Source organism: Podarcis gaigeae (assembly GCF_964106915.1).
Source record: "Podarcis gaigeae genome assembly, chromosome: 7".
NCBI lineage: Eukaryota > Metazoa > Chordata > Lepidosauria > Squamata > Lacertidae > Podarcis > Podarcis gaigeae.
In genome coordinates, this window is record NC_139683.1 from 30,527,145 (window position 1) to 30,650,045 (window position 122,901).

General features: G+C 41.4%; 2 protein-coding genes and 2 long non-coding RNA genes across 7 annotated transcripts; 1 reads left to right on the forward strand and 3 right to left on the reverse strand.

Moving 5' to 3' along the window:
* Window positions 1-21,061: 21,061 nt before the first annotated feature.
* On the reverse strand, window positions 21,062-27,674 carry LOC310848731. Its single transcript, XR_014566560.1, has 2 exons — window positions 23,579-27,674; window positions 21,062-23,537 (listed from the first exon to the last, which is right to left on the reverse strand). It is a non-coding gene; the product is annotated as an uncharacterized lncRNA (long non-coding RNA).
* A 10,815-nt stretch (window positions 27,675-38,489) lies between these two features.
* On the reverse strand, window positions 38,490-73,738 carry LOC310848710. Its single transcript, XR_014566524.1, has 2 exons — window positions 73,636-73,738; window positions 38,490-38,905 (listed from the first exon to the last, which is right to left on the reverse strand). It is a non-coding gene; the product is annotated as an uncharacterized lncRNA (long non-coding RNA).
* Window positions 68,462-86,132, forward strand: IL7 (interleukin 7). Of its 4 annotated transcripts, none has more exons than XM_083748098.1 (6): window positions 68,462-73,452; window positions 77,387-77,514; window positions 81,292-81,363; window positions 81,898-81,939; window positions 83,219-83,338; window positions 83,486-86,132. In XM_083748098.1, the coding sequence occupies exons 1-6, from the start codon at window positions 73,443-73,445 to the stop codon at window positions 83,636-83,638; spliced, it is 525 nt and encodes a 174-aa protein (XP_083604224.1). In that variant the 5' UTR covers window positions 68,462-73,442; the 3' UTR covers window positions 83,639-86,132. The 4 variants fall into 4 exon arrangements, with proteins under 4 accessions (XP_083604224.1, XP_083604225.1, XP_083604222.1 ...); XM_083748096.1 differs by lacking the exon at window positions 68,462-73,452 and adding an exon at window positions 74,053-74,135; XM_083748097.1 differs by lacking the exon at window positions 68,462-73,452 and adding an exon at window positions 75,673-75,924.
* Window positions 86,133-86,487: 355 nt separating this feature from the next.
* On the reverse strand, window positions 86,488-117,209 carry ZC2HC1A (zinc finger C2HC-type containing 1A). Its single transcript, XM_083748003.1, has 9 exons — window positions 116,902-117,209; window positions 103,924-104,000; window positions 102,675-102,791; window positions 100,364-100,505; window positions 96,661-96,809; window positions 95,327-95,402; window positions 92,634-92,739; window positions 91,037-91,147; window positions 86,488-89,738 (listed from the first exon to the last, which is right to left on the reverse strand). Exons 1-9 carry the CDS (start codon window positions 116,915-116,917, stop codon window positions 89,564-89,566), a joined length of 969 nt encoding a protein of 322 aa, XP_083604129.1. The 5' UTR covers window positions 116,918-117,209; the 3' UTR covers window positions 86,488-89,563.
* Between the last annotated feature and the right edge of the window lie 5,692 nt (window positions 117,210-122,901).

A 122,901-nucleotide genomic window follows, 5' to 3' on the forward strand; every position in this document is an offset into this window, starting at 1 on the left:
CCAGAACAAATTAAGTTCTTAACCCGAGGTACCACTGTAGTTCCTAATTCTCCCCTGATTTCTGAATTTTTGCAGACTTGCAAGTCCAACGCGATGGAGAGATTCTTCCCTGGAGCCTCTTGCTTTGATTATTTTAACGGATGGACAGTAACCATAAAAACTCTATGTGGATGCCCAACTAGAAGGCTTTGGGTTTATGTGTCTAGAATTTATAGCAATGATTTGCAAATGTTGCTTCCTCATTCCCTTTCAGTCCACTGGAACTATCCTTGAGGCTATGGTGTGTGAAATATTCTTAGTGATGGTGATTTATGGGAAGTGATGTACTGTATTTATGTTTTTGAATGTGCTCCATTAGTTGTTCTGCTGGCCCTTCCTTGGTTCATGGCATATACCGGTAATTGTCTTCTGCTTATGCTGTCTTCTCTTTCCAGCGGCCTCTACTGATCTCATTCCCAGTACTTAACCTTCCGTGCCTAAACAGATGAGTCTCTATTTGCTATAACATAATTACATGCATCGCTCTTGACATATTAGCGAAATATTTGTTTAAGGAAAGCTCTGGAGTGAGCAAAAATCCTGGGTTCATTGCACAATAACTGAGCCTTTGCTTGCCATTGTGTGGCATGACTCAATAATAAGACAATGTCAACAAGGAAATAAACTTTGCTTCTAAAGGAATGCCCCTTGCATTATATTTTACTATATGTACATAGAGTAGGATCAAGGTGATCTTTACAACAATCACAGATCAACTAGAGGCACTGGCCCTTTACAAGCTCAGGGGAATGAACATGTGAAAGGGAGACAAGGGATCTGGATTCCATTTGGATGCCATTTGCGTCCGATTTCTACATTTCCATCCAAACATTCCCCGCAGTTTATGCACACACAAGCTGTCTTGTTTAGGCAAGCCTACCCAGGTGCTTCAAAATGCTGGTGTGAATTCTAATCTCCTTTAGTGTTCTTAGCTTTTCCTAAGTTTCAAAGCATTGTAATTTTTTTCTGGGTTTCATTGTTTCTATCTTTTTGTAAACTGCTTTTATATGTGTGTGCTTTTTACAACCAAGCGGTATATAAATCTTAAGAAATACAGTCGTACCTTGGAAGTCAAACAGCTTAGTTCCTGAATGCTTTGGCTCCTGAACGTCACAAACCCGGAAGGGACTGTTCTGGTTTGCAAACTATTTTTGGAAGCTGAACGTCCGACGGGGCTTCCGCAGCTTCTTGCAGCCAATAAGAAGCTGCGCTTGTGTTTTTGAATGTTTTGGAAGTCAAATGGACTTCCAGAACAGATTCTGTTCAACTTCCAAGGTACGACTGTATATAAATTTGCATGCAAGCCTGGTCCTAAAAGGACATCTCCCCCAATATCAACCAATGACACTGATTCATGACAGAACATTCTTGGTGGCGGTTCCCTGTTTGTGGAACACCCATCCTGGTGAAGTGTGCCTTTCGCCCTCTTAATGAACATTCAGTAGGAATTTAAAAGCATTCCGTTTTGCCCAAGCATTTGATGGCTGAAATATACTGTTCCTGGCATTGTTGAAATTTTTAGCTGTGAGTAAAAAGGTTTTTAGCTGCTCTAAAAAAAGGGGGGGGGGAGATTAAAATTAAATTATTTGTATTGTTGCTGCTTGGTCGTTTGCCACCCTGGGATACTTTTGGAGGAATGGCAGGATAGATATAACATAAGATAACATACATAACATAACATAAATCATAATGCATTATACACTATTTCCACTAATATAAGCATAAGAGCTGAATTTGCCAGTTGTTTTTAACCTCCATTGTCGAATCCACCAGCCAGATCTAACTACCATAGCTGTAGGCTGGCTTCCTTTAGCATCTCTTTCCACAACTCAGTTCTCCCGCTGTGAGCTGACTCCTTCCCACGGAAACCCCCAAGGCACCTGATACTATTTGAGCACCAGCTTGCCTTGCTCCCATACTGAGCTCGCAGCTGCTTCCGTTGTTTTGCTTGTTGCCTTGTGTGCATCCAATGCTTCTGACAACTTTTAAAACTTGATCAAGTGACATCCTGACACAGTCAAACTCAAAACGTTCCAAGTTCATAAATCTGTGTCACAAACGAGATACCATCTTCATAGCACAGTGTGCTATTAAATGACTGGAAAATAAAATCTTACATGGAAGTTCAGAGTTTTAGATCGCATGCCAAAGCATGTCAAATTACTGGCAGGGTACATGGATTCCCACAACTCACCCTCACCCCAACCCCAACCCCCGGTCTTGAATTGACAGCTAGACACAATCATTGATCTTGGGATGTTGCAGAACTTGTCTCCATCTGAGGTTCTCCCTGCATATGCAATTCCAGATTGTCTCATCTGCTTTACAAAGTGGAAATGATGCATTAGGAGTCCTCCAATCTACTGGTTTTGGTTTGTTTGTTTTTTATTTCCAGGAAATGGGAGGGAGCATGTGCATTTTACTCACAACACTCCCTCTGTGGTAGGGATGGGGAACGTGCTGCCATCTGAGATGTTGTTGGACTCCCATCAATCACAGCCAGCCAACCTCAGCCATTGTGGACAATGGTCACAGATAATGGAAGCTGAAATCCAGCAACATCTGAATCCACAGATTCCACATCCTTGGTCTCAAGGTGAAATATAAATCAAATAAATAGGACCCATTTTTTCCCTTCAGCCCTCTGTGAGCTACAGATTATATTTTAACCAACAGTTGAGATGTCTCACTGCTGTCTTGTGCTGTAGCAGGATTATTATAAGTTTAGTTAAAGCACTATAGGTTACTCTAACTATATAGTACCTCATCAGACATTCAGTCAAGCAATATGCTCTTGTGTATGAACCGGTGCTGAGTTACTCATATGCCGCCACCAAACAATAGAAAACAAAAATCATAGAATGTTGTAGTTTCCATAGCAACTGTAATTTAATAATGTGAAATTTCCAGTTTGATAGAGCTGAGCAACTAATAATGTCAGCGTCCCCAGTGTAGTTGAAGCTAGGCGTGAAGAGGGGTTGGCATAAAAGACAAAGTTAAGGCTACAACATTTATCTTTGTTGTCAGGTTAATCCTTTAGAAGCCACTAATAACAGTGATTTAAAATATAAGCTGATTTTTATTCATGCATATATTCTTATCATATTGCATTCATAATGCAAATATGTTTATTATAGATTTACTGCACAGTGTGTGTGCGTATATGTATATGTATGTGTATGTGTATGTGTATGTGTGTGTGTGTGTGTGTGTGTGTGTACTGGGACCTGTTTCTAAATTTGAGAGGTGGCTAACAAATGACTTCCAGATGTGGCAGCTGACTTCCAGACGTGGCAGGTACTCTATCCCCGAGCTATGGCCCTTCCCCAGCTACAGCCCTTACCCCAAGATGAGTTTGCCCTCAGTCCTAGATCTAGTCTGAACATCTACTATTTTGTTTTGTTTTTTTGGAAAAAATGCCATTACTAAAGTGGACTCTAGTAGGTTAGGTTTTTCATTAGGCTTGTTAAATTTGTGCTTTGCTTCCTACTTAAAAATAATAATAACCCTGAAGCAATTTGCAAATAAAATAAAATCATTATTAAAAACAGATTTATATCCCTGATATTTCCCATACCAGCATTCCTTTTTCATATACACTTTCTTGGTTCAACTCATTTGACTGCTGGCTTTAATACCTACTTCAAGTAGATATTTAAACATAATTAAAATGTAATCAGTACTGCATGGATGAAGGTCATGATTATAAATGCTCCTGGATCAGTGAAACGCCATTGACTTCAGTAGGGCTCTGCCAGTGGAAATGCAGCTCTAGCCCTACTTTTCCTGATGATGCATTAAGTAATTAAAGATAAAACTGTGGCCAAGCATCAGCAACAAGGCATAAAGCACCCAGTAGTCAGCTCAATTAGTTGGCCCTTTCCCACTGAACATAGCTTTACTTGTTTAATGTTCGCTGTGACAAACTGTGCTCAAGGGGATCAGATACATCTGGCCAAAGGTGGAGTTTAATTTGGGAGACTTAACACTACGTGAGAATTATGATCAAAGGATTTTCTGCCTTTGGAGAATTAGATCCACTAGGGCTATTGATCAAAGTAATGTTTAAATATTAAGCACATGTTAAATATCTTAGTCCTGCTTCAGAAGAATGACAAGACTCTCTAAGGGGAAGGGATGGGTCCATGTCTGTTGGAAGCCCTTTGCTCCAAAGGGATTTGATCATGGCAGAAAAGATTGAGACAGGCTAAATAACACGGGAATTGTGTGTTTCTATCTTCCTTAGAAGCACCTCTCTAACCCACTTGAATGTTCCCCAAAACCCAACTTTTGGGCTTCCTGATTACGGGTCCCTTCCACAAGATCTGACTCTTCTTGAGGCACTGACACCTTCTCCCCTACACCCACCTCCAGGCTGATCTCCCCCACTTCTTCAGGATCCTCACACCCCTTCCATGACAGCTCCATGGGGCCAACGACACTGGATGCTGCTTTGCCAATGCATTCCCTGTGGGAAACATGTGGATGAAGCAGACCTCTGCAAGATACAGGACTGCACTCTTGGTGCATGGTTCCCCTGGTATTGCTGGACATGCTTGGTTGCTGTGTCAGGCCTGCTTGGGCCCATTCTGCCATGCCCCCTCCAACATTGTTGTCTCCAATGTGTCTTGACACAGTTCCATTCAGAGCCCAGCTGTCCCCACCACAACTACAACCAATGCTTCCTCCTCCTCCTCCTCCTCCATGGCCACCATCTACCTAGCTGTTGTTGTTGTTACATTATGGGAAACAGCCATCTGAGCTGGACTCATTTCACTTCCTGCTGCCCACCCCCCAAAACTGACTTCTGAATCAGTTGTCACCATTACCTGGAGCCCTAACCACAGGCAGTGGACCAGCATGGGGGTGGTAGCTGGTTCTTCTCGCTTCCTTTGCTTCCATTCATGGGATCAAGTGTTCTCTTCCCACTTTGGGAATTATGTGGCCCCATCACTCCCTTTTAAATCTTGCTGGGGTCTGCTTCCCCTGCATGTTCCTGTGGGGAACACATTGACAAAGAATCCCATGCTCGCCATCTGGTGAGTGGAGATTCAGGTCTGCTCAGTTTGATTACTCGCATGGGTCGTCTGCTGTTGGGAGCCAGTACACAAAGTGCAGTGCTTGGACTCCCTCTTGCAAACAGCTCAGGGCTGCCATTTGCAGAGGCCACCTGTTTCTCCTTCTTTTGGTCCAATACAAAATAATAATAATAATAATAATAATAATAATAATAATAATAATAATAATTTATTTATACCCCACCAATCTGGCTGGGTTTCCCCAGCCACTCTGGACGGCTTCCAACAAAATATTAAAATACAATGGTCTGTTAAACATTAAAAGCTTCCCTAAACAGGGCTGCCTTCAGATGTCTTCCTAAAGTCTGGTAGTTATTGTTCTCTTTGACATCTGGTGGGAAGGCGTTCCACAGGGCAGGTGCCACTACCGAGGAGGACTCTGCCTGGTTCCCTGTAACTTGGCTTCTCACAGCGAGGCAACCGCCAGAAGGCCCTCGGCGCTAGACCTCAGTGTCTGGGCAGAACGATGGGGGTGGAGATGCTCCTTCAGGTGTACTGGACCGAGCCCTGGTTGGCCACTGTGAGAACAAGATGTTGGATTAGATGGGCCACTGGTCTGATCCAACAGGCTATTCTTATGCTGATCATGACAAATTGAGTGATAATATATTCAGAGGCAATGAAAACACTGCAGTTTGGAATAGTTCCGTCCATCATTTGCATTCAGAACAGACAAAAACCCAAGCTCGCTCTTGGGAACTGTCACACCAAAATAAGTGACAATATCTTCAGAACCATCACAATCAGAACATTTTGGAACCACCATAGCAAAGTGGATGATGATAGCTTAAGAGGCATCCGAATCAGCATAGTTTGGAACTGCCACACCAAATTGGGCTAAGTTATGCCAAAGTCATGCTTTAGTCCACCATCTTGATCCAAAATGGCATCTGGCATCCAAACACAGATGAAAACCAGCTCCTTGACCGCAGGAATCATCATGCCAAATTGGGTGAGAATATTTCAAGAGGTGTCTGAATGCATAAACAGACAGACAAACCTCATATATATGGTAAATGTTCATTCAAACTGGGATAAGTTCACTGAAATGGCAGTGATGTCATGTGTCACAATTACAGTCCCTGAGGGAAAGCCAAACATTGATCACTATTTACTCTTGGGAGGATATCTAGAAGGATAGAGTGACAGTCGGAGCGACTCAGAGGGATGAGCAGAAGACTGATTGTGTCCTCAAAAGCAAGACAGGAAATCTTTGGTTTGGCAATCAAAAAACATGCTAGGTATTGTACATCAGATATGAGAATTTAGTCAGAATTAATTAATAACAAATGATTTAGTTATTGTAACAATAATTTATTCCTGTCCACTCTGGTAATGGGATCCACCCTTTTTCTCAAACAGAATCTCTGGCAGCCCTTCAGTCAGAATCTTTGGCAAGAGAAGATAAACAGAAAACATCCCTTCCCAACTACATGAGACTCATTCACTGCATTTCCAGTATGATGTGGCTTCTGATTCTGTCTGGGAATGCAACAGCTGTTCATGCCATGTACATTAATTCATAAACACACGAGAACGTAGTTATCTCAAAAGGAAGGAAGCAACAAAGAATCCATGTATCATAGGATGAGTTCATAGGCAAAGTTCACACACAAATAATGCTGGCTATGGCAAGGCTGTGAATAAGGAGAGATCTAGAAAAGATAATTCACTTGACTTCCAAAAAACTATTGACAGAGTCCCTCACAAAACAGTCCTCAATAAATTTAGCAGCCCTGAGATGGAAGAGTTGGTCATCTTATGGATGGGTGACCAGCTAAAAAATAAGAATAAGAAAGGAAATAAAGAATTCTCACAGTGGAAGAAAGGAAGAAGTAGCTCCTCAAGGATATATACTGGGAGTAGTGCTATTTAATTGTTTCATAAGAAGAGCCCTGCTGAATCAGACCAAAGACCTATGAAGTCTACAAGCCAGCATCTCACAGGAAACAGGTGCCTAGAGGAAGCTTATACCCCAGTTACTGGGATTCAGAGGCATGCTGCTTCTCTATATATAGTTGCCATGACTAGTGGTCATTGCTAGTGATAACAGTCTATGATCCATCTACTTGTCTAATCCTCATTAAAACCATCTAAAATGATGACCAGTGCCACCTCCTGAGGCAGCAAATATCATTGCTTAACTACACATTGCTTAACTACTTGTGCAGTACTGATTTTAGTATTATGGCAACTGAATGGGCCCAAACTGGTGCTCCACATAACATCTAGGAAAGTACCGTAATTTGCCCATATGCAGTTCTATCATGGGAACCACCATCTTCCCACTTGGATCAGCCCAAAGTGAGAGGTAGCATTAATCATTACCTTAGCTATTAGAGTTGTAGTTGAAAGATGAGTGGACCAAGATCCTGAGCTTTTGAATGTCACACCTAACTATTTCTGCAAAAGGCTGTTTGTCTAGTTGCCTGGACTGCCTGGAGCAATTTGATCTATCAAAGGATCCAAGCACCCCTCACCATTTAAGTGTGGGATAGAACTCTAAACTAGAACACCAATTCTACAGGCACCAGGTGGTGGAAACAGGGAAGGATTAATTTAAGCCAACACTATTTTCTAAAAAATTTTTTTTTGTAATTTTGACTGAAAGCAATCAAGATTAGAATTTATTAAATTATCATTTAGTGCCATATAAGGGAAATCTGAAGAGGACTCTTGTATGAGTGGGAGGCTAGAAACATGCTTCATTGGAGACCTAAAGCCAGTTCTCCATAAGGCTGAGTTAGGAATTCCAATATTTATCGTCCTACCTTCAGCATCCTGAGATTCAAGATCTATAAGCATTTCAGTGCTTGGAGCATTTGAACATTCCAAATTGTTTGGTGTTGGGGAATGCTGGCCTATGGCTTCCTTAATAATTTGTGGTCCACTAACAAAGTTCTAAAAAGCCCTTGAACCCTAATTTTGTATTTGCCTAATTGTGGCTTGGCTGCATATATTTCTTTAGCAAAGCTAGAGTGTTATTACACATCTGTTTTAAATATGGTAGGATTGGGAGGGTATGGGTAGTGATGAGATTTCTTGAATAGATTCTTGATTTCAATAATTCATTCTGTTTCCTCTCCACCAACTTGGCAATGGTGATCAAGGCCACCTGGTCTGGAATAAGAGCTAGGTTCCCTTTAAAAATCCAGATCCTTTGACTCCACCATTTCTCCAGGGTCCATAAATGTCAGTGACTTTGGGAAATGGGCCTCGACAGAAAGAGTAAATTGAGGGCCTGTGGATAGCTTGTCTTTTTAATAATAATAATAATAGTAACAATAGTAATAATAATAATAATATATTTATTGTCATTGCCCCCTCTCAGGGACAACGAAATCACTTGGCTGCTCCATCCACACAGGTAGGGCACTCCACAAAATCAAAACAACTATAAAAACACTAATTAAAACAATACAGTATAATACAGCAAGGAAGATTAGATGACTTTCAAAGTCCAGGCTTCCCATTCAGGGCCGAGATCGCTCTGGAGAAGAAGCTGTTCTTAAGACGGCTCGTTCTTGTCTTCATCGTCCTGTATCTCCGTCCCGACGGCAGGAGCTCGAAGAGACAGTGACCAGGATGTGATGGATCTTTTACTATGTCCAGTGCCTTCCTATGGCACCTTGTGGCATAAATCTGCTCTAAGGTGGAGAGTGGGCAGCCAACAATGCTCTCTGCTGCCTTAACAACTCTGCACAACCCCATTCTGTCCTGGGTAGTACAGCTTCCGTACCACACACATAAGCCATAAGTGAGCATGCTCTCAATGGCACAGTGATAGAAGGCAAGCAGCAGTTTCTGCGGAAGATGGTTTTTCCTTAGAATTCTCAAAAAGTACAGTCTCTGCTGTGCCTTCTTCACAAGCCCCCTTGTGTTGACACTCCAGGACAGATCCTCTTGTAATTCAATACCCAAAAATCTGAACGTTGTTACCCTTTCCACACAGACCCCATCAATCAAAAGTGGATGGACATTGCTCTTCTGTCTCCTGAAGTCCACCACAAGCTCCTTTGTCTTCCTTGTATTTATGAGCAAGTTGTTAGCTCTGCACCACTCTGTCAGCCACTCCACCTCATCTCTATAGTCCGTTTCACCCTCTCTTTCAGAGATGAGCCCAATTTTAATTCACTCTAGCTCTGAAGCACTTAAGAAGCTCTATAAATTTATCAAGCTGATCTCCACATCCAGCAATGGGAATTAACTTGTCATCTATAACTCATGGAGTCCCAAAAATATCGTTTAGAATCTTTACAATTGATAGGAACTGTTCTCCCATAACATCAGTGAGTGAAGCATTCTCACCTCCAGGCTGAGATCCAAAATACTCATGACTTCTATTAGTCCATTCTTGGCTGCCCTCGTTGGCTTCCTCCACCAGAGCAGTTGCTGGAACTGAATAACACTTAGATGTGGGAAGGGAAAACCCAGAGGGACCAGAGTTTCCATAACTGCCAAACAAGAAACTATCAGTCTTAGGTTGCTTGGAATTTGGGTGGGCTGGAAATTTCGATTGTCCTTTAGATCCCTTTTTTCATATAGCATAGTTAATACATTATAATCCAATGTGAAGTATTATAGTTTTGAAGAGTTCTGCTCAACACTACCTCCTCTACCTTAGCAAAGCTGTTTTAGTTCAATTAGGTCTATAGTACTTCAGTTAAGTTAATTTAATACTATAATACTGCAGTTAAGCCTGCAGTTTTCAATTAGTTCACTCAACTGACTTATATGTCTGTCTTTCTCGCACCCTATGCTCAGGAGTCTCTTTCATTTGGTGGCTTTTTACTGAGGTGCTTCTTCTTTCTCAATCAGTAAATTTCTGATGGTACATCTGAGTTAGGGTCAGCAAATTCAATGAGTAGTTCACAAAGATCTATAATCTGTATATGTGAAAAATTCAGCAAAAGCATTTGCATGCAAAGTCTCCAAATTTAGCAAGGACCTTCGGATGCTTTAAAGCGCAAGAGGCAAGGCAGAAAGTTGGCATGCATAAGCCTTTTGCCTTGAGGTCAGCAAATGATAAATTGTGGACTTAAAACAATTTAAAACATTTAGAAAACAATAAAATTTAGACTTAAACCATGGAGCTTATGTGAAAAGCTGCTGCTAATGTTGCCACCTTGCTTCTCAGCCTTTTGGCTAAGATCAAGTGTAGTAATAATACTTTGATGATAGAAACAGAAAATCTACCCTCCATCCACTTGCCATGTCCAACTTTGCCAACATGTACTCTATTTATATGGGTGGCGCTGTGGTCTAAATCACTGAGCATGGGCTTGCCGATCGGAAGGTCAGCCTTTCGAATCCCCGCGAGGGGGTGAGCTCCCGTTGCTCGGTCCCAGCTCCTGCCAACCCAGCACTTTGAAAGCACATCAAAGTGCAAATAGATAAATAGGTACCACTTTGGCGGGAAGGTAAACGGCATTTCCGTGCGCTGCTCTGGTTTCACCAGAAGTGGCTTAGTCATGCTAGCCACATGACCCAGAAAATCTGTCTGCAGACAACCCAGTCGTTCGCGACTGGACTTAACTGTCAGGGGTCCTTTACCTTTTTACTCTATCATATTCTGCCTAACTCACCATTCTCCCCCACCCTAAACTAGACATGCCACATAAGAGGGAAAAGTCCCCAGCCCAATAGTAACGTTGGTTGCTTTTTTCTGCACTTTCCCCTGCTATCCCCTTTTCAAAAATGTGGCTTACATTGTTTCCCCTTGTTTTGTACTCAAGCAGTGCAATATTGGTAGCTTTATTTTTTATTCCTTTCCTGATTGTCTCTAACTGGGATCGTAAGCATACAAACTCACTATGTAGGGGGGGAGGACAGAGGAAGGCTGCCACTCAGACAGCTTGAGCCAAGCAGGACACTAGATAAGGTGGAAGAACCCAAAGCAGCTTGCTGAGTGGGGTGGAACCACAATGCTAGCTTCCATGTTGGTGGGTTGCAGTTGTTTACCAGGAGGCATGACGCAGCAGTGATGCTGGTTTGGTGCAGACACACCAGCAGGGGAACTGGATTGGCTCCTTCACTGCACCAGCCACCGCCTCAGTTCCTCCCTTCCCTCTTCATCTGTGTAAGCAGAAGTGACCCACCTGGCAGGAATCTATTATAGTGTCTCTGCCTCACTTCTGCGAACCACCTGTGTATCCCCCTCCACCATCTCAGGATTCCACTGTTAAGTTTTTATCATTTCCACCTGCTTGTTATTCATTGTTGCATCCTGGTGAAATTTTTACAGTTCATTCTTAGGGGTGTAATTTTTTTATAAATATTGTTATGCTTTCTGTATTTGTGCAAAACCCAAATAATCTCCGTATAAAATATTTACTTATTAAATGTAACCTACTAAAGATAACGATGACCCTCCAATTATCTAGGATAAGTCATGAGTAACCAATTCATATCAATATTGAGTTTATTCTGTATGCATATGTTCTCTGGCATGAAATAACTTCTGTGCAAATTTTAAAATATACAGATCTTCTTGGCAGAGATATTGAAATGGAAACAGCATTAGCTTTGCTTTCCTTATTTAGAGGTTGCAACAAGGACCTCCCTTGTAAGAATCTGATAAGTCACCTTCTTGTGGCAGTGCACATGGAGCTGGGGTTCAACTGGAAAAGTGCAGAGGAGTTTACTATCTACAACTGGTATAACAGTGTATGGTACTTGGCTTTGACTGACAAACTCACACAGTGAAGTAGAGTGATGTGTGGAGCAATGAAAAATATACTTTTGATGCTGGTCAGTTTATATTTATTTCTATTATTAATTCTCACACAGAAGAGTCTAGACCCCCAGTACCTCATACATCCTTTTGGTTAGTTAACTTAACATGCTGCTATTATTTCCTGCCTTATACATGTGATGACTGCGTTTTGCTTTGTACCTAATGACCGATACCTATTGCTGTTTGTGGTATTTCATGTCATTCTTAATAAAAATGATATTTTACACACACACACACACACACACACACACACACACACACAGTGAGATCTTGAGACTCAGAGCAGAAGTCTCAAACTGGAGAGAATCTTAGCCCTGTATTCATTTAGTTCCCATTGTGGTTGAAATGAACCATGTGGTCTTCCCGTAATCTGACATTCATATTCATATTAAATGGTAAACATTTGCGTAACAACTGTAGAAAACAGGAATCATGCTATAAGATCTCTCTCTCTCTCCGTCTGTGTCATTTTCATCCCCCTCCATTCTTCGGTTCAGTGTCCTCTTCCAGCTGCTCACTTGGAAAAAGGCCACACCTCACTGACAGAGCTTTGTGTGTGTAAGGTCTCACATTTAATCCTGGCTAAAAGTTTTCCTGTGGCAAAAAGGCCATTGCTTGATATTTCAAAAAGTCACTTGAAGTAACTGAACCAACCAGAACTGTGCTGGCTGGACTGTTTTCTATCCTGGATCTTGGATCTGAAGGAACAGTATTTCCAAATCTACCACAGCTGAGACGCATGGAACTGGGCCTTCCCTTGAGTGTGGCCTGCCCACTCTGTAAACACACTTTTCCCTTGCTATACAGGGGGCTCCAACAGCGAGGTGCTTCCCAAGACTGTTAAAACTATGTTTGCCTCCTCCTGACTAGGTTATTGGTATATTTTAAATATTTCACAGCTAGATTATTGGCACACTTCAGATATTTCACAACTAGGTGATTGGCACATTTTAGATATTGCATGTGGCTCCCTGTTTGTGGAATGCTCTCCCTAGGGAGGTTTGGCTGGCACCTTCATTATACACCTTTAGGTGCCAGGCAAAAATGTTCCTGTTCAACCAGGCCTTGGGCTGCTTAATAGCTTATATACCTTCTAAATATGTTTGTGGGAGGGGTGGGGGGAGAGTTATTGGTTTGGTTTGTTCTTGTTTTTATCTTGTATTTTTATGTTGTGAACTGCCCTGAGATCTACAGATGAAGGGTGGGAGAGAAATCTATTCAAAATGAACAAATGTATTCTTGGCATTTGCTTTCTGCTTGTGGTTGAATTGATATGAATTTTGTGTACGTTTAATACTTATTTCATTTATGCGTGGTTAACATTTAATGTTGGAATTTCACTCTGTAAAGCACTTTGGATACCTTGGATGGGAAGTGATCTTTAAATCTCTCTCTCTCTCTCTCTCTCTCTCTCTCTCTCACACACACACACACACACACACACACATACACATACACACACACACACACACACACACTCTATAAATCATATATATATATGGAGACACTAGGGGCCAAGTGATGGGGTTTTTTTATTTTGCAAAAGATGTTGTATATCCATTTGCAAAAATGTGTGTACATAGCTCTGTGTCCTTTGTTGGGAATTCTCATGTATCTGTGCAGTAGTAAGCCTATGGGGATATAATTAAAGTTCTTTTAATGCCTGATACTAGATATTAAATTTGAAAATACTCTGGCGGTGATATGAAGTATTATTACAACACTCATTGTCTCTCCTCTCTCATTTCCTACATCACTTAAAATTTAAATCCCTTTAATCACAAAGATGATATAACCAGATTCCTCTTGGATACTGGGACTTTGCATCCCTGCTTAAAACCACTCTATAATTAAATTTACCTTGGATACCTCTAGCCAATATACCCTGCTTATTCAAAGCTCTTTGAAGAATCATAATGTGTGAAGTAGGGCTGGTCAGAGAAATGGACACTGTCCTATGTGCCTGGCTGTTCCCTCCTTAGAACCCTCTAACTGGTTCCTGTGTCTTCCAGTCTGGGCTTTGGGTTGGGTTCTTTTCTGTCTCTGCTGTGAAGGTCCAAGAGGTTATTATGGTGAGGACCCATAGGTGAATCTAGGTAGGGCACATTAGATGCTCCATTCCTACTTACCCTGCCATGTGGCTTAAAGTTTGCTTTACCAGAGAAGCCAAGGAGCTGTCCAGTAGGTCAGAGATAAGGTTGTTCAGGAGACCAGGGGAGCTGTCCAGCAAGAAACCACAGAAAGCTGGCTCAGGTACTGTACTGTTTCAGCACTATTTAGGAACCAATGGAGCTGCTTTGTAACAGGTTCAGCTGCCCCATCTATTCCTGGTCTGCTATCCTTATCCCAGTTGGCATCCCTATTGCTTTTGTTTAGTCCTGTTGCTGTTTTAATCGTGTGTGTGTGTGTGTGTGTGTTTGAAAAATAATTTTAATATATGCAACTGTTTTCATAGAGATAACTTTTATATATGTTATATTGTAAATCACTTTGGAATATTTCTCGGGAAACAGTTCATAAGTGAAACGCAAAAAATAATGCTATACCCCTCTGACTTTTAGAACAGAGTAATCTCAAAGATTAGAACAAGGATATATACCCTGAATGGCCAATGGTCTGATTCAGTGAATTAATTACCCAGAAAATAATGCATATGAATGCAAACTGGATTAGTTTATAATTTGGGGGGGGAGGGGGTGAAGAAAATCTAGAGTGAAACTTAAAACAAGTTTTAAAAAGAAAAGGAATATCAATTTCTTTGTTCTGATCAGGGAATGCAAAGTTAATATCTTTCCGACACGCTGACACAATTTTAATTAAGCTGACTTTGTTCTTAAGCCACTAATTCATATTTTTGTTCTGTCGTTGAGTTAATGTTGCCACATGCGTGACAACTGTAAAGGCACGCCAGTTTCAAAATGCAGTTTTGATATGCATGTAAATATGATCATTTCTCTTAAGATTAGAAATGTCTCATTTACATAGAAATTATTGAAATAATTGTAGGATAAGCACAAGTAAGAATGCTTTTTGTCTTTTCTTCAGTTCAGGAGGTTTTGTCCTTATATTTTGCCCCCGGCAATATCAAACAGATAGATCAATAAATACTTGGAAGAATAAAAATGAAATAAACATGATCAGTAGTTGAAGACATTGAAATTTGAGTCAGTTTTTCTTGTGCTGTTATCAGGCATGTGAAATTCAGCTTGCTGTGTTGTTCTTTGGAAAGAGATAGAACAAGTCCCAGCTACATGAACTGACTGCATTAGCGATTGACGTGTGAAGAATGAATGATGTGCCAGAAGGCAGGAAGAATGGGCATGTAGTAGTATGAAGTGGAACAAGGGAGAGACTTGAAGAAGTAAGCAAGCAGCCAAACAACTTCTACTGTCATTGGCAGGGCAGCAGAACTTGCCTCTCTGAAGCTCTAGATTCTTGAGACGTTTTCTGGGAAGAACTGAACTAAATGAGTAACTCGGTTGAATGCCTCCCAAGCCTTGCAATATTTGCTGTTTTGCTGGCACTTTATCACCTCTCCTATGACACCAGAAAGTAGAGAGCATACTGAACTAGGCAAATACTTTTTTGTTCAGACAGCCATCCGGCCACTCACTGGCTGTTGCGGTAGGGTCTTTTGTGGAAAGGTGTAGTACATTTTCTTCACCTCATGGGCTTTTAAGTGGTTTTAGGTTGCTTTGATTCCATGCTGTTTCAATATTGTAACTTATTAAATTTAAAAAATATACTTATAACTGGTTGGTGCATTTTTTAAAATCCATTTCTAATGCATGTTGTGAGCCAGTTTGGGTTGTGTACAGGGAGAAAGGTGGGATATAAGCAAGCAAGCAAAGAACAACAACAACAAAACTGCACCTGAAATTAGAGTTTAAACCCTGATTAAACATGTGGTGTGGGGGGAGGGAGTAGGAGATATAAATCTTCTCCCCCCACAATGTTTAATTGGAATTTAAAACCCTAATTAAAATGTGTTCCCCATTTCAATTTAGCCCCAGATCATTCCGGATCAGATTGGGCAACTCCAAATTGGGACCTGAATTAGATCAGGGGCATGCAGAACTCCAGTTTCTTCCCACCCCTCCCTCCCTCCCTCCCTCCCTTCCTTCCTTTCTCTCTCTCTGTCTCTCTCTCTCTCTCTCTCTCTCTCTCTCACACACACACACACACACACACCGCTCCATCCAGGCAAGCTAAGGACTATCTCAAATCCTTCCCAATAGGCAAAAGCACTCAGGAGGGCATAGCACTGGGCTTCCCAGCCCTGTATTAAGGGATTCTTGTGACAGTCATTAAAAGCATTTTTATAACACCCTCCAATCACATTCCCAGGGCACTTTACAAAAAGAACGGAACAATTAAAATGCAAATTACAGGGTGGGGACCAACAACACCATGCTAATAAACTAAAAGCCACAAAATAATTAAAGCAGTACAACAACATGGTCAGCAGAAATACCCAGGAAACTAATGAAGTGTTTGTTGGGCACCAAAAGGATAATAACAGCCAGTGAGGTGTAGTGGTTAGAGTGCTGGACTAGGACCCGGGAGACCAGGGTTCAAATCCCCCCTCAGCTATGAAGCTCACTTGTGTTGCTTTAAGTCGCTTACAGAGTTATGACGATAATATGGGGAGGGGAAGAGCCATGTACACCTTTGTAAGCTCCCTAGAGGAAATGGGAATGGATATAAATGAAGGGAATACAGTGGTACCTTGGGTTACATACACTTCAGGTTACATACGCTTCAGGTTACAGACTCCGCTAACCCAGAAACAATGCTTCAGGTTAAGAACTTTGCTTCAGGATGAGAACAGAAATTGTGCTCCAGTGGCGCGGCAGCAGCTAAAGTGGTGCTTCAGGTTAAGAACAGTTTCAGGTTAAGAATGGACCTCCGGAACGAATTAAGTATTTAACCCGAGGTACCACTGTAAATAACAAGTGGGACATCTCCACCAAGTAGCCCTTGTCTGGGGATAGCCACCTGCCTCATGTCTAATCAGAGTGGGGCACCTGCAGGAGGTACCCCACTGATAAAGGGCCTCTTCCACCATTAGTGATGTGTCTGGAACTTTTGGAGTTGCTGTTTAGCTACTGACAGGGTTTTCCCTCCCCATGGCTGAAAGAGAAAGACTGTGGTTTGAACGTTCTGGAATAAAAATGTTCTTGGTCTCTATCAATTATACATTGTGGTTTGCTTGCGAATGTTTTGTATGAACCTCAGCATGAAGCAAGCATGTTGTCATCTCTCAAGAGCAGCAGGATCCAATCAAGCCTCAGAGCTAAGGCTGGAGTATCCATTTATCTGTTGCAACAGGGCTTTCCAGCCCACTGTCTCAAGACAGTCGAGATTTATATTGAAATGATTTGAGTTCATTAAGAGTACAGCTGCTAACTCGCAACTGTAAACATCCTGCACATTGTTGCCGGTATTAAAGAAATTATATAACTGGGTAGGTCAATTACTGTTGGCCCCAAGTTCCAAATAAAATTCACAGAGGATACAGTGGAATGGTGTGGGTGGACCATAGGGAATGTTAGCAGGGGATAATAATAGATGAAATTGTTCAAGAAAAATGTCAGGAGGGAGGAAGTTAACTCTGACATTTAGGGACACTCTTAACAACAAACTCAAGGAGCCACTGCACACTCCTTCTAAAACTGCTTGGACTGATCATTAAGATAGATGAGGCCATTGGTCTGAACCAGAACTACTATCCTTGAGTTCTTGAGTGATGGAGTAATAATACCCTCATTATTGCACTCAGCAGAACATCTAAAAGAGTGGGAGAGTTAAATGGTTTCTCCAGGCTAGCTCCAATAGTTAATATGATTCCAGGAAAAGGCTTTAGGGGGTCCCAAGGATTTAGTGAGAGATGGCTGCAGTGGAGGTTTAGACCTGAAACATGAGCAATCAATGACATGTTTGAAGCATCATCAGTGATGAGAGGAACACAGCACTATGAAGGTCCCAGCGATGGAAGCCTAGAAAACAGGTTGAGGATTCATCCTTCTCCTGCAGAGGAGGAGAACCTTTCCCTGTTGGATACTTAGGGTCATGAGAGCCACTTGGTAAGTGAAAATGCTGCACGACATTGAAGCAGTGTAGCATAGTGGTTAGATTGCTGGACTAAGACCAGGGGTTCTAGCTGGGGTTCTAGTCCCCACTAGGTGACCTCAGGCCGGTCAGTGCCTCTCAGCCTAACCAACCTCACAGGGTTGTTGCGAGGGTAAAATTGGGAGACAGAGAGCCATCCTGAACTTATTGGTGAAAAAGTGGGATATAAATAATAGAATCAGAGAGCTGGAAGGAACCCAAAGGGTGATTTGGCTACCCCACCCCCCGCAATGCAGGAATCACAGCTAATGTAATAAATATTAAATAAAATAATTTTTGGAGAAAAGCACCTTGGTATGTTGCAGTGTGTTAACCCACTAAGAAACACCTGAAGATCATTGGTAAAATAAATTGAGGAAAAGTGACTCATCTAAGACCCTCCAGGAGGGTGTGGAAGAGAGGCTGATAAAGGATTGATCCAGGTCAAGAAGCTGGCTTTTGCCTGTTTTTCATGGCCCAAGCCATCTACTAAAGACTCCATCAGGTTTAGAAACAATTACATCTAGAGACTAAGAGTTCCATAACCAGAATGGCACCCCAGAAAGCCCACCTGCCTTCCTCCTGCATGTGGGGGTATTTGAAAAAGGGTCTCAGGAAATGATCTCAATGAATAGGCACGTTCATAGGGCAGAAGCTGGCCCTTCCTAAACTGAGTTTCCCAGCCACTTAGTGATTTAAAAGATTGAAACCGGCACTCTTAATTGGGACCAAAAGCAAACTGGAAACTTGTGAAGACCTTTTCATGCTGGAGTTCTGTATTCAATGATCCAATTGCAGCTCTCCTGTGACATGCTGCTCCAGTTCTCATGTAATCTATGCATCACTGTGGCCAGATCGATTCTTTTAAATTTGGAGGCATTGCTTATGTATGAAACTTACACAACAAGATGTGAGACCCGCTTGATAGCTAGCCAGCTCATATACTATTTGTTTTTCCTAAAGGGAAAGGAAGTGGCTAACAGCAGTCCATTCTTAGGAGTGGCATCCATCAGTGGGATGTGTATCTGACCATTCTAAAAGCCTATCAAGGTGTCTCTTGACAGCAGCCTTTCTCATTCACTTAAAGGATGACACAATCATATCAGATGAGAGAGAGAAAGGAAAAGCAATCCAGGTTGCTTCCAGATGACCTGTTTATTCATTCTGATTTGTTGGCAGGGAGATTAGATGACGTAGAGCCACTTTCCTTATTGCAAAAAGTCTGATCTTCTGGGGAGGCGTGTTTGCTGCACACTACCTCCCAATCAATTGTGCAACCTGAATTTGCTGGGATGCAACCGGTCTGTGCCAGATGCAGGAGACCACATCATCTGGGGGAGAGGGCAGAGAAGCTGCTTATGAAACGTAACAAGGAATTTACAGCATGTGATGAGAAATTGTCTGATTGTACAGACTAAGCAAGCATGGCGCAGCTGCAGATACATCATGAAATGCCCTATTAAGCCTGAAAACGATGGGTAGTAGCAACCTCAATAATTCCATGTACAATTACCAAGAGGGTCAGCCACCTCTAAGGAAGGGCTAGATCTAATTTTGGAAACGCTTGTCTGGTTGATTCCAGCTATTTATTTGGGGGCATTCTGCACTGCAGCTTGTCAGCTTGACATCTTTCTCTCATAAAACACTAGGCTGCAATCCTAATTATCTTTTTAATTGCTTAACTGATTCATCTCCCCATTACTACATCACTCTCAGTTTCACCTCCATCTGATCATCACCTATTTCGAGACAACCACGTGGGCTGGTGTTCTCTGCAGAGAAAACTACACAAACGTACCCACTAGTGGAAATGGATAATAAATTATTACTCCAGGGGCACAGGGCACAGGGAGCTCTGGTACTGATCAGGTGGGGTTGGGACCAGCATTCATGGCCTCATGTCCCCAGCATGGATTAGTATTTCCTGTTCAGTCATAATTCCTGATCATGGCTACGGTTGTTACTCTGAAATATTATAAAGCAACACTAACAAAGTGCTGTTTTGGACTTGAATACTGGATATATCCAAAAGCATGTCAAAATTTACATGCCTGATTTCTGGATTGATCTATGCTTTTCCTTTGTGTTTCCAAGCTCATTTCTTAGATGGCTAGAAACAGCATATTTCTAATAATTAATGCAGAGCATGAAAGAAAAAAACCCAAATGCCATGGTAGATACAAGTGTCTACACTTGGTCAGTGAAAATGGGAGACATGTAGAATACCTACAGTCCTGGTTATAATACTGTAGCAATGTTGGACAGTGATGTTCTTAAAGTAAATTAACTGGGATGGGGTTTAGCATCAATAAGTGCTTGTTATTGACAAAGGGACTTCTGAGAAGCACTAAGAAGAAGGTAAAAGTGTTCTTTTTATAATGTTTTACAAAACACATCAAGCCATTCACCCATATATTGATAATGGGACCAATTTACCAATAGCTAATATGCTTCCTGGGGAAACGCTATTCCATTATCTGCTACCTTTGTTATCAGTGATCACTGTGCATTGTACATTCACGCCTTGTATATTCCAAGCTTGTCTGTCTTGACATGATTGATGGTGAACACTGGAGAGAGAGAGGGAGTGCGTGCACATTAAAATGCATTTTGATTGTGGCAGTTTATTTCCTGGGGTAAAAACCTCAACAACTTCAATCCTAAAAAAAGGTCAACAACTTTGGTTGGCCCTCATGGCTCTTCACTGCATCAAATCTGGCCCTCTTTGAAAAAAGTTTGGACACCACTGCAGTCTACGCCAATGTCAGAATCCTGATTCAGATTACCCTCACCATGCCTGCTATTTGCTTTTTTAAAAAGGGATTCATATTGTTACTAATTGTGTGGATTCCACCTCGTTCAGTTTGGCCCTAGGTAAGCATGCACAGGACTCGACTGTAATCTTACAAACACCCAAAAGCAACATGGATGGGCTTAATTCTCACTAAACATTCTAAAGTTCAGGTTTTAAGCCATTTCATGAATAACATGAATTGAAAATAATTCATAATATCAGGCCTAGTGAAGACTGAACACCTTAGTTCATTAATAATTAGGCACAGAATTTAGTGAACGTCGGGGGCGGGGGGAGACAAAATGAGTTTAAAATTGGCTTCCGGCTTTATTAAAGCTTGCATGTAAGTCATTAGCACATTTGTGAAGGGTTCATTTGCATAACTTTAATTTAGAGTCTTGAACAAAATCTCTTTTTGTCCCCTTTATAATTCTTCCTCCAATTTAGATTGGATTGCGAGAGTTCTGAATCAATTCCATATTGACAGCATTACTGTGAGAGGAAAGATCTCAGATCAATCTGTATGAGGAAAAAGAGCAGCTGGTTAAACTACGCTGGCATTTAGCCTAAAGCAATTTTCTGTAGAGTAACGGAAACGGATCGATATGCCTACACCTCCGATTACATCTTCTTACTTGCTGTGTATCTAAAAGGGAAGCAGCTTGTAAGTACTTAGCAGCTTATTTGGTATAATGAGATAACAAGGATGTGCTTAATAAACATGGCATCACCTCAGAATTTTGTGATTCTTGCAAACTGCAGCTGTTTCAGATGAGTTAAAAATCTGACTGCCTCTATGTGTCAGTGGTCTGGGCACTGATCTAACTCAGCCAAGTGACTTATGAAACATGATTTTGTCTTGGAGTGACATGTCATGCACAAGGACAGAGAAAGAATAATATACAGCTTTCACAATGGCACAATTCTATCTGACTGCCACCACTCATTTTTCCAGTTACATAAAGGTACCTAGCAAACCTAAAGGCTGTCTGGAAGATGTGTGATGCCTATCCATTCTTCTTTACTTAATGCTGAAACTTCCTAAAATTATTGTTCATAATGCAACATCCAGCATTGCCAAGGATATGTTAAAATTGTTGTGCACACCCGAATCTCTGAGTAGCAAGAGACCCCCAGGACTTCCAGCACTGACTCAGCATTCAGTTTCCTTGCAATGAAGGGAAATGGAGTCTGTGGTATCTTTCAGATACATTCGTAGCTTGGAAGTAAAACAGCTTAGTTCCTGAACGTCGCAAACCCGGAAGTGAGTGTTCTGGTTTGCAAACGTTCTTTGGAACCCAAACTTCCTGCGCTTTAGTTTTTGAACGTTTTGGAAGTCGAACGGATTCTGTTCGACTTCCAAGGTACAACTGTATATGGTTTTATTCACACATATCTACAACTTGAGCATAGGATGGAGTAATAATAAAAGGCTGACTTATCCCATTGATTTCAATTGGAAATGGCCGTGGATAGGAGGTAATTGCTTCCATTGCTTTACCACAGCAGCAAAATCAGTTTTTAAAAGGAATGAAAAAGTTGAAAGAGAATCCTCTGCTGTTACAAATAGATATCCCCTGACTCCAAACTGTAAGAATTTAGCCAGCTCACAGGGCCTCTTTGCACTACCCTTTTAACCCATCTGCCATGAAGGAGAATTTAAGGCTTTACTCCTAAGGATCACCTGATGTCAAAAAAAGTCCCCTTTGTTACCACTTCAGTCAGGTTGTGTGATCCTCACCCACCCATCCCTCACCCTGCTGAAGAAAGAGGTCCATTTCCAGCATAGCACAAATGAATTCACTGTATCAGAATATAACATGGTTTGGATCCCCTGAAATAATCACGTAAGGACTGTACATTCACCTTACAATAAGCCAATCAACTGGCAAGGCCTCACACTTAGCATAACAAATGTACTGCAGTAAGAGAGACTGTTGAAGTAAATGATTTTAACACGGTAGCCACTCTGCTCCTTGTCAAAGAAAGAAAAAGAATGATGGGGTTATTTCAATCAAGCTTTGAAATATGAAAAAAGCGAGACCACCAGTCCATTTCTGACAATGCTTGGGGGAATTAAGATTCAGGTACTTCGTTCCCCTAACAAAGGCAGTAATGAGAACAGGAAATGACTTCACATTAATCTAATCCACTGACAAGCATTGTGGCAAGTAGAAGAAAAGGTTGCAATTTAAAACTGCACTTGTTAGAACCTTCACACGACAATCATACTGTTCACCCCATAGAAAAGATGGAATAGTCAGGGCGTTAAGAACATCGATGTAGCTCCTCCTCACATTTGAAATGCATTGCGTCAAGAGAGTAGAGAAATATTTCAGGACGGGGCGGGGGGGGGGAAATAATATGTGTACTGTTTGACAAGGGGACAGACTTGGAAAGGAAACGGGGAAGGAAATGGCTTTCACTTGGTTTCTTTTCTTTCATTTAAAAAAGTCTGAATGAGTCACATAACTCATCTCTGCACGACTCTGCTTTGATACTTCTCTATAAAGCAGTGGCATTTGCAAACAGTTCAGCAAGGGATTCTACCAATGGCATCCTATCCACCAGGAAATTAAAAAGACACAGTTTTTCTCCTTTGCGTGGGCTCCCAGAAAAACCTTTTAAAGTATTTTTATAGTGGTGGAAAAATGGGTCACCTAGATACAGCTTTTTTTTTGAAAAATGGCTGGGCTAAATTTTTCACCAGTGAGAATTTGGGAAGTTAAGTATATCTACTCTTGCTTCTTTCTTTCTTTCTTTCTTTCTTTCTTTCTTTCTTTCTTTCTTTCTTTCTTTCTTTTCTTTACATGTTCCTACCTGCAGCTGACATGCAGCTTTAGTACCATTTTTTTCTTTTGAAACAAAGCAAAAAAGTGCTTCTTCTAGAGGCAATCTGAGGGCTCATGGTAGTATCACTACATCAAACAGCCAATGAGATTGAATTTTGTGACATCATGAAACCAGGATAAGCATATGTGATAGCATTAAAAGCTAGAGCAGAGAGACAGCAACACATCCTGCCCTCACTCTGAATGATCATTTTGCCCCTTTTTGCAGCCTCCTCCCAATCATTGAAAGGGAGGTTGCAAGAAGTGAGTGATGTTCTTTGTGAAACACAGATTGTGTTTCAGCAAGTCCTTATCTGGAACCCACAAGTAACAACAGTTGTTCATTTCATAAACCCTCCAGACAAATGCAGACTTTCCAACAATGCTACAACTTAACTCCAAAATATAAGGTGGTGTGATTCCAGTGCAAATAATTGCATATATAGAGTCCTCACCATGCTTTAGGTCTTTTCTTCTGGTCAAGTAGAGAAGGCTGTTTTCAGTGTAGATTTTTATTCCCTGCCTGTTCCTGATGTAGATCTTCATGCATCCCTTTTTCCCTGGCACCATTTTTTTGTTTGCCTCAGTTGCCAAAATGTCTTGGGCCAGCCTTGCTTACCGTTGTCTTTTTCTCATGATCTGCTCATATGGCATTGACTTTCACCTGCTAGTCAGCCACAAACCTCTCTAGCACTTCAGCCTGCCCATCTTGCCCTTTGAATCCTATATAGGTACTATAGCTTAACTTATGCTATATGTCCTCTAAGGCACTCACCTGCAAGGTATCAAATCCATTTTCAGAGGTATTGATCCTGCAAAAAGCTTCAGAACCACACAAGGTGTAAGTATTTTGTTGGAATCCTGAAAATTCAAACTTCTTTATATAGAGAGAAATAGAGAAAGTAAAAGCTCTGATTGCAGAGATAGATCTGAACAAAAATCTATGGATCCCAGTTTATTTCCCAAAGCCTGCTAATTATTTGACACATTTGTTGTTTAAAACTGGGGGGCCTGCTTTTAGCACATTTATCAAAATGGATTAATCTCTTTTATTCAGCATGTGTGTGAGATGTCCTAGTGATTTATAGAGCTGGAAATGAAGCCCAGCAGACTCAGTAAAATTTTGGTTGTTATTATCAAAGTAATTAATTGCATTTCTTACACTTGCAACTGATTGATTGCATTTGTACCACTGTGACTCTACTTCATTATTAGGGGGGGGGGGTGCGAGCGCGCAATTGGGTAAAGTGCAGCATATCAAATCCCCATATCATTCCCTTTCAAAATATGCAGCATAATTATGAGAAATTATTTGCTTCATCAAGGGCGCAATACTCTGCTCAAGTTCTGCTGGCTGAGGTGGTTTCGAGAGCAGTAAAAGCTCTGCTATGCCAGCAGAACTTGAGGCAGGTCACTGGCATGCTAGATGTAGGGCCCTCTCTCCACAGTTTGGCTGGTGCAATACTCTGCCAGTGGAACTGCATTGCCTGCAGAACGATGAAAAAGCGATTCATCTGTGGGTTGGATGTGGGCAGATTGGAGAAGGGGAGATTTCCAGGGATGTATCTGTCATGGGAGCGGTGTGCCTGGCTTCTGCCAAATCCTATACCTGAAATAGAGTGTCTCACCCCTTCTATACCTGCTCAATCACTGGGGACTGCCTGCAGGCACCATCTTATTAGGAGAACCATTCCACACGATATAGGAATCATACCTCTGGTGTTGTGACACCTTCCATTTGGAGTTCACTCCTATTAAATATTAGCACATGTACAGTGGTACCTCGGGTTACAGACGCTTCAGGTTCATAGCTGTCAACTTTTCCCTTTTCTTGAGAGGAATCCTATTCAGAATAAGGGAATTTCCCTTTAAAAAAGGGAAATGTTGACAGCTATGTTCAGGTTACAGACACCACTAACCCAGAAATAGTACTTTGGATTAAGAACTTTGCTTCAGGATGAGAACAGAAATTGTGTGGTGGGGCGCGGTAGCAGCTGGAGGCCCCATTAGCTAAAGTGGTGCTTCAGGTTAAGAACAGTTTCAGGTTAAGAACGGACCTCCGGAATGAATTAACTTCTTAACCCGAGGTACCACTGTATTTTTGGCACTTACTGATGACCTTTCTCTTCTAGCAAACCTTTTGAGTATAGCTCTTTCCCAATCTGTATCTGTAGTGGAATTGTTTTAAGACATTTGCCCCTCTTTACTCCTTTGGGAGAAATACTACTACTACTACTACTACTACTACTACTACTAATAATAATAATAATAATTGAAACCTTTTTCAGACCAAAAGGAACTTTCTGGGAGCTGCATGCATGCATGGGTGGGGCCAAAGGCAAAGGTGGGTGGGGCAATAATTTTTTTACTTTGCTTAGTAGACTACATTCCAACCATACAAAATTCATAGGTTTCTGTGCACACACCTCTACCCAGGCATACAAGAGGCATTCTAGTCACATTCTAGTCAGGCAAAAGCATTTGAGAAGGGTGCAGAGCAGAGCTGGTGCAGAGTGTGTCCCAATGGCTGGATAGGGAAGCTGAATTTGACTCCTGGGCCTGATGTTCCCTTCCCTTGCTGTATCCCATCAGCTAGTAGATTATTTATATAGAAAGGACATGTCCTTAATTTCTATACATAAGCTTTGCTTGAAAGTGTGGGAAGAATCTAACAGTGCAATATGCCAATCATTTTGTCAGCACAAGCATTTCAGCTTGCCAGATGGAACCATCCTCCCTCTTGCTTCCCTCATACACAAAGCAACTTAAAGGGGTGGGGGTGCCCACTACAGGAGGAGGGGGGAAACACCATGGCACAAGCAGAAATTGTTTTGCGGGTTTCCAGTGATGGGACTCGTTAGGTGAATTCTGCCCTGCTGTGGGTAGTATCTGAGTAAATCATATTCAGAGTAGTAGGCCCACTGAAATAAATGTACCAATTGAAATAAATGAAATAAACGTAACACAAAGATTGAGATTAAACAAGATATTAGTCCCAGTAGGTTTTAGTGTGTTGTTCTTCTTTAATAAAAAATGCTATCTTCTGAAATATATTACCAAAATGTAGTTACACTCTTTATTATTTTTTCTACTCTGTTTTCTAAAATTTACAAAGGAGAACAATATCATTCAATATTAATTATTTAACTCTCTGCGCCCACGCCAATATATTATTAAGAAATGGCTCAGCACTGAAAAATCTCCTGCCACCCCAACCCACCCACACTGGTGTGTCTAAAAATAGTGCATAGCATCTGGAGTGAAGCATTCCTTCTGTAACAGAAAGAGCAGTCAAACTGGTATTTCAATAAATCCTTGTCAGCACAGGAAATAACATGCGCTGAAGTGATTGGAGAACTGGAGATCCATAAGGTTTTTTACAGGTAGGTGAAATCAATATATTAATACCTTGGGGGGTAAACAAGTGGAAGCATTTTATGGAGGGTCACTGGGTGCAGCCAAGGAAAGAGATTCTTCCCTTTAATAACTGTGCAGTGGAGGGAATTTCAACATAGGCATTTATCAGCTGCCTTTTCCAATTAAATATGGCCCAAGGCAAAATATAAAATAAATATAAAGATACATATAAAATGAACGATAAACTCGTACAAGAAAAACAACACAACAGCAACTATACAAACCATAAATAGATAGAAATCAGCAGTAGCAAGTATAAAATGTAAACAAGAAAAAGAACCCCATCCAGTTGAAGGTGAGTTATGGAATTCAAAATAGAACTGGGGGGGGGGGGGGCTGATGAATTTGCCTTGGTTATCTCCCACTTGGGCTACTACTGTGTGGGGCTACTTTTGAAGGTGACTACAACTAATCCAGAATGCGGCAGCCAGACTGGTGACTTGGAGTGGCCGCTGGGACCATATATAACACTGGTCCTGAAAGTCCTATTTTGGCTCCCAATATGTTTCCGAGCACAATACAAAGTCCTGGTACTGACCTTTAAAGCCTTAAATGGCCTCAGTGCTGTATACCTGAAGGAGCATCTCCACCTGCAGCATTCAGCCTGGACACAGAGATCCAGCACCAAGGACCTCCTGACAGTTCCCTCACTGTGAGAAGTGAGGTCACAGGGATAACTTCAGGTAGGGCTGGGATTGTCCCCTGCCTGAAACCCTGGAGAGCCACTTCCAGTACTGACTGGACAGTGCTGACAATATTGAGCAAGATGGACCATTGGTCTAGCATTGGCATAAGGTGCTTATCTGGTGCTTCCGGTGGTTCCAGGGATGCTCTCCTGGAGACCACAGGATGTTAGATTGTGCGGATCAGTCATTGCGTCTAAATTGCATAAAGCTGATGACAAAAGAAGAGAGGGACAGCTCCCAAAGATGGAAAGTGTATTTCTGTGGGTACCCACTACAGACGTTCAGAGTTCTGACGCAAATAAATTGGCTGGTTTGACTGAAAAGCATTAAAGTGAAATTGCCATCTAGAAAGTCCCAAAGCTCCACTTTTACTGTGTCTTTACAAAGCAGTTTTATTCAATCTCGACTCTTTCCCTGGATGTATAAAAAATTCAGTGAACGTTTACCATTAAAAAAAAAATCTTCAAAAAATATATTGGGAGGGAAAAAAGCCTTGGGAGTATTACCATTTTTTATGGCAACCGTTGTACCTAATGAAGTTAGATTAAAGGAGCAATCCTGTTCTAGAGCTATGTAGGCTGAAGGGTTCAAGGATTTTGAAGAATCCCTATTATGCAAGCAGAATGCCAGGCACATAGGCCAATGGTGCTCCCTGATACGCCAGCAAGAGGAAAATGCTCATGGGGACCAGATCCATCCATGAATATAGTCCAGCAGAACAATCCAAATAGGGCAGAACTGTTGGTGGAAAGTGAAAAGCACCGTGAAGGAGCATGTTTATTCATTTCATTTCATTTCAAAACTCTCTTCCATCAGTTAAAATTCCAACCAAGATAGAATGGCAAGCTAAACTGGTAGAATATCTAATGTTAGCAGGAAAAAATGGAACCAGTGAGAAGAGCCTCAGAAAAGGAGGTGGACAAGGAATGGAAAATGGTGAGAGAATATCTCCAGGGATACTGCAATAGTAGAGGCTTTCTGACATTAGAGGAATGAGTAACAACATATGGTATTAATACAAAAAACAATAATGATGAAATTAAATAATAGATATAAGTAGGAAGACAGTGTATGGATCTAATGGTTACAGCAGGAAGAGTGTTATGGACTTAATCGGAAGTATTCACATTTCTTTTTATTGCTGTTTGTTACATTGTATATAGGCATATTAAATTACAGTGGTACCTCGGGTTACATACGCTTCAGATTACATACGCTTCAGGTTACAGACTCCACTAACCCAGAAATGGTACCTCGGGTTAAGAACTTTGCTTCAGGGTGAGAACAGAAATCGTGCTCCGGCGGCGCGGCGCCAGCGGGAGGCCCCATTAGGTAAAATGGTGCTTCAGGTTAAGAACAGTTTCAGGTTAAGAACGGACCTCCAGAACGAAATAAGTACTTAACCCGAGGTACCACTGTATAAGGGACGCAGGTGGCGCTGTGGGTTAAAGCCTCAGCGCCTAGGACTTGCTGATCGAAAGGTCGGCGGTTCGAATCCCTGCGGCGGGGTGCGCTCCCGCTGCTCGGTCCCAGCGCCTGCCAACCTAGCAGTTCGAAAGCACCTCCGGGTGCAAGTAGATAAATAGGGACCACTTACCAGCGGGAAGGTAAACGGCGTTTCCGTGTGCGGCTCTGGCTCGCCAGAGCAGCGATGTCACGCTGGCCACGTGACCCGGAAGTGTCTCCGGACAGTGCTGGCCCCTGGCCTCTTGAGTGAGATGGGCGCACAACCCCAGAGTCTGTCAAGACTGGCCTGTACGGGCAGGGGTACCTTTACCTTTTTACCACTGTATATGTAGGTGGCAACGATTAATTGAACTGGAACACAGATATGAGCAGTTTGTAAACTTAAATGCCACCTTTTTTCCTTTATGAGAAATTCTTGGCTATTTGTATTTTCTTTCTTCTTATTATTTTCTTTGTTTATAAACTCAATAAAGATAATTTTAAAATAAAATAAAAAATCCAGGGTGGTGTACAGCAAGTACATAAAAACCTCAGACAACAACAAGCACAGCAGAGAGATCCACAGACAGCAACAATTCTAAGCTGAAACGTTGGGATCTGTGTGTGAGGGGGTGATGCAAACAAGGGCATTGGCCTTGCATGCTCATGTCTGTGAGTTGAGGGCATCATTACCAACAGAGTCTCAGACTGGTGGGCATTGGCACCATTTCCCAAGAAGCTGTGAGTGTGTCCTTCATTTTCTGCCATTTTTGTATCTTCTGCATTTGTGCCTTTATCTTCCCTTCCCTGGCTGTGTAGACATTGGGCATGGCAGATTTTCTGACAGAATACCTGCAGTGTATTTCCAGCCCTGGTGTGATGTTAGTATAGAGCTGCTTTAGATTTACAACTAATTGAATGTGTTTGACCATCTCTTTCACTGTAGCAGCAGGAAATCTTCCGCTTGAGGGCCAGTATTTTGTTGCAAATTACGTTGATCTACCTGTGACATACGTCAACTACATTAGCGATCTTAAGCTGGTGGGTCTGGACCCACTAGGGGGTCATGACTTGATCCAAAGTAGGTCACAACAGGAGCACTACTCACCATGCAAATGTATGGTAAATGTTTAAAAATGATTTGCATCTGAAAAGCCTGAGGATACCTAAATTACATAGATTTTACTTGTTATGCTATTAATTTTAAGGCCTGACATAAGCAAAAGTGTACCAAATCTTGCTAATACCAAACTAATTTAGGGATTAGTAAGGATTATCTCTGCAGGATGAGTTATGAGAACTACCCCAAAAAAGTGTGTATGAGTGACAGAGTGTGAATGGGACTGTTTCAGTCTTGGTCTTTAATTCAAGAATTTGAATGCAGTGCTGAAACTTATGGTTCTATTGCAGGAAGAAATAACCAATGGCCTTCTGGGTGTGGTTTGACTCCAGCTCTCGCTCCTCTAGCTGCCTCTTCAGCTAACAAGGATATTGTTAAAAAAAGCATGGAGTATAAAAGAGGATTGATTGCATATTTTAAAATAAAGTATTTCCCCCCCTCCCCTGCCCAGCATCTATTAGAACACGCCAGTCAACAAACCAGCCAAAATTAAGAACAGTTTAAGACCCACTGATACCAAAGAAGAGAGATTTAAGCGCTTCTTAAGTATCCTGTTCAAAGCATGTCTCAGATAATTGCCAAGTAGTAGCTAGTGGGGGAGATTCCACACTGTCTGCAAGTCTGTGCTCACTTACCTGATGCAAAAACCTCACTGGATACAAAGGAGTTTTCTTCTGATGAGATGTACATAGGATTGTGTGGCTAGTTATTTTGTATGCTAGGGTTTTTCTTGCATCTGCATTTATTTTCATGCAGGCATTTATGCATAGCATCTGTGTTTTGCTTTTTTGCCCAGGTCTCCAAAAGTAAAGGTATTTGGTACTGAAAGGATCTTTGATGTGGTGGGCAATGGTGAGACTGTCTCCATTCCAGGATGCATATTTAATTCTCGTGGAGCTGGCTTTTGAAATCGAACCCCAACTGTAAGAATATTCTCCACATCAGCATGGTACAAAAGCACTAAATAATTGTAACATCTAGGGAAGCAATGCAACCATCAATTAAACTCTGTTGTATAACCTGATAAATTATTCAGTCTACTAATGGGATCTGATTTTTTCAAAGTGTGGTTGAGTATCAAATATTGCTAGCATAGACTGATACACTTAGTATAATAAACACATACAATTATTCAATCTTGCTCAAACCCATCCCCCAATCTATCCACCCATGCCCAGCTTAGGACTTCTGTATGAGAGTAGACACTAAACCTACACTGTTTATGAAACTAAACCCACAAGCCCACACTGTATAGTCAATGTGAGCCTCAAGAAGTAAATAATCTGGCTTAAAGACATTTCTGTAGCTCTCCTACAGCTGAATCCACCCACAGAACTGTAGGATGATTTGCTGTAGATTTACTGGCATCATCCTTTTTGTTTGTATGTGGAGGAATTAAAAGTAATATTTCCATTACTGAGAGCAGATTAGTTTTGATTGCTACTTTTGGTTCTCATCCGGTGACATTTGCTCTCCATGTGTGTGTGGGCCCTGCAGGATCAGGCCAATGGCCCATCTAGTCCAGCATCCTGTTCTCACTGTGGCCAACCAAATGCCTATGGAAGCAGGATCTGAGTTCAACAGCATTCTTCCCTCTTGCGATTCCCAGCAACGGGTGTTCAGAGGCATGAATATAAACAGAGGCAGAGCACAGCCATTGTGACTCGTGGTCATTGATGATGCTCCATGAATTTGTCTAATACTCTACTAAGTTGATAGTCAGCATTACCCCGTGTGTTGTGGGATTCTCCACTGAAGTTCTCTGAAGTTTTTCAAAGTCCTATAAACCTTGCAATTGCCACGTTTAGGGCAGCTGGTGCACACTTCATACACAGAAGCACAAAGCGCATTTGTGGCTCTAATGAACACAAATAATTTGTTTTAAATAGTTTTAGGCTGCCTTTCTGGGCAAAGGTCCATCCCAAGTGGCCTACAAACAAGATGACAGATTTAAGGGCAGCGCAACACTGCAAAATGTAAAACATTAAAACAACTCCAGATCAACACTTGATGCAAAACAGTACAGAAGCAGAGAGAGAACATAACCGGCTGTCATCCAACTAATGAACATCATGCCTGAGAGGCTAGTTGAAAGAAAGGTGTATCTTCAGGCTGTTCTGCAGAGCCTGAAATGTAAAGATTTGATGCTGGTCCAGTGGAAGGGAGCTGCACAGTCACCCTAGAGAAGGACTTCTTCCCAGTGGAGGCTGGTCCACTAGGGCAAATGGAGCACGGCCCAACCAGTCTCACTCTGCCCTTAGCCAGCCCCCTCCTGCCCGCCTTCTTACAAACCTATCAACCACCACTACCTCTCCTTCCTGGCCTCTCACTTTACTGACCTAGGGAGTGGGAAAGCTGATCTTAAGATGAGGGCAGGAAAGTATGGGTGAAAGTAGCTCAACAGCCTGGTCCTGAGAAGTTTAGGGCTTTCGATGGCTTTAAAACCAGCCCTTTGGATTGGGTCCAGAAAGGCACCAGCAACCACTGATGTAATAAATGTATTACAAATGCCGACTGCCTTGCCCTTAACAGGACTCTTGTCAATCACATTCTGAACCAACTGAAAAGAACACCATCGTTTTGTTTTGTTTTGTTTTGTTTTGTTTTGTTCTTACATGCTGGGCTTTTTGTTGAGTTCCCCCTCTTTGCTATATGAAGCATTCATTCAAGAAGTCTGTTTGGAGTATTGTTTTACGTTGTTTGTCTTTGAAAACTCTTCCCTACAGCTCTTGATTTGTAGAATTGTTTGCAGAAGCACCACAGTAACACCCGAAGCAGAGTGGAGGAAGGCACGCGCTGAAGCAGAAAGGGTTTCAGGCTGAATTGACAGCAATGAAACACCTTGCGGCTCTTGCAGAAATCTCTCTGGCAAGCTTCGTTAAAGCTAAGGCAAACTCAGGGCAGGAACTGAACCCTGATCTGGATGGCTGATTCTATCTCACACTATAAGGAATGAACCTTTGGGTCATCAGGGAACAGTTAAGGAGATCAATAGGAAATCCAAAGTAGTTCTCAGCAGCTGATGCTGCCTCAGGTGAAGCACACGATGGTGCTCTCTCTTCCCTGTGCAGAAGTTAGGCCAGAACTCAGTGGTATAGTGTCTGCTTGCATGCAGAAGATCTCAGGTTCAGTCGCTGGCATTTCCAGACAGGCCTGGGAGAGAGACCTGCTTGGAGGCCTGGAGACATGCAACCAGTGAGTGTGGGCAACACTAGAGTCGATGGATGAACAGTAGCTTCCCATGTTTTTTCATAAGCTGACTGCGTCTTCTTCTTTCTTCTTTCTTTCTTTCTTCTTCTTCTTTGGTGATCACTCGTAGCCGAGTAAGATTGTCTTCCATAAACACGGTTTTAACAATGAGTCCATAAGTGACTGTGGAAGCCAATTCTGGATCCACACGTCCTTCCACAGTGGGACAGAGGTTTCCGGGCAGGAGTTGATCACGGTGTGGATTTGCCAAGTGTGCCTTCCTCTTAGCATGTTTCTCCCTTGTATCCTTTGTTTGAGTGTCTTCAAAGCCCATGACACCTTTGGTAAAGGCTCTTCTCAACAATGGTGGTGAGACACAGTGGTGTAGCGTGGGTTGCCAGTGCCTGGAACCACGCAGGGGGGATGGAAGGGAAGGAAGTAGATGGAGTAAGCATGCACATTCAGCTGCCCAACAGCATCCTTGTCACCCAGGAGATTGCAGCTGCAGAGCTTTAAAAAAGAAGAGTCGTTCCACTATCTGGGGAGGTCACTACTTGGTTCACATGGAGAAACTGTTTTCAAACCCTTTTTTTTTTTTGATCAACAATATTTCAATTGAAGAGTGTTAACCACATGCTTAACATTCCAGTTTAAATACTAAGTCTGTTTTGAAGTGGGGAGTGTGTTATACGTCAGACCATAAGCAGAAGGTCCTTGGGTCTTTCCAAATAGACCCAGAAAAGACCCTTTGGACTCTCCTTCCTTTGGAGGTTTTTAAGCAGAGGTCAGATGATCATCTGTTATGGGTGCTTTAGTTGAGATCCCTGCATTGCAGGGGGTTGACCTGGATGACCCTCAGCATCCCTTCCAACTGTATGATTCTATGGAAAACCTGGAGAGCATCTACCAATCACTGCAGACAATACTGAGCTGGATGTCCAAATGGCCTGATGACAGAAGGCAGCATTGACTAGAGCATATCCATTTTTATGTGGCATGGTGACTCGCGGTATTTTATTCTTATTTAAAGGGAACTGATCTTACACTGCAATCCAATTATGAGCAATTTCCTCAGGACTGTGATGCGGTCTGTGCATACCTAGAAAAGCTCTGTTCAATGTGTGTGCGTGTCTTGCATTCTGTGACATGAAACAAAGGTAATTGGTTTTAAAGGCTGATGTTCTGTATCAATGCTTTTAATCGCTCCTGTTATTTATTTTTTGCCTGGAAGCAGGACCTGTCACTTTGATAAAGAATTTCGGCACACTTATGCTACCCCAGTAGTAGCTATAGATGAACGGCAATTTTAAATGCCAAGCATGCAATGTGCTCTTCTAGTAAAGCCTTTCCGTTCTTCCCCACCTCCATTCAACTCCCAACCTCCCTCCCTCTCTCCTTTACAGCGACACATGCAGGCACACACTTATTTTCATTCTGCGTCTTATCTCTCACTGTCTGGCTTGTGAATTATGTGTCTGCTCTTGTGTTTTCTGCCAGCGTTGTTTGCTCATCACAGGTTGGTCATTTTTCATCGACGGAGTTATATAAAGTCATCACATTTACCGGTTGCATTCCCAAGGCAGAAAATGAAATCTGTGTATGTCCTTTTTGTGATACAGGATTTAACCCCCTTTGGACTGCTCTCTCAAGCACATCGGAATTTAAGCCTGATACAATATGACACTGAACCCACGCAACTATGTTTGCTGGATTTGACAGGTGAAATCTATCACATCAGTGCTGTATACAGCATTGCAGTTAATAGCATGATGGAAAAAAACTGGTACTGGGTTCTTAGCCATGGAGACTCACAATTTATTACTCAGCCTAGCTTCTGGAAAGTCAATACTGCACAAATATTTTAACCACCAATAAAGCTTAATTCAGGTTTCCAGCACACCTAGTTACAAAGAATGAGTCCAGTGGTTGCACTGATAGTCTTCTATGGTTTCCAAGGTGACAACCTATGAGGGCTCAGGTGTGATTATATACTAGTGTGTAACGTATGCATGCACTAGTAATTGGGATACATTGCCGCAGAAGAGAGTTCCTTGTGTTAGAAAGATGGGGTGGCTTGGAATGGGCCATTTGACGTTGCACAACTCCTTCTGTGAGAGTAAAAGGCAGCATTTCTCCCCTCCCCCTGATCCAAGTGCTAGGTGGAGAGGGCTGGAAGCCCTGTCTTTTAGTTTGCATTGGAGGATTTGTGCAAAGGAAAGGGCAACATTTACACACACACCACACTCCTTTTACTCTCAAAGAGCACACAAAGGCTTCTCCTTGTTCTCAGTGCTGTGGTGCTTAGCACTGAGACCAGAGATAAAAGTGTTAGAATTCCTGCTCCGTGATTGCAGTCATGGGATTTCTGTCTATCACATGATGGTGTATATTTTGACTCCACAGAGTGGGAAGTGATGGAGACAGGATGTTTGTGTTACTGTGTTCTGTGAAGTGGGACTATTGTCCTCTTTGCTGTCTGATGCTAGAAAGAGAGGGAGCCATGTTGCAGTGCTCTGTGTGTGTTTTTATGTAAATAAAGTAGATTAGCCAAAATGCTGAGTTGCTGAGGTCTGTCACGCAAGCTGCGAAGATTCTGCAGATCCCTAAGTGTGCCGATGTCTGTTGGCATTGGTCGCTGTGATGTTCGGGCAGAAGAAAGCTTTTGAAGCTCCCAAATAATCGACCAGGAGGGAGGGAACATTCCAGTCGGGCATGTGTCTCTACCAAGGTCCTACTTGAGTGTAGGACAAGCTCCTGACAACAAGATCCCCCTGCCTGCTGTTGAGAGTGGCTCTCTTAAAAAGCAGACAGAGGCATTATTCACCCACCCCCCTGATCACAGCCCTGAGATCAGCAGAATTCTGTTTGCTCTTTAGACCACACTCTAAATACCAAGCACTGCACTTTATCTCTGGGTCAGATTCCAGTGGCTTGGAAGGCCACTTCTGGGCCCCAGGCTCTGAGTTAGGACACCTCTGCCTCAGTCACTATTAACAATGTGGGTTACTTCCAGTTCCCATTTTACGAGTAAGTTACTAAGCTTGATCAATGCTGTTGTGAACTAGGCCACCCAATGGCTACCCATCGCAAAAATGAGGCCTGGACCCATGTCTCCCAGCTCTGAATTTACCAAGCCTGTACGCAGTAAACTGATCTAAAGGCATTTTGCTTTTCTATTACTGAGGCTGCTCAACTGTTTCAGAAACTGTTTGTGCTACACTAGAGAAAGGAGTCAGAGGTGACGGCAGCGGCTGACTGAGAGGAAGAGAGAGCTCCAAGGCAAACCGCAAGGGAGTTTCCCTTAACAGCTTTTGTTGAAAGGAAGAAGCCTGAAGAGCTGCAAAACTCCTTTCCCCAAAAGGACAGTATTGGAGAGAACATGAGAATGGCAGGCTAGACATTCTGGCTTTCTGAGAATGAAAGCAATTCTCAAGAACGGTGTACTTTGCCCAGTACAGTTGCTATTAAACACCACGACAGCCATTCGCACCTTTCAACTTAACTAGGCAACGGGGGGGGGGGGGCATAGTCTGAGCCAGTAATAAGCATCCATGAAATTATATTGCAGTCTCTGATGGGCGATAACCTCCTGGGCATTCACTTGCATTGGAAGTTGTCTTTTGCGTGGTCAATGAAAGCAATTAAAACTCTGCCCATATAGTGCCTGGAGCTGAAGAGTCTGTCACACAAAATGCTTATGATAACTGTCATTCTGGCAGTTTCCATTCTGTCATCTATGGAAGACATTTTTATCATTCTTAAACCCACATTCTGTAAATTGAACAAATGGACTATAATGTGTACATTTGAATTTTTAAACACCATGCTGCTTCAGGCATGGCTCTTGGGGGAAATCTCTTGACCTTTCGGAGTGGCTTTTGATGAGTGTCAGAGAGCGAGAAAGTGAATGTAAGTGAAGGAAATTTGGATCCTGGCACACCCACCCACCTATGAAAATATCATCAGCAAAACACTTCATCTGCTGCTGTCAGGTGTAATTTTTTTGCCAAATACCCAATTATCCAAATATTTGGGGTTTCCATCAAGTCCCTTTGGATATGTTGAGGTTAATAAATGCATAATTTGCCACCTATTTCACAGCAATATTTTCTTAAAGCGTGGGCACAACAACTGATCTGTTTCCCTTTCAAGCCAATTTGCAGTAAATTGATACAAAGCTTCTTCTACATCAGCAGCAGTTTGCTGCCAATTCTAAAAGGATATATGCTACTTATACGCTAGGCACATTCAAAGCACACCCTTTCCCCAAAAAGAATTCTGGGCCCTGTAGTTTATCCCATACAGAGTTCTTAGCAGCCTTTAACAAACTACAGTGTCCAAAATTCCTTGAGGGTGGAAATGTGTTTCAAATTTGCTTTAAAAAGGGAGACGTATCACTTTGGGCTCGTTCATACTTATGCTTGTCCTGTGCTTAGAAAGCAGTTTTCCATTTGACCTGTACTTTCTAGGTACCCTTGCCCTTCTCCTTTCCCAGGAAAAATATGCTCTTTAGCTCTAAATTGGAGCAAACATCAGTCTGGAGATGAACACTTTTATTATCCTTATGTTTTTCTGGTATTTTAATTATTTGATATTCTGTACAGTTGTACCTTGGAAGTTCGACTTCCAAAATGTTTGCAAACCAAAGTGTGGTTTCTGATTGGCTGCAGGAAGCTCCTGCAGCCAATTGGAAGCCGCAGAAGCCCTGTTGGACATTCGGCTTCCAAAAATAGTTCGAAAACCGGAACACTCACTTCTGGGTTTCAATCGTCCAGGAGCCAAGGCGTTTGAGATCCAAGGTATGATTGTATTTTGATATTTTGTAAGCCATCTTTGAGAAGCTTTGTTGAAAGCAATGCAAAATATTAGCAACCACAACAACATCCATTTATGTAAGTATGGAGGTGCTTTTATCTTATGCTGGTCTATGACTGTAATAAAGATTTGGATTGGATTAGAACATCCATTGACACCCCTTCTAACATTTTCTTTTGAAACGGTGCAGTTATCATCTTAATACAATAGGAATTCATACTGCTATGTTTTATCAGTGTTAATTTTATTTAGTAAATGGCTTTTGCATTTAATTTTTATTCACCATTGTTGCAAAATTAAATTTAAACTGTGGTCACAGTCTGAGCATCCATGACATAAACTGACAGCAAACACCATTAAACTTGCAATATTTCTTCAATTATCTTTATTTTTGCATGTTTCCCCAAAGCAGAAGATATATCTTTTCTCATTTCTTGAGTTAATTTATTCTTCCTTCTCTGAATTTAATAAGTCAACGCTGACATTTCTATAATATTCAGGACTTTATTTGGCCGTATATCAATTGATGGTACATTATAGTTCTTCAATATTGTGCCATGAGCAGTTTTGCAATAACTAATAAGTTAGAAATGGTTCTCTTTCCATCTTCTTTATTTCTGAAATAATCCAGGGGTGGCCACTTCTGCATTGCCAAAAAAAGATGACAAAATAAAAATGCAGATCTTCAGAAAACGTTAATATGCAAATTCATATGCATAGGTGGACATTTTAAAATTGTTATCATAATTTAAAGAGAAATATAGCGAGGAACCATGCTATTATAATTGTTTCAATAGCAGCCTAGTACCTGGTGTTGCTCAGGAATTCTGAGAAACTAAAAAAAAAACCCTTCCGTTTTTAAAGGTGTCCTCTGACATCTTGATTCAAAATAGCATCCCATTGTATCCAAACATAGACATGCTCCTTGATATCAGGAACTATCATGCAAAATTTGGTTACAATATCTTAAGAAGTATTGTGTGCATAGAAAACAGATGGGCACACAATTACAAAATATGTAGTAGATAGGCTGAAAGTACATGGCATTGACCTGGAATTCTAAGAAACCAAAACACATTGAGATTTATAAATGGATATAGTGTAACTTGTTAGTTTTACGGCTTCCACCTCCGGTCTCTGACCCGAACTAGAGAACACCAGACCTAGATACAGACCATAATCAATTGAGACGATGGGCAACCAGTAGTATCCAAATATAGAACAAAACCCAGTCCTTGCTCTTAGGAAACATCGTGCCAAATTGGGCAACCATAACTTCAAAGGCATCCAAATCAAAACAGTTTAGAACTGTCACAGCAACTGGGCAAAGCCACATTTTGGTCCACAGTCTTGATTCAAAATGGTATCTGACATCCAAACATAAATGAAAACCAGCTCCTCCACCTCAGGAACTTTTATGCCAAATTGGGCAGTAGTATCTCATGAGGCAGGATGCAGGTGGCGCTGTGGGTTAAACCACAGAGCCTAGGACTTGCCGATCAGAAGGTTGGCGGTTCGAATCCCCGCAACGGGGTGAGCTCCCGTTGCTCGGTCCCTGCTCCTGCCAACCTAGCAGTTCGAAAGCACGTCAAAGTGCAAGTAGATAAATAGGTACCACTCCAACGGGAAGGTAAACGGCGTTTCCGTGCGCTGCTCTGGTTCGCCAGAAGCAGCTTAGTCATGCTGGCCACATGACCCGGAAGCTGTATACCGGCTCCCTCATTCACTAAAGCGAGATGAGTGCCGCAACCCCAGAGTCAGTCACAACTGGACCTAATGGTCAGGAATCCCTTAACGTTTACGTTTACCTTATCTCATGAGGCATCCAAATACATAGGAGGACAGACAGAAAAACCACTTTCCTATATATATTGTAGATAAGCACACCAGAAATGTAGAAATCCCCACATTGGATATTAGAGTCAGTGCCAACATTCAACCCAAAGAAACTGTTGTTGAAACTTAGAGGAATTCCAACAAGAACTTGTGATGAGATGTGGAGGTCTCATTGGGGACGAACTTGAAAAAGCTGCATTGTACAAGCAATTCTTTCCTCATGCTTCTTAAAACGTGGCATGTAGCTCCCAAAAATGGGTTAAGCTACTCATCTTACAGATCCAGAAGTTTTTTTTTTAATGGAAGGCCCCAAATTGTTTGTTTGTTTGTTTGTTTGTTTGTTTAATTTGTATAGAGCCCTTCAACCAAAGATCACAGGGTATTTCACAACATAAAAATACAAAATGAGAACACTAGATACATAAAAAACCAGAACAAAAGCAAGCCAATAACCACCTTCCCACAAAACACAGAATGTAGAGAGATGTTTTCCCTTGGCGCCTTCAACCAGAATTAGTCCTCCCTAGTAAATATTATAGGACTACTGCCTAAACATTTTCAGTCACTTTCTCTGATATCCACGTGACAAAATGTGAAGCATCTTACCACAGTTGTCCTTATTTCAGATTTATAGGTATGAACTCAGTGAATGCAAATATTGAAATTACTATGGCTAGTTCTGTCATTTTATTGCTCAGTTAGTGGGGGCAACTGATGGGGACTTTAGAATAAGTGGAAGGAACCAAAATTTTGAATTTTCAAAAGTGGTATCAGAAAGTAGAGCTGGTCCAAAACATTTTGCTGCCTGTGGCAAAGGACAATTCCCATTCACCCAGAAGGGTAGAGAAGCTGACAAGAGTGGCTGTGGGATCTTACTTCAAGACTGGCATAAAAGTCTAAGAACAGCCCGCTGGATCAGGCAACCAAAGAGCATTCTTGGCTGTTTATCACACCTGAGGGCAACAGGCAAGCTTAAATGGACAAGGCAGCCCCCCTGCCCATCACACACAGTTCTGTCCTTCAGTTCCTCACAGCTGTTACCCATCCGCTAGCATCTGACACTTCAGGTGACTGCACTACTCTGCCTAATGGTGGGGTCGGCCCTTTCAGAAAGTACACGAAAGCTATATTGAACCAAGTAAGCATTTTGTATTTGAATGTATTGGGGAACTTATTTGCAAAGTGTAGCCCTATTAAAAAAAAAAACTCCTTAGGCACAGCTGCCTAAAAATAAGAGTGTACTGAACCGTTTGAGTTTAGGGTATATGTTGCTTAGCATACATTTTGTGTTTGATGGTCAAAATTTCAAAACATTACCACTCCTCTCCTGACAGTGGGTGGCTTGTCTAACTTGTGTCAATGCTTATAGCAGCTTTCTTCTGCTTTTTGTTAAGCAACTCACCTAGAATAAACGAAGAGTCACTGAAATATAACTTTAGCTTGAGGGATACCATTACATAGGATTTTCATGCAGCATTAGACCATTTTGTTAAGATAAAAGTGCTGTCAATACACATATGACTCACTTCTGCTACGCAAGCAAGCTATTTTGTTATTCTTCACATCCTTGAAGGAACCGATGCACAGAAAACAATTGTCCGCAACCTCAATAAGTAAGACAAACCTCCATGTCTGCTTTTCAAATGGCTGATTAAATTTCGTTGTGTGCACCTACAAGACTTCAATTTCAGATTATCACAGGGAACAAGTTATTTCAGGAATATATATATTCTGCAAATATGAGAAGACCTCTGCACTGAAGTGCATCTCACACCAGCATAATATTATTTTCCAAAATCAGGCCTGCTTATTCATGCTTTTATAAGCTAACTATCCTGTTATCATTTTTGTGAAGTGCAGTATGGGACTATTTTAATAAATAAATAGTATGTGTGTGTGATATGTATCAGGGGCTGTGCCCCTGTTTTCTTCACTTGCCAACAGTTGCAACCTATCTCATCAAACCCCCAGCCACTAGACTTCACCAACCCCTATTCCCCACACTTTGCTTAAACTGCAAATGAGCTGCAGCTTGACGACAGTCTTACATTATTATTATGTAGCAAGATATGCAAGTGTGGGTGTATATAGATAAATCACAAATAAATCATAAATCACAAACACACCCTTTGATGCATATCAGAGCCCCTGAATACTAGAACATTTTGCTTTAAGACCTTAATGTCTTTTTTGTTAGTCAGTATATTAAATCTCCTACCAGAATCCAGAGCAAACCTGACTAAAGTGCTGTTGTTGCTTTAAAAAATGTGTGCGCAAAAGTCCTTGGGACTTTTTCTTAGAGCTAATGGTATTTCTTGGAATCACAGAATTTCAAAGGACCACAAGAAACATCTAGTCCAACCCCAGCAATACAGGAATCTTTTGTCCAACCCTGAGATTAAGTGTCTCATGCTGTAGTAACTGAGCTATCCTTGGCCCATTATAGATTTCAGATGTCATGAGACATATCATGGCAAGCAAGCAATTTTAGTAAGGATTTGATCATATAATTTCTCTCAGTTCAATTGATGGAATGTTTTTTTCCTATGCAGAATTGCAAATACACATGAAGAAAACTGATTATAATAATAATAATAATAATAAAATTGCCAATGTGTCTGCCGTGATCTTTGTGAGAAAATCCTTACAGTTTATTTTGCACTTGCTGACAATTTATGTTGTGATAGCCTAATACACTCATGAAGCTCACCTCGTCTGCCAGATTTCCGTGCTTACATCAATGAAAGTGTTATCCATTGTGTTATCTATTGAAGCTTATGTGAATAGATTTGATTTAAAAGGCTTGCATACCGTTTATCTAAGAAACTGCTCCGACTACCATGTAATCCACCATATTCCATTTCAGATTCAGAAAATGGACAATTATTCCAATTATGTCTGATACTATCTGATTTGTTTCCATCAGCTGTGCAATAATTTTGTGCAAGTTATATAGAGGGAAGGACAGGAGACGAATGGGAGGGACAAAAGCTTGCTGGCAAAGTACATGCTTTGCATTCAGATGGTCCCAGGTTCAGTCCCTATCATCTCAAACTAAAAAAGACTGTGGTGGTTTGAAAGACTTCGGTCCGAGAGCAGGAGAACTGGTACCAGTCAAAGTAAACATTGCTGGTTTTGATGGACTGGCCTAGTTTGACTTCCATTAAGGCAGGTTCTTGTGTCACAGAATGCACTTCTGTGTATGGATATCTGTTAGTGCTGCATTAGTGGGATAATATTTCAATGTGCACTTGCAATATGAACATGTATAAATTAATAATAATAATAATAATAATAATAATAATAATAATAATAATAATAATTTATATCCCGCCCTCCCCAGCCAAAGCCGGGCTCAGAGCGGCTAACAACAGTAAAATGATACAACATTCTAAAATCAGTTCATTTTAAAATCAGTTCAAATCAGATTAATGGCAACCATTGGGCTAGAGTTCTGTGAGTATTGCCAAAGGAGGGGGTCAGGCTGTGCCCTAGCCAAAGGCCTGGTGGAACAGCTCTGTCTTGCAGGCCCTGCGGAAAGATGTCAAGTCCCGAAGGGCCCTAGTCTCTTGTGACAGAGCATTCCACCAGATTGGAGCCACAGCCGAAAAAGCCCTGGCTCTGGTTGAGGTCAGCCTAACCTCTCTGTGACCCGGGACCTCCAAGATGTTTTTGTTTGAAGACCGTAAGGTCCTCCGTGGGACATACCAGGAGGGGCGGTCCTAGGCCTGCCAGGTACGAGGGTCCTAGGCCGTATAGGGCTTTAAAGGTTAAAACCAGCACCTTAAACCTGATCCTGTACTCCACCGGGAGCCAGTGCAGCTGGTATAGCACTGGGTGAATGTGATCCCGCAGCGAGGACCCCATAAGGAGTCTTGCTGCGACATTCTGCACCCGCTGCACCAGATGGAGTTTCTGGGTCAGTCTCAAGGGCAGCCCCACATAGAGTGAGTTACAATAATCCAGTCTGGAGCTGAACGTCACATGGATCACAGTGGCTAGGTCAGGGCGAGAGAGGTAAGGAGCCAACTGCTTAGCTTGGCGGAGATGAAAAAACTATGCAGGATTGAAGTTGAATTGAATACCTATGAGTTCATTCTTTAAAGCCTCTCAAAAGTATGTGATACACAGACTATACTATTCATCTGGCTGGAGTGTCCTGGTTAGAGTGGCCAAGCTGGTGCCCAATAGTTTAGTTTTTACAATCTGCTTACATTACATTTTGGGCACTACATCAGCACCATGGGGAATGATGATGGTCTGGGTGTTATCATCAATTTTGTTCCAATTGCCTGAAGTAGGGATTGATGAGCTGAGGAAGCTTGACTTTACATTTCTTAATCTGCCTTGCAGGGCATCTTCAGAAGAAACCTACACAAGGAGTAAACCCTACACAAATCCAGAGCGGAGTCCCTAAAACGGTTGGATGGCACCTTGTACACCTCTTTCTGGCAACTCCTGCAGCCAAGATGGTGCCAAATGTATTGCTCTGCTTTCCTTTGGACCACATCCATGAGAGCAGGGGTCTTGTTGTCTGGGCAGCCCAGGAACTCCATACACACTGCCTAGGCTTGTACCCTGGAGAAGCCACTTTGGTGCTGCTAACACAGCAAAAACAGTGCAGAAGACAGCAGTTACAAGTTACTGGTCTTTTCAGACACAGCAGGCGCTGTGATTCTCCAGCAGTTTGACTTCATTCCCAGAGGCACACTCCATTGTCTTTCAAGGCAGACAGATGCCAACAACAGAGTAATGCCAAGTGCAAACTTTGATATTTATCAAGGCATCGTTGGGTTAGTCTCTTTGGTCTTACTACTGTTATTGATTTCAGTTTCAGTTAAGGAAGTTCTTACTGTCCTGTTATTTGACTGGTTTTATAGGTTCATGCTTAAATGTGGAATTTGGGTGCTCCTTTTCTTATTGTAAGTCAGAGACCTTTGATGCAGAATGATGCCTATAAACCTACATCTAAAAAAATATTGCTTTTTTCAGGGGCTATACTTCTCTCTCTCTCTCTCTCTCTCTCTCTCTCTCTCTCTGTGTGTGTGTGTGTGTGTGTGTTTGTGTGTTTGTACATGTTGCACCCCTCACTAAGTTCTTGAACACCAGATAATATATAAATCAGAAGCAATCTGATTTGGAATGGAATGGAATGGAAAATTATCTTTTATTATTTCTTCATAACTGGGAGTTGGGCAAGAATTAATGTTATGAATTTATTGCTTATGATGAAATACAGGAGCATTCTGTTTTAGTCATCCATTTTCACAATGTGCAGTAATGAGAGTTTATTATTTTGATCTAGAAGTTACTTAATATTTCTAGTTTGCCCTATGGCTGCACACACTGATGCACAATTAGGGGCACTCAACTCACACTGAAATCAATGAGGATTAGATAGGCCTAACATAGTGCTAGATTGCTCAGTATATTGTTATTGTTGTAAAGAGTCATAATATTGATGTGGCTTACAATGATTTTAATCCCATTGTATTTATGGAATATGTAAACTGTAAATTTGCCTTGTTTACAGTAATGTAAAAATTTCATCCAGAAAATCCACTCGTGTACTGATAGCAACCTAAAAAAGTATACCTACATTATTGCAGATGTAGGTATACTTTTCTAGGTTGCTATTAGTACACGAGTGGACTTTCTGGTTGAAATTTTTACATTATTGTAAACAAGGCGAAGGGGTGATAGGTGGCGACTTAAATCTTGTACTTAATAACTATTTTGATAAAAGCAGAATTTCTCCACTATCACAAAACATGTGCAAGTCACCATCTTTTAAAACACCCTTCTACGAAATATTACATAAACACAATAACTTTGACACTTAGCACATAGCCAAGCTAGAACTAAGAAGCTATACATATGCCAGCAAGGTACACAAATTACCCCTGACTGGGTAATTTATTAATCACAGAAAGCCTTATCATTCAGGTTTACAAGTCGGAGACTGATCTTCTTAATATCTCGGACCATGCTGCTGTAATCATGAAGAGTACACAAACCTAAACTTTTCTATCGGAAATTAGACTACTGGATATTAAATAGTTATTTTTACTACAGAAAAATTCTTTAAAGATATTCCTAAAAACTATAATCATCAGCCACTATTTTTCTTTTTTTCTTTTTTTGGTAAAGCTAATAAGCTCTGTTTTCCTTGTATGGATGTTTTGTTACTTGAAATTAAAAATATGTTAAAAATACTATTAAATATACTTCACATTAAAATATACTTGTTGGCACAAGCGACAAACTGGAGTCTTTAGAACATTGTGATTTCTCCAGGTATTCAAGAGACAGTTTGGGCTCCCTCTGGTGGCGACTTTAGTTTTTGACAGTCTTTGTTTCACTGTCGCTATAGAGACTTGTTTCCTACTTGGTGAAGAAGTAATAAATAGTTACCCCACCTCAAATGTATTGCATTCTAAATCCTGTTAATCCTGATGGAATGCACTTTCACTGTACTTAGCAGTTTGTGTAAAGCCATTTAAACCAAATGAAGGATGATTTTGATCCAAGAGTTAAGTCCCATTCATGTCATGTCTCCTACTGGAACCAATGATACTTAAAAGTTATTTGGCTGTACTGTGCCCACTCATTTTACAAAAACGCCTGGAAAGATTTTATTTGCTCAGCTATTTAAAATATTTACATTCTCTCATTTTGTGCGAGATACTTCAGGGAACTTAGCAAATATATTGGGGAGAAGGGGATGTAAGTCATATAAAGCCATAAAACAGACAAGCCAACAGACAGCAATCCTATTTGAACAGATCTCTGAAATAAAATACTTTTAAATTGCTGCTGGAAGCCTACTGTCTAGGGAGCAGAACATACCTCCCCAGAACTTTGGCATCATGGTGAGGAAAACAAGATACTGGGGACCCTCAGACAATGGCCTCTGAAACAGATCTTTATAAACACTCACAGTGGTACCTCGGGTTACATACTTAATTCGTTCTGGAGGTCCATTCTTAACCTGAAACTGTTCTTAACCTGAAGCACCACTTTAGCTAATGGGGCCTCCCGCTGCTGCCACACCGCCGCTGCACGATTTCTGTTGTTATCCTGAAGCAAAGTTCTTAACCCAAGGTACTCTTTCTGGGTTAGCGGAGTCTGTCACCTGAAGCGTCTGTAACCCGAGGTTCCACTGTACATTCATGCAAAAGAAGATGAGCTTGAAAGTATTAGACCAGGAGTCAGCAAACATTTTCAGCAGGGGGGGCAGTCCACTGTCCCCCAGACCTTGCGGGGGACCGGACTATATTTTTTTTTTGGGGGGGGGGATGAACGAATTCCTATGCCCCACAAATAACCCAGAGATGCATTTTAAATAAAAGGGCACATTCTACTCATGTAAAAACACGCTAATTCCCAGACTGTCTGTGGGCCGGATTGAGAAGGCATTTGGGCCGGATCTGGTCCCCGGGCCTTAGTTTGCCTACCCATGTATTAGACAGTGTCTGTTGAAACCTAAATAGCAGAGGGTGTATTGAATGAGGACCAAATTGCATGGAAATCTGCCTTATTCTGAGTCAGAGCATTATCCCAGATCTAGACTTATCCACTCTGATTGATACAGCTTTCCAGGAGTCTTTGCAAGCCCCACCTGGAAATACCTGGCGTTGAATTTGGGAGCTTTTGCAACGCTGCAAAGCTACGTTCCTTCCATGACAAGTTGGCTACAAGATCACATATAGTACACCTTTCTAATAAACATATTTATCTCTCTGCCTGTGTGAATTGAGACTAGCAATACAGCACAACAGAGGCTATCCCTTTCTGTTCACAACGTGGGCGGGAAGAAGAAGAGTTTGGATTTGATGTCCCGCTTTATCACTACCCGAAGGAGTCTCAAAGCGGCTAACATTCTCATTTCCCTTCCTCCCCCACAACAAACACTCTGTGAGGTGAGTGGGGCTGAGAAACTTCAGAGAAGTGTGACTGGCTCAAGGTCACCCAGCAACTGCATGTGGAGGAGCAGGGAAGCGAACCCGGTTCACCAGATTACGAGACTACTGCTCTTAACCACTACACCACACTGGAGACAACTAGAGAGCTCCGCCAGTGGAGTTTTGCTAGTGCAACAGGGCATTTACCCCTTTCCCCCGCTTTCCCCCTGTGCCCCATAAACTGGATCTGCCAAGATCAGAATAACCCTCAGAATGGCACATGAGGAGAGGAGAGGGCAGATTGTTCCATTTGGAAAGCAGAAATACTTATGCTGACCCAGTTTTGTGCTACATTGAATGCCTCCACATGAATTTCCCAGTGGAAACCAAAGTGCTAGATATTCCCGGTGCTATGAAGACATAATGAATAGCAAGCATGAAAAGTTTAAGTGAGCTCTACAGTGAGGCCCACTTACTGTTTTCCCGCCGTCATTCATGTGTTCCATGTATGACTTCTATGTAAGACTTGCAATGACCCCCAAGTAAAACAAAAGCTTATTTGTAAAGCTTGGTTGGAATACACAACCCACAGACATGTTTTTAATGAATTGAATTTGTGGTGAACTCTCCAGAACACTCACCTGCTAGACAAGACAGAACAACACACAAATGTAGCTTGAGCCTCCCAAACTCAGCTCAAAACAAATCCATAATAAGGCACCTAAAAATGCTCACCAGTTTTTATATTTAACATATTAGGATCTCTGCAAATGGCATGGGTTTCAGCCGTGTCCCATTTGGCTTATACCAAATGGACAGCATTTGAGGTGTTTGGTTTAGTAAATGCGTCTCAGATGGCACCAGATTTTTATTCATTTGTATTAGGGGACATTTCTGTAGGACACGGCACAGCTTTTGGATATTCTCTGGAGATTCTTTGAGAGGTGCTCATGTCTAAACACCCTGATAATTGGTTTCTAAAACTGAAACTTCTTGTATATGATCACACACACACACAAACCCACAAGGTCCACTGCGCATGACCGACTTTGGAGTGCTCAGAAAATTTTGGTGATAAAAATTCATCATTAAAAGACACAATCTGTACTTCTGGAGACCCTTCTTGGTATACTCCAGCAAAACGAAATCATTTCAAGGAGGCTTCCATATGAGTGTATAAAAGATGTTCTTATTGAAACTTTATTTCAGGACTGATAGTGTTTGTATGTGCGTGTGCGTGCGTGTTTATTATCTATCTCTATCTGCCATCTATCTAATTTATTTTTAAAACTTAAGGAAACATCTGATGAAATAGTTTGAAACTTTGAATCATGTCACTTAAGGAAAACAGCCGCTTTGGCTTGGACTAAGAGTAGGTTTCTGAATCATCTCTGAAACAGCTGGTGAAAGTGTTCTTGTACAGCCATGCCTGGGAAAGCAGCTACTATAGGACATGCATGTCTGGAATGAATATTCAGGACATGAAGCAGACTGTTTATGCTGCTTAAGAAGAGCAGGCTAGAAAGCTGTAACCTTGGAATGTATATGGACACCTTGCTAGACTGGAAATGATTATGGGAAAGCACATTCCATTGGATTTTGGCTGATTTTATCACACACACACACAAATTAATAAAATAAATCTTCATAATGTATTCATTGTTGACTGACTGAGATGGCTCATATAGGTAAGCTACCTTTATTTTATCGGTTTTTCTTGGAATTTTCAACTGGAGTTTCAGACTATGTAGATTAATGGGTAGAAATGTATATAATTGGGTTGTCTCTCTCTCTCTCTCTCTCTCTCTCTCTCACTCACTCACTCACACACACACACACACACACGGTTTTGGATTGTTACTGATTTTCCCTTATATAGTATGGCTATAGAATGAGAATTCTGCTAGTGGTTGGAAATAATCTTTAAGATCATGAATAATTTCACTTTATATATCGCATACCGAAAAGATGATGATATACACAGAAAATAGTTGGTTTCAGTGTTTATTTTCTAAAAAAAATGTTTAGGGGTACTCTCATTTTCCTACTGATATTGAAATACTGCCTCTCAATGAGGCCAAACTTAGATTCACAAAATGTTTAGGGGTATGCGCCCCCCCAAGAAAAAAAGCACTGGTTGGTTTTACAATTATGGAAATACATGTCTCTTAAGTTATTTGGTTTTCTTATTCATTCACCCATGCTTCTGTTTTTTGCTGATATTTTTAACATTGTGATAAATGTTTTCCAAATGACTCATAATTAGACATATTTGTATTGTTTGCTGATAAGTTAGTGTTGCGTGTGAGATAAGATGGAACCAAATTGCACCCTGTAGGCCAAGAGGTGGAAATGTTGTTCTTCAGGAATACCATCTGGACCTGGTCCACCAGGAAGAACTGGAGCCACTGTTTTGTGCTTCCAACTCCCAACCCAAACAACAACTCTAGAAGAATGCCATGGTGAATACTATTGAATGTTACTAAGAGGGTCAAAACGACACATAAACAGAGGAAGAATGAACACGCTGAGCTTGAGACCCATTAGGAACAGGAGAGAAAATTAATTTAGTTCACATTTAAAGATGAACATACCTAATTCATACTTTCTGAAACGATACATGAACTGAAACCTCTTGAAATTTGCAGCTCTCTGAATTTGGGAAAGCAGCTCCAGCCAAATGAGTAAACAGAGATGTTTATATTAGGGTAAAGTGCACCTATAAATACATACATTAATGGCAATAACCTAAATAAATGCATTACATATGGGGAAACAGCTTTGCAAAAATGTGTATATTAGGAGAAATTCACATGATGCCTTTGAAGATGGTTCAGAAACCTCAGCTGCTGCAGATGTCAGTGGCCACATTGTTCACCAGAGCATCGGATGTCCAAGCCTATCACATTAACCCTGGCTTGACTGCACAATTCAAAGTCTTGTCTGTGACCTATAAAGCTTTATGCAGCTCAGCACCTCAGCGACAGCCTCTCCCCATATGAACCGACCCAGACCCTGCAATCATAATCTGAGGCCCTTCTTTTTGTGCTCACTACATGGAAGACTCAGGGGGATGGCAACACGAGAATGCACTTTCTCTAGGGTGGCAATGCTCTTCCCAGGGAGGCCAACCTGGTGTCTTCATCACATATCTTTAAGTGTCAAGTGAAAACTTTCCTCTACAATCAGGCCTTTGGCCATTAACAGTCCTTGGCTTTTTAAGGGGGGGGGGATGTTTCTAATTTTTAACTAACTGATTTTGTCTTGCCTGTAGGTTTACATCATGGGTAGGCAAACTAAGGCCCGGGGGCCGGATCCAGCCCAATTACCTTCTATATCCGGTCCGCGGACGGTCCGGGAATCAGCATGTTTTTACATGAGTAACATGTGTCCTTTTATTTAAAATGCATCTCTGGGTTATTTGTGGGGCCTGCATGGTGTTTTTACATGTGTAGAATGTGTGCTTTTATTTAAATTGCCTCTCTGGGTTATTTGTGGGGCATAGGAATTTGTTCATTCCCCCCCCCCCCAAAAAAATATATATATATAGTCCGGCCCCCCACAAGGTCTGAGGGACAGTGGACCGGCCCCCTGCTGAAAAAGTTTGCTGACCCCTGGTTTACACACAAGTACCTAACTGCAGCTAGAAATGCATTCCCCTCAAGCACACCTGCGCAGGATCGGCACACTCACATCACTCAAACACATCAAATTGCACTCTTTATGCTGTGCAAGCACTCCCATAATTGCATCTCACATCCTCAATCAACAACCCACTCAAATGTCTACACCCTGGGTCCTAGACAAACCTGGACAAATGCAAACACAGAACAGCTGTCAGCACCGTATTTGTCTATACCTTTGGCAGGAATTCTAGGGTGGCCTCTTCCTTGTCTATGTGGCTGACAGAACACTGACAGCTCTGAATGAGTAGTCTGGTAATTTGCCACCTGAACATCCCTCAGTTCACTTAATGACTCCAATGCTGGGAGCCTCATGAGCTTTAATTTTGCAAAGCAGTTTTCCTTTCTCATTTCTTCTGAAAAAGAATTGCCACTGAAAATTAAAAGGTAAAGATTTTGTATAATACATAGTCTGACTTTGTGACATTTAATTGCATAGCAGGGTGTTGGTTTAAATGTAATGAAAAGTAAAATAACGACAATTGAATGATTTATTTAACAGGTAAATCTCCAGCTTCTGCTAAATTCATTGTGTGAGTTGAGGGGAGGCAGCGATGGGGACGTTATTCACTTCCACTGGCAGGTTTTTAATAGAATTCTCTCCCTTTCGATAGTGTAATTAAGTCTAGTGAGGTCTTAAATTAGACTTGGTGAATGCAGTATTTCCCCTTGAAAGAGCTACAGTTAAGGTTGCATTTCAGCGTGGAGCAAAACTGCTGAAGTTCCAGCAATTTCTGTGGGGCTAACAATGCAATCCTATCTATGCATGTCTACTGAGAAGTAAGCTCCATTTACTTCAGTGGGACTTACTCTCAAGGAAGGACAGGAGCCTAACTCAATACATAGGTTTGCAAGCAGCCTAAGTAAACAACCTTTCTGAGAGAGGTAGGAGCAATGGGTGCTCAGGAGGAGGAATTGAACCTTGAACTGTCCCTGGAAATAGACTGGTAGCCAGTGGAACTATTGAAACAAGGAATATGGCTGTTGTCTAGGGAATTGAGGGAGAATAAGCCTTATAGTCCACAGTCCACCAGTTATGGGTTCTACTTCTCCTGTAGTAGCATAACCCGGCAATTCTACTGGGGGGAAACCAAATGCAAGAACAGTCATTACTGAACCACAACTCCCACTGTCCCTGACAGGCGTGCCAACTCTATGGGGATGAAGGCACCTCGGCCCCTTCAATATTTGTTTTAAGGGGGCTGGGGCCCCTCAATCTTCAGGTGGCTCTTAATAAAACATGTCTGTTTTATTCCACCATCCTTCTTTATGTTTTAGTAAGAGACAGGCCCCATGCCTTCCTTCTGGTCAGCTTCATCTATAGGGCTGTAATCCTATACACACTTACCAATTTCCATTGAACTCCATGGGGCTTGCTTTCATATATCACAGTGGAAGTTGTGTTATACAAGTCGGTCCATTGGTCCATCTGTCTACATTGACAGGCAGTATCTCTCCTGGATTTCAGACAGGGGTCCTAATAGCTACAGGTGATGGAGACTGAACCTGAGATATTCTGTATGCAATAATCTGATCTATCATCGAGCTACACCTGACGAGGAGCATTTGTTGATTGCGAGTCTTGTGGCAGGTGCCTCTGTGTTTTTGATATGCTTTCAGACACATGTCATACAAGAGATTCTATCAACTCATACAGATATACAAACCATCTATACCAGCAGCTCTCAACCTGTGGGTCCGCAGATGTTGTTGGACTACAACTCCCATCATCTCTGAGCTCTGGCCTTGCTAGCTAGGGGTGATGGGAGTTGTAGTTCAACAACATCTGGGGACCCACAGGTGGAGAAAGGCTGATCTATACTGTAGTGTGAGGTGCACTAACATAATTTAGCCCAAACCAACCTGTAACTTAAAAGTTAAACATCCCAACTCTGGATTTCCCTCCCAAGAAATGATCAGTTGACCTCCTTTATGGTGGTAACCTCTATTATTTATTTATTTATTTATTTATTTATTTATTTATTTATTTATTTAAATTTATTAATTTTATAATAACAAAAACCTAAAATAAAAAGATCGCAATCAAAATCATACTTCTTAATTGATTTCCTTCCAACTCCTCCTCTTGGCTCCATTACTGTATATTTATTTATACACGTCCACAAAGTCTTATACTCTTAACTGTCCTTTTTAAAAACTGTATTCATGTTATTACAAGCCATCTTTAAAAATTCAACTAATGTAAAAACCTATATACAAAGCTCACAGGGTTATGTTTAAAACATTTCCCTTATTTAAAAACAACAACAAAAACGAAAAAACTAATGTCCTTTTGGGTTTCAAATGGTCTAATATGTCCTGCATAGTTCATTAGATTATTCTGCCAATCTTCTTTATCTTCTTTGGCAGTGGCTTCTTCCTTCTGTAGGGATAGGCTGGACTTGGCCTGGCATCCACTCTCAGGTGCAGGAACAAAGTCTTTTGCATGGTAAATCTATTAAGTCCTGTACCTTTCAAAATCATAGCTTCTGGTTGTTGTTTTTAACAAAAGTCATTTTCAACATTCTCTTCAGATCTTTATATATCACTTCCCAGGCTTGTAATATATATATATATAATTTTACATTGTCACCACACATGGTAGCCTCTCATACCTTTTACCCGCCCTTCCTGCTTCATCTCCATCACCGTCAAAGCTTCCCAAATCCAAGCACACGTGGTATTGTGTTTTTTCTTGGACCAAATCATAGGCCTTCCAAATCAATTCGCACAAGGTGTAAATATTAATGCTGAAACAAATTAGCAAAAGGTGAATTATTCGACTTGTTTTTGTTAACGGAAAAATCCGAGGGCTCCCTTGGACAAAAACAAAGACACCAACCAGGATAACTTGGAGCAAAACAGCAGCCTGTAGGCTTGGCCTTTATTGAATACTGTCGTGACAGAACTCCCACCCGCAACAAGATGAAGCAAAATGGAAGCCCAGAACAAAAGAAGACCCCCAACTTTAATTAGTTACTAATCCCCCAAACTACACCCTTAAGACTACATCACAACTACATCACAAAAAGGAGGGGTTGAGAGAGGAGTTGTGGTGGTAACCTGAGTGTCCTGTCACCTGGCTGGTTCCTCCTTTCCCCCCTCCCCATGAGTACTTTCCAGGTGACAAAGGGGAGCTTGCAGTTTCCTGCCCCCAGAGGGAAAAGCTGATCATTGTCCTTTGTTCCAGTCGTGCTGAATGCATTCCCATATGCAAGTTTTTTGTGATCTTGATGGTCTTCTGTCTAGGAGCACCAGGGTTGGCATAGCAACTGGGCAGGGCTCCTGTGTATGTGCTGGTATGCTCAAGGGATTATGGCTGCCCTGTATCAAACCTTCCCCATTTTGTAGTCCTTCCTTCATGGAGTAAAATAAAAGTGGAACAGTGCAGATCCGATGTATGGTTGATTTTCTATGAATTTATAGCAGAAGCGTAGCGTATGAAGTGTGAGTGCTGTGTGTGAAGTTTGTACAAACTGAATGATTGGGGGGGGGGGTTTCCTGCGACACTTTAGAATTTAAAAGAGAATTGTTTGATCAGATAAAAGAAATAAAGCAAAATGCTGTTAAGGCAGCCTCCCAAGTTTGGGAAAACACTAAATTACTTTCAGAGGCTGTGGAACAATTTAAAGAGGTGAATCCACAAACTACTAAGGTGGGAAAGGCTGAGGTTCAAGGAAATTGCAAGGGAAAGTAAGGGTGGTCTATGACAAAAACGATTGCCTGGTAGATGCAAGCTAGTTTGCTTTATTGTTCAGCTGGTTAGAATAAAGTTCCTACCCATAGTTTCCTACATCACTTTTTAGTTGGCAGAATCTCAAGAGTGATGTATAGGGGGGGAAAGAACATACAGATGGTTTAAAAATGTATAGGGGGGGAAAGAACATACAGATGGTTTAAAAATGAAGAGCTATGCTTTAAAAAAAGGACAACAAACAAACGAAGGAAACAGCTTTTGTTTAGAAGGAAAATTTTCTCACTTAAAAAAAAATCCAAACCCTGTTGTGATGTTATATTAACCCTCCATGCATCATAGAGTGGCCATAAAATGTTAGCAGACTCTGTCAATGTTTGACAAAGATGTCCAGCAGTTGTGAAACACCCATTGAGAACTATCGTGATCTTGGCAAGGTTCCACATGGCATCACTGGAGAAATGAATGGCAAATTTACACAACAGAGGAAACTGCCCTGAAAGTGTCAGAGGATTAACTGCTGGGGTTAAAAAGCTGAATGCTTAAATTTGTGGTTAGAGTTTGCTAATTTTCTTATCTATATAAATCAATCATACGTTTTCATTACCCATTCAGATAGTCCTTTTGGCAACCTAATACACACATTCCCCGCTGAAATTTGTACACCGAAAGCATAAACTGTATGTTCTCTGAAGGCCAATTAAAAGGTGAAGGAATAACAGAACTCATAGGCTGGGCTGTGAGGTGTGGTTATTTAAAAACAAATTAACTTTCATTTATGCATTAGAGTATTGTTCCTTTGAAGTCAACGCCATGTCCTTTTAACCGCTAGTTTTAAAAATGTCCCAGTTTTTAGCTTTGTTTTGTTTGCCAAGTGAAAAATGCAAATTCCATGGTAGGGATCAATAGGAAAGGGATTGAAAACAAAAGTGGCTGTGCCTTTATATAGTTCTATGGTGTGTTGGCAATGGGAATATGGTATAGAGTTTTGCCCATCAAATCTCTAATGGTTTTACAGTGCCATAACCATTTGGGGATATACTTTTGAGATTCTTTTTTAAAAATGTTCTATTATTATTATTATTATTATTATTATTATTATTACCTGGGTGCTTTTACTTATTTGTTTAATGCATCTATTGCCCACCCTGCACTAAAGATAAAGATAATAATAATAATAATAATAATAATAATTTATTATTTGTACCCTGCCCATCTGGCTGGGTCTCCCCAGCCACTCTGGGTGGCTTCCAGGAAAAAAAATACATTAAAATGTCACACATTAAAAACTTCCCTGAACAAGGATACCTTCAGATATCTTATAAATGTCAGGTAGTTGTTTATCTCTTTGACATCTGATGGGAGGGTGTTTCACAGGGTGGACGCCACTACCAAAAAGGCCCTCTGCCTGGTTCCCTGTAGCTTTGCTTCTTGCAGTGAGGGAACTGCCAGAAGGCCCTCAGAGCTGCACCTCAGTGTCTGGGCAGAATGATGGAGGTGGAGATGCTCCTTCAGGTATACTGGGCCGAGGCCGTTTAGGGCTTTAAAGGTCAGCACCAACACTTTGAATTCTGCTCGGAAACATACTGGGAGCCAGTGTAGGTCTTTCAGGACTGGTGTTATGAGGTCTCAGCGGCTGCCCCCAGTTCAAGAAGTTCCCCACTCCATCTGGCAAACAAAATTGTCTCTCTGATAAAAATGTGCATGAGGCGCATGCTTTGGCTAACTATTCTGCATAAGCCTTGCTCTCCAGCAGCTGATAGAAGGGTTAATGCCCATTTAGGTATGTTTGCTTTGTGATAAGTCCATGATGCCAGTTCCAGTAAATGTGAGCCATGTATTATGACCCTGCTTGCTATTAAACAATGTTATATAAGCCGAGGCTTTTAAATGTGTAACTTCTCCGCTCCTATAATATTTTATTAACAGGCATATTCTCAGTGTTCAGACTTCTAGAAATGGAGTAAGAGCAAAACAACAAAAGCTCATTTTTGTGTGAGGATGCATAGTCTCTTTAAGGGAAAAACAAACCCATTTTCTCCACAAGAGGGATTCAGAACCTGTGGCCTTCTAGATGTTGCTGGACTCCTACTACCCCTAACTATCGGCCACACCAGCTGCGATGAGGGGCATTGGAGTCCAACATCTGGTGGTTCAAAGTTTCTCTAGCCCTGCATTGCAACATAGCAACCTAAACTCAAAGAAGCCTTTGGCCAGTAATAAAATAGATCTGATTATTGCATAGCATTGAAATGGTTGCTTAGGGGGTTTTTTTATTTTAACAACATTCAACAACCTTCCCTGCCATTATGCATCATTATCATGGCTGTGAAGGAGTCAATGAGCTTGCCCTCCAACCCATATAACTACCTGCCTGGTATAACCCAATGCTCCAGGCCTCAGAAGGAAGCATGGATATTGGCAGGTGCCTGAGCTGTTTGTCCTGGGCACGTGTTGCTTAGAGTCAGCTTAGGAGATCCTTGCTCCTTCTTGTCTCCATCTTCCTACTCATGGGTGGGATATCACTCATTAAGAACATAGTGCTTGCGTACAAGCCCTGTAATATGTACTGCTGGCTGCAATGCATTGTTGAACTCTGATGTTCTTTGCTCTCTGAGGGGAATAAGGGTCACCTGACAACTCTCAACACCCTTAACAAACTACATTTCCCAGGATTCATTGAGGGCAGCCAAGACTGTTTAAAGTGATATGATACAGCTTTAAATCTACAGCACAGATCAGATGGGGCCCAAGACTCATATCTGAGGCAATGGGATTTTTGTGTGTGTGCACTTGCTGTTATACTTGGCAAGTTGGACAGTCTCTGGGTTCTTACCCTCCAGAAGCAGGTGTTAAAATTCTGGCTGGATGACAGTCTTATCTTTTTGGCAGCAGCCCAGGCAGGGAGATAGCGCATGACGTCTTTCTAACAAGGGTGTTTGCTTTTGATGTTATTTTCTCATATTTTTATCCCATTTTTCTACTGCATGCTTCTCTGTGTGGTCATTGAGCAGGCCTGTGTACTAAGGCGACACACCATGCACATCAAGCAACTGCTGCATATCTCAGACAAGATGCGTGTTCTGTAACTTGGTTCTCAAACGCCTTGGTATTCAAACAACTTGGAATCCAAATACTGCAAATCCGGAAGTAAGTGTTCCAGTTTGCAAACTTTTTTCAGAAGCCAAACGCTTTGAGTGCCACACCTCTGTTTTGAGTGTTACGCTGTTTTTGCTATTTATTTTGCTTTTTTGCGGCTCTTTTTCTTTTTCTTTTTGTGACTGTGTGGAACCCAGTTCAGCTACTGACTGCTTGTGTGACTGCAGTACATTGTTCATTGCTTTCATTTTATGGATCAATGGTCTCATTAGTAAAATTCATGTAAAATTGCTGTTTTAGGGGTTGTTTTCAAAAGTCTGGAACGGATTAATCCATTTTGCATTACTTTCTATGGGAAAGTGTGCCTTGGTTTTGGAATGCTTTGGTTTTGGAATGGACTTGAGTTTGAGAACCAAGGTATCACTGTAAAGGCAAGGGCTGAGGCACAGTGTGCTCCAACATGGAGCTCTGGTGCCAATTATAGAGGGGGCTGGAGAGACAACCAGACCAGAGCTAGACCTATCACCTAGTTGAGGGCTTGCCAGCTCAGACAGTAGCACCTAAAAAAACACTCTACTGCTGGAGAACCAGGCTAATGGTGAGAACCAAGACAGCAGGTTCCATAATATATGGCTAGCGGAAACAGGAACCTTAACAAAGGAAAACCAGCATTTCCATAGACATTTTCTAATATATGAGGGCTGGTGACCTGGTGACCCTGCAGGTGTTGTTGGAAGAAGAAGAGGAGGAGGAGTTTGGATTTGATATCCCACTTTATCACTACCCGGAGGAGTCTCAAAGCGGCTAGCATTCTCCTTTCCCTTCCTCCCCCACAACAAACACTCTGTGAGGTGAGTGGGGCTGAGAGACTTCAGAGAAGTGTGACTGGCCCAAGGTCACCCAGCAGCTGCATGTGGAGGAGCGGAGACGCAAAACCGGTTCACCAGATTATGAGACTACCGCTCTTAACCACTACACCACACTGGCTCCCTAGTTGTTGGATCACAACTACCATCATACATTGACAATCCTGGCTGGGATGGATGGGAGATGGAGTCCAACAACAGATTCCACATCCTTGCCATAGGCCGTTCTAGAAAAAGGCTTTCTTTTTTCTTGCACTTGTTAGAAGCAGACAGCTCTAGGTATTTGGATTTTTGTAACCCTAAAAGTGACAGCTGATCTGGTGCTGCTCTGACTGTCCTTAAAAGGTTGCCTTGGGATTGACATTGCTTATGGACAAGCCAACCCCACACCTGCTATTCTGCCCAAGCCTTAGAAGATTCTTACTCAAACAGTTATACCTCAGTAGCATAAGGAGGCTTAACAGGCCCAATGCAATCCATAAAAGAAAACAGAATTTAATGTTTCATGTTCAGTTCAGCCAACAAAGACACCAAGAACAAATGTTAATAAGCTTTATTAAAGAATATGAGGAATGTCAGGATACACCAAATTCAGGTTTAACAAAATATAATAAAGAAAAGAAATACCAAAAAAATTGTCTGCAGCTTTCCTGTCAAAGACACCTTTATTTAATTTATGCTCATTCAACAAAAAATAGGAAATGTATATATAAATTGTTTTCATAAACAGTATTAAAAGCAGTCTTGTGTACAATGAAAAATTTTATATATATATATATATATATATATATATATATATATATATATATATTCCCATTTTAACTGTGTTCAGAGCAAGAATCCCTTGATCAGGAAGTCTCTGATGCACTTATTTCAGCATACCACCTTCACTGTAATTTATGTTAACTTGTGTTAATTTAAAAGAAATGCAAAACTGGCCTAAATGGTAGAATACCAGCTGTTAGTATCAGCATTTTACCAACAGAAAAAGGGAAACTTAAATCTTCAATTTAGGATTTTCACAGTGTACAACCAGACCTCAGTGGCTTCCCGGCATAAGATATAATATATTGTAACCAATTCATGGTCCCTACAATAAAAAAGTAGGGACGCAGGTGGCGCTGTGGGTTAAAGCCTCAGCGCCTAGGACTTGCCGATCGAAAGGTCGGCGGTTCGAATCCCTGCGGCGGGGTGCGCTCCCGCTGCTCGGTCCCAGCGCCTGCCAACCTAACAGTTCGAAAGCACCTCCGGGTGCAAGTAGATAAATAGGGACCGCTTTCTAGCGGGAAGGTAAACGGCGTTTCCGTGTGCGGCTCTGGCTCGCCAGAGCAGCGATGTCACGCTGGCCACGTGACCCGGAAGTGTCTCCGGACAGCGCTGGCCCCTGGCCTCTTGAGTGAGATGGGCGCACAACCCCAGAGTCTGTCAAGACTGGCCCGTACGGGCAGGGGTACCTTTACCTTTACCTTTACAATAAAAAAGTACTCCATAGTGTGGCCAACTGAGATGTGGAACAGCAAAGCCATTCCGTGGGTAATCTCAGGAAAACTGAATGATCAGGGCAAAATATAGTTATTGAAGACAAAGGATTGAGGAATGGCAACTGGAGAGGTTTCACCAATGTGCAACTTCTCTGCTTAGCCCTTACCAATCAAAGAGAGAGTGGTTGGTTGGATCCAGGAGTAGCAAATGCTTCTGAGAGCAAAGGTGATGGTGTTAAAAAAGCTGCTTGTAAAAGTAAGAAAACACCCATTTTCATTCCAACCTATATTTGCCACATTCAGTACTGCTTCTGATCCACTGCATTTTGGTTTTCGACTGAGCACTACATTATTTGTCTTGCTGTCTGCTATTTAACATAAGTTAAACGACTTACGTAAATATTTCTGTAACTTACATTTATTTCAATGGAAAGGAAATGCCAGAGCAATGTAAACAAAAGTAATTAATTCGATATCATTTGCAGACTTAGAAAATACAGCAATGATGTGAATAAATACTGATTGTATTTGCTCAAATGATTTCTATCCCTCACCACAGACAAACAGCAATTTCTACTGCAGCAATTTCTACTTCCTTTCCCGTTTCTGTCTGAATTCGCTGACACCTCTAGTTCTGAGCTGCCTTTTAAAAAAGCCTTCCTTAGACCCCAACAATATAAGTACCCAGCAGGACCAAATCTCCCTTTTCAGGCAATTCCTTGGTTGTTCAGTCATTTCCAGGTAATCCGAACTAGTGCTGAGCAGGAAGAGCAAACAGTCTCTCCCGTGTTGTGTTTTTTTGAAGGGGTGTTTACTAATACCTTTTGTGGGCACCATAGAAAATACTGCTGAACCCACTGCCTACATTGGCACCTCCTGATTAAAAATGTATTTTTACCATTTTCAGCCTCAGTTTGGAAATTTCTTAACTACTGTTAAATATGCTCTGTTTAGTACTTTGGATTCCACTTGGTCTACTACCCGGTCAAATAAAATTCCTTGCACTCTATGTGGGCTTGAAACCAGATAACTTGAGCTTGATTCCTTTGTGGCTCAGGCTATTTAGTCTGAGTGGTATTTAGTCCTCATGCTATGGAATGGAGAATATGCATGGAATGTAGATCCAAAAAGAATGTGGTTTGGAGCTCTCAAGGGTGGTAGGAAGACCACAAAAAGCATCTTTAAAGAACGAAACTACAACTATCTCTTCCTATGGTTTTCTTTTTAAAGAGCCACTTAGGTAAGAGCCAGGAAAGGGTAGTCTCTTTCTGACTGTATTTATTTTACAATATTTGCGCACCATGTTCAACCTTAATTGTTATCGGAGCAATTCGCAATAATGAAATCATATTTATAGGCAGGTGGTCTCGCCTTCATAAAAGGAGAACCAGATCTCATGGGTGTCAGGAGTGCATGTAGGAGCCAATCCCTGTGACCAGTAGGGCTTCATAGGACTGGGGCTTTCCTAAATTTGTTCGGAAGAGGCAAGGCACGGCCACACAGGTGAGGCCGATAGGTAAGTCACAGCACCTGGTGGCAAGAGCTGGGAGGGATATAAGGTCAGCATTTCTCTTTAGCTCTTTGCCATAGCAACACACTTCCTGCCTTGCTGCGTTTGGCTTCTTGACTCCTGGCTCTCTGACCCTCGGCTTCCGGACTCCCATCCCTGCTCCCACCCTGCCGTTTTGGCCCCCGAGCCTGATGGCCTCAGCTGGGACTTCGACTGCCTGTGAACCGGGCTGTGACAATGGGATGCTGATTGTATCAATGATATAATGACTCCTGGCTCTACTACACATAAAGACTTTGATATTTTGTATCAAAATTATTAAGAGTACTTCTGCATGACAAACAGATCTAGAATTTAAGCATAGTCCCAAACACCCAGGTTCCTAATTCAAAGAATGACACCTTTCCCTTGAATTTCCCTGGGAATGCTGCTACATCCTTTCCAGGAAAACTTTGGCCCAGAAACACAGTATATTTGGGAGCAGTGAAGCTTCCACTTGAAGCAGATGCAAAGCTCCTTTATTTTGGTTTAAGAATACGAGAGACAGACAGAGAGAGCGAAAGAGAAAGTGAGGGAGGGAAACCATTGGCCACCGTGTATTAAGTTAGGACAAAAAAAAAAAATTAAATTCATACACTTTCAAAAAGTGAACCCAAACTTCAGGGAATGTTTTATGAAATTCAGCTGGATCGAATGAATGCTTTTTGGCCCAGCACTAGCTGTGGTGGCATATTTTTTAAATAATTTACATTAGTGATAGGGAATAGCTCGTTTCTGTGCCAAATCTAGCCAGTGGCATCTTCCTGTGTTCTGTGCTTCTGCATAACTTGGTTTTCCCTGAGCCAGCAGATACCTCTTAGATAGGCTACACACCCCTAAACTTCACAAAATAAGTGACAATAATATCACACCTAACACCACAATTCTATAGGTCTGCTCTTTTCTATTCACATTTCAGAGGGGCTTACTCCCAAAATTATTAAGAGTACTTCTGCATGACAAACAGATCTAGAATTTAAGCCCATAGTCCCAAACACCTAGGTTCCTAATTCAAAGAGTGACACCTTTCCTTTGAATTTCCCCAGTCTGGCAACTAAAATGAAGCCAATCAAATAATAACAAACACAATGAACAAATCTTGTGTAGCGAAACACTAATATACCTAAAATATCAATAGTAGTTAAAATAATTATGGCTACAATTGAACCAAGAGTAGGTAATACTAATTAAGAGAAATACCTAAACACGAACTTTCCTTTGGCAATCAGCACAGTATCTTGCGTAAGTTCTAACAAGTTCTAAGCACTGAAAACAAGGTTCACAATTCAAAAACCTTGTAATATCTTGGAACAACTGTGTACAACCCTTCTAAAACAAAACAAGTATTTTTGCGGGGAGGGGGTGGGAAAATTACCCTGTGGTAATTTAAAACTTTACTCAGAAGGGCAGTGAGTTCAGAATTAATTCAATCAGCAAAACTCTCTGGTCTCTGCATGTGAAGAGAGCTTCCTGTTTTAACCAATCACATGCCATATTTTTACAATGAATTGCATCAAAAGGAAGAGAAAGAAAGGGGGAAAACATTTACTGTAACTGGATTTCATCACTGAGGAACTTCTTTAACTTTGAATTTTAGAATAATTGGTTAAGCAATATACAGAATATTGTTGCTCTGTGTGGTGCCACTGTCTGGTGCCTTCATTATATGATTTGATGCAATTGCTGCATTCTACTTTATCTATTGGAGTGGATTTTATTTATTGAATTTACACCCCAACCTTTTTTCTCCAATACACAGTCTATTTTCTCCATACATTGAGTCGGCCCCTCCTCATTTAATCCCCACAACAAACCTGTGAGGTAGGTTAAGCTGAGAAGCAGTGATTGCCCCATGAGTTTCATGGCCAAGTGGACATTTGAACCTTGGTCTCTTAGGTCTAGTTTAATTTACTTGGGAGATGTTTACTATTGTATTTTGATTTGTGCTTGGTATCTGTAACCCACCACATGGCCCATAGCCCTCTGAGAGGCGAAGGAATAAGAAACAATATCAAATTCAGTATCAAATACTAGAACCACCACCAACACCAACAAAAACACCAGAGGGCACATAGTAGAAGCAATAAACCTAGCTACATCCTTGCCCCATTTTCCCCTATGAATGCTTGCTAGAACACAAATGTGAGAAGGGCTTTAGCTTGCTGGACTGCCACACAGTTGCAAAATGATGGTATTACTGTATGGAAACCCCTAACAGTTAGACAATTTCCACATTTATTTTTGTTAGTGTTTAGGGCCTGTCTCCTATCCACAAGTGCTCAAGAAAGGCAACGGTTGAAGGCCTGGTGTCTGAGTTTGATTTTTTTCTTCTTCTCTCCCTATCCGTTTCCCCTTGTGTGTCATGTATTGGGAGAGAGAGAGAGAGAGAGAGAGAGAGAGAGAGAGAGAATGCCTGTTGGCAGCAACTGTCTTTTCATTGATTCTACATAAGCTACTGACCTTCTTGGCTGAAGAGTAGGGTACAAATGTGAATAGATGATGATAGATAGATAGATAGATAGAGTGCTGAACTTGTCAATACTATTACAGTGAAGGCACAACATGATCCATGCGCACATCTGCAGTAAAGTGCAACGTGTTTATTTGCACACAGAACTATACTTTCAGAGTGTCCTTGCAATAGAAAAGCTTCCCCTCTCTCTGTATACATCCCACACATCACAATGACAGGTATATAAAATATATAAAAAATATATAAAAGCTGTCTCTGTTTAATTACATGTTAGGATGACAAAGTAATCGAACCTTGGGCAGCGCTACTCCATGACTCTCATGGTTGTAGGTTTCGTAGGACCAAAAAACCCACACTGCAATGGACAAGATTGTTGAAAGAGAGGCTAAAAGTGGCTGGGGGGGGGGGGGAAGCAGCACCATACCTTCATAATGAGGTACCCCAAAAAGGCACTATAAAAACATTGTATTTGCAAAAGCATTGCATTATGCATATTGCATTATGCTTTGGGTATTCTGAAGGCATTATACTGTTCATCAGTGTCAGCTAGAAAACAACTATTCAAAATCAACATATTGTGCATTTTGCACTGTGTGCAACATTCTGTATAAATTTGGAACTGCATAACACATTTTTATAAATGTAAAAGATGCCCAACAGAATTTCACTAGAAACAGATATCAAAGTTATTGAAAGCAAACATGTTCTAGATGTTGATTGCTGCAAGAGTCACTTCCACATGGAGTGTATATCATGCAAATACTCCTGGTTTGTTTTCACATTTGTGTGGTTTATTTGTTGCCATGACATGTTTTTTATCCAGCATTTCTGACTCTTCCCTTACCACGAAAGTCCTTTTTTAAAAAAAGATGTGTATTTGTTTCACAAGAGTGCTATAGTACCTTTGTCTCTTGCAATGTACCTGCTTTATCTGTATTCTTACTGTACCAAGGACATATACCATATTTCTAACTGAGTGGGAGATACACACAAAAGTGTGACAATCTGGAAATGACCGAGGACAGTTCTCACAAGTAGGAGTGCCACTGACTTTTTGCATGAGTGTAAGGGAGTTTTCCGCCCTCCTCTTCCATCCCTACACTCCCTCTACACTGGAGGAAAAACCAGAACAGATGGGGAAGGGCGGGGAGAAGAACGGAAAACATTCAACTTCAACTCCCCCATTCCAATGTACTCACCAACCCCGACCCCAATTCATTGCCAATCCTCATCCCCTCATTCCCTAAACAGCTCACCCCAATACACAGTTCCCCCTGTTGATGCTGCCACTGGTGATGGGATGGTGCCGATAAAAAGGAGAAAGTCCTTCACCCCACCACCACCAGAAGGAAGCAAACGAAGGAGACTGACCCCCTGCCTGTCTTGCTCATTCTGCCGGCCCCATCACCCACCCCATCTCCCAAATCAACCAGTAGCAGCGACAGGGGGAGAGTAGGCGTGCTCGCAGAGCCCTCTCTGTGCAGATCCTATTGGCAGCCATACCAACTGCAGTGTGATGGAATTTTTCCTTACAAAAAGTAACATACAGAGATAAGCATCCATAATTAAAATTCACAATAACTAGGGGTGGGGAAGCTCCAGCCTGCAAACCTAATCTGGGTCGGCACGGGCTCGAGTTTGGCCTACAAGGCCCATCTGCTCCATGTGATGTGATGGCAGGTGACAGGTAGAGATGCAGCTGCCAATATGCAGCTCTTGGGAGCCTCAGAGGGTCCTCCTGATTGATAGTGTATCGGCAAAGGAAGGTTGTTGTCACTACCAATCAGTTGATCCTTGAAGGGCCTTGCAAAGAGACCTGTTTAACACCTAGAAGTTGCTGATGATCAGCTCAAAGCACAACAAAGCACTGCACAGGGTTCTTTCTAAGTCCTGCATTGTGCTTTGAAGTCCTGAGCATCATGGAGACTTCAAAGCACCTCGCTGCATGACATATTTGTGACACCAGGAGACTGACACGAGTGCCCGCCCCCACCTGTCATATTAGGCAAATGAAGGATAGAGCACTAGCCCACTGGTCTGATTCAGTTCCCCATTCCTACATTAAAACAACACAGAAATTAAGACAGAAGAGAGATCAAGGGAATGCCTGTGTAAACATGTTTTTGTCCTCCATTTCAACAGGTTCGTTGAACGTGTATGTATAAAGGAAGCAAAGCTCTGCTTAGCAGTTATAAAATGTATTAAAATATTTAGCTATTTTTAGAATTCCACAAAACTTGATCATCTTCAATTTACTGTAAGAAATGCTTACGTATCAAAATATGTGCAATACTTCCTTTCACTGGTGTCATTCGATGCCTTATTTCACCATGTATATGACAGCTGATTTAGCAACAGAATGTATACCAACCCCAACTGTTTTTTTGTTGGTTACTTTGACTACAATTCCGATGAAATCATATTTTTCCTGTTACTTTGACTACAAGTCCAATGAAATAATATTTAAACACAAAACTAATTTGTAAAAATAATATGGCAGGACCTTGCAGATTTTGAAAACTGGTCTTAACAAGAAAGAAGTGTTACCTGTCCACTGCCCATTAATTAGTTAACATTATCCAGTCATTTATTAATGATTAAAGCTAGGGGTTTTTTTGCCCCTGATCCTGAATCTGGTCTAGTGTGTATGTGGCACTAAGCAAAATTTTTGGGATTATTGTTTATAGTTTTCGTTTTTAAAAAGTCTCAATACATGCAAAATATTTTTCCTGTTATTTTACTCAAAAGCAAATATCCACCATTTCACACCGAGACATGACAAACATTTGTTATGAATAAATAGCAGGAAAAATTATTTCAGTTATCAAATAAGATTTTTTTCTTAAAAAATAGAAAAATTCTTTAAATTTTTCAGTGTGGAAGCACCTGCTCTCTGAAATTCCAACTGCACTTATGTTTGGGATGGTACCTTTACTGTGTTGCATTTTGTGTTTTCTAAAAACGTGTTTGTTCAGGCAAGCTAATATAATAATAATAATAATAATAATAATAATAATAATAATAATAATAATAATAATGGTGAGGTTATTATTTATACTTTGTCCATCTAATACGGTTTCCCCAGTCACTCTGGGCGGCTCCCAACAGAAAATTAACAGCACAGTAAAACGTCAAACATTAAAAACTTCCCCAAACAGATGTCTTCTAAAAGTCAGATGGTAGTTTATTTCCTTGACATCTTTTGACACCTTGACAGCCTACCCAGACATGTAATTTTATTATGTACCCTTGCTTCAAAACTGCTGGTTTTACCTATGTTTTTGATCAATCATATATCCCCCCCCCCAAGTTTTAATTTATCATTGTGACTGTTAGGTGCCATTCAAAAATATTTTTTATTGATTCATGTTCTTAACTGGGAGGGTAACTATGTGTCCTCTTTCTGTATGCATTCTTTTAATTAGGGTGGGTATGCTTTGCATGTGTTTTGGATGAGCCAAATTGTAGAGTTGCAAGGGACCCTGAGGATCACCTAGTCTAGCCCCCAGCAATGCGGGAATATGCAGCTCATAAGATTGTAAGAAGAGCCTGCACGTGTTTGGGATGAATCATAGAATGATAGTCTAGTATCCTGTTTACAAGTTCCCTGAGCTCTAGCATTAGGAGGGAGAAAAACTCTTCTCTATCTCGTATCCCTGCCTCTTCCGTTTCAGATTTACGTATAAGCTAAACAAGCTATAGCTTAGGGCCCCACTCTCTTGGGGACCACCCAAAAAAATTTAAAGGAAAAAAAACTGGATGTACATTTCCAAAATATAAGTTCAAATATTACTTTGATAAAATACATATTTTATTATGTGCAAATGGCTTTAAATACCTATTAGGTCCATAAATTACAACACAGCATATATTCAACACAAAAAACAGTGACAGTTTGTTGTTGACAAAGGACAGCTAGACATATAAAGGTCCCTATTACATTCAGTAGCTGAGGGCCTCATCAAACCTAAATCCAACCCTGCTTCTTCTCTAAACTAAAAAGTCCCAAACGCTGCAACCTTGATCATTTTGGCTTCCCGTTTCTGAACCTCAGTACCACTTGAGGTCTTGTTTCACTGCTCTTTTTATGTTTTATTTTAACATACTTTTTTTTTAGTTATTTACATTTTTTGTTTTGTTTTTACACTTCAGTGTGAGATGACAAATAAATATAACAAACAGCAGTAATATTTTAATAAATATTTCATATTGTTTTACGTAAACTACTCAGAGGCTTTTGATGATTACGTGGCTTGTTATATATTGTTAAATAAACCACAAAATCTACACTAATTTTCCCTTAAACATTAACTGACTGTGGTCTAGGCAGCATCTAGGCTGCTTCATCTTTCATGAATGGATTAGCTGTATGTTGTTGTAGCAAAGTTGTTATAGCAAAGTTGTCCTTACCATGTGTGCATGTGAAGGGAGATCCATTCATAAATTTCAACCCCTCTGCCCCTGCTTTAAAATGAGGAACCATGACTCTCAAAAATGAATGAATGAAATGAATGAAAAAGAGGAACAACGTGAAATGAGAAACAAAATGGTGTATGAGAATTCCATAAGAAAATAAAAATAACTTCTATGAATATTTTTTAAAAGGGGGCCCATGAAGTTTTTAGGCTGCTATCCTATACAATCCAGAGGTACTTACTTTGAGTAGGCATAAATTAGTTTATCCTAATTAGATTTTTTTCAAAGAAAAAAAAAGGAAGGCAGAGTGCCTGTTTATGGATGGGCCTGTACTTTATATAACTAGAGGTGAATGCTGAGAAAGAAAGTGCATTTTCCTACAATCAGGCTTATGAAGCTGTTTCGTTTTACTGTGATTTGTGAGGCACCACAGTTGTCTCTGACAGCCATTCAACACTTTTACATACAGACCCAGAAGACAAGACATGCATGGTGAAAATAAAGGGCATTAATGATTATAAAGGACAGTTTAAAGGTTCCAATTTAGGATCAGATCTGGAATGTCCCCCTGAATTGATGTTTGCAATTCATGTTTGCAGACAGAATACGCACTCCTTCCCTAAACTGTGATATATACAGTATTGTTTTCCGGGGCGGGGCAAGAGGAAATGACACACAACATAATACAGTATGTCAATATGGAGACAGCACCAGCTTTATACATGTATTTTATTAAAGAGTCAAAGATTGTTCAAGACACCACAATCAACTATATCAGCCTTATTTGGTCCTCTTTCCAGCTACACTTAACTGCAAAAGAGATGACAATAGAAGCATTTACCAGTAAAACACAGAGCATTGGCTTTTATAAGAAACACCACCAAAAGATTGTGATTGGAACATGACTTCCTGTTTTGGAAAAGAACCCCCTTATGCCGTTGTTGTGCATATAATCTGCTGGCCACTGATTTTAGACTCCCCCCCCCCAAAAAAAAAATCAGTCCCGCCCCACCCCCAAGCCTGGTGCTTTATATTTCCAGGGATTTTTCCACCTTGTTTCATATGTTCAATAATAAAAATGAATGGATGCCTATAGTATTTTGGGCAAGTGCGCCAGTTGCAAAGTGGTAATGCTTTTCAAGTGATTATCCCTGGCATGTAAATAAGAAAAACATGTACAGTATATATCTCAAGTCAAATGCTTGTAGCATATTAGGACAAAAAAAATAGCACGAGGTATAATTTAGAAAAACCTTTGTTTACTAAATAAAAGTAAAAAAAAGCATGCTCAGTTAGATCACTCTCCAGAGCACCAGAATTTTTTCCATCTTACCATCTACATTGGTATATCTGATGAATTGAAGCTGCACTTATGTAAACTTGCCTTTTTCACACTCCCTGCTCACCCTCCTCCACTGCTGAAATGCCGTTTCATCTAGGGCCAACGGCCAAACTCGGGCATGCCATAATTGAATAAGATATGAAGTATTTCAAAACACTTTCCTCTCATTACACAATTTTTGCTTTCTTTAAGTTCAACTAAAACATTTTTTGTTAAGCAATTTATGTTCACAGAGAATAATCTTTCAGCAAAAGAGCATATCAGTAGGGAAGAGAACAACTCACTTCAGGAAGTAAATGGCCAATTCAGGAAGTAAAAGAAGAAAGTACTGCAGTATACTTTACTTACTGAGTACTGTTATGCTGGCCCTTAGAAAGAGAACACTGCAGAAAATATTTTGTTCTGCTATTTTTGGCAGCATGTATCCAGATTTCTCAGGGTTTGGCTATAATTGCTAACCTCTGAAATTTTAACTCTTAATAAAAAGCTTGGCTATTAGCATGTGTTGTTTGTATTTTCAAGCCCCAAACACAAGTTTTTCTGTCTCCCTTCCCTCATCCTCCCTGTATCAGTGGTGGCTAACCATTTTTGGTTCACCTTTGCCCAGTCATCCGGGGACCACATGCCACAGGTGGGTGTGACCAAAAATGGGTATGGCCATTTTAAATTGCATGCATTTATGCATGTACACATATATGCAGGGCACAACTAGGGATGGGAGGATATGTCAATTTCAGTTCCCTCCTGTTTTCATTCTTCCAAGTAATTTCTCCACATTTTGCAGCTTAAAAAAAAATCATCATGAAAATTCATCAGCATTTTTGTGAAACTCTGTCCTAAATAATACATTTTTAAAGGTAGTTTTGACTATCATACCCATTCATATTTACAGCTCACTGATAGGCTGCTTGATATATGCAAATTTTCTTTCAAGTATTGTACTCTTCAAGATAATGTTCTGGCAGAACCAAACATCACTAGGTTACCTGCCTGCACTTTGGCACAAACCTTTAAAGCAAACAGATTATCTGTTATCTGCAGCGTGGCACAGAATAGGAAGGGACCAAGGTGCACCATGCCCAGGTTTGTCATCGCTGGGCTCCTGCCAGCTCCCACACCCCTGCAGAGGGGGCACTCTCAAGTCCAGCACCCCTTGGTTACTCACTGCCTGTTCACCTTCCACTCTCAGGTCATGCACACAGTGCGAAGCATGAGGGGTAAGAGCAAACTGGGCTCAGAGGGAGACTGCAAGGGGAATCGGTGAGAAACTCAGTTCAGATTGCATGGGAAGGTGAATTTACCTAATCTGCACTGCCCCAAATAACAAGGCAACTGAGGCACTGGGCATCCTTTGAAATTCAAACTTCCCTGAATTTTTACAATGTAGTTCTCCAGCCAAGTATTGAGAAGAAAAATGCACATGTAACTAGGGTAAACTCTGCATAAAAATGTGAAGACAAAATGCATTATATGGGGGGACTAAAAAAATCTATAGAAAAATGTGCGTAACAAGGGGATATGCAGTAAAATGCTGGCAAATTTTCACGACCGACTGTTCTTCTATTAATTGCAAACTGAGGTGCACAGGTGCCAAGTCTCTGGGGCCCTGGGTGCCCGAGTAACCACATTCCGCATGATGGGGCCAGGCACCCACAAATTCCGGTGCCAGGGCCACGCACGCTGCATAGCACCCATGGTTGCAGAGCCAAGTTGGAAATGGGGAGAAGTGAATTTAAGACTGGAAAAAAATGGGAAAGCAGGGAAACAGATTATCCAGTTACCAGAAGGCAGTGGGAAAGAAGTGACTCCGGGGATCTTACCCAAGGTCTCCCTCACCCCACACTTTGACCACGCCAGAGTACAACTCCATAAGTCAAGGAACCTTCCCTAGGCGGGAAGGCCAGCCCTTTCTTTCCCCTCCCACCAGCCTCTGCGCTGCTGGAAGCTTCTTGGTCTCTGGGAAAGAGCGAGGAGTTGGCCAAGCCTCCAACAAAACGAGAGCAGCGCCACTCGGGAGAAAGTCTTCCTTTTTGCGCTTTCCATCTCTGGCAAATGGGAACCCGAGTTCCAAGCTCCGGCCCTCCCAGCCCCCTCGGAGAAAACCCCACCCAACCTGACACTCGCTGGCATCTCCATGAATGGCTCCTTCCTTCCTTCCAGCCGCCAAGCCCCAAGTTTCTTGGCTGCCTCCGCCGCAAACGCTCCCATGGCGTTACTGGGAGTGGAGACCCGCTTGATCCCACCTCCTCTGCCATTCAGCTGGCACCGTGCAAAAACCCACCCGCAGCTCCGTCCACGCCTCTCGCCGAGGAACCTCGGAGGAGCGCTCAAGAGCTCCGTCACTGCGCGCCAGCGGACCGAGCCTGAAGGGAAAGCGCTGCCCAGCCGGAACAGCGCGGCAAGCCCTGCGCTCGCGCGCGCCTTGCACCGGCTCCACACCGCGGCGCCGGGCCACAGGCGGGTGGGACGCGCCGGGGCTTCTCGTCGGGCGCTCCTCGCTGACTGGAGCCCTCCGCGGCTAGTGGCAACGTCGGAAAGCGAAACTTAATTGGACCCAGTCGGAAGCCTCCCGGGTTCGGCTGCCTGCCGTCCCCAGAAAACGAAGGCTGAGGCAAAACAAACCAAGAGACGCTGCCAGTTGTGTTTGTTGGAACGTTTTATTTCAACCTTTGCTGAAAGATTCGCGCAGCTCGCCGGCCATATTCAGCCTCGGCTCGCGTTCTCTCTCTCTCTCCCCCCCCCCCCGGCACTCGAGGTCTCGCCTCAAGGCGGCAGCGCGATGGGCACGAGCCTGGCCCCACCACCATCATGAGCGGCAAACTCCCTCCGCGCGGACCATGTTCCATGGTAAGGAGACGGCGGCGAGGCTCTGCGCGCGCATAGCTCGCTGCGGCCTTGCGTCGCGGGCGCACGCGCCCTGCTCGCCGACCCTCTCGCTTCGGCGCCGCGTAGACCCTCCGCGGAAGACGGGAGCGGCTCCCGTGGCCCCTTCTCCTCCGCCTCCGCAGCGTCTCTCTCCCGACAACCCACCTTGGCGCTTTCCCTCAGCACGCGCTCTCCTGCTGCTGCCGTTCTGCTTCTGCTGCACCTCCTCGGCCACTCTGGAGCCTTTGCGCGCCGCGTGAGAGGCTTCCGCGCTTTTATCCCCTCGGCCCGCGGAGGGAATTTCCCCGCGTTTCCAGAGCGAAACTGGAAGCGCCTTATTCCCAGCAGCGCTGGGCAGAGACACCCGAAATCTCCCGGAGACAAAGGCAGGGGAGGACATTTGTTTGCGAGGCGAGGCACGTTGGGGCGAGCGAGTCCTCGGAGCCAAGTGTCACCCCGCCCTCGACGGGTGCCATTAACCCCGTTCCCAAGTCTTCGGAAGGCAGGCGTCTCCACACGCCGCGCGGAGCCCAGAAAATCCCGAGGGCTTAATTCCAGCTGGCAAGGCGCGGGGCTTCGCTTCTTCCTGCAGGTGCTCCCCGCCGCCGGCATGCCAGCATTCGCGCCTTCTTTTCCCGTAAAACTTCCCCGGGACGACCCAAAAAGTAAAGCACCAGCCAAAAGCCATTAAAAAAGAAAAGAAAAGAAAAGATACCGTTGCAAAAGATGGTAACCCCTTAGTTGACCTTCTCTCAAACAAGGAAATAATAATTTAAAAAACAGTAAGGTTAAGAACTGCAATGCCCATAAGGGTATCACAATGAGACTCTTCTGCCTCTCCAGAAGGGTTTGTGGGATCCTTCCCAAAAATGATATTGGCTGGCCAGAGCCGAACGTGAAGATTTTCCTCCAACAGGTGCTTTTGCAAGTGCCCTTTGCCACAGTTCAAATATACACAGCACCATCTCTCTCTCCCTGTGTGGCAGGTGTCTGGGGGATAAACTTATGAGGACTCTTATACTGCAAACAGTATGGGATAGTTCCATATACTTATTCCAGGTTGTCATTAGTTCCTTAATACTCATGGGCCATTGTTTAAACTAAGGGTGGCATTAAAAACCCACCCCATTTTTAGACACCCCCATTCCAGTGGCTTTGGGTCAGTCACAGGCTACCAGCTGCAGTAGTTTTTAGCGGAATCCCAATCCCTAGCAATAAAAACTCAGAGGGTTATACTAGCTCTTGAATCCAGGCTGGTGCTCTTTTAAAAATACCACTTTTAGGCTTTTCATCAGTTCTGTATCCTCTTTGCTGCAGGAGGTTTCACTTTCAATGGGTAAAGAGGTATGAGACAGACAGATAAGGTTGCCAGGCAGCACTGTTTGCTGCTAATTCCCAGAACTGTGCAGACTATGCCCACTAGCATGGAAAAGCTGCCAAGTGAGGACTGTAAAACAGTATTGCGAAAGTTTATGTAGACTGTCTTCCAACTCACCTTGTTCAGCGAAGGAATCCCTGTACTGTATAGCTCTCCCCACTTTTTTGCTTGCAAGCTTGTTCATGTGCTCGTTTCTTTCTGCTGCCATTTCTTCCTGTTGGCTGGGAAAGCCATGCTGTACAGCAGGATGCTGTGTCTTCTTGGCTTGCCCTAATCTCCACTCCTCCTACCTCCACCCTTGGCTGTGTAGCAGTGATAATGTTCAGAAATAACAGGAAAGTTTCCCTGCTTGTTGTTTCTATTGCTTACCTATAGTGCCTGGTTTTGTCCACATGTGTAGAAATGCAGGTGGGTGGTGCATGTCATTTGTTTTTAAACACAATTTTTTGAAACATTTTAAATCATCCTTCATCTTCACGGATACCGTGCTCGCTTCGGCAGCACATATACTAAAATTGGAACGATACAGAGAAGATTAGCATGGCCCCTGCGCATCTTCACGGATACCAGGGCAAGCTACAATAGGCATAAATAAAGTTGATCATGCTGGGGAAAAATATGTGATAACCCTGGTGGCTATTGGGACTGGAAGGGCAGAAGAAAGCAGAAAACCAGCAGTAGATGGAGCCAGAGCTGATGACAGACAGAGCCAGCTAAATTACAGTTTCCCATTCTTTTTCTCCACTGAGGGATAAATTCAACATAGGGTTAAGCATATTGCTCCATCGACACAAGCATTTCTTGCTTGCCTCTATCCTCCTGTGAGGTCCACACAATGGGAGGACAGAAGGGGAGCTTCACTGTGCTAGCAGAAAACCTTGTGTGGGCTTCCATTGGTGGGAATTATACTACAGTAGTTGAATCTGCAACACTGAGACTAAGGAGAAGGAAGCTGCCAGCCAGTGCCATCCCCTAGGCTGGTTGTAAGTGTGAAGTTAAGAAAGTGGGGGCTGGCTGAAGGTAGTCTGAGCTTGATGGGGGCACTGTACCATTTGCCCTAATGGACCTCTGCTGCAGTAAGACAATAAAATTACCTAAAAGTTAATTACCAAACACTTAGAAGTGTCTTAAAAGGCCAGAAATATTTCTATTAATCATATTGCCAAAAGAAATAGGAAAAGTGAAAAGAACATTGTTCATGTATGGGATAATGGCGGCCAGAATTTTAGTAGCAAGAAATTGGAAAAATACAATACCACCTAACACGGCAGATTGGCAAATCCTAATGGCAGAATATCCGCAGCTAGCAAAGGCGACAGGAAGGATAAGAGGCCAAACAAAACAAATAGTCTATAAGGATTGGAACATTTTTAAAGAATACTTTAAAAACTATGGTATAAAAGGAAACCTCTTGGCAGAATTAGACTGACCCTTGTATTGTATAGATAAAAGTTTGTAGGGAGGTAAAAAGAAACTATATAAGAAATATGTAACTGGGCAGTATACGGTAACCCATAGATAAACTACAGTGAGACTAATTGGAAGTCATTTTTTATTTTTCTCTTTACAAGTTTTATAATTGGTTTCATTATTGGGAGTATAAATGATGTTAGTCGTATTAATTTTGTTGTTTCTTATATTGTCGTTTGTTTGCTTTTTCTATTGTTTGCCTGCCTGCTTGCTTGTATGTTTGTTTGTTTGTTTTCGCTTCATAAATCTATTTATTTTAAAACAATAAAGATATATTCACGAAGGAAAAAAAAGGAAGTGTATTCAAACCAAGTAGAGCAGGCTAAACAATAAGCCAACTTTAAAATGCCCACACGAAATATGGATTGTAAATTTCCCCTTTAATAGAATTTGATAAAAGGAATTCCATCCTCATGATTTAGTGCCATTGGCCTAGTATTGTGGAATGCTCTGCTCACATAGATTCAGGTGGTGCCTTCTGCTGAAAACTATTCTACCAGGCCTATGTAGCCAGTTAAGCATAGATATTTCCAGTGATTAATTGATAATCTGTTTTCAACTTTTAAATATGGTTTTTATTATATGGTTTTATGTCATTTTTGTTGTAAACCGTTTGGGTATGTTTCATGAAATAGAATCATAGAATTCTAAGTTGGAAGGGAAAGAATCTAGTCCCACCCCCTGCAATGCAGGAAGCCACAGCCGGCCCTGGGTGGGCTCAAACCACCAACCTGCTGATTAACAGCCAGACACACTGACTCATTCCTCCACCCTTTAAAAAATTAAGACATATAGATGCAGTGCTGTGCCGTCCTATGTATGTCTACACATTTGTAAGTTCTACTCAATTGACTGGGACTTTCTCCCAGGTAAATGAGCATAGCATTGCTCTCATTATGTCCTCAGTGCCTGCCTCTGTAATGTATAAATCTGAATAATGTTATCAAGCAGTAATCTGTTACATATCTCCAACCCATCACTATTTAATATTAAGTCATATTACCATAGTCAGCTGAGCATATAACGTCCTTGGTACAAGCTGTAATTCAATGTAATTTTGTAATCTAGCTTTTTTAAGGTATATCTTTGGGATTCTGCCACTGTTCCTAGCTTTGGTACCAGTTGGTTCATCTGCTTCCATGAATGCTTTCCTGAAAAAATATGAAATGTTTCTATCTTTCAACATTCGCGTGCTGGTAGGTAACATTTAATATACATATATAGAGAGAGGGGGGGGTGTATTTATCTGAGCAATTTTAACACCCTGAATGTTAAAACATTCCCAATGGAGATGTTAGTAATCCCGTTGTCTTGAAATATAGAAATGAGGTGTACTATGTGGGAGTCTATGAATGTATGGTATCATTTGTGTAATAAATTACACCTGCTTACTGCTCTTCAATCAGAGAGTTCCCAGGACAGCAATATAACAATAAAACCATTAAAAAAGACAAAAGATTTAGTAAGGCCAGTGGTTAAAACAACAGATAACAACAAACTTGAATTGGTATGAACAGACAAAGTTAACGGTGCCATGGCTTTGAAAATGGCCAGTGCTGGGCAAACATTGAATTGTTGAGTATTTCCCCCCCAGTCTACTCACATGAGCCATCATACTTCTCTCTCCTCCATAGGAATGTATGGCAATTATATTATGAAACAAATCCTGGTGTAATTCCATGCAAAACTGAAATGTTCTCTTGAAAGAACTATGACAGGTGAATTGGTGACAGAAAATCAGACCTGAGGTAATGTGGCATTAGAAAATAAAGCAGAACCAGTCCTTGGTACACACTTGGAGAAATGGAAGATGCTAGGATACAAGCCTGCCTCTTTGAACTGATAATAACACATTAACAACTGCATATAATGCTGCAATTGCTGATTTGCATTAGCATTGCTTTGTTTGGAAGAGATGTGCTTCCACTTGCATCTTCATGCCTTGTGGTTGTTTCCCTCTACTATCTCAGCTGCTGAGTAATTTGTCATTTGGTTGTTGCCAGTGTTTAATACCAAGAAAACAAGCTATGCTTCTGATTAAAGTGTTTGTTTGTTTGGCATCCAACATGCAGGTAGCTGAGTTCACATTGAATGTCTTGAAGTGATTTCAGAACTGCTGTAATTCATGGATTGGATCCAAACTAAGTGAGTTGAACTTCATTTCCGTTTAAGTCACTGTTGTTAAACCATGACTAATTTGCACCATTGAAATCAATAGGATCTTAGTTCAACTCACTTACAGTGCAGTCCTAACCATATCTACTAAGAAGTAAGTCCCACAGTTCAATGCAGCTTACTCACAAGGTAAGTAGGGTTAGGACTGCAGCCTATGTCTGGATCCAATCTATTACATTGTTACCTAATTTGTTATCAAATTTCCATAATACGTTGCTAGGAAGCAGCTATAGTTTTCCTCCCAGAAGCTAATCCTTTCTCTTTTTTTGGTCTAGGGAAATGGGTTTTTCCTTGCTTATTTGCAAGTCACTTTCCCATCATTCTGGTGCATCTGTTGCCAGGCATCTCTGTGCCAAAATGTAGGAAATAGAGCAAACATTTTAACTGCCAAGGGATGAATAATTAGCAAACTTTCACAATGGAAAAGATTGCAGTACTGAGACACCAAAACTGGATCTTCTTAAATACTTGTGAGCCAAATTTTGCTTTGTACTTGCTACAGGCTGCCTTGTGGTCATTTTCCGCTTAGATGGAGAGGTTGCATTTTTAGAGCAGCATGACAGGAAGGTGATTGATTGAAACCCAGCCAGATGGGCGGGGTCGAAATAATAAAATTTATTTTTATTTTTACAGAAATTTAGGATATGGTTTGCTTTAGCAGGATAAATTGACTTAGTAAACTATTCATTGAGTGTTTGCATGCATTCAGTAAAAGGGATGCTTTGTTCATTACTGTTCTCTGTTTTGTCGTGTGCTGTGATTGGGATGATGATCTTGAAAAGGATTGAGGTATAGAGGTGATTAATGTAAATGACTGCAGCTGCAGGATAAGGGGTTCAAAAAGTGATTGGGAAGAGCTTACCAATAACCTCTCCAGACTGAGCAAATGGGGAATAAGATGGCGAATGCAATTCAATGTAAACAAGTATAAGGTAAAGGGGCCCCTGACCATTAGGTCCAGTAGTGGCCAACTCTGTGGTTGCGGCACTCATATCACTTTATTGGCCGAGGGAGCTGGTGTACAGCTTCCAGGTCATGTGGCGAACATTACTAAGCCGCTTCTGGCGAACCAGAACAGCGCACAGAAACGCCATTTACCTTCCCGCCGGAGCGGTACCTATTTATCTACTTACAGTTTGACGTGCTTTCAAACTGCTTGGTTGGCAGGAGCAGGGACTGAACAACAGGAGCTCACCCTGTTGCAGGGATTTGAACCTCCGACCTTCTGATTGGCAAGCCAACTTCTGATTGGTTTAGACCACAGCGCCACAAGTGTAAATGTAGGTGTACAAAAGCCCCTTCATATCACATAATAACACTCATGGGGCCTGAACTGACCAGGCAGTGACTGACCAGGAAAGAAATCTTGGAATCATTGTGAATTATTCAATGAAGATGTTGATCCAGGGTGTGGCAGCTGTCAAAAAGGTTAATTCCATGTTAGGAATCATTAGGAAAGGAACTGAAAATCGTAATGCCGTTATCTAAATCTATGGTACAACCACATATGGAATACTGTGTGTCATTCCGGTTTGTTGTAGAGTTGGAATATGTTCAGAAAAGGGCAACCAAAATTACTGGGGGGTTGGGTGGGTGGGGCAACTCCCCGGTGCAGAAAGGTTACAGCATTTGGGAGTTTTTGATTTACAGAGAAGGCAAGTAAGAGAGACGTTTATAAAACCATGCACAGCATGGGAAAAGTGGTCAGAGAGCAGTTTTTCCTCCCTCTCCCAACACTAGAATTCGTGTACATCTAATAAAGCTGGATGCTGGAAGATATAGCACATAATTAAGCTGTAGAATTCATTCTCATAGGAGGTAGCGATGACGACAAATTTGGATGGCTTTAAAAGAGGAATATACAAATGAATTGAGTATAAGTCTCATGGCTAGAAGCCATGGTGGCTATTCCCTGCCTCCACAGCTGGAGTCTGTCTGTTTCTGAATAGCAGCTACTGGAATCCACAGGAGTGGAAGAGTGCGAATGTGCTGAGGTCAGGATGCTGGACCAGATAAGCTGTTGGCCTGATTCAGCAGGATCATGTTAAGTTCTCTTGTAGAGTTGGGCAAAAGTGGATGCCACCCCAGAGCCAAAAAAGGCTATCTACCCCTTTTCTAACAAAGTATCCAGTTGAATTCCCCTGGTCCATAGTTTTTCTAGCTTAAAATGCTTGTTTATGGATCTAGGAAAAGGGAAAGTCTAATCCTCTGATTTCTGAGTAAACATGCTTACAGTCAATATATTAAAACAGTAAGGAAATTCCATAGGAATAGCAACATGCAAAACTGAAACAGTTGACAACATACAGTGCTTCCAGGATGTCCTCTCATCCTGGATTAGAACATTTGTGGTGTTCATGTACAGACCTAGATACTTGGGGTGGGGGGGAATGCTGAAATAACAAAAAGCTTTTTAAAATGTGAAATGAAGCTAAAATATGCAGGCAAGCATGTATTTTCCTCTTCAGCAACTTCTTTTATGTCTTCCTTTTAAAAAACCAAACAAACATATTAATCTATTCTTGAGGTTTGGACATAAAATGTGTTGTATCCAACTGACTTCATACTGTCTCCATGTAAACGTACCCAGCAAGGCAGATCAGTTAGTCCAGGTTGATGAACCAAATGGAGGGAAAACAGACCACTGCATATGAATCCTTGCAGAAACGTTTCTCATGCTTTCACAATGGATCTCAGGGACATGGTCAAATCATTGAGTGCATTGAGCTTATTACACTGGAAAAAGAGACGCAGAAGCATCTAAATTTAAACGTTGTTACTTGCACTCTAATTTATAGGAAGAGGAGATTGAACAACATGCTGGATGTAACGGGTCTAACACCAATAGAGCTTTCTGCAATACAATGGAGGTAATGTTGCTTTAAAAAAAACAACACATTGTAGTTTCTGTAGAGCAAGCACAATAGGAAAGGATGTCACAATTCTGAGACATTGTTGACTTTTTGGGGGGAAACATCTCACCCTCACCCCCCCAAAGCCTTTGGGCTTTTTTTGGATTGTTACGTTTTGCTTAAGAAATTGCCCTACATCTGGGTTTTTCTGGACATTTTGGCGAAAATCTGCCCAGACGCCATTTTGATAGTCTGATTCCTGGATGTGTTGGTGGAACTGCCAAGAGAGGACCTTGTGCTGATCTTCACACCTGGGAAGGTGTGTAGGGAAGTAGTGTGGGATGGTGCCAAAGGGAATCCCGACAGCACCCAACAAAATGATAGCTGTAAATGAATACTTGTAGAAACATTTCTCACAGTTTCAGAACTAACCACAGTAATGTGCACAAGCCATTGACTGGTTATACAACAGTGGGTTTATTTACACTGGAAAGAGATATGCGGAAACATCTGAATTAACATGTTTGTTCCTTGTGTTCTAATTTGTTATAGGTGAATACAACTGGACTAGAAGTGTTCTGCAATTCAGCTTTGGTATGTTGATTTTTCTGGAGTTAGTATATACTGTATCCTTAGTTTCTGTGGAGCAAATACAAGCAAGGAAAGATACCATAACTATGAAAGACACTATAACTTTCTTCCTTCCATTTTCCTTGCCTGTGACCTGCTCAGGGTATCAGCAGGATAATATTATTATTATTAATTTATACCCCGCCCATCTGGCTAAGTTTCCCCAGCCACTCTGAGCGGCTCCCAATCAAGTGTTAAAAACAGTACAGCGTTACATATTGAAAACTTCCCTGAACAGGGCTGTCTTAAGATGTCTTCTGAATGTCAAGTAATTGTTTATCTCTTTGACATCTGATGGGAGGGCGTTCCACAGGGCGGGCACCACTACCGAGAAGGCCCTCTGTCTGGTTCCCTGTAGCCTCACTTCTCGCAATGAGGGAACCGCCAGAAGGCCCTCGGCGCTGGATCTCAGTGTCCGGGCTGAACGATGGGGGTGGAGACGCTCCTTCAGGTATACAGGACCAAGGCCGTTTAGGGCTTTAAAGGTTAGCACCAACACTTTGAATCGTGCTCGGAAACATACTGGGAGCCAATGCAGATCTCTCAGAACCGGTGTTATATGGTCCCGGCGGCCACTCCCAGTCACCAGTCTAGCTGCCGCATTCTGGATTAATTGCAGTTTCCGGGTCACCTTCATAGGTAGCCCCACGTAGTTGCAGTAGTCCAAGCGGGAGATAACTAGAGTATGCACCACTCTGGAGAAACAGTCCGCGGGCAGGTAGGGTCTCAGCCTGCGTACCAGGTGGAGCTGGTAGACAGCCTATATATACACTCTCCATCTGTCATAAAGTATCAGAGCTGCGTATGATATATACATGTATATATAGTAAAATAGAAAAACCATTAAGAACAGAACTAATCTTGGCACTTAAATTAGCCCAAGCCATTGTGAAAAGTGGTACACGGATAGTGCCCGCTGGCCTTAGAGCTGCACAGGATTACCCAATATAAAAGAAACAGTCCTATGGAAAGTTTAAATTTTTATAATGTTAGAGCAGTTATTGGAGGCACCAGCATTAAATGGAGAAGACCTAGCAAAGTGTTGGTGTCACTTGAAAGTAGTGTAAAGGAGAGACTGGGAATTAAACTCCACACTGAAGTAAAAGTGGGGCCTAGGGATCAACATATTAAATATTTTATTCAATTTTTAGAGCCAAGAGCCTGAAGGATCAGTATGTAAGAAAGTTGTATCAAGCCTAATAGCACTCCAACTCATTAACATTTTTTGTTTGTTTGTTTACAGAAGAGAGACATACGTGACGTGGCATGCCATCTTCAAAAAATGACCAAGAGATGTAACTTCACTGAAAGCGTAGAGAAGAACATGAATGAGGTTTCCGGTATGACATTGGTAATGCTCAAGGTATGCTTTGTTTTTGCAGCTTGTTTCCTTTCAGCTACTTTTACTTGCCCCTCACATCTGTGCACCCCTCTTTGCTTCTGGAAGATTTCACTCAAAAATATGATCTATGTACACATCTTTTCTTCTTCTTTTTTTAAAAAAATATAGGACTGTAACAACAACACTGGTATAAAACGACAAAGAGGAAACCCATGTCCAAATGTAAGATATATCAAAAGGCTCTGTCGTGAATGTTTGATAAAGGATATAACTGTTCGGTTTAAGTCATGTTGGCATCAACTGATGTCACATTGGACTTAAGTGGAGTAGGATGAAGCATTTGAAAGCTTGTTAAAATTAAGTGAAGCTTTATGAACTACACAATGCTCTGGTTTTTCAGAGCACACCGATTTTCTACAAAAATACTTTTAAGCACTGCAACTATCTCCTCTTTGCTTATGCAAATCTTCTGCACCAAGTCCCTGAGAAGACTGCAGTTCTTTCGTTCTTGGGAAGAGGCAAAAGTTGGAAGTTTGTAGTCAAGGCACTCTGTGTCTCAAGGAAACTTTCAACACCAGTGGAAGCAGAGAAGTGACCAGTGGGGTGGAGAACTGCAATCTGTACTTCATCAGTCATTAAAACCTGTACCTGCCCTTTAAAATATATTATTTAAACCGACAACTGTTTTAAACGTACAACTGAAACAATGAAGCACTTTAAAAAATACAAAGGAACTTAGAAAATTATGTGTTTATAATACATTGTGGTCGTGTTGTTGTTGTTTTTAAAAAAAGTCATTACGAGGGATTTCTTAAGTTACTAATACTGTACTTCATGGATTTCAAAACCACTTTAGGACCAAAGGCAAGCTTGGAAGGAAAAAAGGATGAATGAAGAGTACAGTTTCTTGGTTTGGGGATTTGTAGTAAGGAGGAGTGTAGGTAGCTTCTAGGAGCTAAACTGTGAATATGAGGAAAGTACTGCTGCTTTGTTTTGTGGAAGTTAGAAAGGTACTTGCAGGAATACTCAGGAATTGCTCAAATTTGGGATTGACTTCTTGGGTGCCAGCCATTTAATGCAACAAACAGCCATTTAACTTAAAATATTTAGATGTTAAAAAATAAAATAATACTGGCATTTTACAGCTAGAATGTTTTAATTTAACAAATGCTTTTTATATTTGTCTTGTATAAAATTGCAGAGTTCTGAACTATTTTTAGTATTAAAAGTATCTATATTGCTGTCTCCTATATTGTATCTATATTGCTGTCTAATGATATTTGTAGTGCATTCTAGCATTAACTGGGAGAAAACAGTCTTGAAGCAGAAAACAGAAAGCCTGGAAGTAGAAAGTTGTTAACTCTTCTTTAAAGAACAACCGTAAAGCCAAAAAATGTAACCATGATCTCAATTCTCAGGGATTAAGCTAAATAAATTTGGAATGCAAACAAAACACTACTATAACATGTGTAGCTAATAGCTATAAATGCAGTGCTATTTTTCAAAAAAAGAGGTGCCAGAACTCACCATGAATGCCTCCCTCATCCTCTTAGAATGGCAATAGTGCCCACCTGAGAGATGCTGGAACTGAATTTCAGTGAGCTCTCGCTGAAAAAAAAGCCCTGTATAAATGTCTTAGTACATAACATCCTGTTTCTAGGAAGATGTTTGATATCTGTTAAAACTTACGTCTTCTTCCTTTAGTCAAGTTGAGCCCAAGGGTAGACCACCTTTGGTGGCCTCCCTATATCCCTCCCTCTGCGATGGCCAGCACTTGTTCACCTGCCTGACTCTCTGCTGGATCTTCTTTTTATCATCATGGCAGAGTTAGTTTCTTGGTTGCCCAGTCAGCCTCCTTCCATGCCCCATGATGTACCTTTGTGCTGCTGCAATGAGAAACGGAAGATCCATCAGAAAGGCAGCCAGGTGTCCCAACCTATGTCCCTAGATTGTCTTACTCCTGTAGTTGGGTTGTCTTACTTTCTGCAGCAATCCTACAGAACGCATGCACCTAGAAAAAGAGCCAACGGTACTCTAGCTATCATGCTGTTGTTGGGTAATGTCTTCCCACTGTCTTTTTTGTTCCTCTTCACAGCACTGAGGAGGAACAGCTGAGGGTTGCATGCAGTCCATAGGTTGCCACCTGTGTTTTAGCCTATCTGTGCATTAGACCTGAATTCTCCTGTTTCATGCTTCCAGTTATTCTTACTTCCCACCTGGTCAAGCCAGTAAGGCACACTGGTCCAGCTCTCCATGGTAACATTGTACAAGCACTGAAATATGGGAGTAGACTTCTGTGGATTTTATCATTTTTCAAGAGAGTGCATGGAGGTATTTTGAGCACAAGTTTGACATGGAAAGTGTTATCAGCAGTTTCTTAAACACAGCAAATATAGTAGAGGAGTATTAACTCACCTGTGTTCTTTCCAGTGCATTTCCAGGTGCAATGCAAGTGGGGATTTAGACCTGAATAGAGGACTGCCATATAAGCTTTTCCAAAATCTAAGGTTGGGTTCAGAGTCATTTTCTGGATTCTCCCAATTTCCGATACTAGGCTTGCATGGCCCACTTTTAGTGGGGACCCCCCCCACTAAATATGTACATGTTCACTATACAAAAAAAAATCTTCAAGGTTTTTAATGGCAATCAGTGGTGGCTGCTTGGTTTGTTCTTAATTTTAACTGATTTTTGACTGCTTTCCTCATTGATGCTGCTGCTTTCAATTGTGTGTATTTCTTTTATATTGAGTTGGATGGATTTTTGATGTAAACAATTTTGTATATTTAATAAAACATAAATATTTTAAATAAAAAAATGTTGGGGGTTTGACTTGCATAAAGGTTAAGCTGCAGGGACCCAGTTAATAGCACACTATATACTTTTACAATTTCTACTGCACACGAATATCCAGTCTCAAACTTTAGGTCAGCTTGCTTGATTGGGGAAGGATGAACCCTTTCAATAGTCTGACAAGCCACAAGACCATTATGTTGGCACCATTAGGATTCAGTGTCAAGTAGCTTGCCCACATCTAGTTCACATAACCCAGGTATTGAGAAAGATTTCAGGATTTGACAGCTTGTGTACTAGCTTAGCAGCAAGGGTGCTGCCAGAAAAACAAAACAAAGGAACCTACTATGCAACATTAAGAATAATAATTAAAAAAAATGTATGCAACAATTGCTTTATTGTTAACAAAGGACTAGATAACATACAGCAAGCATGTACAGATTGCTTTCGCAATGATCCGAATAAACATTTAGGAAAATCCAAAACGCAAGTCAGAGCAAATAATAAAAGGTCACATAACTAGAAATTAGATGACAGTTACAAAAGAGGATACAATATATTAAAAGATCAGGCAGATGCAGTAAGAAATCTGTATTGTTAGGTAGGTGTAATAAAGCATCTGTAGAAACACATGAAAGCATTTGTGTTACATAAATATTTGAGATCTTTGGTGAATGAAGATGCATATGAAGTCTCACCCAAAACAAAGCAAAATCCACACAAGACTCTCAAAAGGGTCCATGTAGATCATTCAGAAATTTCCCAACACTCCAGTCATCTCTTTCACAAAATGCAAAAAAATAGGTGGAATACCAGAGATTGATCACTAGATTTCCACCACTAAGTACAATACAAATTAGCTTTTCTGATGCTAAGACTGATCTCTGTGCTGCTCTGCCATTAGGGCAATACAAGGTGTACATTTTTCAAATGTGTAGAGTCAACTCTGTGGCTAAAAGTAACCTGAAGTAACTCTGAGTGAATTCTTAAATATATTGAGCTCATCTCAGTATCATCATTTACATGAGATATAAATCTGTGGCATAACGTTAATGTATTTAAAAGTAAGATTTCAAGCAAATAAACAAGATGTATAATATAACTTACCAGATTTTCTAGTAAATGAAAAGGCAAAAGGAATGTTTTGAAAAAATCTTGTTTTCCTTAGTATTCTGAGGATTAGAAGAGGGGGAGACCCTTTCATATGGAAACAAAATGTTACTGCATGTTTAAAGTGATTATTTTATAGATTAACCACCACCATTTAAAGACAGAGAACCCTATTATGAAATGATGCAATGTCATTGATTGGTTCAGAAATGTGATTCTCCATTAACATCAATAACATTTTCGTTTTAAGTGGTTAGGTTTGTCGATGCCTTTCTGATTTCTATTACACGGATGAGCTCATCACACAGAACAATCACTCTTTAAGGTTTTATAACGGTGCCTTCAAGTACTAAATCAACACACATAATTATTTCTGGTTTAGGTTGAACATGCCCATTATAGTGATTTCATCATGAAGCAATATGATGTATTGGGCTCAGTTTTTTGTTTTAATAAAAACCTTTACTTTAAAAGTGCAGCTTCCTAAATTATTGAATTTACCCCCACCATTAAAATGTAACTATATATAATCAAAGATAGTACACTAATCTACTAATACAGATTGCAGACAAAGTATTCGTAATTTTTTTTAATAAAAAAAAGGTCTGGAAGGAACACGTAAGAAAAGAGGGAGAATAATGTGAGCTATGCATAATAGTGCACACCTCAATGAAGTTCTAGACATCTTCTCCAGTACTGGTTCAGTTCCCCCACATTTAGCCACTGTAGCACATCAACTAAGCATTATATAATGGCTGAATATTAGCCATTTGTATAGAATTGAAAATTGGGTCACAGGACAAGGTTTTGGATACTGCAGTTAAAATTGTACTTTTCATTTCTGAGCAACGTAAGATCCACAAATAACAATCCTACATCAATGAATTTGTTAACTCTGATTATAAGGGACCTTCAATTTACCACCAGCAAGCATACTAGAAAGTTGAAGCAGGAAAAGTAGCTTGATCAACCAGTTGTATTTCCAGTTGCCATTAGTCACATCATTTGAAAAGATGGAAATAAGGTTAGATTAATGTCAGGTCAAATACTACAAAGTGCCCAGCTGACAGGTTAAATTGTTTCTTTATAAGATGTGACGACGGCTTAGAAATAACTGTTGGAACCAAAAAGGTCAAAATGATTTTGAGAAAGGCAGAAAGGAGGGCTCTTCTCTATAGGAAAAATAATTTCTGTGGAAATGTATGCTATTACTAAGACAAACAACAATACTGATAGAGGTTAAGGGCTCCAGTGGGTCAATGTACTCGCTGTGAAGCCAGTTTATTTTGATTTGGCTGCAGAAGGCACCAAAAACCCCTAAGCAAAAGATACTACAAAGAAGAAGAAAAAGCATTATTCAGGTGCCATGTTCTGAAACTCATTTGTTCTACTAATTATTATTATTATTATTATATAACAAGTGGTTCTTTTTCTATTGTATCTTACCATCATTGCAATAGCCACAAAACTCTATAAAGTGGGCATAATAATTTAGACCATACCGGACAAACATTAAAACTATGCTTATGATTTTACTTGTTTTTAGAAAATAAGGAGCAGGGCTTTACAAATAATGGAAAAAGAGAGAGGTGTAGGAGAAGCTTGATAAAGGATGAGATTCAAAGTACCACTTATACATCCTCCATTCATTATAGTGAGGTTTGCAGGAAAAGCTGCCATTGGCAACTGATTCCATAGATACCTGAAGTTGAACTATTTTGCAAAACTAAGTATTATATTTAAAGAAAGGAATGTGAAAATTGGCTAGGGAAAATCTGGTACCACACACAAGGGAAGCATCTGTACAATGGACATTATAACATGTTTTGAAAGCAGACTCAGAAAAAATTGCAATCAGGTAGAATAATATTATAAACAAGGTTGGTAAATCTGAACCTTTTTTGTTTGTTAGTAAGGTTTATGAGAACCTACTGATCAAGTTATCTACAGCAGCCAATATTCTCTAGATTTCCTTATTGGATGAACTTATTCGGGGTAACACTATTATAGGTGAATAACGAGAACCATGTAAGAATATACAGTAATACATAGCAGGATTACAAAAAACAAAACAACCCCCCCCCACTTCTTGAGTTAATTCGCTCCATTAAAGATATTTCCAACAGTGTCTCAAGAATACCTTCTTGAATGGCACAGTTTCAGGTACCTATCAATTATATACAGTATATTTATATCTATATAAATTATTCTGCAACCAAAAAGAATTGCTCTCAGAAAATTACTATGGTGTTTTAGCACAAGTTCAGATGGGAAAGTACAGCGCAGAATTCCATGCAGCCATAGCAAACAGAGGAGCTCTCTTTTATCCTACTTTACAGAAGGTGTTCACAAAACCATTCTTCGAACTCCACATTCACAGCAGAATTTTGCAGATTCCACCGGGTATTTGGCGCCACATTCGTAACAGAATTTTGGTAACTGTGCAGGTGAATTTCCCTCATTGCCTTTTGAACTTGCTCCATTGACAGAAGATGAGCAGTCTCCACTGTCATATCCAGTTCTTCATCAGCCATTGAACATTCAAAATGGAGAACATTATAGAGATTAGATAAATGTTAATCGTTTACGCGTGATTTGCAAAGCATTCATTCTGACCTTTCCCTTACAATAGTTCTTCAGTAACGTATCATTCCAAAAACATGGCCTTCTTACTACAAAATAAAATAAAATCCCACAATACTTCCTTGCTGGATTATACAACTCAAACTCCATGCTAGCACTGGAGAACCTTAGGCCAATGGAATAAACTGAAGGAATCAAATTAATGGGCCCTCGTGTCAAATCTAAGGGCCCAATGGAACATGAAATAGAAGTTCCTTGCTCAGGATATTCTATACTTCTTGCACTGCTAACTGGAAACCTCATCAGGCTCCTGTGGAAGATCAGAGGTGATATTCAGTATGCCTTCCATCATGCTCTTTCAGCTGATATAAAGCCATTCCCGTTAAGTAACTACTAGCTGCCCTAATCTGCCCCTCTACAGAAAGGAAAGGTTACACCATCTCTTCCCAGAATAACAGTCCTGATTTTTAAAGCAATCCTGTGGGGAAAGATATGGAAGGGTCTGGATCACGTCATATCTAGAAGGGACATAAAGGACACGAGTAAGCTCAAATTCTGTGGGCATTGGAGTAGGGCAGAGAACAGAAGTTCAAGGTGCTATATATAAAGCAGAGGCAGATGCTAGCAGTTAACCTCTGAGCCTCTTAGATTATAATAATTATTGCATTTGTTAATTTCCTGCCTTTCCCCCAGAACCTGGACTCAAGGTGGCTTACAGGAAGATGAATAAAACAGAGAAATGTAAAAACATAAAAGACAGGTAGCTTAAAATTTAATTAAACTATGATAGAATAAAAACAATATAAAAAAGAAAACTATTAACATGCAGATAGTGAAAAGGAAAAAAAGCACAGAACTATTAAAATCATTTTCCTTAAAAAACTGTCAGTTCCCAAAAGCCTGTTGGAATAAGGTCTTCATTTGCCGGCGGAAGAACAAGGAGGGAGTCTAGCCTCTCTAGGAAGGGAGTAGCAAAGTCTGGGAGCAGCCACTGAGAAGGCCCTCACATGTCTCCACCAAACATGCCTGTGATTCTTTTAAGTATTCCATTCCAAGGCCAGTTGTCTTATCCTTCAGTATTTATTTGTGATGTTATTCCCTCCCCCTCCCCCCAATCAAGGGTCTGGGCTGGATTGTTTTTTTAAAGTGTAACTGCAACACCCCAACAACAAGACATTAATCTTCAGATATATGAAAGCCGTAAATACTTCCAGAAAGGCAAAAATCATGAATTACCTGTTTGAGTAGTTTTCAGTACTATAAGCTTTTCTTTTGTTTGCCATCATACCTATGCCAGCATTCCGTGCCACGTTAGTAGGTGCAACTGTCCGTGATTTCATGGACCCTCTAAAAGACAACAGTAATTCAGTCAATTAGGCAGAATTTTGAAGCAAGTAAAAGCTTAGGGTACGATTCAGTGTCAGCACACAATAAGCTGCTGTGCACACAGAGGTCTCTCTGTATGTAGCAGGGCTTCCAGTGGGGACTGGTGCTTGGGGTGTGAAGGGAGGCATTAGGGTTCACTGACCATCCTAAACAACGAATTGGCTCTGACAACAAGTTACACTGGGATCAACTGCAGTAGGAAGCTCCCACCTGAAGGTGTGCTGTCATTTAGAACTGTCACTGGTATCATCACAATGTCAGATGATCGACAGGTGGCTGGCCCCACCCACCTGTCAAAATGGCACCCTGGGTGGAGAGGTTGGGATCTGGCCTGCCAGATGGGAATAGTTTTCCACCTTTGATATGCAAACGTTTGCCATGTTGAATGTTTTGGCTCTGATCCCAAATTCTAGAGGTGCTTAGAAGTGCACATGAAATTCAATTTCTGCAGGCTTCCCCATTAACTTCAGTGGGGAAGAGGCAGTTCCAAGCATTCATCTCCATGTTCAAAGCAGTTTACTACCAACAGAAGTGAACGGGGAAGCTCTTGCACATATGGGCTCCAATGGGAAGGTGACTGCAGCTGCTAGTCTGGTTCTGTTTTCTGTTAGATAATTACCCACAAACTAAACTGTCATATACACTGAAGTCTCTCATGGGTGTTTATTTAAACTAATTCCAGGTTCCACAAACTAAACTGTCATATACACTGAAGTCTCTCATGGGTGTTTATTTAAACTAATTCCAGGTTCAGTAGCTTGACGTACTATCCAAAGACAAAAATCTCTACTTTAGATTTGGTTCTTCCCCTTTAAACATGAAGGGACTTAAAAACAACGAAGAAGAAACAGGAAAACAAAGTTCAACTAAATGAGAGGGCAGAAGTCAAGCAGCCCCAAGCAAACACTATGGTAAATTCAAAATACACCAGAGCCACATACATATTCTGAATAGCATTCTTTTAATTGTCACACACTGTCTCACATCAGCAGCAATTAAAAAGCAATGTCTACATTTATTTTCAAATATAAGCCCTAAACCCTATTACTGCTAATATGTTTTATCTGCTTTTCATGTAGAGATCAAATACTGCCACCTAGAGTACAAGAGAAAAATAAGCAGTTGTTTGGGGCCGTTAGCCTAAATTAGCATTGGCTATTGTTATCAAGAGCTTCCTGCTGATGTTCCTCCATTGCTTCTACCACACAAACATTCAGCAGCAAGAGTAATCGCAATACACAGAATATATTGATTGACACAGCGCCTGAGAATCTGTGTGAGACTAACTGATTATCAACCTAGTGATTTTCAACAAAATATTATTGTGCTGCACAGGTTTTCATTGTATTTATAAAATTCACTCTTTTACATAGAAACCATCACGAAGGACAAAGTATTCAAAGGTGTTTATTAAATACTATGCGTACAGCGTTAACTGTGCACTTACCCTGTTTGGGGGCTTGTCCTTGTTGAGTTTTTATGAGCTGGAGACAAACTTTGGATTTTACTTCCCACTGGCCCACTTGTAGACAGAATTTTATTTGCAGGTGTACCTTTTTAAATAAACATGGAAGCATCATTTCTGCTTTACTTTATTACTTTATTCTTACTTCACATCATGAAATTACATACGATGAAGGAGTTTCTGTGATTTGATACCCTGAATTAAGAGGAGACGTCAGAGCTGACAAATGGGATTGCAGCTGCAGTACTGCTGGGTGGATGGGTGTTATCCTCCTCCCCAGTACAGCTGTACCATGGAAGTTGAATGGAATCCATTCTGGAAGTCAGTTCAACTTCCAAAACGTTCAGAAACCAAAGCGCGGCTTCTGGTTGGCTGCAGGAAGCTCCTGCAGCCAATCGGAATCCATGGAAGCCCCGTCGGACATTCGGCTTCCAAAAATAGTTCGCAAACCGAAACAGTCACTTCCGTGTTTGCAACATTCGGGAGCCAAAATGTTCAGGAACTAAGCTGTTTGACTTCCAAGGTATGACTGTATGCATTAGTCCTAGTGAAGTACAGTGGTACCTCGGGTTAAGTACTTAATTCGTTCTGGAGGTCCGTACTTAACCTGAAACTGTTCTTAACCTGAAGCACCGCTTTAGCTAATGGGGCCTGCTGTTGCTGCCGCGCCGCCGGAGCACGATTTCTGTTCTCATCCTGAAGCAAAGTTCTTAACCCGAGGTATTATTTCTGGGTTAGCGGAGTCTGTAAACTGAAGCATCTGTAACCTGAAGCATATGTAACCCAAGGTACCACTGTACCTTAATTGTGAGTCTCCCCAACCTTCCCCTGCTGTAAATAAACAGCAACTTCAGGATAGGCAGATTTTGAGAAAGCAGCAAAGCTGGGCCAGTGGGGAGAGGAAGCATTGGCCAATTGAGGCAGAGAGAAATGAAGTCCAGAGTTATTCACTATAAAGAGCACCGAAGTGACCCTGTAACTGCCTAGTATCATCTTAGCAGGGCAATCATGGACTTGCCCAGAATTACCCAGAAGACTTCAGGCTGTGTGGGGGTTATGAACATAAACATAAAGTATAAACATACTTTTTCTGTATTAGAAAAAAAAATACAGTTCTAGTTCAGCATCTTATTTTTCATAATAGCCAACCAGATTTCAAGCCAGGTTTCCCCATCCAAACCCAAAGCTCTATGCAATAGAACATGCTGACTCATTATTCAGGAAGCATATCAATACCACAAGCAAGGCTAGCTGCCCTACAAGTCATAATTTAATGTATTTTACAGTAGCCATGCAAATGTTTAAAAATAAATCTGCCTGTTTTCCAGCATTCCCCACTGTTTGATACATCACCTTCCTACCCAATCACTGAAATGTTCTTCTCAGGTCAGGACAAACAAGCATCATAGTTTCTTTGTGTAGTTTTAAATGGCCGCAAGAAGCAACCACAACAGGCAACACAAGAAGGCAGGAAAGGCAATGTACACTGTCTCGAAAGCGTACCTTTTTCTCATCCCCTACTCTCCTAGCGGCAATACTGCCTTCGTAACAGGCCTGAAAGTACTGCACAATTGTTTTCAAGATTCTAGGTAAAGGTAAAGGGACTCCTGACCATTAGGTCCAGTCATGGCCGACTCTGGGGTTGCGGCGCTCATCTCGCTTTATCGGCCGAGGGAGCTGGCGTACAGCTTCCGGGTCATGTGGCCAGCATGACTAAGCCGCTTCTGGTGAACCAGAGCAGCGCACGGAAATGCCATTTACCTTCCCGCTGGAATGGTACCTATTTATCTACTTGCACTTGACGTGCTTTCAAACTGCTAGGTTGGCAGGAGCAGGGACCGAAGAACAGGAGCTCACCCTGTCGCGGGGATTCGAACCGCCGACCTTCTGATCAGCAAGTCCTAGGCTCTGTGGTTTAACCCACAGCGCCACCTGCGTCCCTTTTTCAAGATTCTACATCTCACCTTTAAAGCAATAAAATAAATCTTTTATCTTTTAAAATGTGATGACTGAGAAGAGCACAAGGAGTTTATCACAGTATGCAGCCTCAAAGCATTCACTCAATCACCTTCTGGTTATACTGTACACAGTTGAGCCACTGATCTACCTAGCTCAATAGTGTCTACACTGACTGGCAGAAGCTCTCCAGGGATGTCTGCACATATCTGAGATGAATCCTGCTACTTAACTCTGTAGCAACATTTGCAAGTAACAAGCTCCATGGGAAGGTACATATCATTGGCCATCTGTTTCAACTTGAAATTCTTAAGCCGTGATGATAAACACCAATAAACCATGGGAGAGTTGGGGTGGGGAAACCAGATGTGGTTGGTTTGCAATTCCTATTAGCTTCTGTCCGTATGGCCAAATGCCAGGGATAATGGGAGGTGCAGACCAACAACCACCTGAAGACTACGGAAGTTTGCATGCACACTGCAATGGCTTGGGTCCAAGATTCACATAAAGTAATGGCTGCAACAGCCATCTGTAGATATCTTGTACCAAGGATTCCTCAACCCCCAGGAATAGAAGAAATGGGGTGGCAGGAAAACTGTGTTCCATTCATGGAAAGAAAATCAGGATCCAAGCCATTATATCTAGTAGCCTTGAGACAATACAATATTTATTCATGCATTCCTGATATGCAACTACAATAACAATTTTATTGACATTACTTGGTTGTGGTAAGCGTGATGAGGCTGGTGGTGTTATTCCTGATGGAGGCATCTTCTTTACTGATGGCGACTTGTACTGAAACAGACACAAAAGCCAGTCATTGAACAGCTCAGTCATACAGTTCTATGTCTTGAAATACTGTAATGATCAATAGCTCTGTATCTCATGGGGTGTTTGCAAATGTACCTTAAAAAGAGGGTTCGAAATGCTGTGGTTTTTTCACTTCATCCAGGAAAATCTAGCGTCAACTTGCCTATTACTATGAAAAGAATAATGTACACACCAGAAATTCCAATGCTGATTTAAGTAAAGGCTGAAGTGATCATCTTTTTATATGTTCGTAAAAAATAAAAGCTGTGCTGGATCAGGTCCAAGGCCCATATCGTCCAGTACTCTGTTCTCACCGTGGCCAACCAAACATTCCTGGGAAGCCCGCAAGCAGAACCTGAGTGCACCAGAGCTCTCCCTACCTGCATTTCCTAGCACCTGGTACACACAGGCAGGATTCTTATAGTGGAGGTAGAACACAGCCATCATAGCTAGTAGCCATTGATATCCTTGTCCCCCATTAATCTGTCTAATTCTCTTTTAAAGACATCCAGGATGGTAGTTACCACCATCTCTTCTAACAGCAAATTCCACAGTTTAACTATGTTTTGTGTGAAGCAATATGGACACTTCCAACATTCATCTTCACTGGATTTCAATGAATTCTAGTACAGTCATACCTTGGTACTTGGGCGTTTTGGCTCCTGAACACTGCAAACCCGGAAGTGAGTGTTCCGGTTTGTGAACGTTCTTTGGAACCTGAACATCTAAAGGGGCTTCCGCGGCTTCTGGTTGGCTGCAGGAGCTTCCTGCAGCCAATCAGAAGCCACGCTTTGGTTTCTGAATGTTTTGGAAGTCGAACGGACTTCCGGAACGGATTCCGTTCGACTTCCAAGGTATGACTGTATTATAAAAGTGGGAGAAAAACTTTTCTTTACCAACTTTCTCTACACCATGCATAATTTTATATACCTCCAATACTTGCCTTTCCTCTAAGTTACAAAGCTGCAAATGTTGTCACCTTCCTCATAACAGAGTTGCTTCATCTTCTTGACCATTTTGGTTTCCCTTTTCTGAGGCTTTTCCTGCTCTACAATTCCCTTCATGAGGGGAAGTGACCAGAACTGTACACAGGATTCCAAGTGTGACTGCACCATAGACTGGTATAACTGCACGATGCTATTGGCTTTTAAATTTTTAATCCCTTTCCTGATGATCCCTAGTATGGAATTACTTCACTTCAGGCAGGGTTTATTATTCATCTGAGCAAATAATAATAATTCACCTGCGTTCGGGTAGGAAGCTTCCCTTTAGAATCAGTAACCACTTTTCCTTTATTAGTAATACGCGCTGCCTGTTCTTTGCAGAAATTGATGTGCCGATCAGCTGCACTTTCATTAAATCTTCTCTGGCAATATGGGCACTGGATATAATCTATATTCATCAGCAATTCATGAGACACAAAGAACAGTACAGGTTATTTATTAATTTAGTCACTCTGGTTTTATCCCGACTTTAGCTCTAGACCAGACCCACAAAGTGCATGACAATAAAAACAGAAAACATAAACTGCTACAGTATCTGAAACAGCATTATAATTTAAACATGTTAAAAATCAAAAGCAAGTCAGTAAAAATACTCAATTCCTGAGTATTGAAGCCATCAGCATTCAAAAGCCTTCCCAAAAAATGCAAATAGAAGCCAAAAGCAAATGGGTCTTTGCTTTTTAAGGAGGTAGGTCCATGTGATAGAGGCCACCATTAAAAGAGGTCTGCTGAACAATACAAGCCTAGCTTTTGAGTGTTAATGCAGGAGGAGTACCTGGAGCCTGCCTGACCACCTAATCCCAAAATAGCAAGTTGAAGATTGACAAATAACTCCTAACCCTAATATGCTTTTTCTATAAAGGTTTCGCCACCACCTCAACCACTGGGACAGGCAATGAAGGGAGATTATCACCTCTCAACTTGTCTTAAGTCGAGACTTAACAAATCAAGTTGAGCAGGAGTCAAGCAAGCAGGTAATTAATATGTTAGACCTTTCCAATAATCCTACAGCTTCAGATGATGAAAGTTAGAATTTACAACTGAAAGTTAGAATTTACAACTGATTAATGCATTAGATGTTTCTAATGCAGTTGTACCTCTGCTTATGTATCCCTCCAGTTATATAAACTTTGGGATACGTAAGCAGCAAATCCAGAAGTATACTTCCGGGTTTTTGCCACACGCGCATGCGCAGAAGCTTTCTATGTACTGCGCGCATGCGCAGAAGCGCCACCCCTGGCAGCAAATTCCTCGTACTGTGGCCAGGGCTCCGGAACAGATCCCGCTCGCAACCAGAGGTACCACCGTACAAAGTCAGTGGCCAATGTGAAATCCAGCTGGAATAGATCTGAGTGACTGCAAAATCTCAACACATATAGCAAATATACACCTTTAAGTGCCAGGCAAAAACGTTCCTTTTTAACCAGGCCTTTGGCTGATTTGACTGACATGCTATGCCCTTTTAAAATGTGGTGGGGTTTTTTTGGGGGGGGGGTACTGGGTTGTTCTTTTTATTTTGATTATGCATTTTGTGGTTTTATATTTTTATTTTATTCTGTGAACTGCCCTGAGACCTCTGGGTACAGGACGGTATATAAATTCTTCAGCAGCAACAACAAGTAAGTCACAGGGAACTATTCTGACCATGTTTAGGGCCTTTAACCAACTGGAAACTTTCTGTTAGACAACACAGCAGACATCACAGTAAAGGAGAAACACAGGAGGTTTTGCCATCACTGGCAAGGAGTACACTTTCAAATTAGCTCAAGCTTGTGTTTTGTCAGACTTCTTGGAATTTTCTGTCACTGGCACTCCAAGCACTATTCCTGCTGTCTCATCCTTTGCCGGTACAAGATGCAGCAAAACATTTTGGGAACCAAATATATAGCAAGCAGACTCAGACTATAAGCTTTCCAGATTATATCTGAGTGCCATCGAAATACTCCTACAAAGACAAAAATGCAAAGAGGAGAGCCTAACAATAATTTTATTATTTAGACCCCTCCCATCCGGCTGGGTTGCCCCAGCCACTCGAGGATCTAATGGCAGCTTGGAGAACTTTCTCTTACAGACATGTAATTTTTTCCAGCATTGCAATTTTTGACACAAGAATGATTCCGTCACAGCACTTTAGGAAGGAGAATAGACGGAAGAAACAAGATTATATCCACGGCTGTGTGAAGCCCAAGCTAAAAAAACAAACATTAAAATTCTGCATAACTTATTTTGCATTGCTTATTCTGTGATTTTATTCTTAGTATAATTTATTTTGATTTTGCTAGATGCGAAGGTGATATTAAGCTTTGCTGGGCACTAAAGTAATTCCAAATACATAAAACATTTATTCAGGAACATCCCTAGTTTCAGAGATTTCAGTGAGCACTGCTTACTTAAGCAGTATCTTTGAAGTCTATCTTTGCAGCCGTAACGGCTAAAAAAACTCATCTGGAGGAAAGTGGAAAATGTTGATACCAAGTTACCGCCATTTTGTCCCACACCTCTATTTTATTTTCAGTCTCTACCTTCTCTGCAAGTGCAAGGTCAAGTGACTAAAGAAAATGGTGCCAGTCACCACCCTCTACTGAATTGAAAAGAAAGAATTCCTAACACTAGGTGCTCTGCTAGGACATGCAAAAGCCAATAATCCCTTCCACCCTAATGCAATCAGGACTAGGGACAGATGAACCCATAAGAGTCTGGCCCGTCCCAGTTCTCAGAAGGGACAAGACTACATCTGTCACTCGTAGATATTTAATGGATTTTTTAAAAATCTACCTGAAAACAAATGGTAAAATAATAATAACAAGAACTTAAAAGGTAGTCTAAAACTTGTTTGATGCTTGTCCCCCCCCCTTTTCTTTTAAACTTCTAAAAGTATGACACCCAGCCCTCTTGGCCTCCACACTGTAAACACTGGTGGCAGCCATGTTTTTTTGCCATATAATTTCCCTAAAGCAACAGAACACCATCAAGCTCCATGCCTCACAAGGGGACTTGCTGTAAGTGCATTCAAAGTGCACAGCAGCAAAAAGTCTCATGTGCTAACCACTACAGGCTGTGGCAAGCGATGTGCCCTATTTTCAGAAAGGAAAACTTTTTTTTTAAATAAACAGAGGCAGAACAGAACCCTCCAACCGCCTCTCAAATGATTCCACGAGGCTGCAATTTTTCAAGTGAACCACTGATCCGGGATCAAATCAGGCAAGTCCATTCTGCAATCTGAGCAGGAAAAGATTCACACCCCACATCCCTAATCAGCACAACACAAAACTACTAATGGACCAACAATGTTTTGTTTTATTTAATAAAAATTATACACCTTTTGATTGTAAAAGGCTCAAATCAGTTTACAAAATATCAATAAACCTGTGTTCTTTTATGCTGTAGTACCAAGCACAGCCTTCCTGAATCCTGCCTCTCTTTTCAAGTAGCTTCACCATCTCTGCCCTTTTTGTTCCCCCTGGAGAGCCCCTTTCTACAGATATCTAAATTTTGGATTTCTAAGACTATAATGGGTGTGACTTCTGAAAGTGTGATTTCAAGAGCAGACTTACTGGTCTGCACTCAGCCACTTGGGATGACTGTTTCTATGTTCCATCACCCCTTGAACCTGCCAGCGGAAAGCTCTGCTATGGCCTAGGAGAATGCCTGCTCTTTTTAGGATGCCACTGGAGATTCTGTTCCCCCTTCCCTTCATCTGTGCATTTAAGAGGTAAATCTCACCTTCTTAGTCTACGTTGCCTGCAGGCTTTTTCGGATTAATTCCTTGCCCTCCAATTTTGAGGCAATGGTAATGCCTTGAACTGTACGTTAGTCTTGTTTAGGACCAGACAAAACACCTGACCCTTTTCAGAGAGACAGGATGTGTCTGTCTAGCCATTCATTAGCAATATTGCTCAAAACAGATGCTGCAGTTGAAGCCCACAATGTCACATTACATACCAGGATCGTAAGTAGGTGGTGGTGGTGGTGGCAGTTTTCCACCTTCTTTAAGGACCTGATCAACTCCTTTGGCTGCTCGTATAGCTGCTATGAGTTCCTCATGCTTTCTCCTCCAGTTTGATTGTTTCTTTGGGGGCTCCGGCTAAGAAGACAACAGAAGCAGCACACACACAAATTAGCAATTTGATAAAAGTGATTTCTTCAGCTGGGTATACAATATTATATATAACACCACTAAATACATATCTTCCCTTAACCATGAAGCAATGTTGCTTTTCAGGAGATAAGCAGAGTTTATACAAAAGCTGTATTTAGATCCTTTGACAGGGAAGTTGTGAGACCACTTATGAAACAAATATAGAAGCAATACATTTAATATTTCATTAGACACTGCTGACAGTGATTTCCAAACAAGAGCTCTGTATACCTAAGCGGACGCAATGTACACCTTTTCCATGGTTGGTCCTATACACTGCGTTAACCATTTCACTCTTTTGGCTGTATCTTCTTCCTATTGACATTATTTACTTATCTCTGTGTTGTTGTTGTTATTTAAAGAATGCCATGTGTATAAGTCACCTTTCTGGTCCATGAAAAATCACTGCTAATGCCACAATAGCATGTCCAAAAAACAAACAAAATCCTGTACCAGTTAGGAAAGTTATTTGGAATACTATAACTCTGCCCACCAATCTATCTGATCTCAAAAGCCAATGATATCAGCAGGGCCTCCCCAATACCTATCTTAAGGCACAGCCAGACTCATACAGGCAGTCGTTCAAATAACCTGACTTCCAGCCACCTAGGGTAAAAGTAAAAATCAGTACAGTGGACGCTCAGGTTGTGAACGTGATCTGTGCAGGAGGCACGTTCGCAACCTGCAGCATTCGCAACCCACAGCGCCGCGTTTGCGCGGGTTGCGATTCGGCGTTTCTGCGCATGCGCAAAGCGTGATTTAGCACATCTGTGCATGCGCTGAAACCCGGAAGTAACCCGTTCTGGTACTTCTGGGTTTGGCGCAGTGCTCAACCTGAAAATGCACAACCTGAAGCGTCTGTAACCCAAGGTATGACTGTACTTGAATTGAGCCTAGGACTGCATCAGTAATTAGTGCAACTGGTACAGAATCAATAAAATATGTTCTGAGAACCTGGGTCAAATGAGCACCCAAGCAGACATATTCTGCACCAGCAGAACTTTCTGAGTTGCATTCAAAGGCCCTGTAGATATCACCTATGTGGCCTGGTTAGGAAAAGCCATTCTTTGGGAATCACTAGTATTGCCTGCTTTCATTCATAGTTTGGTAATCAGTTGCTGTGTTACATCTGTTCCACCAAATATTGTTATACAAAATAAACTCCAGGTGGTGTATGACTATGCAAGCTTTTGATCTTAAGCATCGAAGACATTCTGTATAACCAACAGCTTGCAGACTTCTATACCAACAGATGTATTTCCTCGTTTTGTATACCACAACATGATGTATTTCCTCGTTTTGTATACCACACAAGAAAAACTAGTCTTCTGAGATGCAGCATTTTTCACAGGCACAATTTCTCTCCCTTTGCTGACTGAAAAAAAATCCTTGCCACAGAATCTGTGTTCAAAGCCACAGTCCAAGAGACGCAAAGATTGTAGTAAAATATGGCCCTGCTCTAATCTTCCATAATTGTTGGAACTCCTTTGAAAAAGACAACTTTTTGTTAGGAACTTACAAAGTGGCTCTACTAATGCTCCTTAAAACAGAAGAGCCTAATAAGCACACTGGCTGAGATCCTAAGGAGGAAGCAAATGTCACTGAACGATTACTTCTAAGTACAGTCATACCTCATGTTGCGTCCGCTTCAGGTTACGTCTTTTCAAGTTGTGTCCCGCAGCAACCCAGAAGTACCTGAACGGTTACTTCTGGATTTCGCCACTCGCGCATGCGCAGAAGCGGCACTTCTGGATGCGAACACTTTGAGTTGCGGACGTGCCTCTGGGACGGATTATGCCCACAACTCAAAGTTCCACTGTGATAATGCTCAAGCTTGATTTATTCCCGATTCCATCATGCCACATATTTCAAATCCAATATTAATTTTACAGTCAGTATTTTTTAAATATTTAAATTTAATCCCAGCTAGGATATTGTGTGATGTATGCTACTTAAGGCAATTACCACTCCCCTGCTAGATTTATTATATCCCACAGATTGTTATGAATAAACTTCCAAAGTCATCACACACATGCAGCTAATAATTCAACTACATGCCCATGGACATACAGTTGTCTAAAAAAAAAGGGAATATTCTAATGCTCCAGTACCTACCCGTGGCTTCAAAGGTTTGACGGTGGAAATATCAGTTCCCTCCGCTCTCTGTCTGCTGGAGTCAAATGCTTTTCTTTTTTTATTAGCAGCTCTTTGGCAAATGGGAACATGCTTCTTCTACAAGTACAAGAGGAAAGAAATGCAACATTTTTATTTCGAAAGCAGGTTTCCTCCCTTCCTCCTACTAGCCATCCCATCAAATAAGCAGGGACACGTGGGAGGATAAAACTTATATGTATTCTTCGCCATCCCACTTTACTCAATAGTATAAAACAAAGTTGGAAGTTTCAAATGCAAATCCATCCCATAATATACTCAGGACTTTTATGAATAGATTCATTAATACTGACCAAGGCTGCATTCATAGGACACTTTACTATGTCTCCCCAACATTTCCTTACCTTTATGTGATCATTCACATGATACAAATGTCATTCCTGGAAATCTAGATGAAGTTCAGTGCTCATTTCCATATTAATTGTTTCCATAAAAAATCCATTTGCAACCCTGTTAACTTTGAAAATCATGAGTTTTGTGTTGTAATTTTCCTGCAATTTCATGGTCAGGGATTTTTATTTTTTTAAAAAACAGTTTTATGTTGTGTGTCTTTGTTTCTCAATTTGATCTTTTTACATGATTTTGTACGTTTTGTGGTGTTTTATGCACTGTGATTTGCTGTTTTTTGATTATAGATTGGTAATTCTTTATTGTGGCTGATAAGTGTGAACTGCTTAATTATTATTTGCTGGTGTTTAATTTAACTGTTTACTATTAGATTCTGATGGATTGTTGGAATGTTCCTTTGTGTGATAGAAGTTGTTTATTTTAAAGTTATTGTGACTTTTATATTGGATCAGATTGTTACCATTAATGTTTGATGTTTTATTATGTTTTTATGTGTTGGAAGCTGCCCAAAGTGGCTGGGACAACCCAGCCAGATGGGCGGGGTATGAATAACACTTTATTATTATTATTATTATTATTATTATTATTATTACTACTACTACTACTACTACTCCTACTACTACTACTACTATTATAACACAGCCACCCCACGTCTGAATGCAGCCCATTATATTAGGAACAAAACCAACTATGCCTGTAACTGCTTAAATGTATTTACAATTAAGTAGTATACAAGTTTCATCAATTAATTAAATAAAACAATTCAAATTGGCACAATAGCTTCACTTTTAAATGAAGGGTTAGACAGGAACATGTTTTTAAGTCACCTGACTTTTATACTCACTAATGCATTTGGGAAAAAAGTCCTCCCACAAATCTTGCATGGTAAAAGATCTTCAGCTGGTCCCACACTTCCGTTATCTTAAAAAGAAACACAGACATACATTATGGCATTGCAATTCCTACTTAACTCTTAATCTGCAATTATATTTATGCTTTCTGTAAATTGCTAAAAATTAAACTACAATAAAGTCAGGCCTTAATTATAATAGAGCTCACAGGAGTCATTCATAAAATTGCCTGCAGAGAGTGAAATGATCTGCATTTCTCACATGGGAACATTAAAAGTTTTTCCTTCCATGAGCAGGAATAGAAAACCTGTGGAAATCTATGGTCTTTAGTGATCTAATTATTGATTGAGGCAGTGCCCCTAGTTTCTAACACTGAAATCCTACCATTATAAAATAGAATCAATCAGTATCTGAAGAACTGCACTGCTGTGTAATATTTTGGAGGAGCTGAATAAAAGAGGCTAGATATGCAAGAAATTGTCTACATCAATAAATAATTTTTAGCACACAACTCCACCAGGCAATACACTCATTTAAAAAAATTAAACTATGGGCAGAAACAAGGCCTATCAATGAGGTGTTGCATAGTTTTGTACATTGACTAAGACCGTGTTTTCTGTTCAGCAGAAAACAATGACTAGATAAGCATTCAAATCTTTTTGTTCATTTTAAATGAAGAAGCATAAAAATCAACTATACTGACAGCAAAGAAGGCCACAGTCCTTCATCGGTATTTCAAGCAAATGTCTAAATATTACTATTCATTACCTCAACCCAGACAATATAAATAGCAAAAAAGAGAAAAAGGAAAAGCTTATCATCCTCCTTTTACATTTCATTTATGGATTCTGTATTGAGATTGCCAGCAAAACTCTAGATACAGGATGATCCTTTTGTTGAGAGTACTCCCCCCCCATAAAATCACTCATTAGATCATCATCAAGTATTAGCCAAATTCCCAATTAAAATTGCCTGTGACAATGTACTAAAATATTGTACCAATACACAATAACTGTATCAGAATAACATATTATAAATATTCTGCTGCTGAGAAACCTCTTAAAGGGCAGGAAACTACAAGAAGGGAGCAGCTGGACTGGAATGACTTATGGTATCAGTTGTCTTTCTACCAGTGCACAGAGAATGGAAAACAAACAAGATGAATTTGAGCCCTCAATAGAGGATGACAAATATGATCTAATAGGCATTACTGAAACCTGGTGGGATGACATTAATGACCGGAATGTAAGAATTGAGGGGTATATGGCCTATTCAAAAGAAATAGCCCAAACAGGAAAGAAGAAGAAGTAGCATTATATGTAATGGATGTGTACAGTTGTGAAGAAATCCATGATTTAGAGCAAGGAATTCAGTTTGAGAGTGCATGGGATAAAAACTGTAGGAGAGGGAAACAACACTGACCTCTGCTATAGACCTCCAATCCAGACTAAAGGCTTGGATGATACCTTCCTACAGCAGATTACCGAACATTCAAAAAGGAGAGACATAGTAGCTGTCGCAGATTTGAATGGCCCCAATACTTGCTGGAAGTCAAACTCTGCCAAAAATGTAAGGTCCTATAAATTCCTCAATTGCCTCACTGACAAGAGCAGCAACTCCTCACCAATGTCAGTAGTGGCACTGGCTTTCTTCTCTTGATAAAGAACATCTCTCACCCCCCACTCCTTCCCCCATAGATTAAATCAAAGAGCAAAGTAAATAACAACGTCCATGCCAGGAGGACAGGTCGGTCCTGGCATATAGTCCTGATTTGATGTCAATTAGAATCATTACAAATGGAGCTCAAAGGAGCTACTGCCCTCCCTTGCCCATGTCAGTGCTGGTTCTGTTTTGTGCTAATAGCATAATGACAATGTACAGCACTACAGAACACTCAACAAATAGTGTTGTATTGTTGCAGCCGCACTACTTTTTTTTTAGTCTCCCTATGTGAGTGAACTACTGTTCTTGGCAGATGTCCAATCAACTACAGCTGTATTTACAAAAAGAAAAAAAGTAATCTATTAGGAAACTGAATTATTTCCTTTGTACTTCAACTGAGCAACAGAAAGAGAAAAGTCATTCTCTTTTAAAATGCACAAGAAACAATTATTGTCTCGTTTTTCTCATTAAGTTCATATATGAATGGACTTTTTAAAAAGTAGGTTTTTAAAATACAAATAAAAAGACCATCAGAGAGAAAAGTTGCACATTCTCATAATCTAGAACCCTGTAGATATACAGCCACAGGCTTTCCTCCCCATGGAAACTGTTTCAATCAATCAATCAATCAATCAATCAATCAATCAATCGTTTTATTTGTATGCTGCTTTTCCAAAGCCCAAACCATGCTCAAAGTGGCTCACAACATACGGTGGTACCTTGGTTAAGAACTTAATTTTTTCTGGAGGTCAGTTCTTAACCTGAAACTGTTCTTAACCTGAAGCACCACTTTAGCTAATGGGGCCTCCTGCTGCTGCCGCACCGCTGCTACATCATTTCTGTTCTCATCCTGAAGCAAAGTTCTTAACTTGAGGTACTATTTCTGGGTTAGCGGAGTCTGTAACCTGAACTGTCTGTAACCTGAAGCGTATGTAACCTGAGGTACCACTGTACATAAAGCTACAGGTGCAACGAAGTACCCATAAACAATAAACAAACACTGAAAAGTACACAACCAAATTGAAGAATTTTCACATAAGATACAATTGTAAGATACAGCAAATTAACAGCAACAACAGCAACATCCTCCACCCAACAAAACATGCTAAATAATGCCACAGCCCAATAGTCCGTTCACCAGACTCAGCTTTTGTAGCTGGAGTCTGTCAAGGCCCTGCCCTCCCAGACCATGTGGGAAAAGGCACGTGGGACGCACAGCCAAGATGGTCTAAAACCCTGGCGAGTTGCTGTCCGTCAGTGTAGCAGATAACACTGAGCTCAGGAGAGCGAGGAAAATTCTTAGGGACGTCTCACACCCTGGCCAGCACTTCTTTAATCTCCTACCTTCGGGCAGGAGATAGTCAGCCTCACCAACAGGTTAAAGAACAGTTTTAATCTGTGGGCTGCTGAATGGGAAAAAAGAGTGGTGTAATTGACTTCTGACAAGCACACAGAGCGCGAACAAGACTGAGTGTATGGGGGGGTTGTTTAATTTCACTGCACACAGGTGGTGTAGTGACAATGAAGATGATGATTATTATAATTATAATTATTATTATTATAATTATTATTATTATTTAGAGGGACTAATGGTATGACTCAGTATAAGGCCATGTCGTAAACTGCTAAGACAAACCAACTTCATACAATAACTTTTGTAAGCTTGAATAAGCTTCTTTATTTAAAAAGTATCCTCTGCTGAAGTTAGCTTGATGACACTTTATATTTAAGCACTTTCCTGGGATGCACAGGCAACCTGGAACTGCATGCATCCTCCCTCTGCACCCTGCACAGAAGTAAAAGCTGGCTTCAGAGGAGGGAAACCCTCTACTCTGCACCCAGCATGGAATTACAGCACGGTGCTGCAGGAGTCTCTAATATTCTTTCTTTCTTTCTTTCTTTCTTTCTTTCTTTCTTTCTTTCTTATTTATTTATTTATTTATTTATTTATTTATTTATTTATTTGCATCTAGTAACTTTTGTGAGTTTATTTACAAAGCTGGATTACACAATCAATAAGATCCAACATCCTGTATGCCTTCATTGAGACACTTAACAAAGAAAAAGGGGGAGTGGAGGTTAGGTTTGACTCAGGTTGGCCATACCAGGAAGTCTCAGAGGCCTTTATTATCAGATATAATAGCAAAGAAATTCGACTTCACATTCAATCTGCATACAGCAGCGGACCACCAGTGCTGTTAATCCACCTTTGCTTCACATAGCAATGCACCACTTATCATCATCATCATATAACTTCCTATATTATAATTCTGATACATTTATTCAAGTGCCATCACACAAAATGATAATAACTACGCACAAGACTGATGTATCGGGTATGGAAGAACACCTAGCCTTGCAGAAGCAGTGTAACAGTAACAGAGTGTGTCTACAAACAGCTCAACCGATTATCATGGGTAGCGGATCAATGGCAGCAATCTTGCTACTGCGTGCTCTTGTGAGTCTATACCAGATCAATGAAAGAAAAGATATCACTGGCCCTATTCCCTAACTATCAGTGGTATTTAATTATGCATGCAAGCTTCAAGGCATTTTCTGATATTTGTCTTTGGAACATGAAGCAATTCACCTCTCAAAGAAGTCCTGGAAAAGATTATACAAAGAATGACACAAAGATCAGTACTTGGAAGATGGCTTCCTCGTACTGACCTCAGAAGTGTTTTTCAATAAATATGCTGCTGACACTTCCTGACTCAGCTATCAGTAATCCAAAAGATAATTAATCAGAACTCATCTTTCCTTTGTGTATATAATGAAGGAAATGTTTTGAATGCATAATGATAAATATTCTATTGCCATTCAATCCTGCATCTTTATTTATCATCCTTACATACCTTTCAGATATATTCCTGCAGTGATTTTTTTCGGGGGGGGGGGGAGAACCCAGGGGTACGCATACCCCCAAAACATTTTGTGAATCTAATGGGAGAAGAAACTAAAAAAAATAAAATTTTACATATCTTCTCTAGCACAGAGAGTCGTCAGTTCTGCTGCTAACCCCAATGGCGGCCTCAGTTCCTGTTATGGTGTTTCCTGAGTCTCAGATGGAATGAGAGTTCCCCTAAACATTTTTTTTGGGGGGGGAAGCACTGTATTCATGTATATGTCAAGCATGCATACAAATTACAATACAGTATATGGATTGGACTCCAATTCAACACTTCAGAAAAACGCTGGTTAGTGGTTCTGTGTTCCCTGGTGTAGTTTGCGCTGAATGTAGTTGCTGTATGCTAAATAAGTTCAAAAGACAAGGTAAAAATATCTTAATTAAATAAAGACTGGAGATGTAATGTACTAGAAGGCAAAGTTGAAGGTCAGAAACTGAGAATGCTTTGAATAGATGGTCACTTTAAAAAAACCAGGCCAATTCCATAGCATCCTTAAACGACTGTGACATATAACAAGTACAGTAGTGACCTAGATAGCAAGGAAAACCAGACAGACAAAAGAAGTACAGTGGTATTGTAACTTTCATAGTTATGCAGAATGTATCCTTATTTAACTTTCACAACTGAGAAAACCAGTGTTAAAAAATGAGATATGAAAGCTAGGAGCTAAATGGCACCTTAAACCTAGGTTATGGGCGCAACAATGGAATGTCTAGGCGTGCTTTTTTAATATCAATACAAAGCTGAAAATGAATGAAATGCAGCTAAAATATTATTTTCATTTTTTACATTTACAGAAACTGCTCGCGCTAATGAAATTCCCAGTTGCAAAATGCGCCTAGAACAATTAGAGTTTTGAACACTGGAGCAAAGAGATGCATTTTCTATTGCCCCTGAATAACAATTTGTACTTACTGCAATTTCTTCTTTTACAGAATTATTAAAAATAGAGCTTGGAGGTTTTATTTATAATTAAGTAGAACACAAATACAGCCGAATAGATAAAAAACACACGGAAGAAGCTCTGTTCTTTGCACCTGGTTCCATCAAGTGGAGACATCGAGTCTGGACCACATGATACCCTCCATCTGCTCTTGGATTACCACTCCCAGAATGGCCAATGGTTAGGGCTCATGGGAACTGTAGTTCAGCCATACAGCCGCAAAGAAAACATTTTAAGTGTGTTGTAACGTGCAATACACAAATGTGACACTAGATGGCGATGATAAGCCAAGGCAAATTCAATATATTTTTCAAAATGTTTTTTTAAAAAGCATTTTCACAGCGTTTTTTATATGTGTGTAGATTCCACCCAACAATGCCATAAATTCCTCATATTATTTTTGCTTTCTCACACAGTTGCAATGACTTATCAGCTACCCTGATAAATCAGTTTTAGTCATCTTACTCCAATGAAAACTCATGTAAATAAAAGGGGGGAGGGACACTGGGGAAACCTATATAGTGGAACCTCAGTTTGCAGACACAATCCATGACGGAGGCACGTCTGCAAAACGCAACATTCACATCCTGAAGCGCCGCGTCTGTGTGATTTGGCGCTTCTGCACATAGCACGATTTAGCACTTCTGCGAATGCGGCGAAACCCGGAAGGAACCTGTTCCGGTACTTTTGCGTTTCCCATGGTCCGCAGCCTGAAAATACCTAACCTGAAGCATCCATAACATTAGGTATGACTGTAGAAGACCTTACCACCCAGTGTTTAATTCCCCATGGTTAATTAGTCCATTCTACATAGACATAGACACCTGGGACGCAGGTGGCGCTGTGGGTTAAAGCCTCAGCGCCTAGGACTTGCCGATCGAAAGGTCGGCGGTTCGAATCCCTGCGGCGGGGTGCGCTCCCGCTGCTCGGTCCCAGCGCCTGCCAATCTAGCAGTTCGAAAGCACCTCCGGGTGCAAGTAGATAAATAGGGACCGCTTACCAGCGGGAAGGTAAACGGCGTTTCTGTGTGCGGCTCTGGCTCGCCAGAGCAGCGATGTCACGCTGGCCACGTGACCCAGAAGTGTCTCCGGACAGCGCTGGCCCCTGGCCTCTTGAGTGAGATGGGCGCACAACCCCAGAGTCTGTCAAGACTGGCCCGTACGGGCAGGGGTACCTTTACCTTTACCTTACATAGACATATATTAAAGAACTGGCATTTTTTTAAAAAAAAGTTTGAAGCAATATGCCTAATAAGCTCTTCATACAATAGACACCAAGAATCTGCACAAACCTCATATTAAGGTAAGCTTTATATTTCAACATGCATGAATACCCTACAGAGTAGCAAGTCTCTAAGGAGAAAAATAAAATGAGATAAATCATTAAAACAGTAATGATCTATGGCAAAACTGCTTAACGGATTACTGCAGAAAGCACTAGTCCAATTACCTACATTTCTTCAACAGGATTAAATTTTCTTCTGTTGTGCTACCATCTTTTTAAGATTAGTTGTATTTCTAGTTATCAAGAGGCCCTGCTTGAGTTTGCAACCTAAGTGTTATCCAGCTGGCAAGTCCCACAAGTTTTTTTTAAAACTAAGAAATTTGACACATTCCACAAATAGCCTATTATAATTTTATTCCCAGAAAACTTCAGCATCAGTTTTTAAAGGAAAAGTACTTAAGACTGTTCTCTAATCCTAGATTCGCAGACAATGGTCAATAAAGGCTGAAAGAATGAGGAATAGCAGAATCCCTTCTCTAACATTAGCTACTGGTGAATAATTTTCTAGGGCACAATATGAAGCAGAAGATCCATGCTCCATCAGTCAGAGCAGTCAACGCTAGACTAGCCAGAACAATTATATTCATCACTACAGATTAAGTACTTTGTCTTTTAAAGCACTTACTGGGCCGCCTGCTTCCTGTCCACGCCATCCCATTTTGTCCAATGTTACCAGGTCTCCTTTTCTCATGTCCCAGTCTTTCCTATCACATTTTGGCTGAATAGCCAGCACATGTGTGGTTTGAGTGTTTTAGTTGTCTGAATATTTTTTTAAGCAGCATAACTCTGGCAAAGAAGCTCAACCCCTAAGAGTGCATCACTGCAGCACAGATCATCATGAGTATGAGCAACCAAGTCAAGAAAGAGAAAAGGTGGGCATCTGTGAGAAGCCTTTGAGAAACTCAATGCAGAATACTGAGCTGTACTCCTAGAAGATTGCCGAGATACAACTCCTGTATGATGCCCCTTGTAGCTTGCTACTGCCAACTATTACTTGTTGGATTTGCTGCTAGATGTCTTATTATCTACTGCCAGGGTAGTGTTATTACTACTACAGTGGTACCTCGGGTTACATACGCTTCAGGTTATGTACACTTCAGGTTACAGACTCTGCTAACCCAGAAATAGTACCTTGGGTTAAGAAATTTGCTTCAGGATGAGAACAGAAATCGTGCAGCGGTGGTGCGGCAGCAGCTAAAGTGGTGCTTCAGGTTAAGAACGGACCTCCGGAACGAATTAAGTACTTAACCCGAGGTACCACGCCAATGCTCTGGTGTGACAGAACCACATGGCTTTACTTTCCAAGTGTTGCCCCTGTCCTTTCTCATGCCCTTCTCTTAACCTGTGTTTAAATGCATTGAGTAGCTGTATGGTGACACTTTTCTGTATAATAATGGCGTGTGGTCTGTATTTAAAACTGACTAGTATAGGTGGCCAGGATAATAATGGAGTGTGAACACATCACTTTACATCAGTGCAACAAAGCGTTCTGTGAGCCTGTAATGAAGCCACAATGCTAACATCAGTACGGCCACCTCTCCAATATAGCTCCATGTAAATCTTGCAATAACTTACTTTATTGCAACAGCTACTAGGAACATAAACATAGCTGCCTTATCTTCAATCAGGTCATTGGACCATATAGCTCAGAACGGTTTGCACTGACTAGCAGCAACTATTTGGGGTTTCAAAGAGGAAACATTCCCACCCCTACCTGGATAATGAATTTTGGACTTTCTAAATGCAAAGCAGAAACTCTGCAACCCTTTACTGTAGCTGCACACTTCAATCCTCAGTTTTCTGCAACAACCCATTACAGAAACACTAAAAGTATATTGCTACAAAAATGTGCTTATCGACAATGTGAAGCAAAGGACTATTTATGGCCTCCCTGTCAGGGGACACCCTTAGCTAAACTTGGTTGTGGCAGCAATAAACTGAAGTTTTACATTAACGTTCTTAAAGAGATAGGAATGCAGTGTTTCATTAAATCATGAGTATTTTGACTCATTAAGACGACTCCCCTGATTTACACATATACACATAATACATACATCTTAGCCATGGGGGCAGGAATCATCGAATATAATCAGGCTTTTCTCTCTCTCTATCTCTCTCTCTCTTATGCTGGAGGAAAGGTCTCTTGTTAAGGTAGTGTTGCTGCAAAAGATGCATACATCACCCATTTGTAGAATATTCTCCCCTGGAAAACTCACCCGGCACCATCATTATTTACCTTTAGGCACTAGGCAAAAACTTCCCTCTATAACCAGGCCTTTGGCTTTTAATTATTTGTGGCATTTTCGAAGTGGATAGGATGTTTTTTTAATGTATTTATTTTCCTCTTGGTTTTAATGCATCTATGTGACGTTTATTGTCTGTCTGCGTAGTTGTAAGTGCCTTTGGGTTTCCTGAGCACTATAAAAGAACTGACAAATTTAATAAACAAAAAGAAGAAAGGAAGTATTTTTATTTGGAATCATTGCTTTATTGAATTTTATATTTCAGTAGAATTGAAAGGATGAAAACTCACAATTAACCTACAGTATTTTTTTTAGCTGAGTGACAGCCCTGAAAAGATGTAGGTTTTTTTTTTTTTTTTGAAAATGCCAAAACATTTCCCTTTCTGAAGGGTATGTACACATATATGCCTAGAATATGTGAAACAACTAAAATTTCTAATAATAGCAGTACTTCCTTCTTTCACATGAAAGAGAAAACTATCCCCCACTAGAGAGGCCATGGTTTCAATGCCCCTGAAGAGGCTGTGCCACTCTTTTGCCCCCTTTCACCACCCCTAAATCTCAATAGGCCACTAGAGTGAAAGTAGGTAATGTAGGAGACTATTAGTTATGCTACTATAAAATGTGCTGTGATTTGCATGGCTTAAGTTATTTGATTTTATCATGTTAGGTCTGCAACTATTGCCTTAGTTGTACATCTAAACTGTTTTAACTATGGTAATCTGATTAGCTTTTAGTACTGTTGTGTTGGGCTTAGGTAGCAATCCTCTACACGAGAAGCCAGTGTAAATTAAGCTTGTGTAAAGTTACACCAGATCCAAACTCTGTTCAGTCGCAGGGTTGCTGCTGGCAGAGGGAAAAGAAGTCTTTAAAATAGTGTTTGAGTTACACTATACAGTGGTATCTCGGGTTAAGAACTTAATTCGTTCTGGAGGTCTGCTCTTAACCTGAAACTGTTCTTAACCTGAAGCACCACTTTAGCTAATGGCGCCTCCTGCTGCTGCTGCGCCGCTGCTGCACAATTTCTGTTCTCATCCTGAAGCAAAGTTCTTAACCTGAGGTAATATTTCTGGGTTAGCAGAGTCTGTAACCTGAAGCGTATGTAACCTGAGGCGTATGCAACCTGAGGTACCACTGTACTTTTTTGCCAGCTTAATTTATGCCAGGTTACAAGGTCACATGACCAAGCTGAGAGAGTTTAGGATTCAGACCCCACCCCTCTGGTCCTGTCTTTTCCATGCATCTCTTTTTCAGGACTTACTTTGGCTGAGCCAAGGATGAGGGAGATAAGGCACTAGATCCTAACCTGCTCACCTTGGTGAATCTGGCAGTAGGATGGCTCCCTTAATGTTTTATTGCTAGGGCTGGTTTGTTGGTTCTCAACTAGGAACCACAGATTACCTCAATTACTTCTCTTGTTCTTGTTCCCATGCAGCTATTCTTACTACAAATATTGGTTTTTTAATTGTAAGAACAAAAGAATCACCTGCTGGTTCAGGCCAAAGACCCATATAGCCCAGCACTCTGTCTTCCCATCGGCTAACCAAATGTCTATGGGATGTTTGCAAGCAGAACCTGCATGCAGCAGTGTACACACCCTAAATGTCAAATGAAGACCTGATTAAGCCAAATATTCTGGAACATCTTGTCTTTAACAAGTAGGCATATACAAAAATCCTCTTCTCATGTTTTCAGACATTAAAATGCAGAAGTGCTCCTGCAAGTAGCTTCAAGACAATACAGTGGTACCTAGGGTTAAGTACTTACTTCGTTCTGGAGGTCCGTTCTTAACCTGAAACTGTTCTTAACCTGAAGCACCACTTTAGCTAATGGGGCCTCCCGCTGCTGCAGCTGCACCGCCGGAGCACGATTTCTGTTCTCATCCTGAAGCAAAGTTCTTAACCTGAAGCACTATTTCTGGGTTAGCGAAGTCTGTAACCTGAAGTGTATGTAATCCGAGGTACCACTGTAACTAGAATCCTTCAGTGAGCATCAGTTTTAATGGGATTTAAGCAGAGGAGTGCAGTCCAAGTGGGAAATTGTCCTAAAGGGCTACCATTTTCAATTCTTTACTGAGGTCAGATTGTTTAGTTCTAGTTATCTGAATGTTTTTCTTAGTAAAACATCACCTCCTCTTCCACAGTGCATGTAAGTGTGAAAGATTATAAATGTCAGAAAAACATTTCTTCAGTGCAATTGTTAGAATTGTGAAATAAATAAATAAAACAAGATGACAAACCGCCCAAAATAATGCTGTCATCAGCCTCAGCATGTAAGCTGTCCACAGCAAAAATAAATGAGTATATTGTTGGCTAAATGTGACAAGAATGCTGAGTAGCTAAGTAGAGGGAACTACTATACATGTAACATTTTAAAACAAAAGATATATTAAAGGCTTAGGAAAGCAATGAATGCTCAGCTTGCACAGCCAAAATTAGCCATACAAGGTCATTGCTCAGGAATGAGAAAACATGGGCATGCCAAGAGAACTCAGCCAAACACTACTTCACCACGGGGGAGATATGCTAAGCTGGCAAAGGTCTCATTCCCAGTCTAAAAGGTTTTAGGCCTTTCCGCACAAATGGCACTGAAATCATCTTTCCACCCACCCGGCTTCCCCTCTTGCATTTCCCACTGCTGCAACAGAAATATTAAACTTGCACCGGGTGCTAGAGTATATACCTGCATTAAAAATGGTTCTCTCAAGTTTCCTGTGCCAATATCCTCCATGTGATGCGTTCCATGCCACAAGCAGTCCCTCCCAATGCTCTTGAAAGCACCCTTCCCTACCTCTCTTATCTTGCATTGATTTTTTTTAAAAAGCATGTAAAGACCTCAACATCCCCTCCTTCAAAGAAACAAGATTCACCAAAACACAGTTATGCAGTAAGGAAGATAACATTGAGAATCTCGGACCTTAAAACTTGTCAGTTTTAGACAGGCAGAGTCATTGTTGCTGTCGTTGTTCAGTGATTTTTTTTCCGGGGGGGATGCACACCCCTAAACGTTTTGTGAATCTAAGTTTGGCCTCACTGAGGGGCAGTGTTTCAAACTGAGTAGGAAAATGAGAGTACCCTTAAACATTTTGGGGGGGAGCACTGCTGTTGTTGTTGTTATTGGCTTCAGCAGCCTGCCAAACAAATCCCTGAGAACCTAAAGGCGGCCTGCATGGGACTAACCACCCACTGGACCCTTCAAGTCAACCTAGCTTCATTGAGTAACAAGCCCATCCCTGCCTTCCTCCCCGTCTGAGGAGCAGACCTTGCCCAGGACCGGATTTAGGTTTGATGAGGCCCTAAGCTACTGAAGGTAATGGGACCCTTTACATGTCCAGCTGTCCTTTGTCAACAAATTGCCGCTGTTTTTTGTGTTGAATATATGCTATATGGTCATTTATGGAGACCCAATAGGTCCACACACAACACAAACCACTGTTGCTGCATGTAGGTTTTATTTTATGTCTTTTTTATCTTCTATTTTGGAAATGTACACCCAGTTTTTTTCTTTAATTTTTTTGGGGGGAGGGGGGCCCGGGGCCCTAAACTATAGCTTGTTTAGCTTCTACGTAAATCTGGCACTGGCCTTGCCCCTTGGCGACCAGTTCTGCAAACAGGGAAAGGAAGGGCTGGGCAAGGGAGGAGCAGCAGCAGCAGCGCACCAAATGGCCAAGGGGGGAGGCGCTTTACGCAGGCGGCTTGCGCCCACCTTCCCGGCCCATTCTCGGGGGTCGGCGAAGGACCTTCTCCCGCCGCCTTCCCGGAGGAGGCCACCATTTCTTGCCGCCCTCCGGCACCTCCCTTCCTTCCAGCTCCGGAGAAACACACAAAGGCTCGGCCCTCCTCTCTCTCTCGCGCGCGCGCGGCGGCTGCAGCCTTTTCCTCAGCGGAGAAGGCCTCCTCCCCGGGCCTTCTCCTCGCATCCCTCCCTTACCGTCCAGCTCTTCCATGGCGCCGCCGCCCCTTCAAGCTCCAGCTCCCCGCCGCCGCCGCGAGTGGGGCCGCTGCTGTAGCAACCCGGCCGCCTCCCCGGCGCCAGCATCCCCCGCGCCCATTGGCTTCCCGGCGCAAGGAGGGGTGGGGAGGTGGGCGGCGCGGCGCGCGCAGTGCGCATGGGATGGGCCGCCTTTGGAGACGCCCGGGACGCGCTCGGTTTTTCCTCCAAGGTCGCCCGGGTGTGATTTTCACAGCACAGTCCAGCCCGTGGGCGTTTGGGCGGCGACCTCCCGCCACGATTATTTCTCAACGTTTTTCGGTAGCCTGAGGCGTCTCTCTCTCTCTCTCTCTCTCTCTCACACACACACACACACAGAGAGAGAAGAGGTATTTTTTCCCCACCCCATGTCTTTTGCAGCAGCGTGACGAGCAGAAATGCAAGGAATGTTCCGCAGGACTATCTTTCTCTTTGCAAGAGGTGATTCGCATAGGGCGGAGGGCATTAGGAAAAGTGTGAGGTTTTCCCCACCCACGCCGGCAGGCTAAAAGGACATCAGCAGCATCGTGGCAAAAAGAAATCAAAATCGCAGCATTTTGCTGGCGTGCACCTGTTGAGTTAACTAGTGCGGTGCATGGCTGTGAAAAGGAGATTTGCCAGGGGGGGAAATCAAATGCAAGAAAAAAGCGGGGGTTCTTGTGCATATTTAATAGTTATATAGCAGGTGTTGCTTACAGGCTATGACAATGCCTCTTGCTTTCCCTGATGGAGAGAGGTGTGTGGGCTTTGTGTGGTTCAAAAGTAGTCTAATGTACAAGGTAACAAGGCACATTCAGCGCATCACCCACTTTTGTATCTGTCTCTCTGCCTGCTGCTGGCATGTGGTCCCACAATATTTCCTACAATATTGCATGGGGGATGCATGGGTACACATACTCCTAAACATTTTGTGAATCTTTGTACTTTTGTCCATTTACTGTCTTTATTTTTCCCAATTTGATCTATAAATGGTGATTTTCTTGAGTCAAAATAAAAGTACCCCTAAACATATTTTTTCAAAGAAAAAAACTGGTTTTACGATTTTCTGTGTGTAGTGTTGTAGGATAAACTTCGTCATGGCATTGCATATCTTTCAGAGATGAGGCCAAGAACACATGGTTTTACTTTAAAAAAGCAAAGAGGCTGATAGAAATGCAGTAGGCAAACCAGAATTTCAAATGCTACTTCTAGTTGGATACACACTGTACTGTACATTCAAAGCTCATCTGAAGCACACAGTTTCCTCAAAGCATTCTGGGCACTGTAGTTTGCTAAGGGTTGCTGGAAATAGTAACTCCTTGAGGAGTAGATTACAGTGCCCAGAATTTGTTGAGAGAAATAATGTTTTTCCCCTCCCTCCAAAAATGTAGTGTGCACACTGCTGGCGTGCTGCATCGAAGATGGTTTGTTGTGAAGAGGAATAATGAAGTGTTTTCATACATGAAGCTTACATTCATTTTTCATTAAGCGTATGAAACATCCCCACTATTCCCCAATCCCCATTTTCTGTAGTAATTAAGTTGAAATACATGTAACTGAAACCATTTCCCATTTATCCATCCTTCCATTTCCCGCCCACTTGGTTTTCCTTTTGTCTCTTAGATTGTTCTTGTGGTTTCAGATTATAGGCTCCTTGAGGAAGATTTCACCTTCATGGTAAAGCACCATGTACATAAATATGCACACACACAGTCGTACACTTCCCCCACCCTCATTGAAAATATCCAAAGGTGCTCTAGCAGACTGGGTTTCTTAGGGTAGGATATATCCGGAATACTGCATTCAGCAGCAGTGTCCTAGCAGAAATCAGAAATGTCTGGAAAAATCAGGATGCCAACCTGCGTTGGCAGTACCATTTTGGGTGATTTCCATAATAGCTCAAAAACGGCGCTTTTTTGGGCAATTTTGCAAAAAAAGCTCAAAACTTTAAGCAACTCAACAACTGATTTGTCCGGATTTTCACTGTTTGAAATATGGCAACCCTAGTTTTCTTCTTTTGAAAACAATCCCACACAATTCAAGCATACAGCCCTTTACCAAGCCCTTTGCTTACAACTCTTCCTAGGAAGATCAAATGATATTTCCTTGCAACACATTTCTGTCTCAACATGTGCATAGTATACAAACACACACCATTCCACACCCCTGCCATGGAATCTTCACACTGCTTTTAAAACCCAGGACAGATCAGGTTCCACTTTCAATATTTGTCTTCCAAGAAGCAGTGTTGGAATTTTTGAAGAACTTGCAGTAAATGTACCTTAGATTGCCTCGCAGCCTCAGATTACAAAAATCCTCCAGAGTATGCCTTTATTATACACCTTTAGGCACCAGGCAAAAACATTCCGCTTTAACCAAGCCTTTGGTTGATTTGATTGACAGCCTATGCCTTTTAAAATGTGTTGGGGCGTTTTGGGGTATAGGACAGTATATAAATTTAATTAACAACAACAACAACAACAACACCTGTTCCCCATACAGCTGACAAGCAGAATACAGGAGACACAATGGTAGGCAGCCGCAAACAGTAAAGAGGTCATTGACTTGCTAAGTGGAGAAATTGGTGGGCAAGGGCAAGGAGATGTGAAGAAACTGAGGCATTGTGGGATTTCAGAAATGGAGAATGGTTTGAATGGATTGAAGAAGGAACAAGATCTCATGGAGCAAGTGTGAGAAGGTCAGCAGACCCCAGTTATCAGCAACCTAAGCATCCTACAGAAACAGTATATCACACCCACAGGGCAATAAGAGAACTGCCATGGACACCCTAGCGATAAAAAGGGAGTTGTATCAAGTTGTATCACCCTAACGAGATAAGGGAGTTGTATTAGGGTGAACTGCTTCTTGCACCCCACAATTAAGTGAGAGCACAACAGTTAAAGCTAAGAAGATCCCAAAAGAATATAGACACTGGACTGAGACAAAATTCCAATTGTGGTTCTGCTGCTCAGGTGCTGAGATTCCAAGACAGACTGATCATCTTCAGAGGTTTTCTTTTGGCAAACATCATCTGTTGATGGAGAAACAAACAGTCTGCCTCAAGAGAGGCTATATGCTGTTTGCTTCCTTCCGACCCTTCTCTCATTCTTTCTTACATTTTATGCACCACCAGGTTAGGTTTTAAGCTAATGCATAGTAGATCTCTGGATGATTTGCAGTAGATCAGCAAAGGTTTCTTATGGCTCATCCACACCTTCCTTGAGTGTGCATTGTAAGTGGCTTTTCTCCCCTTAAAATGTCTGATGTTCCCATGGTGTTTCCTGGAAATCACTTTTGTCCCACACTAACCCTTCATTTAATCCAGATTTTCTCCCACCTCCACAAATCTAGAAATGAGGATGGGAAGTGTTTTTTAAGGGCTGGTGGCCATGTGCCTCACCTGTGTGTGGTGTTTGGACAACACCTGTCTACAAAAATTCAAGAGCTTGGTCAGATGGAGAGGATCTTGGACCACCTTCAAAATATGCAAATACCTCTGGGGGGAAATCAGAAAACATATAGTTCTAAGTTTTTAAGCTTTCTTTGCCAAATCTGTTATTTTCTCAGAGCACCAAGCATCAATTTAAAAAATTTAAGGTGGTGGAAAGAGGGAAGGTATCCAGGGGAAAAAAACTCCAGCAGTCCCACCCACCACTGTATCCAATGTGTTTTGTCTATGCACAATTTGGGCTTTAGGCGTGATCACTGGAATGTAGCCCCTGTGTAAGTTGCAGGCTTACTGTACTCTGATAGGTTTAAGAAATTGTTCCACAAGTTCCATTCATTTCAATGGAGGTAGAGCAGAACTTCTAGGTAAATTGTGCTCAAGAACTAGGGAAGGAGGGACTTCTTCAGATGTTGAAATTTAAATGTGGTTCCCACATTTACAGAGTCAAAGATCCTATCTAGTGGAGAATCAATGTGCATGCCTGGACAACTCACATGCTGTAATCTTGACACATATTTGTGCAATCACTCTCCCACACTATAACTTTGTTTGAGGTGAAATAGTCACATGAACTGGGCATCCATGCATATAGGCCAATGCATGGAGCACATAGCTCCATGTTTTTTCACATGAGTGATGAAGAGACACCTATTTCTCTACAATGCAGACATTCCCCATTGTGGTAATTTTATAAAGCACTCCTTTTTCTGGACCTCTCTGCATTTTAACAACCAAGATAGTTTACAGGACTCACAATTCTAGCTCTCTGCTTAATGCTTGGAATGTATTTTGCTTACTTCCTCTTGTCCTTTCAGCTTACAAGAGAGTTCCATGCAATCAAGTGGTTTTTTCCCATAAGTAATTTTATTTTCCTCTTAAAGTACTGTAGTTACAAAATTTAAAATCCAGTGTAAGAACTCCCCCTACTGGCTCTGGGGGAAAAATGATTTTGGTTGCAAGCTTTCACTTTGTACAAATTCTTGCTTCAAAGCATATACACGGATCCAGCCATATCAAATAACTTTTTGAACTCCCTTTTGAGTTGAGTAAGAGAGAATGCTTATCTCCTTTTGAAATCAATGAGATCTGAATGTGCCTTCTGCAACATATTGCCATGGCTGTTATCTTGGGGTGTTAGGGGTGTTAAGGGAGGGGTAATACCTATAGTGGGAGACATGCCACGCTCCTTTGGGGGTAGTTTGTCCACCTTTGGTCCTCACCCTGCACTCAGCTCTCATCTGTGGCCCCTGGAAGCTGTCAGCACGCAGCAGCGATCACACTCCAGGAAATGGCTTCAACTGGTCAGCTAAACCAGGGTAAGGGTAGACGTTGGGTCTCCAAACCTGAGGTCAGCTAGGGATTTCCCTGCATGCAAAGGCAGGCTCTGGCAAATTGAGCAAAGGAGACCAATAGTGGGTCCAAGAAGGCAGTTTCTGCACATGCTGTTGAGGGAAATGAGGAGCAGATGGGGTCCATCAACCTGAGAAGGTAGCCCCTCTAGGAGAAGGAAAACTCTGATCCTGAATCTCTGCTGCCTTGTGGCTACACTCATTCATGAGAAAGGCTTCGGGACTAAACCCCAAGGAAAAATCTGTACCTGCTGCCTTGCAGGACATCTTTGGGATAAGAAAAGGTGAAGGAGTAAACCATACACAAATCTGGAGTGAAGTCCCTAAGACAGTTGGCGTCTTGTATGCCTGATTTGAGCAACTCCTGCAGATAAGCTGGTGCCAAATGTATTGCTCTGTTTTCCTTTGGACTACATCAGCGAGGCCAAGAGGAGGTGGGTCTTGTTGTCTGGGCAGCCCAGGACCTCCATACACACTACCCAAGAGGGGTCACTTCGGTGCTGTAAAACAGCAGAAACAATGCAGGAGGCAGCAGATACGAGTTCCTGGTATCTGCAACCACAGCAGGTACTGTGATTCTCCAGCAGTTTGACTTCACCCTGGAGGCACATTCCATTGACAGACGGATGCCAACAACAAAAACTATTTCTTTGTTGGTTAATAACTGGAAAAAAAAAATCTACATATGTTTCCTGAAATGCACTACCTGTTAGGAGATCATTGGTGTTCTCTCCTAAGTGTTAGCCATCAAATTTGAGAGAAAAGAGCCAACTCTAGACTGATGTGTATGTGAAGGAACCATATATTTGGAAGCCAAAGAAATGTATATGGGACTCCAGCTACTGTCATTTCTGAAAAATTAGCCCTGCTAACAATGAGAGTTAAGAGTTCAACAATATCTGGAGGGCATAGGTGCCTAATCTCTTATATAAGTATTTAGTTGGCACCTAAAAGGTTGGAAAAAGCCATTTCTTCTCTAGGAGCTATCTGAATGGGCACCAGTAGCCACTGATTTCCTGAGCTCCTCCATAGTTCCACCTGCTTGCTTTACAGCTGAATAGGCCACATCCTATAAGTAAAGAGGCAGAAAATTTGCCTGTTAATGTAGAGGACACTTTGGTAATCTAGGCCAGGGGTAGCCAGGTGGTAGCCTGCAGACATTATCTGGTTTATGGTCCAAATTTT

Bases quoted from the DNA above. Each gene is read 5' to 3' on its own strand.
- IL7 (XM_083748096.1), top strand. From the start codon at position 74,081: ATGCCAGCATTCGCGCCTTCTTTTCCCGTAAAACTTCCCCGGGACGAC. The intron at 74,136-77,386 runs GTAAAGCACCAG...TTTGTAATCTAG, and splicing joins TCCCCGGGACGACCCAAAAA to CTTTTTTAAGGTATATCTTT. The intron at 83,339-83,485 runs GTATGCTTTGTT...AAAAAAATATAG, and splicing joins TGACATTGGTAATGCTCAAG to GACTGTAACAACAACACTGG.
- ZC2HC1A (XM_083748003.1), bottom strand. The intron at 95,403-96,660 runs GTGAATTATTAT...TGTCTGTTTCAG, and splicing joins AGCTTCCTACCCGAACGCAG to TACAAGTCGCCATCAGTAAA. The intron at 91,148-92,633 runs GTAAGTGCACAG...GTTGTCTTTTAG, and splicing joins AGGACAAGCCCCCAAACAGG to AGGGTCCATGAAATCACGGA.